The following is a 144,179-nucleotide window of genomic DNA, read 5'->3' as shown; positions in this document are numbered from 1 at the left end:
TAATGGTATGCGGACTGAAAGTCTGCGGGATAAAAAATGCGGGAAAATGGCTGCAAACCATGATTAGCAGCAGACTTCCCTGGTGAGCACTAGCTTTACTACAGTGATCTAATGAGCAACTAGAGTGCTAACATTCAGAATTTATGGCAAATGTGTGAAACATCTGAATGCCTTCTTGATAGAACCAAAGTAAACAAGCATTGAAAATGCAATAGATCTCGCCCTCGTTTAAGTTAAAGCCATTCTGTTTGTAATGAGGTGGCTTTTTAGCTTTGCTTTTATTAGTGTTTTTAAAACTTTCATGTAAATAACATGCATATGTATGCATATATGTATATGTATGCATGCATTTATATTTATATAGATATGCAGATTATATATGTTTATATATGTATATTACCTACTGGCGATAGCCAGTGGGTATATATAGTTAGGATTTTTTCTCTATGGGATTTCTGAAAATTCTATGTCTAATAACTTTGGCGTTTGTGGACGGAATTGGCTGAAATTTTCAGGAAAATGGCACATTTCGTTTCTGAGCAGCCCCTGAAAATTTGAGGGGGTTTCGTCAAGGGGGGGGCGAGAAACAAGGGGGGTCCCAAAACACGTTTTTCCCATTCATTTTTCCATAGGGCGGTTGGACTCACTTTTAGCTCGAACGGCTGAATAGATTTACATGAAACTTGGCAAAATTGTAGATATGGTTTGCCCGACGTGCCTTTGCTATGTCTCAATATATGTGCTCCAGTGGATTTTGAGAAATTAACGTTTAAAAAAAAATATATATCTGTGACAGCGCTCCGGTTAGCGCCCCGGTTTGCTTACCTGACGCGTAACGGAACTTCGCGAAGCTGATTGGCTCTCCGGTGTCTGTCAACATTCTAAACAGTCCGGAGCGGCCGCCATCTTGTCTCTCGGTACGATCGAGAGACAAGATGTGGTGAAAAACGAAGGGGGAAATGAAGGAAAGGGGGCAAGGTAGACCACTCCTGACCCCCTAGGATTGATGAGGGGGATATTAAAGTGCCCCGCGGGGCAAAAAAAAAAAAAATAATTTTTTTGCGATTTTACGCCGTAGAGGCGCGTCCCGGTACGCTCACCGGGCAGCTCACCGGGCAGCTAACCGGGCAGCTAACCGGCAGCGTAGCTGTCAACATTGTAAACAGTCCGGAGCGGCCGCCATCTTGTCTCTCGGTAGGTTCGAGAGACAAGATGTGGTGAAAAAAGAAGGGGGAAATGAAGGAAAGGGGGCAAGGTAAACCCCTCCTGACCCCTTAGGATTGATGAGGGGGATATTAAAGTCCCCGCGATATTTCACGGTAGAGGCGCTTCCCGGTACGCGAACCGGGCAGCTAACCGGCAGCGTAACGGGAGTCCGCCATCTTGTGTTTTTGGAGCGTCCGGTTTGCGTACCGGGTAGCGTCCCGGTAAGCGTAACAAGGGGAAAACCAAGAGAAACAGTAAAAAAAAAATTAAGGGAATAGATTTCCAGCAAACTTGACAAAATTGTAGGGACTGTTTGTTTGATGTGCCTTTGCAAGGCCTCAAGATATGTGCACGTGTGGATTTTGTCTAATTAAGGTTAAAAAAAAAATATATATCTGTAAGCGTGCTCCGGCACGCTTACGTTACGGGTTTTGTTTGTGCCGCAGAGCCGATACGTCACGGTTATGCGACGCGTCATGAGGCGTCTCACGTGGCTACGTGATACGTCACGTAATAAAGAATATATTTTACAGCTATAGATATTAGCTTTTAAAAAACCAATGAAATTCACTGAAAAAACCATAGGTTATAGACCATATATAGTTAGGAATTTGCATTTACAAAACCTTGAAAATTCACTGAAAAAACCATAGGTTAGAGACCATATATAGTTAGCTGGACATTTTATTGACATAAAACCAATGAAATTCCATATATAGTTAGTTGCACTAACTATATATCGCGCACCCGCAATCCACTGCTGATGATGTCACATATTACATCATTCATGACATGGTCAGTGACATCACTGATGACATCACTGATGACATCTCAAATGACATCACTGATGACATCACTGATGACATCTCAAATGACATCACTGATGACATCATGACACACCAATACCAGTTACTACATACGCACTCACTGATTCCTACGTCTACACACACATTCACTCATTCACCCATACAATCACTCATACATACAGTCACTCATTATTACAACACTATCATATGCACTCATACACCTATGCAGACACTCACACACTGCCACTCATCCATGGAGTTACTCACACATCTAGTCAGTCCTGTAAAGAATCAATCACACTTCCATTTCCTCATCTATACAGTTAAACACAGAACACCATACTTCAGTGACATCACTGATGACATCACTGATGACATCTCAAATGACATCACTGATGACATCTCAAATGACATCACTGATGACATCATGACACACCAATACCAGTTACTACATACGCACTCACTGATTCCTACGTCTACACACACATTCACTCATTCACCCATACAATCACTCATACATACAGTCACTCATTATTACAAGACTATCATATGCACTCATACACCTAGTCAGTCCTGTGAAGAATCAATCACACTTCGATTTCCTCATCTATACAGTTAAACACAGAACACCATACTTTTCACACATATACTAACACATACTTACTCTCTTATACAATCACTGATACAAGTACACATTGATATGCACAGAGTCACACACCTCCCAGCCAGCCACACACACACTCAGTCTTCCATACATCCACTCATTCTTCAATATGTAAAACATATTTAAACTTTACAAAAACACACAGACACTAGATGATGTCATCAGTGATGTCATTTGAGATGTCATCAGTGATGTCATCAGTGATGTCATTTGAGATGTCATCAGTGATGTCATCAGTGATGTCACTGACCATGTCATGAATGATGTAATATGTGACATCATCAGCAGTGGATTGCGGGTGCGCGATATATAGTTAGTGCAACTAACTATATATGGAATTTCATTGGTTTTATGTCAATAAAATGTCCAGCTAACTATATATGGTCTCTAACCTATGGTTTTTTCAGTGAATTTTCAAGGTTTTGTAAATGCAAATTCCTAACTATATATGGTCTATAACCTATGGTTTTTTCAGTGAATATATATATATATATATATATATACATATATATATATATATTAATCTCTCCTCATGCAGAAAAGAAGTTGGATCGCACAAAAAAACCTTCTTTAAGATAATTCAAGCATTTGTTTCCAAAGAAACTCCAAAGCACTCCAAACACCAACACGCTTCGATCTCCCACTGAGATCTTGTTCACGGTGCCGCACTTCTCTTTCCATTGGATTATAAAGGTCATGTTTACATTAACCACCTCCCCCTTCCTCCAGGTAAGGCATTCTGGTCATTGTGGTGCTATTTACAAAAACGGTGAGTATTCCAAAACAATAATAACATATTGAAACAAAATTGACAAACAATATTCTAAACTTGTATCAAAAATAAAAAGTAACACATGTATGCTAAAAGGTTGAATTCACATTGATTTAAACTTATACATGGCATGCTTTGCTCATGTTTTTTAGCAAGTTTTTGAGCTCATTAACTTAATGCCTCCAGTGGCAAAAGAACCTTATCAGCACTTAATCAAAACATTGTTCATTTTACTTATTGCCATGTTCCTCAATATCTTGCTCCAACCAATCAATTGTGTAGTTTTTTTTTAAACATATCCATGGCCTATTCCTCAAAATCTTGCTCCAACTAATCAAATGTGTAGTGTCATATGTATTCTCTCTCATCTTTTCATACCATTACATAAACGTGTTGTGCACCAAAAATGAAAAAGACTACATTTGTAAGAACATAGATGATGATGCAAGGATCTAGACATGATCGATAATGTTCTGCCAGATTTACATGAGTTCATTCCAGATGTATGTACATTTCCTCACTCTGGTTCAGACCATACGGACTCATGGTTCGTAATTTGAGGATATATCTTGATTCTTTTTTCCTCAACATCAGTTCTCGATTTCCTCCTCTCACTGGTTTCTTTACTGTATCAATACAATAGATCTTAAGAGGTTTCCACTCACTGTTATGATGGGACTCCATGTGCTTGGCAACTGCGTTGCTTCTGTCTTTGTGTATAGTTGCCCTTACGTGTTCCAAAATCCTCTTTTTTAGTTCATTCTTTGTGCTGCCCACGTATTTTAACTCACATGGGCATTCAATTACATAAATAACAAATGGTGTTGTACAAGTAATGAGCTCACCAATTTTCCAAATTTTTCCATTTTCCAACATAATTTCCTGGGTTGGTTTACATATTTGACAGATCTTACAGTTGAAGCATTTCTTGAAACCTTTTCCTTTCAACCATGCTTCTTTCTCTTCTTTGAAGAAGTGACTCTTTGTCAGGAGATCTTTGAGATTTGGTGCTCTGCGGAATGTCATTTGTGGTGTATCACCTACAATGGGGCCGATAGTATTATCCATTTTTAGAATTTTCCAGTTTTTCTTAAGAATATTTCTGATTTGTTTTATATATATGTAAGAGATACTGGCCACTTCTTACAAAAGTTAAAAAACATTGCTTGGTCAGAAGACTGTATATTGGCAACATTAGACATCGAAGCCCTCTACACTAGTATAGACCATGGTAGAGGGCTGGAGGCACTGGATTACTTTCTAAGCACAAGACCAGTGCACTGTTACAACCGTAACAAGATGCTTAGTGAATTTGTAAGCTGGTGTTTGCATCAGAATTATTTCTTGTTTGGTAAAGACATCTATATACAGAAAAGAGGTGTAGCCATGGGGGCCTGCTTTTCACCCAGCTACGCGTGTCTCCACGTTGGCTGGTGGGAGAAGCGGGTCCTCTTGGAACCACATCAAGCTGTGTTTGCAACAAATGTGGTTATGTGGGTTTGTTTTATAGATGATGTGTTTTTAATTTGGAGAGGTAATGAAGAAAGTGTGAAAGAATTTATCATTACATTAAACAACAATGAGGACAATCTTAGGTTCACACATAATATCAGCAAGACATCTGTAGACTTCTTAGATGTCAGGGTCTTTCACACAGCAGGGCAACTAGCTACCACTCTACATAGAAAAGACACATCGGGAAAGACAACCCTACATGCCACAAGTGCCCATCCCCCATGTCATTGATAATATTCCGTATGGCGAACTTCTTCGGGTTAAGAGAATCTGTAGCACCGATGAGGAGCTCAACACATGCACAGCCCAAGCACTAGACAGATTCAGGGAGCGAGGATGTAGAGAAAACATACTTAAGAAAGCGGTTAATAAAATGCAAACAAGAGCGAAGGAAACCCTATTTAAATCAGTAGAGGCAAATGAGGCCCCAAAAGGAGGTTCGGCTGAATCTCCTATTAGATTTATTACCGCATATAGTGGCCAGGATAGAAAAATCCGGTCTATTCTAAGTAAGACTTGGCCCATACTCAAAACTGATGCGGTATTATCCCATCATTTACCATTACAGCCAGATATTACGTTTCGGAGGGGAACCTCCCTACATACTCATATCTCTAAACCTTGCCCCGAACTCTCTATGAAAAAAGCTTGGTTCCCACCCCGTTTGGGGTTTTACAAATGCAGCAGCTGCAGAGCCGGCAAATTTGGAATCAACACACAACAGTATAATACTCCATTCAGCCCAGTACCATTGCCTATTAAAGGAAGTTACGGTTGTAAAACAGAGTATGCTGTTTACGTCTTGGCATGCACTTGCGGTCTGAGGTATGTGGGAAGCACCAGGCTTCTAGTGCATGCCAGGATATTGCGATTTAGAAAAGGGGGTGGTGATGAACAGAGTGTCTGAGTTAAACAGACCACTCTTACCCAGTCCAAAGATCAGGGCTTGATCCATCACCGTTATTTATCTCACTGCCCCAACCCAGCTCAGAACCTGGCTATATGCAAATCAGTCTGTCCCTGGCCCAGTGCATCATGGGAACAGGGCAGACTAAACTACCAAGCCAATTCTTCACCAGAAAGGAGACAAGCTACCGGGGACCGGTTTCTGGCATTTCAGCCTTCTTCGGCCCGGCTTGCTTGAATCCTGATGGAGCAGTGAGAAAGGGACTCATGTCTGAGTATACCCTGCCACACCTATAGTGGCCAAAAACGATTTAGAAAAGGGGGTGGTGATGAACAGAGTGTCTGAGTTAAACAGACCACTCTTACCCAGTCCAAAGATCAGGGCTTGATCCATCACCGTTATTTATCTCACTGCCCCAACCCAGCTCAGAACCTGGCTATATGCAAATCAGTCTGTCCCTGGCCCAGTGCATCATGGGAACAGGGCAGACTAAACTACCAAGCCAATTCTTCACCAGAAAGGAGACAAGCTACCGGGGACCGGTTTCTGGCATTTCAGCCTTCTTCGGCCCGGCTTGCTTGAATCCTGATGGAGCAGTGAGAAAGGGACTCATGTCTGAGTATACCCTGCCACACCTATAGTGGCCAAAAACGATTTAGAAAAGGGGGTGGTGATGAACAGAGTGTCTGAGTTAAACAGACCACTCTTACCCAGTCCAAAGATCAGGGCTTGATCCATCACCGTTATTTATCTCACTGCCCCAACCCAGCTCAGAACCTGGCTATATGCAAATCAGTCTGTCCCTGGCCCAGTGCATCATGGGAACAGGGCAGACTAAACTACCAAGCCAATTCTTCACCAGAAAGGAGACAAGCTACCGGGGACCGGTTTCTGGCATTTCAGCCTTCTTCGGCCCGGCTTGCTTGAATCCTGATGGAGCAGTGAGAAAAGGACTCATGTCTGAGTATACCCTGCCACACCTATAGTGGCCAAAAACGATTTAGAAAAGGGGGTGGTGATGAACAGAGTGTCTGAGTTAAACAGACCACTCTTACCCAGTCCAAAGATCAGGGCTTGATCCATCACCGTTATTTATCTCACTGCCCCAACCCAGCTCAGAACCTGGCTATATGCAAATCAGTCTGTCCCTGGCCCAGTGCATCATGGGAACAGGGCAGACTAAACTACCCTAAGCGTGGAAGGGTATTCTCAGATGTGAGACCCTTGCTCATTGCACCATCTGGATTCAAGCAAACCGGGCCGAAGACGGCTGTAATGCCAGAAACCGGTCCCCGGGAGCTTGTTTCCTTCCCAGTGTAAGAATTGGCTTTTGTAGTTTGGTTTGCCCTGTTCCCATCATGCACTGGGACAGGAACAGACTAATTTGCATACAGTCAGGTTCTGAAACTGGGATGGTGCAGTGAGCTAAAAAACGGTGTTGGATCTAGCCCTGATCTCTTGACTGGGTGAGAGCTTTCTGCTTAATTCAGAGACTCTGTCCCTCACCACCCCTTGTTGTAAATATTTTTGTCCACCCTAAGCGTGGAAGGGTATTCTCAGATGTGAGACCCTTGCTCATTGCACCATCAGGATTCAAGCAAACCGGGCCGAAGACGGCTGTAATGCCAGAAACCGGTCCCCGGGAGCTTGTTTCCTTCCCAGTGTAAGAATTGGCTTTTGTAGTTTGGTTTGCCCTGTTCCCATCATGCACTGGGACAGGAACAGACTAATTTGCATACAGTCAGGTTCTGAAACTGGGATGGTGCAGTGAGCTAAAAAACGGTGTTGGATCTAGCCCTGATCTCTTGACTGGGTGAGAGCTTTCTGCTTAATTCAGAGACTCTGTCCCTCACCACCCCTTGTTGTAAATATTTTTGTCCACCCTAAGCGTGGAAGGGTATTCTCAGATGTGAGACCCTTGCTCATTGCACCATCAGGATTCAAGCAAACCGGGCCGAAGACGGCTGTAATGCCAGAAACCGGTCCCCGGGAGCTTGTTTCCTTCCCAGTGTAAGAATTGGCTTTTGTAGTTTGGTTTGCCCTGTTCCCATCATGCACTGGGACAGGAACAGACTAATTTGCATACAGTCAGGTTCTGAAACTGGGATGGTGCAGTGAGCTAAAAAACGGTGTTGGATCTAGCCCTGATCTCTTGACTGGGTGAGAGCTTTCTGCTTAATTCAGAGACTCTGTCCCTCACCACCCCTTGTTGTAAATATGCCAGGATATTGCAGCATATTCGAGCAATCGTTAACAACGATAGCTCCTATCCGGTAGCTAGACACTTCAAGAGTGTGCACAACAACAACCTCCAGTGTCTTAGCTATTATGTTCTTACCTCAGTACCCAAACACAGAAGGGGAGGAGACCGTGATAGGATGCTAAGGCAATTAGAATCCAAGATGATCTTAGAATTGGATTCTAAGGTACCAAATGGACTGAACACTACGGAAGACCTGTATCATTTTCTATAAATAATAACAACTATATATCATAGCAGGCTCCGTAGTCAGATATGAGCACCAGAACTGTTTTAACAACAGAAAGATTGTGAGTTGTGCTCCAACCAAGTAATATCTAATGATTTATTTTTATGACTATGTCTCAGTCCGACACCCAGAACAGACTTTTTTACATTCTCTCTTTTTTTTCTTTTAACTGTTTAAAACAGGGATGATTCATGGTTCCCCCTGTGAAAATTCAGTCACTTTATTAAATATTATTTTGTGTAGGTCACGTTAATCACCAGAATAGGGGTTGCCATCTATTTCAGATGTCCCCGATTGTTCGGGTAGTTGGTTCAAGGAAAATAAAGGATTCGAAATTGCATCTTAATATTTTGCGTTATATTGCACATTTGAGTGTCAAGTTTACAACATCACTATTGCACTTTAAAAAATATATTAAAATGATGAAATTGTATAATACATTTTTATCCCACAAAAAAGATTTTAAGTATGTACAGTTTTACTTTTAAACTATGATTTAATGTGTTTGGAGATTGATATATGCATATTTTATTGAAATTTGTTTTATGTCTATTTATATTGTGAATAGGTAGAAAAATTTTGATAGTGCAACATATTTATTGGCACTCTTTTGCACATGCTAAATAGCGCAAGCACAACACACTTTATTGCAGTTTCTGTGAATCGATATGTACAACTCAAGCATTTATGCAGATATCAAATGAATGGATGACATCCATAAAACAACAATATATTATTCCAACTTCGAACAAAATATGCCACTAATTTATGCTAAACCTATGGTGTATTGTAAAGTGACCCACTGGTATTTTCTTTATGTTTAATATTTGTGCATCACATGGTGTATACAAATGTGGTTAAAAAGAGGGCATGATGGGAAATATTTTTTATGTGAGCAAGGGCAACCGCCCGAAACGCGTCATCTGCTAACGCTGCTGTGACCTTTATGAAATAAAGTACCTTTTGCCAGCATCTTTGGGATTCGTTGGTCTCTTCCTTGTGGATTCTCCTAAGTGATTGGTGATTTAGGAGTGACCTCTGTTGCTGATATATATATATATGCACTCGGGACACTCCGTGCCGACTGGAATTTCACCAAGATCGGCAGTGGGAACCAGCTGAATTTTGAAGGGCAGTGGAGCATTGTGGGCAAGTTAGTCCCTTTTAAAACTGATATGACATTGAACATTTTGCAGCAGAGAAACTTTTATACCGGCACCACTTGGGGGTTACTGTTGAAACTTGTAAAACCGAAGCACTCACCTCTGCTGTTGTGTATGAAGATAATGTTGAAGTAACACCTTAAACACTGTCCCTTTAAACTGGATATAATGACTGAAGTCTCTTTTCACTGCTCAATAAGTTACGTTATTTAAACCTTAACGACCCCACGAACACAGCAGCTTGGCATTTGAGAAAGAGTTATGGAAACTCGAAACGCATTATGCCTGTGTGTTTTTATCCATGATTAAAAATAACTTTTACAAGCACTGATGGTGTGGTCCGTGCAGCGTGAGGTATTGCGCACGTCTTTTGTGATATAAAGGAGCTGTCTGACACATCTCGAGACGGACCCCGACCCGTGAGGAAGTTGGCGCCTTTGCTTGTCAGGACTCTGTGACACGAAGCAAGGACCTTCTCTAATGGGTGCCCTCCGGCTGCTAACAAATGACAGGAATGGAGTTTGATTTGGAAGGGCCTCCAGGAGGGGCCCGCCCGAACTTTAGAACTGAATATTTTGAAGCAGCTACGGTTTGCCGAGGATTACTCTCAGCACGACAGACTTGTGGCTTTAGGGAAAACATGGAAAGCTGCTGTTTGCCTGCGTGGTTGTGAAATCCTTAATTTGCACGAGGTAACCGAGGTATGGAACACTTTCCCTTTTAAAGCAATATTTGCACTCAGTTCACTCTGTGCTGACTGGAATTTCACCAAGATCGGCAGTGGGAACCAGCTGAATTTTGAAGGGCAGTGGAGCATTGTGGGCAAGTTAGTCCCTTTTAAAACTGATATGACATTGAACATTTTACAGCAGAGAAACTTTTATACCGGCACCACTTGGGGGTTACTGTTGAAACTTGTAAAACCGAAGCACTCACCTCTGCTGTTGTGTAAGAAGATAATGTTGAATTAACACCTTAAACACTGTCCCTTTAAACTGGATATAATGACTGAAGTCCCTTTTCACTGCTCATTAAGTTACGTTATTTAAACCTTAACGTCCCCACGAACACAGCAGCTTGGCATTTGAGGAAGAGTTATGGAAACTCGAAACGCGTTATGCCTGTGTGTTTTTATCCATGAATAAAAAGAACTTTTACAAGCACTGATGGTGTGGTACGTGCAGCGTGAGGTATTGCGCACGTCTTTTGTGATATATATATATATATATGACCTACTGGCGGTCGCCAGTAGGTATATATAGTTAGGACCTAGTTACCATAGGAAATTCCAAACATTCTATTGGGAATAACTTTGGCGCTGATTAAGGGATCTGCCTGTAATTTTCCTTAAATTTGTCTCGCTGCCCTCCGCTCCTTCCCTGAAAGTTTCGGGGGGATTCGTCAAGTGGGGGCCCAAAAAAAAAAGAGGGGTCCCAAAACGTGTTTTCCCCATGTTAATTTCCATAGGGACATTCTGAGAAGGCTACAGCCCGAACGGCTGAATGGAATTACACCAGGTTTGGCAAAATGGTAGGGACTGGTATGCAGCAGTGCCTTTTGTATGTTTGGTGAAAATCCCTCCAGTAGTTGTTGAGAAAATTTAATTTGAGCAAATTATATATCTATATGCGCTCACCGTACGCGCACTGTACGCGTACGTGCGCGTACCCTTACGTGCGCGAGCGAGTTTCTGATTGGCTGGCAGTCGACTGTCAACATTACAAACTGTCCAAACCAGGAAGTGTTGGCCACCATCTTGTTTTTCAGGAGAACTGAGGCACAAGAGAGCTCAAAACAAGAGTGGAAAACACAAAAAGGGGGCAGGGTAGAGACCCCCGAACCCTCTAGCCCTTCTCAGGGGGTCCCAAAAGGACCCGGCAATTTAAATATTTTTTTTTTTTTGCACTTGGTGGTCCTTCTGGGACCCCCTGAGAAGGGGTAGGGGGTCATGGGGTCTCAACCCTGCCCCCTTTTTGCGTTTTCCACTCATGTTTTGTGCTCTCTTGTGCCTCACTTCTTCTGAGAAACAAGATGGCTGCTCAGGTGGTCCCAGAAGGATAGTAACATATATAAACGTTATCTGCTAATAGAATTAGCATTTACAAAACCTTTGAAATTTATTGAAAAAAATATAGGTTTCACGCCTGATATAGTGAGGAATTAGCATTTATAAAACCTTGCAAATTCACTGAAAAAACCATAGGTTTCAAGCCTTATATAGTTAGGAATTAGCATTTAAAAAACCTTGCAAATTCACTTAAAAAACATAGGTTTCAGGCCTTATATAGTTAGGAATTAGCATTTTAAAAACCTTTCAAATTCACTTAAAAAACCATAGGATTCAGGCCTTATATAGTTAGGAATTAGCAATTAAAAAACCATTGAAATTGCTCCTATATAGTTAGTTGTACTAACTATATTTTGCGCACCTGCAATCCACTGCTGATGAAGTCACATATTACATCATTCATGACATGGTCAGTGACATCACTGATGACATCTCAAATGACATCACTGATGACATCACTAATGGCATCTCATTTGACATATATATATTTATATATATAAATATAGATTTCTAAGTTGAACATTTATATATATTTACATATATACATGTATATATATGTATGCATATATAACCCACTGGCGTTCGCCAGTAGGTAGTTATAGTTAAGACATTGTTTCTATTCATGAAGTGTTTTTTCTTTTACCAATCTCTTTGGGCAATTTGATATATCTTCTTGAAATTTTTAAAACTAAAGGGGCGCTCTGATCAGCTTCTGTCTTGAAAGTTTCATGGTGATTCTTCAAGCAGGGGCCAAGAAAAAGGGGGGTCCCAAAATGCATTTTCACCATGTTAATTTCTGTAGGAAACTTTTGTCGCAGTCACAGCCTGAACTGTTGAATGGAACTACACCAAATGTGGCAGAAAGATAGCTCTTGGTCCATAGTGTAATCTTAAATCTTTAAATGGTGTAAATCCATTCAGTAGTACCTGATAAATTCATATATAAAAAGGTATCTGGTGACCATAGTAGATCCGTGAACCGTCCAGAGCACAAGCTTGACTCTGGCTGCCAACACTTCAAACCAGGAAGTTTTGGCAGCCATCTTGTGACTAAGTCACAAGAAAAAAGGTAAGAAAAAAAAAGAAAATGGGACAGGGTAGACACACCCTACCACCCTAGGCCTGCTCAGCGGGTTCCACTGGGATCCCCCAGGGCCAAAAAAAACTTTCAGAGGGATTTGCGTAGGGTCTGAAAATTTGGCCACATTTTTTCAAAATTAGGAAGCACAGGCTGCCATGTTTTGTTTGTTTTAAGACCCCGGGTGGGTCAGGTCATGGGGGCAATGTTTAATTATGCTGAGGGGCCACGGGGCCCTCGCTGCCCTGGGGACTACCAACTCCTTGGGGCTTTCTTTAAATAAAATGCATGGGGGCTACTGTCCCCCTACCCTGCCCCAGGGTCCGCTACCTCCCCAAGGATTACATATTTAAATGTAGGGGGACTCACAACACCCCGTAGCCCTAGGGACAGCAACCACCCCAGGCCAATTTAATAAATACTCCCCGGGGCATTGATTATGCAAACACAGTGGTCCGTTGCGGACCTTGGCCGTGGGGACCACTACCTCCCTGGGGTTTAAACACGCTGGGAGAGGGCTACACAACCCCACTCCAAGAGCCTTCCATGGCCCTGGGTACTGCCACCCCCGGGCCAACTAGGGTATGTCCCGGGGTGACCACCCCTGGACATTGCAGTTTGCTATGGCAGGGTGGGAGCACTACCACCTCCCTGTCCTAGCAAACATCTTCTTTGATTCAAAAAATTGCTATCGCTTCCATGAAGTGAAACAGAATTGCTTTTGGGCAAAGGTTGCAGCATGCTTGACCCTTTAGGCAGGTCGCTCCCCACGCAGCACAGCACCATCTGTGTGTCGCACCCTTGAGCCCCTGCTGCCACTGCTATCTCACGTTTGAGGCCCTCCTCCAACCCCAGTCTACCAGCTGTGCCTCATCCCTGGTGGCCAGTGGTAGGCCATAGGTTTGCTTTGCTTGCATTGTATTTTGGTAATTGTTTTTATTGTGTTTGTTTTTCTTCCTTTCATACCCCTTGTATTTTTGCTGTGCCCTTTTTCCTTCTGTACTCTTCGCCGTTCCTGTTTTCCCACCGCTGCATCCCCTGCAGCCCCGCCCGCTACCATTTGTCTGCTTCTACCTCCCAGCTGCTCCTCACGCCCACCTCCCCTTTTTATGGCAGCTGCTGCGCCCGTCTGCACCCATCCACACCTGGACTGCACCCAGCACCAGAACCACTGGCCCCCGCAAATGTCACAACGCCCGTCTCCGCTAAAATGCCATCTCCCTCCATGCACTCAACACCGGATGAGCACACACATGCTTCCTGGCCGCCTGAAGTGCACCCAAGGACCCTTCTCCTGCCGGAACTGCAGCTTTACCAGCATCCGATCCTCCAATTTACCCACCAGGACAGGATGCAATCAGCTCATATGCATACTCCTGAACACCCCCTCCGTGCAAACACCCAGTCGAACTCTGGGACCTGCTCGACACATCCTCCCCGTATGGCTACAAGATCACCCACAGAGACCGCACCAATGGAGTAGGAGATGGAATCACCATCATCCACAAGTCAACGCTGAAGGTCTCGACCAACTCCAATGACACCCTCAACACCGTCGAACACCTGCACTTCCAGATCCACACTGATCCCAACACCACCCTCAGAGGAACTCTGATCTACAGACACCCCAGACCCCGGCCATAGTTCAGCAACTCCATTGCCGACTTCGTCAGTACACACGCCCTCGCCTCCACGGACTACATCTTCCTCGGAGACCTGTACTTCTACCTCGAGAACAACAACGACACCAACTCCACCACCCTGATCGACAACCTCACCAAACTCGGACTGAGACAGCTCATCACAATGCATACCCACTCTGCCAGCCACACGCTTGACCCCATCTTTTCAGCAAGCTTCTACATCTCTACATCTCCTTCAACCACTCCACCGAACTCCACTGGACCGACCATTGCTACATCCACTTCACCTTCCGGAAACCTACCACGTACCAACGCGTCCAACAGATCCCCCACCTCAGCTGGAGCAAAATCACCAAAGACCAGCTAAACACCACCCTCACCCGAAGCCCACACACAGACCCCACCGACCCCGCCGCCGCCAAGAACCTCAGACGTTGGATCGACAACTGCGCCAACACCCTCATCCCCCAAGAATCCCTCCAACAGATGCACCAACAAGAATGCCATCTGGTTCACCACAGACCTCCAGACCTCCAAACAAAACTGCGGAAAACTAGAGAAGAAATGGCACCACGAACAGACACTGGAGAACCAAGCTGCCCACAAGAACCCCATGCGCCAACATCATCACCTCATCAGATCCGCCAAAAAGACCTCCTTCAAGGACTACCTCGACAACAACACACACAATAGCAATGAGCTCTTCAACATTCTAAAGGAACTCTTCAACCCCAGCATCAACACCAACGACATCCCACTATCGTAAGACCTGCGCAACTCCTTTGCCTCCTTCTTCCATCGCAAGATCGCAGACATCCTTGACAGCTTTGACATCTAGACCACCTCGACAGCCAACGACACCTCAGACCCCACAGCCAACACCCACAGCAACCCCCTGCTCACCTGGACTAACATCAACGACGACAACACCATCAAAATCATGAACGCCATCCACTCCCGCTCCCGGTCAGAACCATGCCCTCACCACATCTTCAACAAAGCCAGCGCCACCATCGCACCCCATCTCCGCAAGACCATCAACATCTCCTTTGAGACCGCAACCTTCCAGGAGAGCTGGAAGCACGCCGAGATCAACGCCTCGGCAGACCTGAGGGACCTCAATGATATGATATGATATGCCTTTTATAGAGCGCGACTTACACTCCACGGAGCATCTTGGCGCTAGTAGTAAAGTGTCACAGAGGAGAAAAGAAAGGAAGTGCACGAAGCGACCAGAAAGAGAGGGAGATATTAGTGGACCTGAAAGTGAATTGAGTTAAATTAAATTAGTGCTAGAACGAGGGTGTCAGAGGCGTTAAAAATCCAGGTTTTGAGGGCCTTACGAAACAGGTTTTCTGAGGGGATCAGACGCATCTGGCTGGGGAGCCTGTTCCAGGCTCTGGCTCCCAAAAATCCTAGGGATTTTCCTCCTTTAGTTGAGAGTCTGAATCTGGGGACCACCAGTAGGTTCAGGTTGGAGGACCTGAGTGAACGGGAGGGAGTGTATCTTCCAAACCTTTGGGACAGATAGGTGGGACCTGACTGGTGGTAGGCTCTGAAAGTGATAAGTAAGATTTTAAATAGCACTCTCTTGTGGATAGGTAGCCAGTGCAGGGTTCTGAGTGCTGCTGAGGCAGATGACTTCCTAGGCAGTCTCAGTACTAGGCGGGCTGCAGCGTTCTGTACCATCTGCAGTTTGTGCAGAACACTTTTATTGGAGCCTGCGTAGATGCTGTTGCAATAATCCAGACAGGATGTGATGAGGGCCACTGCTACTGTCTTCCTAGCTGTCAGGGGGAGGAGGTCGAAGAACCTTCTCAGGCCCTTGATGATGTTAAAGCAGGAACCTGCCACAGTGCCTGCTTGTTGCTTGAAGGATAGAGCTTCATCAAACCTGATCCCGAGGTTGCGGGCTGATTTGATGGTGTTTGGCGGGACCTCGGCATCTAGGGGCCACCAATGTTTAGGGCAGAAAAGGTTGTCCTGACCAAAGGGGAGGATTTCCGTTTTCCCTGAATTACACTTGAGGTGGTGAGTTCTCATCCATTCAAAGGTTGCGGTGAGACATTCTCTCAGATTTTCTTCAGCTGTAGTTGTGTTGTTATCTTGGACAAGGATGAGCTGAGTGTCATCAGCGTACGATATCGTGCTGATGTTGAAGGAGGTGATGAGCTCTATCAGAGGGGTCATATAAAGGTTAAAAAGAATTGGGCTCAGGCTGAACCTCAAGAACTTCCAGCCCATCTCCCTGCTCCCGTTCCCCGTGAAGGTCATCAAGAAAACCGTCAACAAACAGATGACCCGTTACCTCGAGTAGAACAACATCCTGGATCCGCCCCAGTCCGGGTTCTGCAGCAACTACAGCACCGAAAAGGCCCTCATCGCCGCCACCGATGACATCAGGGCCCTACTGGACAATGGCGAGAGCGGGGCCCTCATCCTCCTGGGTCCATCAGCTGCCTTTGACACGGTCTGCCACCGCACCCTACGCACTCACCTCCATGACACAGGAATCCGAGGCAAAGCACTGGACTGGACAACATCCTTCCTCTCCAGCAGTGTCCGCCTCCCCCCTTTCTGATCCGAAGCCTTCAAGATCATTTCACCAGACTGCATGAGCTCAACATCATCTCCTACGCTGACGACACACAGCTGATCCTCTCCCACACCAAGGACCCTCTCACCACCAAAACCAACCTCCATGAAGGAATGAACGCTGTCGCCAAATGTATGAAGAACAACTGTCTAAAGCTGAACTCGGACAAGATGAAGGTCCTCATCCTCGGCTCCACCGCCTCAGCCTGGGACAACTCCTGGTGGCCGACCGCCCTGGAAGCAGCACCAACACCCACCGACCACGCGCGCAACCTGGGATTCATCCTCGATACAACACTCTCCATGACCAGACAAGTCAACGCCATCTCATCCTCCTGTTTCAACACCCTCTGCATGCTCCGCAAAATCTACATGTGGATCCCCACCGACACAAGAAGAACGGTTACCCAGGCCCTGGTCAGCAGCTGGCTAGACTACGGAAACCCCCTCTATGCGGGAGCCCCGGCCAAACTGCTGAAATGACTGCAACGCATACAGAACGCCTCTGCGCGCCCGATCCTCGACATCCCTGGCCACGGCCACATCACACCCCACCTGAGAAACCTGCACTGGCTTCCCATCAACAAGAGGATTACCTTCAAGCTCCTCACCCATGCTCACAAGGCACTACACGACACCGGACCAGCATACCTCAACAGAGGACTCACCTTCTACACACCAAACCGCCAGCTCCCTCCACCGACCGCACCCTGGCTACCGTCCCTTGCATATGAAAAACAACCTCTGGTGGCAGATCGTTCTCCTACCTCGCTGCCAAGACCTGGAACACCCTCCTTTCCTCCTATGGCAGACCAAAGACCTACTAACCTTCAGGAGGCTACTCAAGACCTGGCGATTCGAGCAGTAGCAGCACCGACCCCCTAGCGACTTGAGACCTTTATGGGTAAGTAGCGCACTCTACAAATGTCTTGATTGATTGATTGATGCTTGCCCCTCCCTTTGCCCAAAAGCAATGCGGCTCCTGCAGGAGGTGGGTAGCAGGCATGGATAGCAGGTGTATTGTAGCTCCCAGCACAGTCCCCAACGTGAGGACAAGCACTGGGGTATTCAATCCCTGTGCCCAGAAATTACCAGGGAGTGGGCTAATTAGCCCCCTAAAAGAAGATAACACTGAGACCCGGGGGATGGGGCCCCCGGTGCCACAATAGGACTCAGGAGGGGGGCCACGCGAAGCTCCTCTCCAAATTTATTTTAAAAAGGCAGTGGGGGCCTTGTAGGGCCAAAAGTTCACATCCCTCTTCCCTATAAAAAAAGGAAACAAAGGCTTAGTCCCACGGGGCAACAGAGGTGAACCTGCCTGCAACTCTCTTGCCTCTTTCTACATTTCTGTTTCTTCTTTCTGTACTTTTCTTGCCTCTTTCAGCACCCCTCCAGCCTCTTTCTGCACCTCTTTTGCTTCTTTCTGTACCTGTATTGCTTCTTTCTGCATCCCTCTTGACTCTTTCTGCACCCATCTTCTCTCTTTTTGCACCTCTTTTACCTCTTTATGCACCTCTCTTGCCTGTTTTGGTGCCTCACTTGCTTCTTTCTGCACATTTCTTACTTCTTTCTGCACTTCACTTGCCTCTTTCTGCACTTATATTGATTCTTTCTACACCACTGTTGCCCCTATCTGCAACCCTGTTCCCTCTTTGTGCACCCCCTGCCTGTTTGTGTACCTTTTTTGTCACTTTCTGCACCTATGTTACATTTCTCTGCACTTCTCTTGCCTATTACTGCACCTCTCTTGCTTTTTTCTGCAACACTTTATCCTATTTCTACACCCTTCATCCCTCTTTTTGCACTTCTCTTGCATCGTTCTGCACCTCTCATGCCTTTTTCTGTAATTTTACATCCTCTTTTGCTTATTTCTGAACTTCTCTTGCCTCCTTATGCACCCCCTTGGCTCTTCCTGCACCTCTGTTGTTCTTTCAGCACTGCTCTTGCTTCTTTCGGCACCGCTCTTGCAATCTTCTGCATCCCTATTGCCTCTTTCTACACTCCTCATCTGTATTTCTACACCTCTCTTGCCTATGTCTGCACCACTGTTCCCTCTTTCTCCACCTCTTGTGCCTGTTTCTGCAACTCTCTTGCCTCTTTCTGGAGATTTCTTGCCTCCTCTGCTGCACCTCTGTTGCTTCTACTGCACTTTTCTTTCTGGTTTCTGTACCTCTATGGCTTCTTTCTGCACTTCAATTGCCTTTTTCTGCAGGTCTGTTGCTTCCTTCTACACTTCAATTTCAACTTACTGTACCTCTCTTGCTTCTTTCCCCACCCCTGTTGCCTCTTTCTGCAATCATCTTCCCTCATTCTGCACCTCTGTTGCTTCATTCTGTCACCTCTCTTGCATATTTTGACACCCTGCTTCCCTTTTTCTGCACATCTCTTGCCACTTTCTGCACCTCTCTTGCTTCTTTCAGTACTTCTATTGAATCTTTCTGTATCCGTCTTCCCTCTGTCTGCATCTCTCTTGTCTCTTTCTGTACCTCTCTTACCTCTTTTTGGACCTCACCTGTCTCTTTCTGCACTTTCCTAGCTTCTTTGTATACCTCTGTTGCTTCTTTCTGTACTTTTCTTCATTCCTTCTGCACCTCTCTTGCTTCTTTTTTGCACACCTATTTCTTCTTCCTGCACCATTCATCCCTCTTTGTGCACTTCTCTTGCCTTTTTCAGCAATTATCTTGCCATTTTCTGAACCTCTTTTGCTTCTGTCTGCACTTCTCTTGCCTCTTTCTTCACACCTCTTGCCTCTTTCTGCACCTCTAATGGTTCTTTCAGCAGTGATCTTGCTTCTTTTTTGAACCTCTCTTGCAAATTTCTGGATGACTCTTGCTCTTTTGACACCCCTCGTCCCTCTTTCTGCAGTTCTCTTGCCTCCTTTTGGACCACTGTTGCTTCATTCAGCACTCCTCCTCCTCCTTGTGTACATCTCTTGCTTCTTTCTGTACCCCTCTTGCCTCTTTCTGCGCCCATCTTCCCTCTTTCTTTACCTCTCTTGCCTCTGTCTGTACCTCTCTTGACTCTTTCTGCACTTCTTTTGCCTCTTTCTGCACCTCTGTTCTTCTTTATGCAATTTTATTCCCTCTTTCTGCACCTCCCATCTTCTTTCTGCACCCTGTTGCCTCTTTCTGCACACATCTACCCTCCTTCCACACCTCGCTTGCCTCTTTCTTCACACCTCTTGCCTCTTTCTGCACCTCTAATGGTTCTTTCAGCGGTGAGCTTGAGTCTTTCTGAACCTCTCTTGCAAATTTCTGGATAACTCTTGCTCTTTTGGCACCCCTCGTCCCTCTTTCTGCAGTTCTCTTGCCTCCTTTTGGACCACTGTAGCTTCATTCAGCAATTCTCCTCCTTCTTTGTGTACATCTCTTGCTTTTTTATGCACCCTTCTTGCCTCTTTCTGCAACCGACGTACCTCTTTCTGCAACTCTCTTGCCTCTTTCAGCAACTCTCTTGCCTCTCTCTGCACTTCTCTTGCCTCTTTCAGCACCTCTGTTGCTTCTTTCTGCACTTTTCTTCGCTCTTTCTGCACCTCCTCTGCTTTTTTCTGTACCCCTGTTGCCTCTTTCTGTACTTGTCTTCCCCCTATCTCCTCTCTCTTGCCACTCTGTCTGCCCTTCTCTTGCTTCTTTCAGCACCTCTTTTGCTTCTTTCTGTATCCATTTTCCCTTTTTTGCCTTTCTCTTCCCTCTTTCTGCACTTCTCTTGCCTCTTTCTGTACCTCTCATGCTTCTTTCTCTAATGATCTTGCCTCTTTCTGCACTCCTCTTGCCTCTTTTTGCACTTCTCTTGCCTCTTTCTTCAAACTCCTTACCTTTCTCTGTATCCCTCTTCTCCTTTCTGCACTTCTTTTGCCTATTTCTACTACTCTCTTGCTTCTTTCTGCACTCCTCTTGCATCTTTCTGCACCCCTCTTACCTCTTTCTGCACCTCTCTTGGCTCTTTCTATACATCTCTTGCCTCTTTCTGTACCTCTCTTGCCTCTTACTATACCTCACTTGCCTCGTTCTATACCTCTCTCACCTCTTTCTGTACCCCTCTTCACACTTTTGTTCCTCGCGTGCCTCTATCTAGACCCCGTTCCCTCTTTCTGCACCTCTGTTGTTTCATTCTACACTTGCCTTCCTTCATTTTACTCTTCTATTGCATCTTTCTGTAACCTTTTTCTTTCCTTCTGTACCTTAGTTGCCTCTTTCTACAATTCTCTTGCTTTTTTCCACACCTCTGTTGCTTTTTGTGCACTTCTCTTGCCTGTTTCTGCACATTTCTTGTCTCTTTTTGCACCACTGTTGCCTTTTCTGCACCTCACATGCTTATTTCTGCACCCATACTGCCAGCCCTCTGTAACCTTCTTCCATCTTTCTGTACCTCTCTTGCTTCTTTCTGTACCATTGTTCCCTCTTTCTGCACCTCTCCTGCCCGTTTTTACACCTATGTTGGCTCTTTATGCACTTCTCTTGTCTCTTTCTGCACCTCTGTTACTTCTTTCTTACCTTTTATTGAATCTTTCTGTACCTCTCTTGATTCTTCCTGTACCTCTCTTGTTTCTTTCTGCACCCTTCTTACCTTTTTCTGTATCTCTCCTCCCTCTTTCTGTACCTCTCTTGCATATTTCTACAGTTCTCTTGTCTCTTTCTACACTTCTCTTGCTTCTTTCTATTCCTCTGTCGCTTGTTTAGCAGTTCAGTTACCTCTTTTTGCCCTTCTCATGCCGCTTTCTGCACCAGTCATGCCTCTCTCTGCATCTCTCATGCTACTTTCTGTACTTCACTTGCTTCTTTCTGTATCCATCTTCTATCTGCATCCCTTTTCCCTCTTTCTGTACCTCTCTTTCTTCTTTCTGCACTTCTCCTGCTTCTTTCTACATCATTCTTGCTTCTTTCTATACCCCTGTTGCCTCATTCTGCACTCCTATTCGCTCTTTCTGCACCTCTTGCAGGAGAGTAGGATCTGCTCAATATGGTTACCCCCACTCTTTGCTGGTGTTTCACTGTTTTTTGACTTTAGTCTTGCTGGGGCCCTGCTATCCAGGACCCAGCCTATCTACTCCCTCTCTAAATTGATTGCATGTACTTTAGGTACACTCCAGTTTGGTTCCTGTGGTACCAGTGTGAGTCTGTAGTATATGGTACACTAGGTTCTAAGGACATAGGTACTCCAGAGGTCTACCAGGGGCTGAACTATGTAATATTCCATCCCTGGAAAGCCTTCCAAAATGGCACCACAGGACTGCTACTGCAGCCTGGGTAAGGTGGTGCATGCACTCCTTACTAAGATATAGATTCCCTATATCTACCTTTAATCCCCTCAAATGTACTATTGAACACCCATGTTCCCTTTTTTATGAGCTGAAATAAATATATACACATTTTTGTACACAAATGTACAGAGTAGGCTGTTTGAAACACAGGTATTCAAGTATTTGTATGTTTATTTTTATGTAACACGTCACTAGATAAAAGAAGAGACACACTCATACATACCTTTGCAAACATTTCAGACTTACAACAGTAATATAGTGAGTATTGCTGTTCACCATTTGGTAGGCTTAACATTCTGAGCAGTCAATGAATAGTGAACATTGAAGGGAAAAGTGAGGTTTAAGACATCTTGGGAGAATAAATACTGATTAGGCTCCTTTGTATGAGTCTGTGGAAAGGTACAGTTGAAGTAGGCCTATTTCTGAACCTCTGTTGCTTCTTTCTGCACTTCTCTTGTTTCTTTTTATACCTTTCTTCCTCTCTCTTCACCTCTCTTGCATCTTTCTGTAATTCTCTTCCTTCTTTCTGCTTCTCTCTTCCTCTTTCTGTACATGTCCTTCCATTGTAGGCATAGTTAGAAATGACAAGAAAACAATGTTCGGAGAGGCAACACAACAACAAAAGATTTTTGTACACTTGTCATGCCACAAAATGAAATCAGGAGTCTTCGGTGTCTCTGATGCTTCTTTTATTTTCAAAAATACTGGGGTGCGAGACAAACAAATGCAGTTAACATGTTTTACCATGAATAGGGCTTCATCAGGACTGCAAAATTAACATAAAACATCTTACAAAGAAGCAACAAAAGAAACAGAACACCATGTATGACAAAAGGACTTACAACACAAATAATATGTACACACACCATAGCCACATCCTAGTTGTAACTATATGAATCAACATAAAATATACAAAACTGTTATATTGCATTCCCATTTGTTACTGATTTGAGTTCACCAAACTATGTTTTATTTAAATTCCATTTAAAAGTTATTTAGATGGTGATGTATGTGTTTTAGTCGAAAAAAGAAGAGAAAGAAACACCGAAAACCCAGAATGTGTGTAAAGCAAAGAGCTAAACAGAATAGTATCAATAACTAATACCAAGAGAATAACCAAGAAAAGAAAAGAGTATGGTGCAAAAAGCAATTTACCAATAGTGAATATCAAAGATCATCAAAACATCTTGTGTCTCTAACCAAAACATATTCAGAAAAAATAGAAATTTACAAGTATGCAAGCAGAAAAAGAGAGCAACTTGTTCCTTACCAGTAATTCTTGCAAGAAGCGAATGAAAAAGCATCAGCTTCATAGCATCATTTAGAAATACTGCAGGGAAAGTATGAATAAAATCAAAACCACTAAGTCCATTATTTTGGGCAACAATGTTCCGAAGCACACTCAATCCAAGGACTAATACATAACAGACGTCCCGACGTACCTCAATGTGTGGGCATGTGATAGATCCTAAACAATAAGACAAAAGAAGAAGAATCTGTGCGGAACCAAATAAAATGTCACTCTGATAAGTGAAAATAGGCTGAAAAACAAAAACATGAATACACCAATATCAATCAATCAATCAATCAATTCATCAGACAGATTTGTATAGTGTGCTACTCACCCGTTAGGGTCTCAAGGCGCAGGGACAGGGGGGGGAGCCGCTACTGCTCGAAGAGCCAGGTCTTGAGCTGTTTCCTGAAAGAGAGGTGGTCCTCGGTCAGACGTAGGTGGGAGGGGAGGGAGCTCCATGTCTTGGCCGCCAGGTAGGAGAAGAATCTTACTCCAGCGGTGGTTCTGCGAATGTGTGGGACGGAGGCGAGGCTGGCTGACCGGAGTTGGCGGGTGGGTGTGTAGAATGTGAGGCGGTTGTTGAGGGTTTTGGGGCCAATGTCGTGGAGAGCCTTGTGTGCGTGGGTGAGGAGTCTGAACGTGATCCTCTTGCTGACAGTCTTCTCCATGACTTTGGCCGGAAAAGGGAGGAGCGAGATGGGGCGGAAGTACTTGAGGTCCATGGGGTCCGCGGTGGGTTTCTTCAGGAGGGCGCTGAGCTTGGCATGTTTCCAGCCCTCTGGGAAGGTGGCGGATGTGAAGGAGCTGTTAATGATGTCCCGGGGTTGGGGTGCGATGATGGAGTCGGCTTTGTTAAAGATGTGGTGTGGGCACGGGTCGGTTGGGGAGCCGGAGTGGATGGTGTTCATCGTGCTGGTGGTGTCTTCGGTGCTGACGGAGGTCCAGGTGCAGAGGGTGGTGGTGGGGGTCGCTGTTCTGTGGTTGGGTGCGTGGTCTGTGCACCGAAGCTGTTGTGTATGTTGGCAATCTTGCGGTGAAAGAACGAGGTGAGTGAGTCGCAGAGGTCTTGCGAGGGTATGATGTCATTGGTGCCGGCGCTCGGGTTGGAGAGCTCTTTAACGATGTTCAAGTTGAAGTTCAATTTCAAGAATTTGTATAACACACTACTCACCCAGAGGGTCTCAAGGCGCTTGGGGAGGGGGTTCATTATTTATCGAATAGCCAGGTTTTAAGTTCTTTTCTGAAGGAGATGTGGTTCTGTGTAAGGCGGAGGTGAGTGGGGAGTGAGTTCCAGGTCTTGCCCGCCAAGTAGGAGAAGGATCTACGTCCCATGGTGGATCTTTGGATACGCGGAACTGCGGCGAGGCCTTGATTGGAGGATCTCAGTTTGCGGGTGGGTGTGTAGAAGGATAGTCGAGTGTTGAGGCATTCGGGTCCTAGTTTGTAGAGGGCCTTGTGTGCGTGGTTGAGGAGACGGAATGTTATTCTCTTGTTGACGTGAAGCCACTGGAGGTCTTTCAGTTGGCCGGTAATGTGATCTTGGCGAGGGATGTCCAAAATGAGTTATTGCATTTTGGATGCGTTGGAGTTTTTTCTGTAATTTGGCTGTAATTCCGGCATAGAGGGTGTTTCCGTAGTCTAGTCGACTCGTAACCAGTGCGTGGGTGGCAGTCTTTCTTGTCTCGGTGGGGATCCAATGGAAGATTTTTTTGAGCATACGAAGTACGTTGAAGCAGGAGGATGAGACGGCGTTGACTTGTCTGGTCATCGAGAGGGAGGAGTCTAGGATGAAGCCTAGGTTACGTGCGTGGTCTGTGGGTATGGGTGCTGAGCCCAGATCCGAAGGCCACCATGAGTCGTCCCAGGCAGAGGGGGATGAACCTAGGATGAGCACTTCCGTTTTGTCTGAGTTAAGTTTTAGGCGGCTGTTTTTCATCCATATGGCTACTTCTTTCATGCCTTCGTGAAGATTGGTTTTGGCGGTGTTGGGGTCTTTGGTGAGGGAAAGGATCAGCTGGGTGTCGTCAGCGTAGGAGATGATGTTAAGGTTGTGTTGGCGCGCGATGGAAGTGAGTGGACTCATATAAACGTTGAAGAGGGTGGGACTGAGTGATGATCCTTGTGGTACACTGCAGATGACTTCGGTGGCCTCTGTTTTGAATGGGGGAAGTTGGACTTTCTGAGTTCTCCCATCTAGGAACGAGATGATCCAGTCCAAGGCTTTTCCTTTTATGCCGATGTTGCTGAGGCGTTGTATGAGGGTGCTGTGACAGACAGTGTCGAAGGCGGCGGAGAGGTCGAGTAGAATGAGGGCCACTGTTTCTTCGTTGTCCGTTAGTGTTCGGATATCGTCTGTTGCTGCGATGAGGGCGGTTTCGGTGCTGTGTTTGGCTCGAAAGCCGGACTGTGAGGGATCGAGGGAGTTGTTGGATTCGAGGAAGGCGGCGAGTTGGCTATTGACGGCTTTCTCAATGACTCTGGCCGGGAATGGGAGGAGGGATATGGGGCGGTAGTTTTTAACTTCAGAGGGGTCTGCTGTGGGTTTCTTCAGGAGGGCGCTGACTTCGGCATGTTTCCAACTTTCTGGGAAGGTAGCAGAGTTGAAGGAGCAGTTGATGACATCACGGAGATGGGGTGCGATGATGGAGTCTGCTTTGTTGTAGATGTGGTGGGGACATGGGTCGGTTGGCGAGCCAGAGTGGATGGAATTCATTAGGTGGATGGTGTCTTCAGTGGTGATTGGGTTCCAGGCGCTGAGGTTGTTAGAGGGCAGTTTAGGTTTTGAGGGGGGTGGAGAGGATTGTTCCTTGGAACTGTTTTCGAAGCTGTTATGTATGTCAGCAATTATGTTGTAGAAGAAGGAGGATAACGAGTCGCAGAGGTCTTGGGAGGGAGTGATGTCGTTTGAGGCTGCGGTGGGGTTGGTGAATTATTTGACGATGTTGAATAGTTCCTTGCTGTTATGGGCGTTGTTGTCCAGTCGATTCTTGAATGCTGATTTCTTGGTGGATCGAATCAGCTGGTGGTGTTTGCGTTTGGCTGACTTGAAGGTGGTCATGTTGTCGGTGGTTGGGTTTTTTCTCCATGTTTTCTCGAGAGTACGGCATAGCTTCTTGGATTTCTTAAGGTCATCGTTGAACCAGGGGGCCTTTTTGTTGTCTTGTTTGGTGTGATGGTTTTTCAAGGGTGCTAATTCGTCAGCGCTTTGAGTGATCCATTGTTTGAATTTGATGGCAGCTTGGTTTGGGTCCGATGAGAGGGCGGGTGGGTTTTGGTTGAGCGATGTGAGGAGTTGGTCGGTGGTGATTTTGTTCCATTTTCTTCGGGGGATAGGTTGTGGGGGGTTGTGGGTCGAGGTGGTTTTGTAGCTGAAGTGAACACAACAGTGGTCCGTCCAATGAAGAGCTGTGGTGTGATCGAAGGAGATGTGTTATCTGGAGGTGAAGATTGGGTCGAGCGTATGTCCGGTAAGGTGGGTGGGGGTGTCAACAAGTTGTTTGAGGCCGAGATTGGCCAGGTTGTCAAGAAGGGTGGTGGTGTTGCTGTTGTTTGATGGCGATGCCTCCTCCTGTTTGGACGGTGCGGTCTTTTCGGATGATCTTGTAATTGTCCGGGAAGGCAATGGCGATGTCGGGTGTTGATGATGCGTTCATCCATGTTTCAGTAAGGAAGGCGACTTCCGGTGATGTAGTGTCGAGTAGATCCCAGAGTTCAGTGGCGTGTCTGTGGACCGAGCGGGTGTTCTTGCTGTTGTGGAATTTGTAGTCCAGTCGTTCTTTGAATGTGGTCCTTTTGGTGGTGCGGATCAGCTGGTGGTGTTTGCGGGTGGCGTTCTTGAGGGCTGTCATGTTTTCTGCTGTCTGGTCGTGGCGCCAGGCTTTCTCGAGGGTGCGGCAGGTTTTCTTGGAGTTCTTGAGGTCGTTGGTGAACCAGGAGGCTTTCTTGCTGCTGGGTTTGCTGGGAGGGTTCTTCAGTAGTGCGAGGTCATTGGCGCAGTTGGTGAGCCACTCTGTGAGGTTGGGGGCAGCTTTGTTGGGGTCAGTCATGTTGATGGGAGGGTTCTTGCTGGGGAGGTGATGAGCTGGTCGGCGGTGATCTTGCTCCAGCTTCTGCAGGGAACCTGTTGTGGGATGTGGTGGGTCGCGGTTCTCCTGAAGTTGAAGTGGACGCAGCTGTGATCTGTCCAGTTTAGTCCAGTGGAGTGGCTGAAGGAGATGTGCTTGCTGGAGGAGAAGATGGGGTCAAGTGTGTGGCCGGTGTAGTGGGTGGGGGTGGTCAACAGTTGCTTGAGTCTGAGGTTGGCGAGGTTGTCCAGCAGGGCGGCGGTGTTGCTGTCATTATTGTTCTCCAGGTGGAAGTTGAGGTCTCCTAGGAGGATGTAGTCTGAGGAGGTTAGAGCGTGCGGGCTGACGAAGTCTGAGATGGCTTCGCTGAATTGTGTGCGGGGTCCCAGGGGTCTGTAGATGAGGGTGCCTCTGAAGGTGGTCTTGGGGTCGGTGTGGAAGTGAAGGTGCTTGGCGGCTGTGAGGGTGTCGTCGGAGTTGGTCGTGATGCGGATGGTGTTCCTGTGGACGATGGTGATGCCTCCTCCGGTTTGGTTGGCGCGGTCCTTTCGGATGATCTTGTAGCCATCCGGGATGGCTGTGGCGATGTCGGGGGCTGAGGAGGCGTTCATCCAAGTTTCTGTGAGGAAGACGAGGTCTGGTGATGATGTGTCGAGGAGGTTCCAGAGTTCGACGGCATGTCTGTGGACGGAGCGGGTGTTGAGCAGGATGCACTTGAGGTGGTTGTTGCTTTTGCCTGGCTTGGCAGGTGCTGTGCAGGTTCGGAGGCAGGTGATTTTGCAGGCTCGGCAGGTGAAGGGTTCGTTTTGGGGTGGCTCGGCTGCAGGCGGTGTTCCGGCCGGCGTTGAGTGCGTAGAGGGTTTCGGCGTCGTAATCACACAAGATTTCTAAAAACACTCAACGCTGTACAAAGTGGTACCCACCGTCTTATTGTCACTCATGCAGCTTAGTGAAAAAGAGTCCACTAATGCGAATATGTCCTACAATGGAAAACGATTTTATACAACAATATTGCCCAAAGGGCTTATTGTTGAATAATGTTCAATCAATCAATCAATAAAGGCATTTGTATAGCGCGCTACTCACCTGGAGGGTCTCAAGGCGCTGGTGGGGGGGTCCGCTACTGCTCGAACAGCCAGGTCTTGAGTTGCTTCCTGAAGGAGAGGTGGTCTTGGGTCGGCCGGAGGTGGATGGGGAGAGAGTTCCAAGTCTTGGCTGCCAGGTAGGAGAAGGATCTTCCTCCATTGGTGGCTCTTCGGATGCGTGGAACGGCGGCGAGGGCATGGCTGGTCGATCGTAGTTAGCGGGTGGGAGTGTAGAAAGTCAGGCGTTGTTGAGGTACCTGGGGCCCAGGTCGTGGAGGGCCTTGTGTGAGTGGGTGAGGAGTCTGAACGTGATTCTCTTGCTGACGGGTAGCCAGTGCAGGTCTCTCAGGTGTCCGGAGATGTGGCTATGTCGGGGGATGTCAAGGATGAGTCGTGCGGAGGCGAGCTGGATGCATTGGAGTCTTTTCTGTAGTTTGGTTGTGGTTCCGGCGTAGAGGGTGTTTCCGTAGTCCAGTCGGCTGGTGACGAGAGCCTGGGTGACCGTCTTTCTGGTTTTGGTGGGTATCCACCGGAAGATCTTTCGGAGCATGCGTAGGATGTTGAAACATGATGCTGAGACGGCGTTGACTTGTCTGGTCATCGAGAGGGAGGAGTCCAGGATGAAGCCCAGGTTGCGTGCGTGGTCCGTGGATTTGGGTGCGCTGCCCAGGGCGGGGGGCCACCAGGAGTCGTCCCAAGCAGAGGGTGATGATCCAAGGATGAGGACTTCCGTCTTGTCTGAGTACAGTTTCAGTCGGCTGTTCATCATCCACTCGGCTACGTCTTTCATCCCTTCGTGTAGGTTGGTTCTGGCGGTGGCTGGGTCGTTGGTGAGGGTAATGTTGAATTGAAGCTATGCTGGCAATACTATCAGCATAGACGCAGGGTGAATTCAATTAGATCACAATGATATAAAACAAACAACAGGTTTAAAACTCAGAGCATTTGACCTGTGACATTTGACTTGCTAGGTGCCATGTAGTTAATTAAATAAAGCATCAAGATTGAAAAAACCGGAAGGTGCAACGTCCGTGTCCCTAAACATTGGTTTCGGAAACAGTATGTACTCCGACGGTTTTGGAGTCGCGTCACCAGTCTATTTTTAACAAACTAAGTATGTATATCCAAAACGTAGTTCCTTTAAGTAAGCGGGTGGCTAAACATAAACAAAGACCTGTCATACAAATAGGCAAGTCCAAGCTACTGTACCGTGTAATTAATTCAATAAAGCCTCAGGTTTAAAAATCACGGAACAAACTCAGTCCGTGACGCTCATCATTAATTTCAGCAACATATGCACTTTTTGGATTCCCATCCCCAAACAGTTTTTGCCCCAATGAGTGGGTAAATCAAAAAATATGTATCCATTAAAAGAACGTGTGGCTAAATGCAAGCAAGACATGTCATGCAAACAAGCAAATCCAAACTGTGGATGAAGATTATACCCATTAACGTAGTGTAATCCAAGTCGGAAAGGAGGCGACATTGGGTTAAACAAAGGGGAGAAACAATGAAAGAGTATAAAGTCTTACCCGTGTTTGCCAGTGTCATATTTTCATTGTTCCAAAGAACCCCACCCGCGGTGTGAGCAGTTCACCATCCTACCATTGTCTACCGCCTACCATTTAAAACGAAAGCTGCTTTATGCAAATCGCTGCATGCAACATCACGGAGTGGCGTATGTGAAAATCAGGGGCGGTGGGTGGCATTTGAAAGTGGTGAGGCGCAAAGTGATTTGCATACAGCACCGTAGCGTGCGAGCGCAGCGAGCGAGCCCGAACCCTAAAAGGGGCGTTTAGGGGGATAACCCCCCTCAAGAAAATTTTGAGAAAAAAGAAGAAAAATTGTGCATTTTCAAGCAAATTTGAGAAACCAGGAAGGTTAATAAAGCAATTGTGAAAGTGCAGTTATTACATTAATAGATGGCATAACATAGGTAGCTGCTTATTCAGTATAACCACAGAGCTTCATACATTCCGTCCTATTATGCTCAGGTGCTGAATTCAGACTATAAGACTTTAAATAAATACCAGCTTGAAATATCATGTTTTAACAGTGTCGCTCACGCTCGCACCATGCACAGTTTGAGGCAATTAAATAAAGGCATGTCAGTCGCAATGATTTAGATTATCAGCTTTCACAAAGTGCTAAAACAAATGCCATCCTGAACAGTGCCGTCCTGCCGTCCTTAGCAGTGCCCACCACATATAGTGCCCAGTAACCACCTAATGTCCCAGGTCCAAAAGAAAAGGTCTCACTATCTAGTACCGCCATGTTCGAGTTGTATTGAAATATGTAGGCAGCTTCAAAAAGACTCAATATAGGCAGCATGCGCTATTAAAAAAATAAAACACTTTCACAAAATACCTAAGAATGTGTACAATTCACAGGGACTGGGCAGACACAATCACTATGCGTGGCAATTTGGGTATATTTTAGTCTTGCAACTAGTCCGAGATAGGGGCAGACAGCTAAACAAGTCTGGTTGCCTAAAACAAATGTAAATGTGCTCAACTGGTCAAATTGCGTTTACGCCTGTTTTGGCTGTAATTGATGGCATCACTTCAAACTTTCTGACAATGCAACCTATCTTAAACTGTCAGTGATGGAACTTTCAAATATTTACGTACATATTCACATTGTTTTTTGGCACAGACTTGGACCTCCTAGCACTAAACATACATAAATCATGGGGAATTAACAAACAGGATGAGATTTCCTTAAAAAGGCATATGTAAACATATTTTTGTAGTATAACACTAATATGTACTTATGAGTGTAGTGTTTAGTTATACATGGCTGCTTAATTTGCTAAATTGTAACAGGCATCCATGTATGCATGTTCAAGAGTTAAATAAACACAGAAATATACAATTTTACGGCTCCATTTATTCTCAAAGTACAAAATAAACATTGAAATATATACCAGTTATATAGGCAAAAAATAAATAAGGATAAATACAGACGGAAATTTTAATAAAATAAATACCATAAAACCAGGAGCCCTAATCATGATGGATGATCAGGGGGATACGTCCACACCACGCAAACATGTTTCTCTCAACATAGAAACAGGACACAGAATCTTGTCCTTAGGTGAATCAGCCACAAAAAAGACCTGCTTCAAGATATTATATTATGTATACCACTGTATACACTTTGTATACCATTGCCACTTTCCTCATAGCAAGAGTAGGTCATATACACTCATCCACAGTGCAATCTCCCTGTAGCACACACAGAAGGCGAGAAGCTGGCACTTCGAGCTTCTCACACACACTCACACACACACAGAGCAGGAACAGCTAAGGGACCAGTAGCGCAAGCTGCCCTAACACGAAAAGCAGGTGCATTTGCAAGCTTTCCTCACACACACGTACGCACACACGTATGGCATGATTCCAGTTATCAGACTGTTTATAATACTGAAAATAACAGTAAAAGGTGCCATAACGCTCATAGCAGATACAATTCAGCCGTCTGCTGAGAAAGCGTCACTCACACACAGGTGCAGGTATTCATAGAACCAGATTCCCTCAAAAGCAGGTGCAGTACAAAGAAGAGCCACAGTCCAAACTTCCCTAACATAAAGAGCAGGTACAATACAAGAATCTGCAGGGTAGGTTTCTAAAACACACAGAGGAGTTACCCTAACGAGCATTCATCACACACTGTCAAAATAGGACAAGGATGCTTGGCCTTATGTCAAGCATCACAGAGGCCGAGGGCACTCACTGTCTTTCTTCGGCGTCTTGGAAACTTTCCACAACTTCTGCCAGCGGCTCCTGCTGCTCCTCCCGCAGCCCCTCCAGGGACAACTGGCACGGGGAGGCTGTGGGGGGGGTCACAAACCGGACATGGTGAACACATGAATGCTGTAGCTATTTTTCCAGTACAGGGTGCCAGCACAGACTACAAAAGCCCTTTTCTGAAGATCTGAACAACCTTCATGACAAACCCCCCAGTTACGATACCAAACAGTGAGTTCAGTTGAATACCAATAACAGAGGGTCTGGCAAAGACTCAGGAGACAAAGAATTCATAACAAAGGCCAAGAAGCTAAATAAATGTCTTTTGTTGCCACAAAAGGAGGCAGATGTTCAACACTTGGCCCATGACCCAGAAGCAACATCCAACCATCGCTTATTTATTTAAAACGATCATCCAAATGCTGACTACTTGTGTATGACAGCAGTAAAAAAAAAAAAAGGACTAATATAACGAATGGCAAAAGGTACAATTCAACAACAACGGTGTTTATGGTGGTAGGTGAGGCAATAGTGAAGATCATTGCTTTCAGAGTGCAATAGTAGTGACATCCAGAGTCAGTAAGCATCACACACAACCAACCACACCACGCGTTCAAATCAGCACACAAAGCAGTTACATGTCCGAATCTGAAAATCCTGAACTGAGGACCATTTAGTGGGGATTGAAATGCACAAGATGGATACTTGACAGTCTTCTGGATAGAGAAGGGTACCTGGGTTGCTTCATCCCCAACTCTAACCCCCTCTCTCATAATACAAGTATAACCATAGGTCAGACATTCGCTACTACTGTTAGACTCAACAAACATGACTTAGTTTGACAACCTACTTGCAGGAGGCGGTGCAAAGTTTGCTCCTACGGGTAGCAGGAGTCCCTTTTGTTACCAGTTTTAACTACAGACCTTCACCCCCTTATAAATAAAGCAATATGCCATGAAGCTCTAGCCACCGTGAGATGAATTGAGCCAAAAGTATGCCATGCCACCATGAGAAACCCACTAAGGCTTAGAGAAGATGGGCATAGGTCAAATCTGGTCACAAATTAAGTCTATTCAAGTGTACCGGTGGTGGGGCTCGTGTGGTGTGCGGCTTGTAGGAAAATGGAATACTCCCAATGAGAGATTGTTGCAGTCTTTCCGCCCAAGCCACTGTCTCACCTCCCATGCACCCAAGGTCTGAAATTGCGCAAATGATAAGATGCCCTGGCACAGCTACCTAAAAATCTAAGCTCCTGAATTAGTCAACTTCAACAAACTGAAGTTCTGTGGTCTAGAAAGTAACAACCTGGAAAGATTAAATCACACCTGCGGTTTAAAGCACAGCTGTGCCAGATTACATAGAAAAAGAAAAGGCTAGTCAGCATAGTGACTCTAGGAGAGCTCGGGGACCTGTCAGATGAGTGAGGGAAGCTAATCATGGGAGGAAAAGAGCAGTAATTGTATACCTGGCTTTGAAGTGTGTAGGGTCGGGGCACCACGCATGTGCATCCTCCCACGTGACCCTCCCCTCACCCTCACCTCTCATGCATCCCTCTGCAACTTACATTCTCTTCTAATAACTTATATTTCAAGGAGGCCCTTTCACCCCCCCTCCAACACAGACCCCCTGTTCACGGTCTCTGATGTGGGCTTGGCAATCATTTAACACGAAACAAGCTGCTAATTACGAATCAGTAAAGAATCAGTGCTAAAAATACACAGTAGTAAAACTAGTACTGTGAAAGGGCAGTTGGAACAAAAAGGAAAGAGAGCTTGAAATCCTAGCAGCAAGGAGAGAGAACAAGGAGGTCGGAGGATGTGCACAGAGAGGGTGAGGTACAGGAAGAAGAAACTTAGATTTTGAACAAAGATTCCGAGTAGGCAGAGGGGCATGTATTAATAAAGAAAGGTAGTAGGTTGAGAATGACCAAGGATGCTTGTGTAGAAAATATGGAGGAAATGTAAGCAGGATAAGGTGAAATATGGGGGCGGGACAGATTGACCAGACGTGCAAGATTTCCCAGGACAGTTCCACTTTTTTAACTTCTGTCCCCGTGCCCTAATACATAGAAATGTACAAGGATTGGCAAACCTGACCCTACTGCTAAACAAATGGACCCTTACATTACATTGAAGAGCCACCAAAAGCTCAAGCTGTCTCACAAAAGCACAAGGTGCTCATCCATTGGGGGAAAGTCGAGAGTGGTGCCTTACATTATGAGGAAGCCCGTCATCTCCTTAAATGTCAAGTCAAGTCAAGTCAAATAATTTATATAGCGCGCTACATACCCAGAGGGTCTCAAGGCGCTTGAGGAAGGGTGGGGAGTTACTTGTCGAATATCCAAGTTTTAAGTTGCTTTCTGAATGCTAGGTGGTCTTGAGTGAGGCGAAGGTGAGTGGGAAATGAGTTCCAGGTTTTAGCTGCCAGGTAGGAGAAGGATCTTCCTACCATGGTGGTTTTGTTGATGCGAGGTACAGCAGCAAGCGCTTGGTCGGAGGAGCGTAGCTGGCGGGAGGGGGTGTACAAGGAAAGTCGTGTGTTGAGGCATTCGGGTCCGAGTTCGTAGAGAGCTTTGTGTGCGTGGGTTAGAAGGCGGAATGTTATTCTCTTATTGACGGGGACCGTGCCATAGTTACATTAAACACACAACCCAGCACTGCCAGCGCCTCTCCTCTCTCAGATAAGAAAACTGATTAGTAGAATTGTATTTTTCTGTCCATGGGTGATTATTCCGTAGGTTGAAATCGGCCTGCGCTGTCGGACAGAGACACTTTTGCAGAGAGGTAATTAAGTCTGAGATAAAACGAAACTAGACTCTAGTTTCGTTTTATCTCAGACTTAATTACCTCTCTGTAAAAGTGTCTCTGTCCGACAGCGCAGGCCGATTTCAACCTACAGAATAATCACCCATGGACAGAAAAATACAATTCTACTAATCAATATGAACGAGGACCGGGTGCGATTAAATAATTACCGGAGCTTAAATGGGCCACAACGAAACTAGACTCTAGTTTTGTTTTACCTCAGACATAATTACCTCTCTGCAAAACTGTCTCTGTCCGACAGCGCAGGCCGATTTCAACCTACGGAATAATCACCCATGGACAGAAAAATGCAATTATTCTACTATTACACACGGTCACTTACCAGCACTTACTGGAGGTGCACAACAGGGGTATCTGGCTCTCGCCGGGGTCTGTTGCTTCCAGCTCCTCCTGCCCGGGGTCGCGCCACTCTGCCCCTGCCCACCCACACGTGGCATCCAATAATGGATGTAGTGTGGTGGACCAGCCAATCCTGGCGCTGCATGCAGCACCAGCATTGGCTAGGGGGTCACGCTTCTGCTCGCCCTGGGCAGCCTTAGAAAACCCGGCCTGGCTGCACCCCTGCCCCCATCTCTATGCTTGGCTGGCTTGCTGGTATCAGCGCGTGCGCGGGCAAGTCTCAGCCCGGTAGAATAATGCGCACAGTGCTGGCCTGCTGCAGACTGTCACTCAAGCAGCTGCAGCAGACCAGCAGACCCACCCCTCCACCCCCTGCACACTCCGACCGCACCATTCCATTACGTAACATGATCCGTGTCACTCCCGCGCTGCTGAAGAATTACTGAAGTGCTGTGTAATTATGTTTATTATTAGCTGCCTTTAACTTAAGCTTCAACGGTGCGTCCAGGGCTTAGTGGGGCTACGCCCCTACGCCCCAATGGACGCACCGCGGCTGGTGAAAATGTATCCGCAAGCGACAAAACCCCATCTCCCTTCCGCAAGTCAGAGACTGAGGGGCATGAGCATGTTGTTTCAACTTCACCCGCAAAATAACTTTATTTGTTCACCTTGATACAAACAGACAAACTATTTAAAACCCCATATGCCTGAGGTCGCTTGAAACCTCAGATATAAAAAAGACTTCCTTACATATACCGTACTCATCAAGGCAGCTTTTACAAATCAATACCAACCGCATTAGAAGTTGACGACAGCAAGGGATACAACTTACACAAACTTGTTAGTGCTCTTGCAGATCTTGTTGTGTTATTAACACATGCGAATGCAGTGTAACAGTTTTGTATAGTTTATGTTGATTCATATAGTTACAACTAGGATGTGGCTATGGTTTGTGTACATATTGTTTGTGTTTTAAGTCCTTTTGTTATACATGGTATTCTGATTATTTTGCATTGGCTGCATTTGTTTGTCTCGCACCCCAGTATTTCTGAAAATAAAAGAAGCATCAAAGACACCGAAGACTTCTGATTTCATTCTGTGGCATGATAAGTGTAAAAAAAAAAATCTTTTGTTGTTTTGTTGCCTCTCCGAAAATTGTTTTCTTGTATGGTAATTGTTGGGTCTTTGGGCAGCGGACCCTGGAGGACGGCATTTAAAACAAGTATTACAATTGGTGCTAACTATCTAGGGCCAGATGTAGGTGGCCAAATATCGATCGTAAATGCAGAACATCAAGAATTTCAGCGTTTTCGATCGGTAATAAACCATGGGAAATGTAGAGGCAGAAGCACCGAATCGCTAAATAAGGAATCGCTAAAAACAACGGAAAACAACTAGCGATTCCTTATTTAGCGAAAATGCCACACCGACTCACTATTTAGCGATTAGCAAAATAAGGAATCGCTAAAAATATTCGCGCAGCAATGTACATAAACTCGCTATTACCGAATCCTTAAAAAATCGATAATTAAGAGTCGCAAATTACCACGAACTAAAAGCAGGTGGTAACCAGGTGCACAGCATATAAACAGCCCCAGAATGCATCAGACTGAACACAATGGCGTCCCACTACGTCATTGCAAGGCGGTTAAGGATTCAAGCTGCAGCACAAAGGATCTGGAGACGACAGGAACGCCTATACTGATTGCGCATCATCTTATTCCAACTCACAGAGGCTGAAATCCATGAGAGGTACAGGCTTCACCCAAACACCATCCTGAACCTGATACGGGACCTGCACCCAGTCAGTCAGTCAAAACTCTTTATTTCCGTTAATTAAAATCATAAAAGAATCAACAATACATACATTCATTTGTGCATAAAATCGATAAAATTGATGCAATTAAATAAATATATACATACAATTGTGGACATTCATATATATACACTATTTACAACTCATGAATTGTACAAAATGATACGTTGTCTATAGTGCCACAATGTGTACCATAATAAAAAGAGTATAAAAACATCAATTCACTGTGCAGAATTAAAAAGGCTCGGTACCTCCGCCCTCCGTTCAGATTGCTTTGCTTAGTGCATGTCAATATCGTTTTTATTGTTTACTCTGGCTGCGGCCACCAAGAAACTGACTACGCTAGAAATGATATGCACGCTACTCAGCAGTTGCAGAAATAGAAGTGCAGGTCTAACCTGCATAAACCCCGCTTCACGCAGTATTGGACATAAGAATCTTTTGCGTGCTTTTGAGAATTGTTCACAGAACATAATCAGGTGTAGAGTGTCCTGTGTAGAAAAATTATCGCAGGAACATAGTGGGGAGTCCTCTGGTTTTCCCCAATGTAGGAAACTTCCTAAGGTGAAATGAATTAAATTAAACCTGAATCTTGTCAGCAAAAAGCTATGGTAAGGCTTGGTGACAATCTTAAGTTAGGGTTCAATGTCTAGGGAGGACTGTAGAATGTGAATGCTTCTAACTCCTAGTTTTTTCAGCTCAGTTTCTTCCCTATCTGCCTCTAGCATGGTTCGGAAGTTGTGTTTAATCCACGGCAGGTCCTCTTTCCTTATAACCTCCGGCGGTGTGTAAAGCTGTGTAAAGCTCAGGGTGTCCCAATCTAGCACACACCGCTCTAATATATGCCAGCCATGGGATACTATCTGCTCTATCAAGTGCCAGGCAATCTTTGAGAATAAGATGGTTAAGGGTAAATTCCTCATTGAGCCACGTCTTGGCCCAATAGATGCTTTTAAGTAATCTGTTATCTGTTATATAACCCAGTCCCAGTTCTGAATGAACAGACAGAGTCGGAGATGACTGGGGTACCGCCAGTAATGATCTAAGGAACCTATTTTCAACTATTTGTATTTTGTCCACAGGTGCGTACCCCCAGATTGCTGCCCCATAGGCGGCTATTGCACAGCACTTAGATTTATATATCTTTAGCATAGCCTCCATGGGCCTCGATCCCAACCTTTTAGCGAAGCTAAGGAGGGCTGCTGCTGATCTTGCTACAGCATTACTTTTATGTTTTTGCTGAGGTCCCCAGTTACCCTTCTCGTCAAAGAGTAATCCCAAATAGGTGAACACCGGAACCCTAGAAACCTCCGCACCCAGGCATTTGAATGTTTTAACCTTGGGGATCTTTCTTCGGGCCCCGACGATCATAACATGGGATTTGTTGCTATTTACTTTTAAGTCTAGGGACTCCATAAATGTACCAAAGTTGTCCAGCAGCCTCTGTAGACCCAGACCCGTGCGTACGATCAGTACGGCATCGTCCACATACAGGAGGACAGGTATATTCGTTCCCCCTGCACGCGGAATATCCCTACTAGCCCCAACAAGAGATTTTTCCAAGCCATTGATGTAAATCGTAAACAATAGGGGGGCTAAAATGCAACCTTGTCTGACCCCCCGCTTGGAACTAAATTTGTCTGTGCATCTACCTTCCTGCGTGACCCTGACAGCCGCCACTAGATCTTGGTGAAGGTCGCTCAGGAAGTGCACCAAGGGTGCATCTACTCCCATATCCAACAGAATGGACCATAATTTGGAGCGATTCACCAGATCAAAGTCTGATGATAGGTCCATGAATCCAAGATATAAAAAGCCCTCTTTTGATACGGTGTACTTATTAATCAGAAGATGTAAATTCAGGCATTGGTCCATGGTGCTTCTATGCTGCCTAAAGCCGTACTGGAGGTTCGAGAGGGCCCCCTTGTCATTCATCCAATCTCCCAGTTTCTGCAAGATGACTCTGCCCATGATCTTGACGGCGGAGTTCGAAAGGGAGATTGCAAGCGGGGTCCCCTCTGCTCCCCTTTTTGAAAATGGGCACAATAATGGATGAGGCCCACGAAACAGGAAAACCCGCTGTCGCAGCTGCATTAAACACATTGGCCAAAATCTTTGCCCAGTAGTTAGGGTACATGATATAAAGGTCGGCAGGGACCCCATCTGGTCCAGGCGCCTTGTATTTTAAAGTGTCTCTAATGGCCCTTTCCACTTCCCCCGGGGCAAAGTTAATGGGAGTTACTGGGCATGCGGTAATGCCTATTCCCGAGGTTATCTTCTGGTGTTCATTATCTCCGTAAATGCTTTTGAAGTGCTTAAGCCAAATCTCATCTGGTATTACACAATCTGTGTCCAAGTTATAACTATCTGAAAAGAATGGCTTGTTTATTGTGGCCCAAAACTTTTGGCTGTCCCTAAGTACATCGATAGACCATAAGTTGTCTGAGGCCTCTTCTTTTATTATGTATTTCCGCCTATTAATTGCTAGTTTATATTCTTTGCGGAGGGAGGTCACTAAGGTCCTGTCTCCCTGGGACCTCTTCATTGTGTTTAATAGAGCCTCATGGGCCCTGGAGCATAGGGAATCAAACCATCTCCATGCCTTCTTGAGGTGGGGCCTGCCCCCCTTATGTAAGTTTACAGCAACTTGCTTGCATATTGCAGTAAAGGCGGTAATTGTTCCTAATCCCACAGCTTGCTCATGCAGACAGATACCGATATTTGTTTCTGCCTTAGCGACCAATTCCTCGAAAAAAGCCTCCGGGACAACCGCCTCCCACTTTAGCCGTCTGCCTTGATCTTTTGTAGTTAGGTCCCTTGCTGACTCTAATCTTTGCTCAGTGCCGAGTGTCTTGCATCCCAGATCTACTACCAATTCCAGTGGGTTGTGGTCACTGAATGTTGACATAAGCACTTTATAAGTCAGGGTTTTGGTCAGAACTAGGGGGGATAGGAAGATGTAATCAATGGTAGAATTGGCTCCTTGTCCTATGAAGGTTGGGATACTCTTGTTATCAGTTTCTTTACCTGGTTCAAGTAAATTTAAATTAGAGAGTAGTTCCTCCAAGTTCTCACCCTGTTTGCCATGTTCAAAATGGGGTGCCCTCCCAAACATATGCCCATCAAGACCCTCCCCAAAGCAATCATATAGACAGGGATGTATATTAAAATCTCCCATTAATAAAATCTCTGACACAAAAGAGTTATTGAGCTTGTAGACTGACAAAAATTGTTCTAGTACATTAAAATGCTCTTTCTGTAAGGAGCCTTCCATAGCGTTATATAGGTTGATCAACAAATAATGTTTATCAGAGATGGACCATTCAAGTATGAGGAAATTGTCTGATGCCCCCTCTAATTTTCTAAATGTTCCAGCCAGGTTTAAAGAGATAAGGAAGAGTAAGCCCCCCTTTGGTCTTCCCACCGGCCCACGAACTGCCGGAATGGTGAAGCTATGGTAACCATCCAGGACGAAGTTAGATTCCGGGTCCCAGGTTTCCTGGAAGGCCAGAATGTCAAATTGTTGAATGAATTGAAGCCAAATGGGGTCAGTGTTTATAGATTTAATTCATGCCACATTCCAGCTTAGGATATTACAAGCATCTGACCGATTATTTTCTATAGGAGTTGCCCCACCTGGCCCAGGCCTTTGTCTTGAAATATCGGGGCCCAGTCCGTCATTCCATTCCATTTGGGAAAGGGGTGAAAATCGGTTGCGGCAATCTACCTCCCCTCTTGGTTGATAATGTGCCGGGCATGCCTCTGTAATAGGTGTGGGTGCATAAACTCCTCCCAGGACACATCCCTGTGTCTTTCTATTCTGTGCACTCATCATGGCCTGATATGATAGTGTACTGTTGTTAATTAGGCGGGTATGAGACCTGGTGGGTGGCTGCGGGTTTCTATAGACCCTCGCTGGGGGGTAAAAGAACCCCAAAGGATGTGGTCTTATGCCTTTGTTGTGTAAATCCGATCCATCCCAAAATAGTCTATCAGCCACACGCCTGTTGTTGAAATTCCCCACCACGCAGTCACCCGGAATGTTCTTAGGGCATCGCCCCACCCAGCGAACCCTCCTTGCCATGGTAACAGTGCTTGCAATATCACCTCCTCCTGAGCTAAATTGTTCACACCACTGTCTACCCAAATTCATTAGATCAGTCGAAGTCTCACCGCGGCCCCCTCCAAGAGGGGAGACCCCAGTGAAAACCACCACCAGAGGAGCTGCTTCTGGGGGAAAATCCAGGGTGTAGCCAGGGTGGCGTGCACGTATATTAGAGTCATCCACTTGGTTCATTTTGGAATTTACTTCGGGCGTGTCACTCCCTGGACCACCCATTATAGTTGACAGACCTATTATAGTTGAGGACCCCTATAGACCATTAGGTCGGCAGGATCTAAAGTTAGTTTTCCCACTACCGTCTCTTGGACAATTGTCAATGGGGCCAGCCGACTGACTCAGGGTCTCCTTTGACACTCTATGTTGTTTCATTAGTTCGTCAATTTTCTCACATTTAGAAAGAAGCCCCGCCACACAGGTATTCAAAGTTTCTACAATGTCCTTAGCAACGGACACAAGGGCTGGTTCCAGGCGTGAAACAAATAAGTCCTCAATTATTCTTCCAATTTGGCCTTTAAGTCGGTGAACGAGTCGATTAGTCTGTATTGAGTTTTTTCTCAACCTGCTTGTTGTGCTTAACAACTTTCGCTTCTTATTTGGTTTCTCGATGGTGACAGCTGATGTTATGGGCAAAACGTGGGATGGGGGTCTTGGGGAGTGATTGAAGGAGTATGTGTTGGGGTTGCTTTCCGATTAATGATAACAATGTCAGGTTCCAGTGGTGTCACCCTACTGTGCTCTATAGTGTGACCGTATCATCATCCCCAGAGTTCAGGCCCAGCTCTTTCTCTGCATTCGCAATCTCTTTTGTCAAAGCCCCTACTGCGGAGGTTAAATATGAAATGATAGATTCAGACTTTCTGGCGTTTTTCGCTTTGGATCCTCCCTCATCCTTGGCGCATACCTGTTTCCTCTTTCCCATTATAGATGTTAGGGAGGTAGCCCGGCCCGGGCTCCTTCGGCCCCTGACGGCCACAGGCGGCCCGCCCTTTGCTCGAGGCTTCGCTAGGCGTCCCGCTCGAGTCCCGCTGAGTGTTAAATGGGCTGTTGAAATGGAAGAGCGTTGCAAGCGGGGGGCGTGGCTACCAGGGGGCGCGGCCGAGATGACCGAGGCTATGCAGGGACTCCTGGGCAAGAGAGTCCCTGCCGTGCACCACCCCTGAAGCTGCTGCTGGCTCCCCAACTCACACACGGTCCAGAGATGAAGTGTCAGGGTCAACCCCCAGCTGAAACCTGCGAAGCGGGTGCGGCGAGAAGTGGCGGCAACAACAAATACCCACAAGGCAAGACGTAGAGGGCAGCCCCAGGTCAGTTTCTTCCTCCGAAATGCAAACAATTGTGTGAGCGTCCCTCACCCAATCCTGGAGCATGGGACACCGAGGGCGCACGCAATACCTCCACATGTACAGGTACTCTGTTGCCTGCACCTAATGGCATCTGGCAGTTACCAGGGGGTAATAGCTGTGGCAGGTGGAGTCCCAGAGAGTTGCCTGTCACGTTTATTCAATACATTCCTGGGCGCCATGTTACAAAGGATGCCACACTATATCCAATTCCCCAGCACACAGACAGAACTGCATAAGACCAAGATGGACTTTTATCAGAATGCCCAGTTCCCACACGTCATAGGATCACATAGGGACACATATACCAATCTTCCCCCCGCTGCAACTGAGTACATCTACCGCAACCGTAAATCCACACATTCAATAAATACACAGGTTAAATGTGATGCGTCTCACATCATCACCGACATAGTTGCAAAATTCCCAGGGAGCACGCATGATCCCTACATATTCAGGAACAGTGGAATCTATACCTGTCTTGTTGTGGGCTCATTTGGAGAAGGCTACCTGCTAGGTGACACACCCTAAGGGATACATTAGATACAACGATTGCTGACTGTGAATAATTTTCTTTTCATTTACACTTAGGTTATAGCGCGTATGCAGTGCGTGCCTTCATCCTGACTCTGTACCTCAACCCATCTACCCCAAGTGAAAGGAGCTATAATGTGGCACATAAATCTAGGCGCAACGTGATGAAGTGCACATTTGGACTCCTCAAAAGCAGGTTCCGCTGCCTCCACAAAAGTGGAGGTGCACAACAGTACCAGCCCCAGATCTGCTGCAAAATAATAGCAACATGTGCCATGCTGAATTACTTTGCCACAAAGAGGGGGCCAACCGTGGAAATCAGTGAATAAGAGTATGAGGATGAGGAATATCCCCAGCCACAGCACAGCGCTGCAGGAGTCACAGCTGCTCCAGATGGGAGACAGAGACGGGCAGAGATCACACACAACTATATCTGAGTAAGTTATGAGACAATGCTAGTAACTGCAATAGTGTGACAGTTTTTAATTGACCTTCAGTCAGGCAATTGTACAGTACACCACAACACTATGATGACCTCACAGTGCCTGGTCAAGCCAAACATGGCATAGTCACTCCACCATGCAACATCCCTAGTGCCATCATTGTGTCTAATGGGTTACGTCACCCACCACACAATGGAATGTGATGGCAGTTCTTATCTCCTGTGCCCACATGCAGCACTGCTGTATTCAGCAGCCAGACTGTCCTCCCCAGTGCTGAGTCCTGTGGCTGAACCGTGCCTACCACTGCCCCTCCTGGTCTCCTGTAATGGGGGGGGGGGGGGTGATGCTGCTGCGGCTTGTTGCCTCCCCACTCTCAGCTCCATCCCCTGATCCTGTGGCAGCAATTTGGTTGGGCTGAAGCACCTCCAAGGCACTGGTGACTGTTACCAACCCCTGAGAGACTTCACAGCTGCACTTGGCCATCTGTATTTGCATGGCCACTGAGCACCTGCTGAAAACATGGGTGGCATTGCACAGCCTGTTAACTGCCTTAGTGTGACCTTCCAGTCTCTGTCTGTCCCTGCGCCTTGCACTGCGGTTGCTATCAAGCTTACTGCATAACAGCCTCACAGCATCAGACATCTCCTTCATGCCCTCTGCCACGATGTTGTTGAGGCAGTATATGGCATCCTTCATGTTTTTGAAGTTTTTATTGTTTGCCACAATCTGGCATTGCATTGCCCTCATTGTTTTTCCTTGCAGGCGCTGCACTGTGAGCATCTGCCCCTCCAGACCGGAGAAGACACTGGACTCCTCTGCCTCAGGACTGTGTTCACTTTGTTAGCGTCTAAGTGCACCTGTGTTGCCAACCTCCATGGGGGACTGTGCTACATATGCCTGTATTTCATCCTCCTGCTGGGTCTGTTGTGCTCCCTGGCTCTCATCCTCTGTGCCCTGGATCTCCTGGAGTATACCCACTGTATACCTCCTGGCTGGTAGTGGTGGTGGTGGTGATGGTGGTAATGGTGGTGTGGCGTAAATGCACTGCCGATCTTATAACAATTCTAGTCAGAAGTTTCCCGACAACGTCTGTGGAGAGAGTTTACTTCTATCGCAAATTTAACATGCCGGTTGGGCGTCAGCGTGAACTACAGATAGATATAGGACTGTCAGGGTGCAAAGTCTACAAAGTATGGGGGCCATATTGAAATAGGATTATGCAACTAAAAAGCCTGACTTCATAAACATAAAATACAATACCTAACACTCAAAAAACCTAGTATAACACCCAAAATAAACGTGACTGGCATGAACATTCATTCTAGTGTACGTGCATACATAAATGTGTGTTTGCTTTCAATTAGGTTTTGGCTCATCCTTACGAATCATTAATCTGTAAATTGTGTTTGTAGCTTCATGTGTATTAATGAGTGCACACTAATCTCGAAGCTTAACTTGGTGCTGAGATTTCTAAATAATGTGAAATTATACAAAACAACTCAAATCTAATTTGTTGCTTAACTCTAGAGGTTCCATTGTTTGAAATGTTTTGATTAGTAATACTTCCCGTTGTGATAAGTGTCCGGTATTTAAGGAAACGGTCTATCTCCGCGCTAGCGGTCGCGTTTGCGGAAGCGCTTCCTCAGCGCCGGAGTCACGCCAGAGTCATCCCGTCTGCACCCGTCCGCGCCTCGGACGTGCCTCAGGGCTATGGCACCACCATATGGTTCAGTCCCCAACCTACCACAGGTACCTATAGCCGATGTAGCATTACATTCAATAGAATCCCCCTACATCAAATATACGTCTGTCGATTTGAAGGCTCTACAACCGGCAACAAAACCCTCCTGCAGGCTGTTAAAATTGGGGTGGGAGAAGGATTCCTGTCAAACCTGTCAATTACACATTGACCCTGTAGGGATCAAATCCACGCTGTCTGATTCCCTCAATAACTCCTCAAAATAAAAGACAAAATCCTTTTCCTTTATTAGCCTCAACTGTCGCTCTTTACCAATGCATAAACTAGAATTTTTTAACCTACTCTTAGATGAAGCACCCGACGCATTGTTTATTACTGAAACCTGGCTCAAAGAAAGTTCGGGTCCAGACATAGCTATGGCACTTCCGGACTCCTACGCTATCACCAGACTTGACAGGGAAAAGATACCTGGCGGAGGAATTGCCATCATCTTCAAAAAGATTTTTAATTGCGAATTTAAACCTCTTTTATGTGATGGCTGCCAAGCGGCGACATTTAAACTTACGCTAGCCCCTTATTTCACTTTAGCCGGAGTCCTTGTGTATCGGCCTCCGGGGGCAGCATCCAAATGGGTGACAAATATGTCTGCACTTATCGGACCGTTAGCCATGAGAACTGCCAATTTCACAATCTTAGGCGACATAAACTTGCATCTAGAGGATGAGGAATGCTCTTTAGCTAAAGACTTCATAAATGACTTAGCAGCTCTCAATCTAACCTTAAAGAACTCAGGGCCTACACATCATGCTGGACACCTGCTAGATCCCATCTTTTCCAATCTTAACAATATTGTGACGCATTCTGCCCAGCCTCTGCCCTGGTCCGACCACTATTTGGTTAAATTTGCCCTTCAGGTCGACCCAATAAATAAAGATAATACTCCCCTACCCACCCAGTTTATAAGAAAGTGGAAACAACTTGACATTGACAGTCTCAATACCCTCCTGGAAGAACATAGGCCTTGCACTAAGACCACTGTTCAACAGCTTTCCTCCACAGTACAAAACTGGCTTCTTGCAGCCATTGACTCCACCCTGCCCAAAACAAAGCTTAAACCTAACACCCACCGCTCTCCTGCGCCCTGGTTCAACGATATCTTCCAAAATGAAAAAACTAGATGTAAAAATCTTGAACGTCAATGGAGGAGGAGTTACTCACCTGTAATCAAGGAAAAATACAAAATTTAGTTAATAGCGTATCAAAAGCAGTGTAGCAAGGCTAAAGCAGAATTCATCTGCACAAAAATCACAAATGCCTTAGACCACTCCAAAACACTTTTTAAGCTAGTAAAAGAGCTGGCTGGCTCTAATACGTCTCAACTCCCACCTGAACTTAATAAAACTCAATGTGACCTACTAGCTGCCTTCTTCATCAATAAAGTCGACCAAATTCACCAAGACATTAATCAAGCTTCTAATAAATATAAGTTAACCACTGAAGCTACCCCAAACTGTGCATCACCTACCTCGGGTAATGCCCCAGGCATTCCGGATTGCTCTACTCCGGTTAATGCATCTTCTGTCACACTTGATAGTTGGCCCTTGCTGAACCCTGATATGGTTCAAAGGCTGCTAAAAACTATTAAATCTGGCTCACCTAAAGACCCATTGCCATGCTCAGTCTTAAAGCAACTTAACAGCAACGTCTTGGTTACCATCACTGATCTTCTCAATGCTTCGTTACTGGAACAATTTGTACCCAGTGAATGGAAGCATGCAATGATTCATCCGCTCCTGAAGAAAGCTGGCGCAGACCCCAATTTGCCAGCTAACTTCCGCCCAATATCCTTGCTGCCCACCTTTGCAAAAATATTGGCGAAACATGTACATCGTTGCCTCACTGATTTCATTACCACTCATGACCTATTACCATCCCACCAGTCGGGATTTCGTGCAGGCTTTTCCACAGAAACTACCTTGCTGGGGGTAACCGAAAATATCCGCCGCATGGTGGACAAGGGCGAAACAGTGGCACTTGTGCTGCTCGACCTCAGCGCGGCATTCGACACCGTGTCGCATGCGGTCCTCGCCCAAACACTCCACTCCCTGGGCATCCGTGGGGCAGCTCTCAACTGGATTAGATCATTATTGGAAAACCGCACGTTCCAGGTCTTCTCACAAACTGCCTGCTCCGATACCATGACATTCAAACACGGAGTTCCACAGGGCTCTATTCTTAGCCCGTTGCTTTTCAACGTGTATATGAGCCCCCTGGCCAAAATAGTGGAGGAAACAGGGCTTTTAATGTTTTCCTACGCTGATGATTCCCAGCTGCTTTTTTCTTTATCAGCTGCAGATTCTGATAATTCCTCCACCCTACAACTCGGACTCTGTAAAATCGCCGACTGGATGCAAAAAAACTTCCTAAAACTTAACAGCGAAAAAACCGAGTTAATCGTGTTGGGCAAAAATAAAGAACTTTGGGGACCCCAACATTGGCCAACTGAAATGGGCACCCCCCCTACCCCGGTTACTCATGCTCGCAACCTGGGCGTCATTATTGACGACTCACTCAGTTTACATCAGCAAGCGGTAAAGACTTCAGCCACCTGCTTTGCCATATTAAAATGGCTAAAAAAGATCTGTTGGATGCTGCCTGAAAACACCAAGAAAACAGTTGTCAATGCCCTAATAACATCTAGGCTAGATTATGGCAACGTTTTGTACCTGGGGGCGAACAAAACTACTGTCCGCAGGTTGCAATCAGTGCAAAATGCAGCAGCCAGACTACTCTGTAAAATTCCCATCTCTACTCCAACCACTAATTACATCAGGAAGTTACACTGGCTAAAAATTGAAAACCGAGTTAAATTCAAATCTCTATGTTTTATGCACAGGATTTCCACCAACACCGCTCCTAAATATCTGCAAAACCTGGTGCGCCCCTACCGTCCTTCCAGATCTCTTCGGTCTTCCACGGCAAATCATTTTGAAATTCCAAGGACCAGGCTGTCACGCATGGGTGGCAAGTCCTTCTCATTCCTAGGACCTTCTCTCTGGAATTCAATGCCACATACATTGCGGTCTGAGTCGAATTACATCAAATTCAGAAAAGCCTTAAAAACATGGCTCTTTAACATCTAGTTTTCTGTAACCGCATTGCTATTGGGATCTGCCGCGCCGGGAAACCCTTTGTTGGGTAGCTGTGCGCATTACAAATGTTAACAAATAAATAAATAAGTGCTGGCTGGCATTCCTCCCTTCTCTGTTTTCAATGTTTTCAATGTTTTCAATAACTTGAGCAATGTTGTATTGATGTTTAAGCCAATGAACTACGAGGTTTGACTTGGTGTTTTTGTTGCGGATCATACTTTTATGTTCTCCTATTCTTAATTTGATTTTTCTGTCAGTTTTACCGATGTAAAGCAGTTCACGTGGACATTTTATGCTGTAAATAACCCAATTCGAGTTGCAATCAGCTGGAAACCGTAGTATAATTTTTTCGCCTGTTCGTGGGTGTGTTATAAAGTTTTGTTTAATGACGTTATTGCAATGTGTACAATTATTGCATTTTCTCATTCCTTTATTTACTGTGTTGTCAGTTTTTTGGGTTAAAGATAACATTTCTTTAAGATTACGGCTTTTCTTGTATACAAATATAGGCCGCTCATTAGAATTTTGATTGAAATTATTGTCTTTTTGTAGCAACTCATATCTTTTCAAAATTATTTCCTTGATGCTTGCCGATTTAGTAGAAAATGTTGAAACAAAAACGTTGCAATTTTTGGTTGTTTGTTTCAGTTTAGGTTTGAGAAGATCTGTCCGGTTGATGTTAGTGACTCGTGTTACTGCTCTATTAATGCACTTTTCGGGATAACCTCTGTCAAGAAATTTATGGCGTAAGCGATGAGATCTTGTTGGTATGCTTCTGTAGTGGAAGAAATTCTTCTGCTGCGGAGCATTTGTGAGAGAGGAAGATTTCTAATAAGTTGTGGAGAATGAAAGCTCTGGTCTAAAAGAGTGTTGTTTTGTTCTGTCGGTTTAATAAATATCTCTGTGTGTATCATATTGTTCTTATTTTTAATCATTAAATCCTGGAAAGATATCTCGTTTGCATTGATCTGGTGTGTGAATTTGATTCTAGTGTTTTGTTGATTCAAGATCTTAATGTTGTCTTCAAGGGAAGCTGCAGTTCCTGACCATATCAGAAAAATATCGTCTTCAAAACGTCGGTACATGACTAGGTTTTGATTCCACTCTCGGATGTTTAAGATATGTTGTTCTTCAAAAGCAGCCATAAAAATATTAGCGTATGTTGGTGCTCCCCCGAATCCCATGCTTGTGCCACTTATCTGTAAATAAAACTCTTCTTCAAAGTGAAAATAACAGTGCTGTAGACAAAACATGAGTAATTCGAGTAGAAATACTTTGTTGGCTCCAATCTGATCCATTTGTAGCAGGGCCCATTCGGTTGCTTCCATACCTTCTTTGAGAGGGATGGAGGTGTAAAGAGATGTTACGTCGATTGTACATAAAATCCATTGTCGGCTCTCTGTCATGTTTAGGTTGTTGAGGTAGTTCAAGAAATCGGTAGTGTCTTTGATATTCTTCTTCCATGATGTAACACACTGTTGTAAAAATTGGTCTATGTATTAGCCTATTGGTTCAAACATTGACCCTACTCGATTCGCAGCTTTGCCATGTTTTGAAATACCGGATTTGCTAATTACTGAATCGGTATTATGGAATCGGTAATACCGATTCTGTAATGAGGAATTGGTATTTCTATTAGCGAATTTTACCGAATCGCTAACTTTTAGCGAGTTTTTTATCGACTTCGGAAATACTGAGTTCTTAATAGCAAATCGGTAAAATTAGCTATTACAAAATCGGTATTTCAGTTTTACCTGCATCAGGCCCCTAGTGAGTGCGGCTTTAATCATCCCTTGATGCCTTCTTGTGTATATTATTTTAGTTAGAAAATAGCATTTAAAAAACCTTAGAAATTCAATGAAAAAACATAGGTTTCAGGGAAGTTATAGGTAGGAATTAGCATTTCTGCACATAAACAATCTCAGCGCTGCCTTATAAATAAGGCGAGGCCCCTATCACCATCATAATGTCACAGAAGATGATGTTGTAGTGGCAATAGGGGCTTGTAAATATGCCCCCTCAGTGAGCACGAGCAGCTGCTTGGGATCGCTAATTATGTTCTGCTGCATTTAATGTTGTTTCTCAGCACAAAATGCATCCTCCCATCTGTTTTGGATGCGAAGGGGCATTTTGAGCTAGGAAGTAGCACAAAATGTAGAATTACTTTTCTCACCTAATTCAAACAGAACCTCATGGAATATTAATTCTGCGTTATTATGGCACACTGAATTACGCAAGATATGCCCACCTCTACTTTGTACTTGTCTTTTGATTCCTAAGTGTACACTTGAGAGGGCATCTGAGTGTTGACTTCTATATGATGCAGCACTACAGTGCACCCCTGAGTAGGCATCTGGGTAAGTGGTGTGTGCACACTCCCTGACCTGTTCTGGGCTCCTCATTATGACAGTGCACTTTTACTTCCGTAGGCCTATTATAATACTATTAGTGTATTCCATAGTGACACATACGTGGGTGAATATGTAGGGTAACCTGGATCTGCATTGGGTGCTATAAGAAATTTGGTTACTGGTTGTGGGGGTTGAAAACATTTTCCAAGCAACAACCACAATACTTGTCAGAATGACAAACATCCAAACAATGAGAACCTGAGATATGCAATTTCACATTTTATGTAGCTATAGCACCTAAAAGCACACAGTGCCACTCACAGTCTTCTGTTTGTGCTATTGTGGGACAAAGTCACAAGATCAGGCCAATCATGAGGGAGTGTAGGATGGATACAGGGACCAGGTCAGGCCGCTGAAAAAGTTATCTTCCTATGTCTTGAATTTAACATTTCAGGATTTCTGCTTTTCTTGAAGAGGAGTGCACTGTTATGGCAGCCAAGGAGCCGTGGAGTCATGGAAAAAAGTGAACAGGTCCAGTCTTCCATATAAGAGAGCCGAGGAGGCCTCAAGCAGCAGGGCATTCCTGTAGGGAACAATGTAGGCCTCAAACACCAGGACAGTCCCCTGGAAAGGAAGGAAAGCTTCAACCAGCAGGGCAGTCTACTGATAGCTGCAGGGCAGTCCTCTGGGGAACAAGAAAGTGCTCTTCTGTAAGATCTGCAGGTCCAGGAGTGTACTGAGGAGTGGTTCAGGAGGTCCAATATTTATGCCTGGTGCCATCCTTTGAGGTTGGGAAATTTTCTAGGCTACCCCCTTATCTGGTTCTGGAAAGTTCTTTCCTTTCTCTGCCAAGGTAGGGTAAAAAGTAGTCTAGGATGGCAAAAGACTAGTGTCAAGGTCTTTTGAAATGTAAGTAGAGAACGTAACAGCTCTGCCCCAATCATCCTTGGGGCATGGCCTATCCTGCCTATACCATATCCCCTATTGTTCACAGTAGTTTTGAACAACCAAAACATGTAAAACCTAACAACACATCTTTTTGTTTTTAAATGCAGTGTACCCTGCTGTATGACCGCCACAGCTGCTATGCATCAGTTCTGCTCTGGTTGGCGTCACACAAGGAGGAGGTACATCAGTTTTGCTAGATTCACAGAGACTAATATGCACCTTAAGCCCACTTCCAAGGACAGACTCTAGGTATAAATGCAAGGTTGTTGGAAGCCTGTTATGTCCTGAGGCTCCAGATCATGAGGCCACCCAACTGGCCCTTGGAGTCACTGTGCGTTCTGGGTTAAAGAGATACAGGTCCAGTCCTTCTCACCCGCCAAAGCGGGCAGAAGGTCAGCACAGCAGGGCAGCAGTTCCTTTAGAGCAGCAGTCCAACAGAATGGCAGTCCCTTCAGCAGCACAGCAGTCCTTCTTCGTTGCCAGGCTTCAAATTAACTATAGGGGGTACTCAGCCCCTTGTGTGGAGGCAGGCAACAACCTTTTCACATGTAAGTAGGTCTGTGTGCCGTCCTCCTGATCATTCTACCAGTGATGGCCCATCTAGGCATACCTAAGCTCCATATTGTGTGTGGATGTCTAGGAGAAATACACAAAGCCCAACTGTCAGCTATACACAGTCATGTGACCTAGGACAGTATACAGGTACTAAATGGCTATGGTAGGAAAATGCCAACTTTCCAAGAGTGGGATCTTTATAATTACAATTTCAAATCAGGCTTCATCATAAGTTAGGCTTTTAAATTGTGAACCCAGAGACACCAAACATGTCTGGTTATCTCTATCCATTTGGAAATTAGATTAATAACAGCTGATACATCAACTCCTACGTTATCCTACGGGAGAGATAAGCATTGCAATAATGAAAAATAATTTGAGGGTTTTTTCACTACAAGGACATCTAAAGCTACAAGGACATGTAAAACCTAAAACTACATGCCCTACTTTCACATACATTCTACCCTGCCCTCTGGGCTGTCCAGGGCCTAACCTTGGGGTGACTTATCTGTGTTAACTTAAAAAGGAAGGTTTGGGACTGGGAAAAGGTTTATTTTGTAAGGTAGAAATTACAGTTTAAACCGGTACACATACAGGCTGTACTGGCAGGTCTGAAACATCTTACAGGCTCTGGGCACATGTAGTAGGGTCTCACAAGTAAATTAAATTTGCCAATTGGGGTAAAGGCAATGTTAGCAGGTAAGGGGTGAGCACATTCACCTTAGTACTATTTAGCAGTAAAAGAGTGAGCAGAGTCCTGAGACCAGCAAAAACTAGATCAGAAAGTAGAGGAAGATCGCAAAAAGCTGGGGGATGACCACCCCAAGGTGGACAGGTCTAGCAGTGGTGGTGATGAACAGAGTGTCTGAATTAAGCAGACCACTCTTACCCATATAGCCAGGTTCTGAGCTGGGATGGTGCAGTGAGATAAATAACGGTGATGGATCAAGCCCTGATCTTTGGATTGGGTAAGAGTGGTCTGCTTAATTCAGACAATCTGTTCATCACCACCCCCTTTTCTGAATCGTTTTTGGCCACTATGGTGTGGCAGGGTATACTCAGACATGAGTCCCTTTCTCACTGCACCATCAGGATTCAAGCAAGCCGGGCCGAAGACGGCTGCAATGCCAGAAACCAGTCCCCAGTAGCTTGTCTCCTTTCTGGTGAAGAATTGGCTTGGTAGTTTAGTCTGCCCTGTTCCCATGATGCACTGGGCCAGGGACAGACTGATTTGCATATAGCCAGGTTCTGAGCTGGGATGGTGCAGTGAGATAAATAACGGTGATGGATCAAGCCCTGATCTTTGGACTGGGTACGAGTGGTCTGCTTAATTCAGACACTTTGTTCATCACCACCCCCTTTTCTGAATCGCGCCTTATGAGTGAAGCACGAAAACATTGCATTAACCCTTAATAGCCTTTGAAGTGGTTGTATGCTGTAGCTGCCTGTGTATGAAGATCGTGGCTGACGAGGACCTAGCGCTGCTGTACTGGTGTGGGTGTCCAGGCATACCATTTTCTTCTCAGCGCTGTCTTTGGTCCTGTCCTGGAACTTGTGGGGACCGCAAGCGTCTAGAGCCACCAGAAAGAGAGGCTAGATGCGTTCACGGGAAGGCGAGCAGTGTCCTTGTCATGATGTAAGGAGTTCTTTGTGCATTGACAAAAAAGGGCCAATCAAGGCGTGTGGGGGTTCCAGGAGTTCCTCTGAGGAGCACGCCACGGCGGAGAAGCAGTAACCTCAGAATTGACAACAGTGTGGAGATTCTTGTGAGGCGAAGAAGTGGGTGGCCTTCGTGCAGATCTGCGGTGCCACAGATTCGGTTATTGTCTTTTCTCCCGGAAGGTCCTGCGTGGGCTACAGCGTTTGTGAGAAGAGCGGGGGTCACCTCTTCCTTATGTTCTATCTCAGCCCAGCTGCTTCCGCGTATGCACGCTACTATGGTGAGGCGGGTGATCTTCTTGTGGAGAATTCCTTGACAACTTTTTCATCAGCAAAGAGGCCTGCAGTGAACCCCTTTCTCCCTCCTGTACTCCCTCCAGCATGCGCTGCTCTCCCTCATTTACAGGCACAGTTCAATACATTTTGGAGGCTTAAGACAGATTTGTGTGTCTGCTATCGTACTGCAAGTTAACCCTTCCTGCTCCTGCATAACTACTATCCTGTCTTGTCCCCAACACTGACAGGCACAGAATCCAACTAAAGTTCGATAAGTAGCATTTTACTTTCTTCTGAAGGGGACACAGTTCTACATGGTTGTCACTTTTCTTCACGCTGACATGCACAGATGGGGTTCTGACTCTCCTGTTTAGTCCTTACCTGTATAAAGCATCTGTCAATTGAGAGCTCTTCTACAGGGGGTGCCTTCAAAAGGTAGCATTGTCCAGTAAACCTACCCTTAACAACATGGCCCTTACAAATATGTTGCAACCACCCCCATTCCTCAACAAAGTGGGGGAGCCACAGTTACCATGGAAGCAATGGTGTGGGCACCTGGAGTCTTATCTCATAGCAATTGGGGGGAAAATATTCTCAGCCCTTCGGAAGCTACATACCCTGCTCCACAACCTAGGGATCAAAGGGCGTAAGACATACGTCAACATTGTAGCAGAAGTCGAGGAGGACAGTGATAAAGATGAGAATGTGAACCTAGCGGCAGTTAATAGACTTGAAAAGCATTTTAGTAAGACTATCAATGTGGTGCTAGAGATGCACAGGCTTTTTCAAGGGTACAGGGGAAGAATGAGAAGGTCAAAATGTACATTGAGGCTCTTAAAGGCTCAGCTAACACATGGGAGTTCAAAGCATTGCAATATTCCATTGTTAGGGATCAGTTGGTAACACCAAGAGGTTGTTAGTTGCCAACGCTGATCTAAAGCAAACTATAGACATAGCAGTAGGAATTGAGCACACTGCAGATTGTATGGTAGCGATGAAAGGGGATGGAGATAAAAACACAGAGGTGAATGCTATAAGCAAACGGGAAGTCACCAAGGACAACAAGGGGAAAGGTCCAGGTATTCTCCCTGCAGGCACCAAACTTGAATGTTATAGGTAAGGAAGCCCCACACATCTGGCTAATTTTACAGGGTGTCAAGCCAGATCAGTCACCTGTCATAAGCGTGGAAGGAGGGGTCACTTGGCCAGGATGGTAAGGGTCACCAAACCAAATATGTTTGACCATAGAACAAAAACCTCCTCAAGAAAATAAACTAGTTTTCCAATTAAAGAATAGCAAAAAGATGAATGACATTCCATTGTGCACTATCACCTTGGACAAAAGAGAGGTGATGGTTGTCACCGATTCTTGCTCACCCTACACATTAGTCAAAGCGGAAGCATTTACTAAGTTATTCCCCTCATGACAACAGAGCATACAGCCTCCAGACGGTATGCACCTGTTACAACGCATTTTTTACTCCGCACTACCACTACAACGCAGGCATTACAACGCATACCGTTACAACGCATGGCGCTGGGGGGCGCTCTAGGATAAGAGGTAAGTTTAATTTACTATCCAACACCTTCCCTAGGGTCCACGGGGACTGGAGTTAGAATAGTAAATTATACTTACCACTATCCAGCACCCCAAAGCGCTATGCGTTGTAGCGGTATGCGTTGTAAATACCGCGTTGTAATGGTATGCGGAGTAAAAGTATGCATTGTAACGACATACATCCCCTCCAGACATACGTCCAGGGGGTTACAATGGGGACCCTATACCCTTGATAGGCATGACATCCATGAACATATGGTTTAAAGGGAGGAGTACTGTGGGCAAAATCTACATCACACAGAAAAGATCCAACTTGTTGGGGTGGAAACACCAGAGGGAACTGGGCAACAAATTGGATCCGAATAGCCTGACCAAGTCCTCCTAGCCGACCCATCTGTGAGAGGAACAGAGGTTTGCAACAAGTTTACTGAGGTCTTTAAGGATAAATGAGGTCTACTCAGAAACTACCAATACCTTATTAAGCTAAAATCTAATGCAAGACCAGTGGCCCACAAAGTTAGGCCCATACCGCATATGATGCAGACACCCCTCCGAGAAGAATTAGACAAACTCCTGTCTCAAGGGGTCATTGAGCCCATTGAAAGCTCGCAGTGGTTGGACTCCATTGTCCTTACTACTAAGGCGTCCAACAAAGAGATCAGGTTATGTGTGGACCTGAGGGACCTTAACAGTAACATATGGGTGGATAGACATCCCTTGCCACGCATTCACAAGGTCCTCACCTTAATCAAAGACGCAAGCTTTTTCAGTTATATCCTGACTCTCGCCACTCTACCTCCTTCATAACTCCGTTGGGAGCACTCCAGTACAAGCGCATGCCCTTTGGGTTGGCCACAGCAGCCACTGCCTTACAATTGCTAAAGGACATTTAGTGTACCATGTGCTTCCGGAACAAGATCCTCATCTACGGAAAAGACCTCGAAGAACCTAATGCCATCTTGAGGGAGGTACTGACCAAACTGTAGGCGGTTGGCTTGACCTTTAAGAGGGACAAGTTTCGCATTGCGGGAGGATCTGTTGAGTGCCTAGACCATACCATTTCCCAAAATGGAATTAAACCCAAGATTAACCTAGTAGAAGCTATTCAGGGAACTTCTGCTGCAGGTTCTGTTAAAGAATTTAAGTAATTCTTGGGATTAACCGAATACTACACTAAATTTGTCAAAAATTACGCAAGCATTGTGGAACCATTGAGGGCTTTACGTAAAGCAAGGACCCCTTTTGTATGGAGCGAAGATTGCCAAGCGGCGTTCTTCACAGTGAAGGAGAGCATTGCCTCAGCCCAATTGTTTGGCAGATTTGACCCCAGCAAGCTTACGGTACTGTACACGAATGCGAGTAATAAAGGGTTGGGTGCCAGTCTCACCAAGCTTGTCAACGGCCATGAACAAGTGGTGACGTTCGCTTCTAGCACCCTTAAAGGAGCAGAAGTGAATTACTCTGTTGTAGAAAAAGAAGCTCTTGCATGTGCATGGGCCATCAAACACTCTGCTTCTTTCTGTGGGATATTGCCTTCACTGTGAAAACTGACCACAAAGCCCTCATGTATGCTTTCCCTACTATAGGGTCTGAGAAAACCACACCCGGATAGCAAGATGGATCTTGGGGTTGGAAGGCTACAATTTCAATGTAAAGTATATGCCAGGTTAGAAAAATGTGGTGGCGGATTTCCTCTCTCGCTCACCCATGGATTTTGATGACAATATATCACATGTGCATACTGATGCTGTAATTCTTAAAGTAACTTGCGTAAAAAAAGAAGAATAGGAAGAATGTGTACGCAATGATGAGGAAATGAAGATCCTCAAAGGTTTTATTGGCAAAAGGTGGCCCAAGGAAAAATGTAAAGTTGCCACTACATTGAGCGAGTTCTGGTATGTAAAGCTTGAACTAAACTTTCAAGAAGGGATGGTTTGCAGGGGAGTGAAAATTGTTCTACCCGTAATTCTTAGACAGAAGATTGTGGATCTAGCCCACATTGGTCACTTGGGGCGTAGCCTTACAAAGAACAAGATAAGACTGGACTACTGGTGGCCGGGGATGGATACCATGGCAGGACACATGATGAGGGATTGTCTTGAATGCAGCAAATCAGACAAAATACAGCAGGCAAGAAAACACCCCCTATCTCTTGTTTTGGTGCCAGATAGTTTACCTCAGAAAACATGAGGGAATTCCCATCTGACATGGGCATCGGTCACCACAAAACCACCCAGTATTGTCCCCGTGCCAATGGGTTGGTGGAACGCATGAACCGCCTGGTAAAAGAGTGCATACAGAGCACAGAGATATTAGGTATCTTGGCAGCAGACACCTTGCAAGAGACACTTTGGGCCTATTGCACAACTCCCAACCTAGTCACAGGGGTATATCCTTTTAGTTCATTGAAGGGGTAGGTTCCCAAAACCAGACTCTCACCTCCCCTAAAAAGGCAGAACACTTGTCCTGTGAATCGTGAAGAGATTAGTAAACAAGTGGCCGATCACCAAGCCAAGTATGAAGCCAGGTGTGATGTAAATAAACATGTAAAATCTCGCATGATCAGAGAAGGCAATTGGGTCTGGGTGGACATTCCCAAACCATGCAGAAGGGAGGCCACAAGGTTCTCCGAACCGATGTAGGAAACCAACGTGGGAACAAACGTTGTCTAGCTGGTTAATGGACAAACATGGAGCATGGGCAAGATTGTCCCTCACAGGGAAGTGTCAGTCCCTCAAGTAGAGGTGTAAATGGGTGGAATGGCAAGTGTGACCCCTAGGAGATGATTAAGGCCTGCATTTGCACCCAGGTGGACAACAGATTATTGTGTCACAGGAGAATTTTGTTGTTATTGGTTGCCAGATACTCATTTAGTAGCCTTGTTACATATGTGGTCCTTCCGACCCTGGTTCTGTGTAAGCTCTATTATGATCCGAAGGTAGTACTGTCACTGCCTTGTATCCCGGTTTCCCCCCTATTTCCTTCCTTCCTTCCTTTCTCCCTTCGTTCCTTCGTTCGTTCCTTCCTTCCTTCCTTCCTTCCTTCCTTCGTTCCTTCCTTCCTTCGTTCGTTCGTTCCTTCCTTCCTTCCTTCCTTCCTTCCTTCCTTCCTTCCTTCCTTCCGTCCTTCCTTCCTTCCTTCCTTTCTTCCTTCCTTCCTTCCTCCCTCGGCAAGGGAATGTGTTGTTATCCCACTTGGTATGCCCCGCCAACCCTCTGCCCTCCTACCCCTTGGTACAGCCAAGTGATGAATCTGGGAAAATTCCACAGCAGACGCCAGCTGACTGGAACCTATGATGGTGTTGAGATACAATAAAGTGGACACAGCAGAACTACCATATATGTCTCATCTTTGCAACAGTAATCTTGCCCTGTGAATGGTGCTGCTCGCAATGATTGCACATTGCAGACAAGCATCTGGCACTGAGCAATCACAGCAAACAGCATTTTTCCACCGTACTCCGCCGCTTGCGAAGCCCTGAGTAGTGCGACAGAGATTTTTTTGAACTTTGCGTAGTACAACTCTGCTGACTGCTTCCAGGGTTAGTAGCAATCACCCACTGTAGACCGGAGTCACATATGATTGATTGATTGACAGTAACTTTGAGTGAGCATCTGAGTTAGTAGCGGTGTGTGCAGACCTAAAAAAAAGTCAGACCACCCTCTACATCACTGTACCTTTGCTTCCATAAGCATCTTGTCACTGGATGTGAGCCTCACTGTATAACTGGACATATTGCTTATGCAGGCGTCTTCCGATTCATGAGTGTTACACTAAACAAGCATTTGATTGAGTGGCAATGAGTAGAGAAATTCACCTGCATAGGTGTTGCCTTTGTAGGTGTGTTCCCATCCTGCATTGAAGCCTGAAAGAGTATGTGGATGGGTGGCAGTATACACACAGGGTAAAGAGTTGGGTGAATTCCTGCTTGAATGTGAGTCAAATATGCTACATACAGCTGAACTGTGCAATGTTGCAAGCTAAGAGCGTGCGTGGAGAGCCCAGTATGAGCCAGAGGCCAAACAACGATATAAAACAACGATGAGGTCATACCATGAACTTGTCCTTCAGAGCAAGAAACGGTATCTTGCCAAAAGGATTGACGATGCTGCGAACTCCTGTAAGGAGATCTTCTCAATCGTGCGTGAATTTACTAGCCCCCGGTCCATCTCTACTCAGGGTGCTCCGGCAGAGACCTGGGCTAACACCATTGCCAATTTTTTTACCACCAAAATTAGGCAAATCCAGGTCTCTTTCCCGCAGAAAGACCCAGATGATGTGTCTGTGATGCCGATTGAGGCAGCGTCTCTCTCTCCCCCGGGCCCAGTTCTGCTTGATTTTCCTCCTCTCTCGGCTGCAACATCTTTAACCCTGATGAGGAACCTCAAGTCGGGCTCACCATTAGATCCCTGCCCGGCAAAATTTCTGGCAAAAGTGGCAGATGCCATAAACCCTATTGCCAATCCCATCCTGAATCTATCCTTGAGCGAGGGCTTTCTGCCTCAGACCTGGAAGCAAGCCATGGTCATCCCTCTGATCAAGAAATCCAATCTTGATCCAGAGGCACCCTCCAACTACAGACCAATCTCGCTCCTTCCAGCACTGACCAAGATCTTGGAAAAGCACGTGCACAGCGTGCTGTCCAACTTTTTGGAGTCTAATGATCTGCTCCATGAATCCCAATCGGGATTCCGTTCCAACTTAAGCACCGAGACGGCGCTCTTGGAAGTCTCGGAGATCGTTAGAGAGGTGCTGGACATGGGAGGCAGGGTGTTGTTAGTCATGCTAGACCTGTCGGCGGCGTTTGACACCGTCCCCCATGAGGATCTCCTCACTAGGCTCCATGACATCGGGCTAGGGGGGACGGTGCACAACTGGTTTTCTTCCTTTTTGGCCACCCGCCGCCAGACGGTCTGGGTCCCACCCGGATCCGCCGAGATGCCACCATTGGGAGTCGGAGTGCCTCAGGGCTCTATCCTGAGCCCCACTCTTTTTAACATCTTGATGACCCCTCTGGCGACATTGGCGGAGTCCTATGGGGCCCGGATCGTCTCTTATGCTGACGACACTCAGCTCCTCTTCACCTGTCGTAAGGGTGAAGAGTTTGATGGCGAAGGGATCCGCGAGTGCCTTGGGGCTGTTTTTAGCTGGTTTTCACAAAACAGCCTCAAGTGTAACTCGGACAAGTCCGAAATACTATTCTTCGGATGCCCCTCGGAACCAGACTGGCGAGGATGGTGGCCTGCCGACATGTTCCCTCCCACACAGTCCTCTAAGTGGGCCAAGAACCTGGGAGTCAAAATTGATAACGAGCTTTCGCTCAAATCCCAGGTTTCTACCCTTACGGGAACTTGTTTTGGGATCCTCAGAATGTTGCGCAAGTTTTTCCCCCTTCTTTCGGAGCAACATCGGAGGATCACTGTTCAGGCCCTCATAGGGTCCAGATTGGACTATGCCAATGTTCTGTATTTGGGCCTGCCTGAATATCTCCTCCAACGTCTGCAGATCACTCAGAACGCTGCTGCGCGTGCCATCTTTGGCCTTCATCGCCGCACTAGTGCCTCTAATCTTCTTGTATCCCTCCACTGGCTTCCGGTGCGGAAGAGGATACTGTTTAAGACCATGACTCTTGCCCATAAGGCCTTACATGGCACTGGCGCCAAGTATCTTCAGAGGAGGTTGGACTTCTATCGACCTGCACGAGCCCTCAGGTCAGAAACCTTAGCCTTGGCCCGGGTACCACGCATTAAAAAGGCTCGGCTAGGCGGCCGGTCTTTCAGCTTCCTTGCTCCGAAGCTATGGAACTCGCTTCCGCTGTCCCTGCGAAACATCTCTAATCTGCTTGTCTTCAGGAAAGATTTGAAAACCTGGTTGTTTGCTGGATAATTTTCCCTCCGGGTGCCCATTTTTATGTTACTGTTGTGTTTTTGCTCTTTTTCATGGTTTGGAGCTCAAAGCGCCGGGACACTCCTTTGGAGTAGCCGTTGCGCTATAAAAGTCCTATTTTAACATAACATAACATAACATAAGGACAAATATTTAATCTTTATTTAGTGTAACACAGATGTGTGACAGCAATTACAGGCAGCAATTTGACCAACTCATTGTAATCCATATAACATCAGGAGACAGGAAAGGAATTTTTGGGACTGAACCTGTGACTTGCCAGTCACATACACCCAACTTAACTTGTGGTAACCCACTAAGCCTAATATTTTGAGACATACATATGGTCAGCCTCAAACATGAATATTTTACAACGGCCTGCTGTTAGAAATTGCGTTAGTGGTTGAGTGGCGTTTGAGCCCTGGTCAAGCAGCAACCACCTATTCAGGGTAAGCCACAAGCATACCCTAAATTAACCTGCGCTCACCCATGGTAGCTTGGCACAAAGCAGGCAGGCATATCACTGGCGGCAATGTGTAATGTATTTGTGCAACACTTCAAATAGTAAAACAGTGAAAAAAACATGACAAAGATACCATAAACGGTTAGGAAAATAGAGCTCAATTTCATTCACAAAACAAGACCAGAATAGCACAGCTCCAATTAATAAAACAGAAGTTATGAATTTTTAAAAAATAAACTGCAAAATAGTGCCTAAATGCCTAAAGCGCCAACTGGGTATATGAAGCGTGCTAGACCAGGTCAAATCCAAACTTCCATAACAAATGCAAAGGAGTGTGGGTCAGGTACAGTCCCAGATAAGTCCAGCTGCAGTTTTACCATTTCAAGAATTGTGGCAAGAGTCCCATTCCCAGGGAAGAAGTTTGCCGGGAGACAGGAGAACATCACTGCTTGTGGTCCGTCGGGTGCGAAGAGCCACAAGTCATCGCAGACAGATGGGCTGGAGCCTTGCGGTAATTAGCAGCAATGCTTGCTGTGTAAGAACCAAACTAATGGTGGCTCTCATTGATCCTTTGTGGTTCTGAGGCCATAGGCAACTACGAAGAGAGTCCAACAGCTTTCTTTCTGGAGGCTAGGACCTGAGAGGCATCTTTTGGGGGGCAGGAGGTCGTTGAAGACTTTTCCAGGAGCTGCTGGCTGCCTGTTAAGTTCTTCAGGCTTGGATCAGGAGGCCAGCAGAGTAGCCCTTGGAGTCACTTTGGGTTCAAAATGGGTTTCAGGTCCAGTTCTTCCTCTCCAGGCAAGAGGGCAGCAGGCAGCAGGTCAGCACAACAAATAATCAGTTCTTCCAGAGCTGTCCAGCAGTGTGAAAATCCTTCGGTAGCTCAGCAGTCCTTCTTGGCTAAGTATACACAGGTCAAGAAGTACACTGAATTGGTAGGGTCTGAGGTTCATTTCTTACATCCAGTGGTGCCTTTGAAGGGGGATACCTCAAAGATGAGCTTTGAAGTACACAATTGTCCTCCCTTACTACCCAGGCTTGAGACTCACTACAGGGATTATGTAGCACATTGTGTGAGTACTGGGTATAGCCCATTCAGGTATAAGTGTGACACTGTATCCAGCTCCTCCCTTCCATGCTGCCCAGGATTGCCCATTAGGATGTGAATGTCCCATCAAGTCACACCTAATCTCCTCTTGTGTGCGGCTGTCTAGAGGGAATAACCAAAGCTGAGCTGTCACCACACCCAGATATGAAATTAGAGACAGGCATCATGCACTCAGTGCTAAGAGGAGAACAATGCCATCTTTCTAAAAGTGGAATTTTTAAATGTGTGATGATAACTTTGACTATGTCACTAAAGAGGAATTATCACGCATCCAAAACGCCTCCGCCCAACAGATCGTCAACGTCCCCCGCTGCAGCCACATCACCCCCCCACCTGAGAGACCTACACTGGCTCACCATCGACAAGAGGATCACCTTAAAGCTCCTTACCCACGCACACAACACACTCCACAACGCCGGACCAGACTACTCGAACAACAGACTCAGCTTCTACACCCCCACCCGCCAGCTACGCTCCACCATCCTCGCCCTCGCCGCTGTCCCCCGCATCCAACGAACGACCTCCGGTGGCAGAGCCTTCTCCTACCTCACCACCAAGACCTGGAACACCCTCCCTACCCACCTATGGCATGCCCAAGACCTACTCACCTTCAGAAGACTCCTCAAGACCTGGCTCTTCGAGCAGTAGCGGCACCCCCTCCCGTCAGTGCCTTGAGACCCTCACGGGTAAGTAGTGCGCTTTACAAGTACTCTGATTGATTGATTGATTACAATTCCAAAGGTACTAAACATGACAGAGATTCCTCCTTCTATCTTATTTAATATAACAATGATCCCCCAAAGTTAAACCAAGGCAAGGATATTCTTCACAACATTTAACAACAAATGTGGGAGTATTTCACTACCACAACATGCAAAACCTAAAACTACATGTCCAACCTTTTAACTACACAACACCAATCAGTGCTGCAGGCCCACAAGTAACATTTAATGTACAGACCCTGGGCACATGTGGTGCACTTTACTAGGGACTTATAAGTAAATTAAATATGCCCATTGTGGATAAGCCAATGTTACCATGTTTATGGGTGTGAGCACATGTACTGATTTGCAGTGGGAATGTACACAGAGTCCTAAGGCCAACAAAAATGAATCCAGCTAAATTGGAGGCAAGCAGGCAAAAGGTTTGAGGGAAGACCACCCTAAGGCTGACAGGTCTAACACCTGGCACATAAGCAATCAGTAAATTCAGAAAAACATATTATTGTCTTCAAATAAACACATCTAACCATCTTTGCATTTCAAGCACCTGAGGCCTTCAGAAATGGAGAACGATATCAGTATGGAGTGACACTTTACTTGAACGGAATTCTACCTCGGATGGATGAGAAAATGCCACATAAAATAGAAGCGATGGGACTATATGTCATTGCTCCTTGAATTGGTCCTACTGTCAATTGCAAAGCTGTTCTGAGTAGGGTTAAATGAGTAAAACAAACTCCTGCCAAAAATGCACTAAGGAATCAAGCATTTTTGTGACAATGGCATGGATCACAATTATACATTGATTTATGTTGTTGAGATAGTAGTGTTGCTTAAGCAGTGCATCTGGTGTGTGTATTGCATCAGACCATTTGCTAGCTTTTTGCATAATGCATTTACCATGGGTCTTTCTTCATTTTCCTACAGTTGTGACAAAAGTGGACACAATGGGGATGAATAATGGAAGTTTGATGGCAGACTTCATGCTGCTGGGCTTGACCCAAGATCCAGATATGAAGATCATTCTATTTAATCTATTCTTAGTGATATACATGCTCACACTCATTGGAAATACAATCCTGATCTCTGCCTGGGTCTGTGATCCCCGTCTTCATACTCCTATGTACTTCTTCCTGGGAAACCTCTCCTTGTTGGACATCTGCTACTCAACAGCGATTGTTCCTTACATGTTGGCCCAACTCCTTAGTCTGAGGACTATCAGTTTCAATGCTTGTGCAGCTCAGATGTACATATGCTTGTTCCTAGGGGGTACAGAGTGTGTCCTCCTAGGTGTCATGGCTTATGATCGTTATGTAGCCATAGTTTTTCCCTTGCGTTACAGAGTCATCATGAGCACATCAGTTTGTATTACACTGGCATCCTGCTGCTTGTTAAGTGGCAGTGTGATGTCACTCCTGGACACATTTTTTACACTACGGTTGCCATTATGTGGGGCTAAAATTATCAACCATTTTGTTTGTGAAGTTCCAACTCTTTTGAAGATGGCGTGTGTGGACATCTTTGTCACGGAGATGGTAATTTTCTCTGCTGCTATATTTATACTATTGATACCAAGCCTCTTCACTGCCATCTCCTACACTCGAATTGTCATCACAATTGTGAGAATACGCTCCTCTGCAGCGAGATTAAAAGCATTCTCTACATGTGCCTCTCACCTGGTTGTTGTCACCATATTCTACAGCACTGCCATCTCAATGTACATGAGACCAGTGTCTAAAAATTCTGCAAATCAGGATAAAATATTTGCTGTATTTTACACAGTGATTCCCCCAATGCTGAACCCCATGATCTACAGTCTGAGAAACAAAGATGTTAAGATGACTGTGCAGAAAATTTTTCAGAGGCAAATGTTTCATTAAATATGTGAAGTGTTAAAAAGTTTATGTTATGATGAAAATGTTCACCCTGTAAAAAAGGAAACAAAGTTATATCTAAAATTGCCATTAGTGTATGAATTAAGCATGGTAGCCTCGTGGTAATGTATTCTAGTAAAGATGTAATCACAGCCAAAGGTGCAAAATGTTTGTCAATATTTGCCCAGATATTAATCGCTGATAACTATATATTGTCCAGCGACATAAAAATAATAAGGGACATAAGTGTTTATGGAGGTGATCTTGGACTAAAATAATTTTGATTGAGTTATGACTGAGAATGCACTTGTAATATACATTATGGTATTAGGCAAACATTTCCTCAATTTGGCATGAACGCAGAGCACACAAAATATTTTAGTGCAGTACTATCCTAGACCACACATATTTTTGTCCAACCTTTTCATGCCAAATGTTACATAAAATTTGGGAACCTCAGCGTTGTGGTCAAGGCTGTATTTCTTGCACCCAGCAACACTAAGGGATTTTCAAATGCAATTAAAGTACACACAGTAACATTAACCAGCTAAAAGACCTAAAAGCGCATCTGTGTGAAAGAGAAACTCTTCTTGCAAGACATTAAATTCCATTCTGTTGTTTCAGAATCTCAATAGTTCAAGGAAAGATGCAATAAATAATTGGCAACAATGAAATGTAATAGTGTGACAAAAAATACATGAAGTTTAGCTATCTAGTGCAAAATATTATCCCTCTCCACCATCAGTTCCACAAAATGGGTAAAAAGGAATAGCATTAATGACAAAAACATAAATACCCCCCTCCTATAACTGCAATGAGGTAAAATACAAGTGATAATACTGAGACACATGCGGTATTGGATTCTCCAGGCCTACATACTCCGCTAAACCCGCTACACCATTAAAAGATGTTGGCACGGAAACTGGAAAATGCAAAAGACAAGTTTATTAAGACCCCATGGGGTGGTGGTACATTCCTACAGCACCCTTCGGCAATGCAAGAAGTATCACACCGAACATCGGTGCGAACCTTCTTTTATACAGTTTTACAGTAATAAAAATGTAGGCGGAACACGTTTACAGAGTTTTAGGTACATATATGGTCATTTTTGGAACACAGCCAACTCATGGGAGGAGTTACAACACCACTGGTCAGTTTGGAGGGACATTCCTAAGTGATGACTATCCACTAGTACAAAAGGCTTAACTGCGCATGTGTGAGCTTGACCAGTACTAAAAATAGCCTGTTGCTGGGCAAATTCGAGTGGTCAGTGGTACAGAGAAAGGACAAAAGGGTATGCTGGCCATGAGGCAACGCATTCATATAAAATGGCCGCCGGCACATTCAAAATGGCTTCCGACAATCATAGTCAAGATAAGGGAAATTCGTGTAGCGAAAGCTTAACGCTAACCCGATCACCGTCAAATTATGACAGACGACCCTTTTAGCGTTTAGCTGAAGCTACCTCATAGTGGACATAATCAGGGTATTCGTCTTCAATATCAACGGACATAATTTGCGCTACTTCTTTATGCATTATTTGTTCATTTTTTGCAATAGCTCGTTTGGACGGGATACAGGCAGAAAGACACATTGTACATAACATAGGGCCACATTGAATACAAAGGCATAGGAAGAATAATATCCCAATTATTACACATAGAATTGTCAGTAACTTCCAACCCCACGTACTAAGCAATGTCCAAAACTACCCCAAAAATGTCCATGTACCATTATCAGGATGTATCTCAGCAGCAATCTTATGTAATTTAGATATTGCATCATAAACCGAAGGTGAATTATCTGGCACGTATACACAGCAACTACTTCCGATAATGCGACATGCTCCTCCACTGTCTGCTAATATTACATCTAAGACCATGCGATTCTGGAGCGTTACAATTCTGGTAATCTGAAGTTCTTCTGTTAAGTTTCCTAAAGCAAAAACTGTTTTATTAGCAACAGCTTCTACAACACGTGTCAGTCGTCTTATTTTTCGACTGTTTAAAGCAGCTCCAACGAATGAAAAGAGACCTAAATTAAAGTCAACATACTGTTGCAAAGCAGTGTCAGTCTGGTCAATCTCATCGAGAACCAATGTTCTCTTTACTCTATTTAATATAAAATCGTGATATAACACGTAGTCATTATAATACATAGGTGGGGCAATAAACACCGGGGGTAATACAAAAGATATATAACATGTTCCTAACCATCCTATAGGGAGACGGTGATAACCTTTATTTCCACAAATAAAGTACGTGTTTCGTGAAGCCACAAACGTAATACCATTTGGAGTGTCAAAAGTGAGAGTAGTGTTACATTCACTTCTTCCTACTGGGATTGTACCTTTATTACGAACACACAAGTCAGCTTTTTTATCGATAACAGTAATCACGTGCAGATTAGACATATTTACACTTCTTTGATTGCTATAAATTTGTGGCGAGGATACGTTGTCAGGACGGTATTCTTCCCATTCAAACTTAGTTCCTTCAGCTTGTGGATAACCATCTCGATCATTGAAACAGACTTTGTTGAGTCAAAAAAGTAGTCCACCTTTCGTAGGCCATCTCAAAGTAAACAAAAGTGTATACCAGGCATTGCAAGACCCATTATGGGAAAACGGGAGTGGGATAAGTGGAGTGCCTCCTTTCTTTTGATGTCCAGGCAACATCCCACATACCCAACAGTTTGAAGTATTTGTCGTATTGTGGTTGTGAGGCAGAATCTGGATGAAGCTATTATTCAAATAAGTCTGTCTGTGTCGTTCTTCATGGTAAGGCAGGGTAAAATGAAAATGTTCAGACGGAATTGGGGTAGTTGGCAATAAATGTTCTCTTGCCGGCACCAGGAGTTCTACTACCCAAGCTATCACAGCTATCACCACAATTGTCATAACAAATAGTACTGCACCAAGAATTCTTTTATTTCGCATCGTAGAGGATGCCATAGTTCAAAGTTCAAAATGTCTCAAAAAACACCTAAACAATAAAAATATGAGTGCTGAGCTCCGAGATAGCCGTTGGTTTCTTCTCCGAGATTCAAGACGGGTGTCGCTACACTTGGCAGAACAGATCCCCCCCCTTGATATTTCCGGCTTCCGTTTCACAAACCTGGAGCGGTAACTCAACCAGTCTCGCACAAAACAACTGCTTCTCTTGGCCGTAGGTTGTATCTCTCTCTTCCAGAGACGGTGTGGTCCGGGAAGGCTCCCTCCGGCTCAGTAGAGGCAAAACCACTGGGCTCTTCTCCGCGTCCAAGATGTCTCGATAATCAGACAGCACAGTTGGGTTCACCAGATCCGGAGAGACACGGCGGCAGTGAGTGGAGTGCACCCACCGCTTCCTGTTGGTGACTCGCACAGCCGTTCAAGTTGCGAGCAACACCTGCTCGGGCAACGTCACCTCAGCTCCAAGCTGCTTGTTCTCTCGAAGGATCGGACCATCACATGGTCCCCAGGACGAAGATTGTGAGCCTCTCCAATGGAATTGTCAGGGAGCACTTCTCGAACCTGTTGATGAATGGAAAGTAAATCATTTGTTAATCGTGCCAAATAATCGTTCATCATTATACAAGGCACATCATGTAATAACCGAAGCTTAGGAACTCCCCATATATTCATAGGCCTTCCAAACACCACTTCATAAGGTGTAAGGCCAGTTCGGGAATGGGGCACTGATCTGATAGATAGCAATGCCAAAGGCAGAGCATCCGGCCATTTCAAAGACGTGGATGCCACAATCTTTGCTAGCTTTAATTTCAGAGTAGCATTGTATCTTTCCACGAGACCTGCTGACTGCGGATGAAATACAGCATGAAACTTTTGCTGAATTCCCAATCCCTTCATTACATATTCCACAAGTTTCCCAACCAAATGAGGACCGTTATCGCTCCACAAAAATGTACATATACCATAGCGAGGGAAGTACTCCTTGAGCAAAACCTTAGCTGTTGTCAACGCTGTATTATCCTTCGTGGGGAAGGCCTCAATCCATTTACTGAAAGCACACACCACCACTAAGACATACTTAAGGTTATTGCAACGCTCAAGCTGAATGTAATCCATTTGCAGTACTTCAAATGGTGCCGTAGGTGGAACAAACCCTCCTTTCGGAGTGTGTGTCCCTTTTGCAGGATTGTGCTGTAAACAGATCAGACAGGTCTGCACTACTCTTTTGGCCGTATTGGTCATCTCAGGATGCTCCCAAACTCGCATTTGCAATCGAGTAATTGCAAGAGCTCCAACATGTGCCAATCCATGTGTCATTTGGACCATCGCTTGCAAGTAAGCTGCAGGCAATTTCCATCTTTCCATATCTTTGCTTCGCCAACAACCCTCATCATCCAGCGCTCCCTCTGCTGCCCAGGTTGCGAGTTCTGCTTCAGACGCTGATTTCTGAATGTCTAGTATCTCCTCTCTAGCATCATGCCATCGCTCAGCCTGTGATTTCACTACATACATTGGCGAGGCATTTCGTAACATAGCAGTTTCTCTCGCTATACTATCTGCAAAAGCGTTTCCTTGTCCCACTTTGTCAGTCACTTTCCTATGTGCACTGCATTTGATTATCGCCACTTTCTTTGGACAAAGTAACGCATTCAAGAGATCACGCACTAGTTCTCCGTGCATGATGTGCACTCCATGTGAAGTCAAAAACCCTCGCTCTCTCCAGAGTAGGCCAAAATCATGCGCTACTCCAAAGGCGTACCGGCTATCAGTGTAGATGTTCACACCCAAGCCAGCACTCAATTCGCATGCTCTTGTTAAGGCTATCAGTTCCGCTGCTTGGGCCGATTTCTGTGGTATTCGTGCTGCTTCTACCACGTCTTAAGTCTCGTGATCGCATATGCTGCAGAAGTTGTACCATCTGGCAGCCTCAAACACGATCCATCAACCCAAAGTTCCCCATCCACATCTGGAAGTGGCGTATCCTGTAAGTCGGCACAACCCTTTGTTTGTTCTTCAGTCAGGAAAACACAATCATGGTGTTCTTCCTCCTGGCCCTCAGCAACTGGATACAGCAATAAAGTAGCAGGGTTCAGGGTAGCACATCTCTTTAGTGTGATGTGTGGCGCCAACAGTGTGAGCTCATATCCTGTTAGACGTGCACTCGTAAGATACTGGGTTTTTGTTTGGTTTAACAGAGCATCTACCGCATGGGGAACTAACACCAGCAATTTGTGTGACAAAACTATTCCCTCACTCTGCCGTATGGCCACTGCTGTTGCTGCAACTGCTCGAAAGCACCCAGGTAATCCTCGTGCTACGGGGTCAAGCACTGCCGAAAAATACGCGCAGGGCCTCTGCTTATCCCCGTGTGTCTGCACTAAAACTGACAATGCACACCCATGTTTCTCGTGTACATACAACGTGAAAATCTTCGTGTAGTCTGGTGTACCTAACACTGGTGCAGAGCAAAGAACTTGTCTCAATTGTTCAAAAGCATTCTGGCATTCATCTGTCCATTCAAGGGGCATTGGTGTAGTTGTGGACAGTAGCGCTAACAAAGGTTTTATAATGTGTGAAAACCCCATTATCCACTGCCTACAAAAAGACGTTAAGCCTATGAAAGCGCGCACATCTCTCTGAGTACGGGGGACTGGTGTATCTAAAATTGCTTGAATTCGATCAGATGTTAATGCACGCCCCTCCTTAGACAAAAGATGACTGAGGTAGGTCACCTTTGGTCTACAGTATTGCAATTTCTTCCTAGGTACTTTATAATTGTTCTGAGCAAGAAAGGAGAGCAAAGCAAGAGTACTCTCTTCACACTGTATATGCGTGTCTGCAGCTAGTAAAATATCATCGACATACTGAATGAGAGCCACTCCCGCCTGCAAATCAAAAGAATCAAGTTGTCGTTTTAAGGCCTGGCTATAGATGCTAGGACTTTCTGTATAGCCTTGAGGAACTCGACAAAATCTATACGATTTAATATTTAATGTGAAGCCAAATAGATATCTGCTATCGGGATGTATGGGAATGGAAAAGAAGGCATTTTTGAGGTCTATCACGGTAAACGTGGTAGCAGTGGGCGGAATCAGAGTAAGTAAGGTGGTGATGTCAGACACCACCAGATACTGGGGCACTACAATTTTGTTAATTTCCCTCAAATCAATAATAAATCAATAGACTTTGTCATCAGTGTCTTTCTTTAATATCAGAAGAATCGGGCTGTTACAGACATTGTAGGGAACTTCCTCCACTACTCCTGCAATAATCAAATCATGTACAACGTGAGTTAGGGCAATCTCACCTTCCCTAGAGATTTTGTATTGTGGTACACGTGGCAGAGACACACCCTCCTTAACAGTTATTCGAATAGGGGGAATAAGCATCTGTCCCACATCTGTGTCCGAAGTAGCCCATACCGTTTGTGGGAGAGAGGCTAACGCTTCAATTTCTTGCATAGTACACAGTCTCTCTACATCTGGGTAATTGTCATTCAAGATGACCCGCACTCCTTCAGGAGCACAGCGTATTGTCGCTCGGAAGTATTTAAGCACATCTATACCCATAATATTGTCTGGAGTGTTTAGTGACAATAAGAACGGGCACGAACCAAAGAATCTGTCAATGTAAAATGTAAGGGGTTGTGACAATGGTCTAAGAGAGGGTGTTCCGTCGAACCCTATAGATGTAATGGTTTCGCCAGACAGGGGAGCCCTTGGAACCAAGTTTTTAGATAGAGCACTATGAGTAGCTCCTGTATCAACCAGGAACTGATCAATAGAACCCAAAACGCCCGCTGATACATAGGGACCTCTTTGATCTACTGGTACTTCAACCGATTCCACACCCCATCCTACGCAATCCTATTCATGCACATAGTCCTGAGACTCCACATTCTCACCCTCCGATATCTGATACTGATTCCGTTGATCAAAACTATTACGATCATCCTGACCACGACCCCCCGCCTCAAACCTACCACGATCACTCACTCCACCCCTCGCTCCTGAATAACTATTCTGTGTCCTTCCACCTCCTCGACCACGCTGATTACGTTGTTCACGAAGCACCGGACAATCTAAAGCCCAATGTCCAAACTCTTTACAATATGCACATTGATCTTCAGCAATGTCGTTACGACCAGAAGACGCACCGTACCCTCCACACCTGCCTCTATCGTTCCCTCTCAGCTGTGTAGCACGAACCTGAGCCAACATCACTTTCGTCTTTAATTCCTTCGCTTTCTTATCAGTACTTTCCTCTCCTCTAGTTCCTGTCGCTCATAATACTGAGCCATAGTCAATAAGGACGCAGGGGTCGCCGTGGTCCAGGAACTCTCACTAGTCTTTAAACGCTTCGCAATCTCCGGCAAGAGATTAGCCACATACTTTATCGAGAAACAAATGACTACCCGTGTCATCTGTTAATAATTGCCCACTATAATCATGGAATGCTTCTTCAAAACGGGAGAAGAAGTCAGACACCGACTCATCCGCCTTCTGTTTGCAAGACGCTAACATAGTTCAATCAATCTTAGGGGGGACAAGCATTTTTAATTTATTCAAAATAGCTGTTGGAAGATCTAAAATTAATTGACACGGCTTACATGCAGCTTTCCAATCCGCCCCCAAAATCGCTTGATCATCGAACTTACGAATCGCTCTCCACATATCAGGGGGCAATATTAACCCAAAGAAAAGATCAATATCAACTAACGTCATAACACATGAGGAAATAGCCCCTTCCACTCCTTCATAGAAAGCTGCCGGATTTTTACGGGGATCAGGTAAAGCATTTTTCAGTGCCATAACATCTGCTCTATTCCAAGGTGTATAAACCCAATTATATATGAAATAACCCTTAGCATCCCCAGACAATTTATCGTCACTTGTACCTTGCCCTTTAGGAGGGACATACAAAGGTGCAGCTTCACGCATAGGCATAACATGAACCGTAGAACTCTTATCTGTTCCAAAGATAGAACACTCTTTGGATTGCTCCGTCGATCCCGGCGCAGACACATTTGATTCTTTTCTTGCTTCCCGTAATCTTGAAGCCGCATCCCGTAGCTGGACCAACCGATGGAAAAAAAAAACATCCGCATCTGCAATAACAAATAAACCTTTACGCATATTCCCACAACTAACTGATATATCCTTAGGCTCTAGATCAGTCGAATATTTCCTGAACCGCTCTACAACTTCATCTCCAAACTGACTCAAGAAATACAACCGTTCTAGTTCGGACCACTTACTCATTTCATCATTAATCTCTGACATAGTTATTTTGTTCAAATTTAGTTTACGGGCAAAACTGGGCAATTCCGCAGCCTCACTAGCACTTAGCCTCATACTCTTACTCCCTTGACTATCTCCGTCCGAGTCCTCGTCTGGGGCCGTAGGCAGAACATACAGAGGCGGGCACCGATCTAACAATGAAAAATCATCAACTTTATTAGTAAGGACAGGATAAAGAGGATGTCGAATAGGAAATTGACCATTCGTTTGCAAATTACGTTCCCGTGCCTCCCTCTCTTTCTTCTCCTGCAACTCCTTCTCTTCCAGCTGTAAAGCCTTATCACGGGCAGCCTTCCGCTGTTCTTTGTCCGCCAAGGCTATTTCACGCTTCATTCGTTCGCGCACTGCTTTCTCCCACATTCGTACTCAATCAAACATATCTTGTCTAGACCTACGCTGAAACAAACATTGCTCCACATACTGAACCTTTCGTAAATCAAACGACCCATGTAGTAGCCATTGCAACTCGGGATCAGATTTAGTATACTTGTTCCATAATTTACTGTATAATATAGGGGGAAGGCCATATTTAATATACATGTCCCGATTGGGAGTCCCCTCTGGGGGAGCCGGCTGAGATTCATTTAATCGATAATTGGTACCATTTCCAAGACAGCACATTCCTCGAATTGTGCTTAAAACAGGCATGTCAAAAATATCACCGAAACGTGATACCACAAAAAATGGCACTTAATATACTCCACACAAATGTGCCGTTCAAACAAAAACAAGTTTAGAGAAATATCTCTACATGCTCGCCTATGTGAAGTGCACTGCACATATAACTCAATTCATAGAACCAATGTTAGCTAACTCAAAACATATTCAAAGAGCCACAGTAAGCGTCCGTAGACTATCTTACCAATGACAAGCTTACCAAATTCTCAGATATCCAGGTTCCAACTGCCAAGGTCTTTAATCGAATCAGCCAAACCGGCACTGTACAACAACTCGAACGAGCAGGATCTCAGTCGAGGACCGGCGCCACCTGGAAGGTCAGATCAGAAGGAAAGGAAGAAAACACTGTGGGTGCCAAGACTCGGTCACTCAGTGGCAGCGTACGCGTCCATGGCTAATTTCCAATCCTTCGTCACGACCTCTCCTTCGGGCATCCGAATCGCCGATGAGTCCCTTCGTGGTCGCCAATTTGTGGTATTGGGTTCTCCAGGCCTACATACTCCGCAAAACCCGCTACACCATTAAAAGATGTTGGCACGGAAACTGGAAAATGCAAAAGACAAGTTTATTAAGACCCCATGGGGTGGTGGTACATTCCTACAGCACCCTTCGGCAATGCAAGAAGTATCACACCGAACATCGGTGCGAACCTTCTTTTATACAGTTTTACAGTAATAGAAATGTAGGCGGAACACGTTTACAGAGTTTTAGGTACATATATGGTCATTTTTGGAACACAGCCAACTCATGGGAGGAGTTACAACACCACTGGTCAGTTTGGAGGGACATTCCTAAGTGATGACTATCCACTAGTACAAAAGGCTTAACTGCGCATGTGTGAGCTTGACCAGTACTAAAAATAGCCTGTTGCTGGGCAAATTCGAGTGGTCAGTGGTACAGAGAAAGGACAAAAGGGTATGCTGGCCACGAGGCGACGCATTCATATAAAATGACCGCCGGCACATTCAAAATGGCTTCCGACAACCATAGTCAAGATAAGGGAAATTCGTGTAGCGAAAGCTTAACGCTAACCCGATCACCGTCAAATTACAACACACAGGCACTAATTGCTGGTATTTGCAACTAATGTAGACAGGAGAATACAGACCTGATACTTCAATGTGGCATCATATGATACACTCTATCAACACCCATTACTCTGTCACCAGGTTAACTAAGCTTCACATAGTGAAACACAAAAGAGAGGTGGAAACCATTGTACAGAGTATGTTTACTATGCAGGGCTCTGCACTGCATGTATCCAGATAGGTTTATCAGATGACCCAAGGACCTTGTTTTTGTTTCTGGGAGAAGATATAGGTTGAATGAAGGAGACAGTAAATCTAATTATTCTGGTAGTGCAAGGGGTTGACAGCCCCACACCCCTCTTAATGTCCATCCCTTCTTCACAGCACCCTCCACTCATTTGCTGTACCCCAATCACCCAGTGAAATTATTCCAAAGTTGGCAGGTCTAAGAAGGGTGCATAAGGAAAACATATAGTCAGGGCCTGTAAATTAAATGCTACCAGTGGGCCTGCAGCATTTATTGTGCCACCCACCTAAGTATCACTCTAAAACCTGTTCCAGGCCTGTCATTGCATCCTGAATGCAGTGTCACACTGCCATGTGGACTTGGCAAAAAGCAGGTCCAATGTCCAATTGGACTATGTAAAAACCCAGGTCTTGTGCATCTTGCAGAATTTAAGAAGTAAGGAGAACAGTAGACTTGGCATTTAAACCCCTCGTCAAGCTTTAAATTTCCCTTCCAAAAGGGTATCCGACCTCATGCAACTGTCTTCGGCTTTTTCCCTCTGCTTCATCCCGCAGGAGATTTTCTACTACCATTTCGGCGACTAAGTCTGAAGGTAAACGTTTTCACAGCGGCTTTGCTCCACAGCCATCCAACAATGATGCTCCCTTCTCAGACACTCCTGCAACATTGCCCCACTGAATGTCTACTTTCTCAAATATTGTTCTTCAGAATTTGTCTAATTCCGAAGGTAAGTGCTGATTGGGCTCAATCCACAATTGGAAAAACGTATTAAGGTTGGCACTGTCAGCAGTTCCGCAGCAACAACCGGATTGAGGATTGAACTGAGTTTGTTTTGCAGTGGACAAGGTTGAGGGTACTTCCTTAATTTCTTCCAGTTATTCTGGGCAAAGCTCACTCCTTTACCTTTTTCGAGCCCCTGACCTTGGTGCTGTTGGACTGAGGACCCTGAGATGCATTATAAACCATGCATGCTCTTGGGGAATAAAGCTATCCCTATATGTGTCAGTCTGCCCCCACCACTCCCTCCATACTCCTGTTTGTAAACTTGGGATGCAAGGTATGGGTTGGTTATTCGTTGCTAACATAGGGTAGGGAATATGCACTAAAATATTCCTTGCAAAATGTCAACCTGTGGTAACTGCTTGGGATCGTGTGTATTAAGTTTGTTAGGTATACTGTGCTTGTGAAATCTATTGTATTTAATATGTTATTTTATGTATTTTATGCTTTACTGTAACTCGTGTGTTCTGGAAATGTATTTGCAGTTCTCAATGTGTGCTTTTGTTGGGTATCAGAACCCTTTTATGTGGGTTGTTGGGACAGAAAGCCCGCTGCATAGTACTGGAGTCACACCCATGCCCTGAGTGCCCTACTGCACTGTATGTTAATGCAGTCTATGAAACTCTGTACCACTGTACTCTACAACACTATACTCTGTGTTACTGCATTTGGTGCAAATGCACTCTACACCACCCCACTCTACACTTCAGCATTCTATGCCACTGCACTGTGTTGCACACCAATGGAGTACACAGCCGGACGCTGAAAGAAAATCCACGTTATCATGTATTTTACGATGATTCAATGCACCTCAAAAGCGCAAGTGATGCTTTTAGGTTTTTAAAATATAACATCATTAATGGGAAATAAGCTGCCATGCCCATCTACTCCACTTTAGTCACCTCCTCCCTGGACTCACAGCTCCAAGATATTTCTGTCTATTGGTGGGAGCTTTATATAAGTAGAAGCAGACAATAAAAGTGCTTTCAATGTGGCAGAAGGCAGTGTTTCCTATTTTGTTATTGTTTGCATTTTTATACAGCAAAACTAGAACCAAATGTATTGGAGCACTTTGCATAAACACCAATTATTTTACACATGGACATTACACCCAATGCCAGGGTGGAGAGGCTTATATTTTATTCACTGTTTTATACAGCACAAAGCTGACCCAAAACTCATCAAAACAGCCCGCTGATGATGTCCTCTGAAACAAAAGCCACACTGTTGATAGTGGATCTGAGATCAAAATATCAGATGTTGCAGCATAACTGAAATGTATACAGCAGCACTTTATATTACCACCTGATACTGCACAATATTTTGCCTTTCTCAAGAAACAAGTCATAACACATCTATGGTGTTCTTTAAATTAAATTGCACAACTGCTCACCAAGCTAAAACTTAAAATAAATATATATATATTAATCACATAGGTGAAAACCATTGCATTTACCAATGCTTGTGTATTCTGGAGTTTGCCTGCATTGCATGTATAGATATTTCGCTTAAATATAGCTTGTTCACATTCTCCTATTGTCTTCCAATCAGCCAGTTTGAGGTAATATAAATTTTTATAGTCAATTGTGTCCCCTAACGTGAACCCCACCGTCTCCATGTACGAGCTTAAAGTGCATGTAACTTCCCTCCTCGACCTGATATGAAGACGCAAATACATTTGCGTCCAACGTTAACATGTCCTCTTTCAGATCCACCATGAATGGATCGATAATTCAGTTCCTAAGTATGCCTTGCCAACGTCTTTCCATGGTGCACTTTCACGTTTTCCTAGTCCTGCAGAGCTAGGCCCTGATTTCTGCCATCGAGCCCTTTCTGTTCTCTGCCTCCTGAAAAGCTGCAACGTGGGATGCCTCCCTGACCTCTGTCCTACTCCCTGCGCGGCGAGCGGTGCCCGGCTCGGCCTGCTTGCCTGCCAAAGACAGTATTTTGCCTTCAAGTTATCAGTATAGCCGAGTTCAGCTCCTCGAAAACACATTCCAGTCTAGCAGAATAGATAAACATTTCCCCGGCTGCAGAGCAACGGGCCCGGCCTCTCTGTCTCCATGCAAGTAATTCATTGCTCCTGTTACCATGGTAGGCCCATGGCCCCTTGCATTACACGCAGACACGTAGTCACATATGCACGCATTAATAGTCAGTATAGAGTAGCCTCTGCCCGAGAGACCTTTCCTTCTAGATAATATATTTCCCCAAACACGAGATATCAGATATGATTTTGGAACGAGTTGATCTGACATGCCAGACTTCTGTCTCTTTCCTCTGGTGCTAAATGTCAAGTCCCCTGCACCCTCCAGCCTCACGTCAGTCACACGTCATGCTGCTGCGCGCGCATCCTTGCTACAGATTTCTGTTGACACTGCAAGATTTCACTATGTATCCACCCACTAGTGACACTTTCATGTGACGTTTCTAGCACACACCTCTGTGTACGCCCTTGTGCATGCCTTCCGATTACGTATTGCTACGCACATGTGTTCTTATCTCGTTTTCTCTCAGCTGTTACGCCTTCTGTATTCCTCACCATTATGTGCATTAACTATAAAAGTTGTACCCTGTCAATAAAGTATGCTCTATCCCTTCCTGATCCGTTATGGTGAAAGGAACATGATATCCTGGTTCGAACCATTCCATTTTATGGAATAAAACCCCTTATAACTCAGCTGCCACGGACTTTGTCTCTTTATTTTCGATTGAGTTATTTTTATTGAACTTTACTGCATAGAAATTCAGACGGTAAATATTTATTTACCACATTAATTTGGCGCCCGAATAGGGACCCCTCCCCCACCCCACGCGCCGGTAGGTGCGTTGTAGGCTTTGCCCCCTGCCCCAGCCAAGACGGACAATTACGCGTACCCGCAGGATTTCCTGTATCTCCCTCAGGCCTACGGAGGTGACGGAGACTGCGATCAGCACCCAGACGAGGCGGTGAGGAGTGCGGAGGATCCCGGCCAGAGCCCAGCCAAAGAGAACAAGGTCCGAGGTGTCTAGAGGCCCACCAGTTCCGAAGTATCTACGTCACGAGTCGAGTCGAGTCCAGTCCGGTCCAGTCCAGTCGAGTTTCCGAGGCCTTCCGTTCCGTGCTTCCCGGTGAGTACCGTTGCTGGGGACGCATCTAGACGAGTGCATTACTATGTATCCGGTAAAGACGGGTTTGGGTACACAGACCCGGTGTGCACTGTTTTAGCAGTGTATCTGTACTGTTTAGCAGTATATCAAGACATTCAAGGGTTCGATTTTGTTCTCGTTTTAGAGTTCAAGGGTAGTCAAAATGTGTTCAAAATGTTTTTTATGTGATTAATGTCGTGGTATGAGTGACTGTTTTACTGTGTTTTTGTATATCAGCTGTGTTCGAGTTCAAGAATGTCTCAAGTGTCAAGTACCAAGATGCCATTATTCAGCAAATTAAAACAGATAGGAACTAGGAAAGGGATACTAGAGGAAGCAATTCCTGTCCCACCCAGGGATACTCCCGGAAATTTTATGTACCATAGCATGGCTTCGAGGCCATACTGTACCTAGATTTATGGGCCGATTATACTAAGAACCTAGAAGAGAAATACAGATGGCCCGTTACAGGGACATGGGATGCAGATTGCATCATGAGAGTAGAAGAAGCACTATGGAAAAAGAAAGCCAGACAATCTCAGAAAGATGCCATAGAATTGTGGCATAAAGAATCGCATAAAAGAACAGAAAAAGAATTCAGAAAAGCAGAAAAACATAGGGAAGATTCAGAAAAAGCCCGAGAAAATGAATTAGTTGAGGAAGGTATACGAGTCAAAGCAGAACAAGTAGACCGACAACGAAATACTCTTGCGAATGGTATGTATCCTCTTTTGGCCGAGGGTTTACCTAAGGCCACCCCGGAAGTACCAAAAGATCTGCCCCCTCCATTAGTTCCGACTAAATTACGCCACAAGACCGCAAAGGACATATTCCTTTCTTCCTATTTAGACGACGTAGCTCCCGCATATACAAATGCACGTGTCCATGCACCACCCGCTGATGGCAACCTACCCCAAGATAATCTACACCCACTTCCGCAACAACAAACTCCACCTCCTCCCGTTCCTGCGCCTGTTCCCCCAACACTTCCCGCACCTATTGTTACTCCCCCTCTCGTTCTTCCTGGCATTCATCCACTAAATCCTTTTGGACCTGGCACCTCAGGAGGTGCGACAGGAGGTTTTCGAACACCGCCACAAGTACATCGACTGACTTATAGGGATTTAGCAAAACAACGTACACCTCAAACAGCGAGTTACGACATACTTAAAGAGCCTCTCACAGACTGTAGATATGATCCAGTACCCGGTAAAGACGACAGAATGATGCTAGCATCAGTACGTCTATGACGAGTTGCAAACTATTTAATGTTACTACCAGGAATGATTGATCATCTAGACAGAATATATCATTTCGTCCAAACGGGGGAAGGTCCTGAAAGTATTGGCGAGGCCATGGCATACCAGAAAGTTGACACTCAAGGTATGATATTACGCTTCTTCATAAACTGCTTGATAAGAGATCAAGATAGGCCTGGTGTAAACAAGGAAGAGATGAACGCACTTAACAAATGGGGTCAGAATATAGCAGACGGAAAGCATGATAAACAGAGTTGTATAGACAACATGTACAGAAGGATCCGAAAAGTAGTAGTACAAATACACGAAAGAAGAAAGCCTGAGAGAGAAATAGATACAGACAAGAATGAATCCTCGGAGGAGGACGAACAACCAGAGACCACAGCAGAAGCATTGCAATTACCAGCTAGAGAAATGATAGCATATGTAGGTAAGGGAAGACCCTTTAATAATACAATACGTCCGATACGTCCAGAAAGCAAGAGACTTTTTCAAGCAGCCATGTCAAATCCGAGGACTCCTGAACATTTGTTTCAGGCTACCGATAAAATACTTCAAGATCGAATGGGGTACCGTGTACTCAATTCCATGGATGAACAAGAACTGGCCCGGTCCGCCGTACAATGGGCTGACAATTCTAGTACGTATAATGATGATGCAGTAGCTCAGACGTTTTTGAACCTTTCCCCTGATGAACAAAAATTAGCTAGTGTATACATGATTCAGCATCTCATTACGTTGTTTAAAAGCCAACATTCTGATCCAGGTCCCTTACCGGATATATTAATAGAACTGCTCTCTAATAGATGGAGAGGCCTAGGTACTGATTTAATTAAAGAAATTCTAGTACTTTTCTGAAACCACAGTTTATGTCAGCTCCACCACCCCCAGAAAGAAAAATGTTTTACTTTGATAGACAGAATCCCTTACGAGAAGTACATCCAGTAAGAAAAGATGATGACACACTAGAACGTGTATATGTATATACACCCCTCACTAAAATAGAATTGCTAGAAATGAAGAACCTAGTACCCTGTCACGATAAAGACCCTGCAGGTTTTCACCGAGAAATTAAAGATATGCTACTCATGGGTGACTACACGTACTCAGATATTATGAAAATGTTAAAGGTACTGTTGCCTGCTGGCATTTACGAGAAACTCAAAGAGAAAGAATGGGAGGTGGGAGATAAAAAGATTAATTGGACCGAAATAGAAGACGAGGAAAATGGTCGTACTCCAGGGTTAGGCCTTGGGGAAAAAGCTAAAGCATTACCAGGATTAATTGTACAGGTTTTGCCAAGATTAATGACAACGAACAAGGAAGACTGGGACACAATCTCAGCCTGTAAACAGAAACACGATGAAGACACTAGTGATTTTTATTCTAGATTTGAGAAATGTTTTATTATTAATAGTGGCCTGAAACCAAGTAGCGAGTCATACCCGCACCTTTTTGTAACCAAATTAGTCGAGAATTCCCTGCCACAGGTTAAGAACCGTGTATATAAAGTCGAAAGCACATGGCAAGCAAATACGCCATCCCACATGTTACAAATGTTACAGTACCATCAGAATAGAATTAGAGAAGAACAAGATCACGAACAAAGGCGTATGAAAGATACGAAAATGAAAATGTTAGTCGCTCAGTCAGTCCCAGCTGACGGTCAGAAAAGGGGTATGACACAGTCTAATAATTCGGCGGCTCCCGTTAAAGGGACTTGCAACTACTGTAAACAGCCAGGTCACTATGTAAATGAATGTACAGTCCTGAAACACAACATAGCCACAGGTAAAACTAAAGAGAGACCCCGTCAGCCTAGACAGGACCAGATCCAACATCAGGTCCAGCAACATGTTCCACAGAACACCCAGCCAATGCATGCTCCACAACAGACAGTACAGACAGTAGCGGTACCACAGCCACAGCCTATTGCCGCGACACAGCAAGTTTCACAACAGATGTACCAGTATGCACAATCTGATTACCCCGATTATCAGCGATACACATGAAACTGCCTAGAGAGGGAGGTTGGCTTGCCTCTTATTGAAATCCCTGTAGATCAAGAGGGTCCTTATGTACATAGTCAAGTATTAGGAAAGGATAGAAAGTTTCTGATTGACACAGGGGCAAGTCGAACAACAATAAGTCACGATGAGGTTCCAGGGGCACCCCTCTCAGGCTCACAGAATGTTTCCCTTGGTTTTTCAGGACAGCCTATTGTTAATGAAGTATCGAAACCTGTTCCCCTAGCAGTTGGTCCATTGTCACGCACTACAGACTTACTACTCACAAAGTCATGTCCAGAAAACTTGTTAGGTATCAAGACACTGAAAGCTCTAGGAGCTGTAATATGTTGTTCTCCGGAAGGAGTTAGACTGTTTTTACGTGACTTCAAGGGTCACTATGTGTTACGAGATTTTGATGACAGATTGAAAAATGTACCAGACCATTTGTGGGCAAAAGGCCCAACTGATGTAGGTTGTATGCACATTACACCATACCGAGTGACACTCAAGCCAGGAGTTGTACTGCCCCGAATCCGACAATACAAGTTACCACCCGATGCTGTAGTGGCTTTACTGGAAATCATTGAAGAGCTCATTGCACAGGGAGTGGTTGTCGAAACCGATTCCAATCTATGTAATTCCCCTATCATTCCGATTCTTAAACGTACTGACCCAAATGCACCACCAGTTTATCGGTTGGTGATTGATCTGCGAGAATTAAATAAATGCATTGTGCCACAGTACCCTGTGGTCCCCGACATTTCATCCTTATTGACTGCTATTGATTCAGAGGCGACGTTCTTTACTGTAATTGACCTCAAGAACGCCTTCTTCAGTGTCCCCATTGATCCGGAAAGCCAATATCTTTTCGGTTTCTGTTTAAATGGTCGAGGCTTCAAATTTGCACGCGCACCTCATGGATTCACAGAAAGCCCCAGCATCTACAGCCAAGCATTGAAAAGACAACTTGACAGTATTCAAATGCCAGTTAACACCGCCCTGCTACAGTACGTCGATGATCTGTTGATCACCGCTCGTAGCGAACCTGAATGTGAACACGCATCACTGACAGTCTTACATTTTCTGGCTGACAAGGGACACAAGGTTTCCCCTTCAAAGTTACAATTCTGTGTTCAGCAAGTGGTGTACCTAGGGCACTTGCTGTCCAAGAGGGGGAGACAGCTAACACCTGACCGCATCGAGTTAATTGCACACTTACCGCGACCCACGACACAAAAGGAAGTGCGGGCCTTCATTGGCCTCACCTCTTACTGCAGGCAATGGATTCCCCAGTACGCATTTCTAGCCAAGCCACTTATGCAGTTGACAACACAGGTGGCAGCGACTTCGACTGTCCTCCCTTGGACTCAGGAACATACACAGGCTTTTGATGAATTAAAGAAAGCATTATGTCAAGCACCAGTTTTAGCAACACCATGTTACAGCAAACCTTTTACACTCTTTGTTACAGAACGTGATGGCACAGCATTATCTGTCCTCACACAAGATCAAGCAGGTTCACATAAGCCTTGTGCTTATTTTTCGAGTACATTAGATCCAGTAGCCCAGGCTCTGTCTGCGTGCTTAAAATCAGTTGCAGCAACAGCCCTAGCAATCCGACAAAGTGATTCCATAGTGTTAGGACACCCCCTGACAGTACAAGTTCCACACTCTGTGGAAGTTCTTTTAAATAGAACACAGACCCAACACTTGACTATAGCACGACTGACAGGTTATGAATTGACATTGTTCCAGCCACACATAGAAATCAGACGCTGTAACATACTCAATCCTGCCACATTGTTACCTTCGAACATTACAGATCCAGCTCCACATGACTGTATAGAGATCATTAATGCAGTAACAAAACCCCGACGAGACTTGACAGATGTTGCACTGACTAACCCAGACCTGACACTTTACGTGGATGGTTCATGTATGAGAACAAGCACAGGCGAATTAGTGGCCGCATATGCAGTGACCACTGAAACTGAAGTCAAAGAAACACACCGTATTGATACATTGTCTGCTCAAGCTGCAGAGCTTATTGCTCTGACCCGAGCCTGTATAATAGCCAAAAACAGGACTGTTAACATATACACAGATTCACGTTATGCATTTGGAGTCGTACACGACTTCGGTGTACTCTGGCAGGAAAGAGGTTTCTTGACCTCTCACGGAGCCAAAATCCAACATGGTCCCCTCATTCAAGAATTATTGGAAGCAATACATTTGCCATCAGCTATAGCTATCATGAAGTGCAAGGCACATACTAAAGTTACAGATACCATGTCCCAGGGTAACGACCTGGCAGATCGAACCGCAAAACACACAGCTCTGACTCATACGCATGCAGCTGACATGACAAAGACAATAGTTCCGACACCGACACATTGCATGACAGTTAAGGATCCCGCACTAGATGTAATTGACATACAGACACATGCTACTCCAGACGAAATAAAGAAATGGACTGAACTAGGAGGGATCCAGACAGATCAGGGATGGATGACGAAGGGAAAAGCCACATGGTTTCTCCCCGACTCCATGGTTCAAGTTATAATCAACACTGCACACAGTCCAGCACATCTGGGAGAAAAAGCCATGTTAGACAGTTTACAGAATCTCTGGTACAACAAACATTTACGAGCAGCAGCAAAACAGAAAGTGCGTACTTGCATGATCTGTTGTCAGTTCAATCCAGGTAAAAGCATTCCCGTAGAGCAAGGTGGATTCAATCCTCCCGATTACCCTTTTGAAGTCCTCCAGATGGATTATATCCAGATGGAACGATGTCGAGGATTCAAATATGTCCTCTTAGTTGTTTGTGCACTTTCCCATTGGACAGAAGCATATCCAGTCCCAGATTACACTGCTCCGACCACTGCCAAACAGTTGGTTCGTGAATTCTTCCCACGGTACGGTTTGCCTCGTGTCGTGTATTCAGATAACGGCCAACCATTCTCGTCCGAATTAATGAAGCAGGTTTCACTTTTGCTAGGATATCAGTGGAAATTCCACTGCGTCCGACATCCCGAGGCAGCAGGTCTCGTGGAACGCCACAATCAGACACTGAAAACACACCTTGCTAAAATTTGTGCAGAGAAAGGGGTAGACTGGATAGTCGCCTTGCCAGTTGCATTGTTTTACATGAGAATGGTTGCACACTCTAGAACAGGGCTATCCCCGTACGAGGTGGTCTTTGGTAGGCCACCGAATATGTGGGGGATGCCTCTGCCTCGAAAAATTACTGATGTTGATAGTAACATGTTGACAGATTACCTTGCCTCCTTGATGTCTGCACTACAATCTTGTCGTTCACAGGTAGCTGCAGCCTTTCCCGACAATACCGAGGTGAAGCCGCACGAGATTACACCGGGGGACTTCGTTTTTGTACGACATTTCGACAGGAAAAGCCCGCTGGAGCCCCGTTGGCAGGAGCCGAAGCTCGTCTTATTGACCACGAGGATGGCAGTGAAGTTGGAGGGCCGCAAGGGATGGGTCCACATGAGTCATGTTAAAAAACTTTACGGATCGCCGCCAGAGACTGACTCTTCCTCCCCCTCTAAGGACTGCCCAGATTCCAGTGACTCTAAACTTCCCCTGGAAGAGAAAACTCCTCAACAGGAATATCGTTTAAAGCTGAGGTCTAGCAAGTCAGACAGTTTAATTGTTTAAGTCCTCCCCTAGGTGAATCGGTTAGACAGTTTCTGACATGTACCCGTTAGACCCCAATAGAGAGAGAGACAGACAGAAACAGCTCAAGAAACGAGAATATTGTAAATCTCTTCGTAGTCACTGTATTGTGACATTATTGATTATGTTTTTTCTGAGTCTTACGATTATTGCTGCAAGTTTTCTGCTACACATGTATTTCCCTATTTCCATACATGCACATTTCTTTCCAAATAGCACTGTTGAGCATACCTTCAGTGAATTGCCCCCGCATGAGTTAGCTTACCGGCTTGCGCTGCGCAACAATACTTTTATCAGTATGTTACATCATTCTCATCAGACCAGCAATGCTACCAATTGTTAGATATGTGGCCGACTTCCTCCCTATCAGAAATACAAGGGAGTTTTGCCCCTCTTCCCGTATCCGTTCACACATAATGGTTCCTGTGGTGCCTGGTTTAGTTTAATAAATTCTTTAGACTCTGAGTCCATAGTCTACAAAGGTAGTTGGGTATGGGGAAATCTGAACACAGTTCTGCAAGTATGTTACCCTAACAAGGAGGGTCTTCCACAAAGGACAGGGACCGATCTAGAAAATGAAGTATATGGATTAGGTAATTATACACTTAACCTCATGATTCTAAATGTTCAGTCTGATACAGGACCAGACTTACCCTCTATGTCAGTATTACCCGTCAAAGGCGAATTATGTGTCAGAAAGAATGGTTCAGTACCTCTAGGTCATAGTAAATGTACTACTGTGATCAAATTTAGTGATAAAGGCAAGTCTACATTCAAAGCTACCCGCCATTCCTATTTCATTTGTGGTCATACAGCCTATATACGTTTGCCACTAGATTGGGATGGGACATGTTACATTGCATTCCTTCTGCCACCTGTTTTCCTAGCTCCACCTGATTATCATAGAAACTCCCATCTAGTTCATAGACCCAAAAGAGATCTTCCGCTTGTCGACTATACTGAAACGGCATGGGAACGATACACAGATTTCAATAAAGGTTTCTTTCCCTATCTAGGTGCTGTCTTTAATAGTAAATCTATACGCCACTTAACCAGAACCCTCGAAGCAGTAGTGAATGAAACTACTTCCGCCCTAGGTAACTTGACCGAGGAACAGTCTGCTATGAGACTTGTCGTTCTTCAAAATCGTCTCGTCCTTGACGTCATCCTGGCCGATAGGGGAGGGGCCTGTAAAGTCCTCGGATCGAGCTGCTGTGTTTTCATTCCAAATAATGCACCGTCAGTATATAAAGCCATTACACGTCTCCATAAGATTGCAAGTCAGATACATCAGAATCCAGGTACCTGGACTTGGTCCGGTTGGTTCTGGAGCGTGTTGTCAGCCTGGGGTTGGAAAGTCCTATCCTTCCTTGGAATAGCCCTTCTCATAGTATTCAGTTGTTGCCTATGTATACAATGTGGGCCGGCGATTTGCGGCTTGTGCGCCACATCCTGTTTTCCTCATCCAAGTCCACGTTCTAAATCCCGTCTGAAAAAGGAAGAGCAAATGATGTTATATGAACAAATAGATGGACTAATGAGGATTGATATATCATGAAGGGTCCGTAGGGGACAAGGAGGGAATGAGGTAATATAAATTTTTATAGTCAATTGTGTCCCCTAACGTGAACCCCACCGTCTCCATGTACGAGCTTAAAGTGCATGTAACTTCTCTCCTCGACCTGATATGAAGACGCAAATACATTTGCGTCCAACGTTAACATGTCCTCTTTCAGATCCACCATGAATGGATCGATAATTCAGTTCCTAAGTATGCCTTGCCAATGTCTTTCCATGGTGCACTTTCACGTTTTCCTAGTCCTGCAGAGCTAGGCCCTGATTTCTGCCATTGAGCCCTTTCTGTTCTCTGCCTCCTGAAAAGCTGCAACGTGGGATGCCTCCCTGACCTCTGTCCTACTCCCTGCGCGGCGAGCGGTGCCCGGCTCGGCCTGCTTGCCTGCCAAAGACAGTATTTTGCCTTTAAGTTATCAGTATAGCCGAGTTCAGCTCCTCGAAAACACATTCCAGTCTAGCAGAATAGATAAACATTTCCCCGGCTGCAGAGCAAAGGGCCCGGCCTCTCTGTCTCCATGCAAGTAATTCATTGCTCCTGTTACCATGGTAGGCCCATGGCCCCTCGCATTACACGCAGACACGTAGTCACATATGCACGCATTAATAGTCAGTATAGAGTAGCCTCTGCCCGAGAGACCTTTCCTTCTAGATAATATAGTTCCCCAAACACGAGATATCAGATATGATTTTGGAACGAGTTGATCTGACATGCCAGACTTCTGTCTCTTTCCTCTGGTGCTAAATGTCAAGTCCCCTGCACCCTCCAGCCTCACGTCAGTCACACGTCATGCTGCTGCGCGCGCATCCTTGCTACAGATTTCTGTTGACACTGCAAGATTTCACTTTGTATCCACCCACTTGTGACACTTTCATGTGACGTTTCTAGCATACACCTCTGTGTACGCCCTTGTGCACGCCTTCCGATTACGTATTGCTACGCACATGTGTTCTTATCTCGTTTTCTCTCAGCTGTTACGCCTTCTGTATTCCTCACCATTATGTGCATTAACTATAAAAGTTGTACTCTGTCAATAAAGTATGCTCTATCCCTTCCTGATCCTTTATGGTGAAAGGAACATGATATCCTGGTTCGAACCATTCCCTTTTATGGAATAAAACCCCTTATAACTCAGCTGCCACGGACTTTGTCTCTTTATTTTCGATTGAGTTATTTTTATTGAACTTTACTGCATAGAAATTCAGACGGTAAATATTTATTTACCACAAGTTGCTCATCTTGTCTGTTGATGTATTGTGACAGAGCCCAGTATCCACAGTTAAAACTATTTCCTTTTTATTTATTTTTTAAATAATTTTACTTATCAATGAGAGGGCATTGAATACAAGACAAAAATGATACTCATAATTAGATGTAGACAAACATCTAACATAGCCACCATAAAATAGAGAGAATAATTATCAAATAATCAGTTATCTGTACATCAGCTGAAAAGAATAATCAAGTCATTCAAAACCACCCCCATAGCTTTCTGCTTATACCACTCAAAACAAAAGTCCCCAGATTACAGTAAATTTAGTTATAGAGCAAACACTTGTCGTCTTAACCAACGAAAGTTCCATATCATATATATGCCTTACTAGAAGCCACCAATACATCACAGTTGGGGATTTTAAGGATATCCACACCCTAGCTATAGTTAATCTTGCTGCAACTAATAGAATAGCAAGGAAACTATTACATTAAAAATTTGCAGAACTATATCCCATCATGATTTCAATGGTCGACAAAGGTGTTTCCATCCCTAGATTTTGATGCAGAACATCCCCAACCTTCTGCCAGAATATTGTCAATTCTGGACATGTTAAGAACATGTGTTTATTGTCGGCAGCATATACATTACATCTTGGGCATTTTGTCCGCTCGCTACTTATAGTATTATCCGATGACCATTTGGATAATCATTCGGAGTATAGTATGAGAGGCATATCGTACGATGTTGCTGCAGTCTCAAGTTAGTAGCATGTACCGCTTTGTCTATAATACTGAGAGCTTGTGGTAAGTGCCAACCGCTACCGTGGTCCCCAACACCCTACTCCAGCGATCAGCTAGTCTCTCGCAATCATGTGATCTACAGCTGTTTAACCATTTATAGACCCTACTTATCAAGAATTTTAATTCGACTGCATAAAGAAAACCCCATATCTCAGAATTGATTATGTTTTCGAATTTTAAGTTTTTCAAAAAATAATCCTGAATCTGATTATACTTAAACAGCATGAGCTCTGGTAACTTATGCTTCCTCTGCAGCCTCTCAAATGATACAAAGCCATTATAATCGTATACATCGTCCAGACATGTGATTCCACTTCTAGCCCATTTTATTCCCGCACCCTCATGAAATATCTCCGGAAATCGTGGGTTCTGCCAAAGCGGTAGCTTATCATGATAAAGAGACAGTTTACCACTAAGCAAAATGGCACACCAGATATATATATATATATATATCATCCCGTATGGTCTTAAATGTTACCCTTTTAAAATAGTTAGGGTCATTAACTCTATTCAAAAACATATGACTCTTCTTCCCAATAAAAAACTGATGACTGAAAATGGTATTGGCAGGACTAGTAAGACTACGTAGATGAGTGAAGCAGGCTGACAAGAAGTATGTTTTGAAATCTGGACACTCTAAACCACCTTGACTGAAAGAGAGTTTCAGCCGGTCTATTGCTCGTCTTGCCTTCTTATATCGCCATATAAAGCTAACTAGTATTCCATCCAATCTTTTAAAAAATGAATTTGGAACGCATAACAGAATAGAATGAAAAAAATAAAGACATTTAGGCAAAATCTTAATTTTTATGATGTTATTTCTGCCGATAATACCAATAGGCAGCCTATGCCATTTTTAAAAGACTTATTTGTCTCTTTTACCAGAGCATCGTAGTTTAGTGATAATATTCTGTCTATCCATGCTGCTATCCTAACCCCCAAGTAAGTAGCAATTGAACAGACTCCCTGTACTAGTATCGACGGTTTGTGGTTAAGAAGAACTTGGGTCTCATTGACGGTTAATTTATAGCCTGAAATTAAACCAAAGTGACCGGTTACTTCTGGTATCGTTTTTAATGCTTCTCTTGGTTATGTTGAAAAAAACGCTATATCATCTTCATATGCGATGACCTTAAGAGAACTTGTCCCCGACTTTAACGCACTTATTTGCGGATTATCTTGCAAAACCGAAAAAAATGGCTCTATATAAAGATCAAATAATAAAGGTGAAAGAGGACATCCCTCCTGGGTGCCACAAAGTACCGGGAAAGTTGACAATTGCAGGCCTAAATATTCTAATTTAGCGCATGACGTATTATATAATGCTTAAATCTGCTTCATAAATTGACCCTTAATCCCAAAAGCTAGAAGTGTGGCCCACAGAAATTCCCACCCCACTCGGTCAAACTCTTTTTCTGCCTCTAATAAAATTATACAGAGTGAGGTGTATCTTAGGTTTGCCATATCAAAAGCAGTTGCTGCTGTGTTTACGTGAGCAGTAGTATCTCTTCCTTGAATAAACCCATGCTGATGGGGAGAGACCAGACTAGGCATTATTGGAGCTAAACGATTTGCAAGAATTTTGGCACAAATGTTTGCCTCTGCGTTTATAAGAGAAATTGGCCGATATGACCCGCATTCCTCCGTAGGTTTTCTTTTTTTTTTTAAAAACAATCTTCGTCATATGCCAAGAATCAGGCCATTAGTACCATTAGTTCCAACAAACTCTATTATCAACAGAACATCTTTAAAAATGTTATAAAATTCTAGGGGGATAGAATCTTCCGCCGCTGCCTTGCCGGATGGCAAAGCACCAATTGCTAGTTCTATCTCATTGGTGGAGATACCCTCATCGAGGGAATCAGATACCTCATTCCCCATCTTTCTTAAAAAAACTATTCTGAATATAACTGCAGATGTCCTCATGCTTTGGCTGAATCGTTGGAGTTTACAGTGTTTGATATTAAAGAACAAACTGGGGGGAAAAGATGGCGGATTGACACTGTCTCTGAGCGATGGCACACAGAGGAGCTCCAGAGGCTACTGAGTTAGAGCCTGATGAGCGATATGAAATGCGAGGAATAGGAGGAGGAATCGGGAAAAAAGCAGACACGAACATTTTGTCTCATATAAACGCTCAAATTGGTTTGTTATTACGGATTGGTGCTGACTGAGACACTTACCCAGATTCACCCCACCGGGGCTGGAAGCCGACAAAAACTTCCGTACTGAATGCAGGCGATTGGACCAGTGCCTACCATCCACGAGGGTTGCCATGTGTTTGGTGGCTCAGCGTTCTCTATTGAGATTGAGACCGCATCCTTGGTTCATACTGTGCTGGCAGGTACACGCGGCATTCAGCGTATTTCGGAGTATGGCCCCGCCGAAGAGCACGGTGAGGAAAAGCCATCCAACTTGTCGTTTGTCGGTAAGTGCGAAGGCTCTGAGGGGGGTGATAAAGGTCCAGAGGCGCAGAAAGGTAATTTATCTGGCCGCATTGCTGGGAAGCTCGGGAAACCAGTGCTGCAATTTTTACAATCGAAGCGCTCAGTGGAGCTACATTCGTCAGAGGTTGGAATGGAAGCATGTGTTGGATACGGACTTGCAGAAATAGTTACACATGCTATAGATGCTCAACAAAGTAACATAGTGCCAGACATGGAGATTCAAGCTTTTAGTCAAGACGCTAGTAGTCCTAAAAAGCCTGTTAATTTTGAAGCAAATGTTTCTTTTAAGGCTGATGATCAACTTGCTGAGAGTATGGAAATAGAGCTTGAATCGGACACTGATTCTGAATCTGGTGTCAAAGAGAAACAACAGGTGGAGCCCTCAGATACTAATATTATGGGACTGGAGTCGACAGGAAAGTTATCGTGAGGCATTAGTATTGCATCTACAGGGTCGGCAGCCAATGGCAGAGGCGTGGTAGGAGGCACTTTAATGTGGAATGATGGGACACTTGAAAGTATCTCATGCACTTCAGAAGAGGACATCATGGCTCTTCACCATTCAATCAATCAATCAGGACTTTGTTAAAGCGCAACTACTCACCCGTAAGGGTCTCAAGGCGCTAGGGGTGGGGGGTGCAGGTTCCATTCCATCAAGGAGGGGGTCTGTCGAAGAGCCGGGTTTTGAGGTTTCTTGCGAAGATGGGGAGCTATGTTGTCTGTCTGAGGTGGAGCGGAAGGGCGTTCCATGCCTTGGGCGCGAGGAAGGAGAAGGAGCGGCCTCCCGATCTGGTCTTTCTGGTGCGTCGTAGGAGAGCTGGACTGGGCTGATCGCAGGGGCCTTTGGGGTGCGTGGAATTTGAGCAGGCTGTTCAGGTATGCTGGTCCGGTGCCGTGGAGGGCCTTGTGTGCGTGGGTGAGCATCTTAAAGGTGATTCTCGCCTCAACGGGGAGCAAGTGGAGTGTTCACAGGTGCTGGGAGATGTGGCAGTGTTTTGGCAGGTTGAGGACCAGTCTTGCGGCGGAGTTCTGGATGTTCTGTAGCTTGCGGATGAGGTTTTTGTTAATTCCGGCGTAGAGTGCGTTGTCGTAGTCGAGTCTGCTGGTGACCAGGGCGTGAGTGACTGTCTTTCGTTGTTCGAAGGGGGATCCATTTGAAGGTCTTACGAAGGAGGCAGAGGGTGTGGAAGCAGGAAGATGAGACAGAGTTGATCTGGAGGTCCATTTTGAGCTCGGAGTCCAGGATGATTCCCAGGTTGCGTGCTTGGTCTGTGGGGGTTGGCGGGTTTCCGAGGGCGGTGGGCCACCAGGTGTCGCTCCAGGCGTCGGGATTTGGGCACATGATGAGTACTTTTGTTTTGTTGGTGTTTAGTTGTAGGCAGCTGTTTTCCATCCATTTGGCGACAGCTTCCATGCCTTCTCGAAAGTTGCGTCTGGCGGTGTTGGGCTCGTTGGATAGGGAAAGGATGAGCTGGGTGCCGTCTGCGTATGACACGATGTTGAGTCCGTAGGTTCTGACGATGGGGGCAAGTGGAGCCATGTAGACGTTGGGCTGAGGGAGGAGCCCTGGGGGACTCTGCCGGTGGTAGGTGGTAGGTGTGGGGTCTGAGAGGAAAGGGGGGAGTCTGACCCGTTGGGTCCTGCCGGAGAGGAAGGAGCAGATCCAGTCGAGGGCCTTGTCCTGGATTCCTGGGTCGTAGAGTCTGCGTATTAGGGTGCAGTGGGAGACTGTGTTGAATGCCGCTGATAGGTCTAGGAGGATGAGGGCTACTGTTCCTCCTTTGTCCAGTAGGGTGCGGATGTCGTCTGTTGCGGCGAGGAGGGCGGTTTCCGTACTGTGTTTTTTTTCTGAAGCCGGATTGGGAGGAGTCGAGGATGTTGTGTTCTTCAATGAATGTAGCGAGTTGGCTGTTAATGGCTTTCTCGATGACTTTCGCTGGGAAAGGGAGCAGGGAGATGGGTCTGTAGTTTTTGAGGTCGGTGGGGTCCGCTGAGGGTTTCTTTAGGAGAGGGTTGACCTCGGCGTGTTTCCAGTCGGGGAACGAGGCGGTCACCAGGGAGCGGTTGATGGTGTGGCAGAGCATGGGTGCGATGGTGTCAGCGGCTCTGTTGAAGATGTGGTGGGGGCAGGGGTCCGTGGGGGCCCCTGAGTGGATTGACTTCATTGTCTTCAGTGTGTCTTTGGTGGTGAGGGCTGTCCAGTCATCAATCGCTGGTTTTCGGGTGTCGGGGTGGCTGATGAGGGTTCAGTGTGTTGGTTGTCTTCGTCGAAGTTGTGGTAGATGCTCTTGATTTTGTGGTGGAAAAAGGTGCTGAGTTTGTCGCAGTGGTCTTGTGAGGGAGGGATGTCAGTAGACTCGCTGGTGGGTTGGGCAAACTCCTTGATGATGCTGAAGAGTTCCTTGCTGTTGTGTGCGAGGGTGGAGATTCTGTCTTCAATCGCTTTTTTCCTCGTTTCTCTGATGATTTTATGGTGAGTGTTGGTGGCGGCTCTGAAGTTGTTGTGGGCTTCTGTGGATTTGGTGTTTCTCCAGGCCTTTTCGAGGTGGCGGCATGTGCTCCTGGACTCTCAAAGTTCGGTGGTAAACCATCTGGATTTCTTGGCACGGGTATTGTTGCTTTTCTTGAGGGGGGCTATGGTGTTGGTGCTGTCCGAGATCCATCTATGCAGGGTTCCGGCTGCGGTGTTGGGGTCGTTGTTTTCCGCGATGGTTGGGGTGGAGTTGTTGAGTGAGGAGATGAGCTGGTCGTCGGTGATTTCAGTCCAGTTTCTTTGTGGAAGCAGGTGCTGGTGTCTGTGGATGGTGGATGTTCTGAGGGTGAAGTGGACGCAACGATGGTCGGTCCATGGGAGTTCGGTGGTGTGGCTGAAGGTGATGGAGTTTCCTGTAGTGAAGAGGGGGTCGAGGGTGTGTCCTGCTGAGTGCGTGGGCTTGGTCACGATCTGGCACAGTCCAATGTTGTGGAGGTTGTCCAGGAGGCATGTGGTGTTGGGGTCCAGTTGAATGTCGAGGTGGAAGTTGAGGTCTCCCAGCAGGGTGTAGTTGGTGAATGCGATGGCCTGCGGGGAGATAATGTCCGTGATGGAGTTGGCGAAGGGTCCGCAGGGTCCAGGGGGTCGGTAGATGAGGGTTCCTCGAAGGGCGACAGTGGGGCTGGCCAGTATCTTGAAGTGAAGGTGTTCCATCAGTTCTGTGGACTCGTCAGGGATTGTGCTCAGGCGGAGGCTGGATTTGTGGACGAAGGCGATTCCTCCTTCTGGGTGGGTGGGGCGGTCCTTCCTGTAGATCTTGTATCCTTGGGGAATGGCGATGGCGATGTCCGGTCCTGAGGTGGCGTTGGTCCAGGTTTCGGTGAAGAATGCTACGTCCGGGGTGGTGCTGTCGAGGAGGTCCCAGATTTCTGTGGAGTGTTTGTGGAGGGATCGGACGTTGAGGAGGATGCATTGCAGGGTCTTCGGATCGGTTGTGTTCTTGTGGGCGGGTTGTGCTGGATCCGTGTTCTTGGCGGTGCTGCAGGTGTGCCGGCAGTGGTGACAGCTGAAGGGTCCATGGGTGTCCGCTGGTGATGCTAGCTTGCAGTTGTTGTTGCAGCCTGGGTTGAGTGCGTGGAGTGTTGCTGGGTCGTAGCGGGGCGGAGGTCCAGGGTTCCTGGTCCTGGTCGCGGACGGGTCGCGGACGGGCTCAGACGTGCTTGCCTTTGACGCACCTTCGGTGCACCAGTGGCGCTCAATTTTATTGACAATGAGTCAGTGGTCTTGCTCGCCTTTCCCTGCAGTGGCCGCCATTAAGTAGGGGTCGTGGAGGGCTGGACAGCTGGGAGGCGGGAGCGGGGAGAGGAGCCGGATTGGGCCGGTCACGCTGGGGGGGGAGGGGCCGCGGGGGCAGCAGCGGCGGGGAAAGGTAAAGGGAGGAAAGAAGGGATAAAGAAAAAAGGGAAAATAAGCAGAAATAAGGCCCAAAAGAGCAGAGATGCAGAAAAGGGCAGAAAGGTGAAAGATGGAAAGGGTAGAAAAACAAGTGAAAACAAGTGAAGGAGCAGAGGGAGAGAAAGGGAAAATGGGCAGAAACAAGGCAAGAAAGAGCAGAGGTGCAGAAAGGTGAAGGATAGAAAGGGTAGAAAAAAGAGTGAAAACAAGTGAAGGAGCAGAGGGAGAGAAAGGGAAAATGGGCAGAAATAAGGCACAAAAGATCAGAGATGCAGAAAGGTGCAGAAGGGTGAAAGATAGAAAGGGTTGAAAAACGAGTGAAGGAGCAGAGTGAGAGAAAGGAGAAAGAGGTCCACTGGACCACCAGGGATGAGGCGCAGGGAAACCTGCGGGTGGAGGAGGGCCTCGATCACTAAAACTCAAGAGTGCAGGGGCAGGGGCACCTCACTTAATGGTGGAGCTACGAGGTTGGGAGAGCAATTTCACTGACAATGAGTCAGTGGTCTTGCTAGCCTGTCCCCGCAGTGGCCGCCATTAAGTAGGGGTCGGGGAGGGCTGGACAGCAGGGAGGCGGGAGCGGGGAGAGGAGCTGGATTGGGCCGGTCGCGCTGGGGGGGAGGGGCAGCAGGGGCAGCAGGGGCAGGGAAAGGTAAAGGGAGGAAATTGGTAGGGGGAACGCCTGAGGGGACACCTGAGGAAACATGCTCTCGAGTTGTCTGTGTCCCCTGTGAAGAGGAAGAAGATCCCCAAGGCAAAGATACTCAAAATGGAAAAGCATTGCTACTTTCACTAATCCTGCAATCTTGTAAAGATCAAAGGGAGGAAACACAGGAACTCTTCTCCCAAGTTAGAGCAGACAACCATGACATTCAGCAATCACTAAAGGAAGTAACTTCAAATTACATAACAGAACTCCAATCAAGAGTAGTCAGCATGGAAGAAACAACTCCTAAGATAACAAACACGGTCCAACAACATGATGATCTGCTTGCGACAATGCAGTTGAAAATTGAGGATATGGAAAATCGCCAGAGGAGGCACTATTTGAAAATGTTTGGCATTCCGGAAGAGCAATGAGGATCAGACCCTAGGGCCTTTGTGGTACATTTATTGCAGAAGGCTTTTCCGGACCTGGGAGACTGGGACTGGGACTGCCAGATTCAAAAGGACCACAGACTGACATTGGTACAATGTAGGCAGGATGTTCTCTACCCACGCCTTTTCTTATCTACTTTGGTAACTTTTTGCTCAGACAAGCAGTTTCATTGCAAGCTAGACCTAGAGCACTTGGTTCAGTAGAATCATTTTCTATTTTTTTTTGGTCGGATTTTTGTAAAGAAACAATGGACAGACGTTGGCAACTTAGACAATTGATTGATCCATTAAAATCCACTGGGGTACACATATATTTGCACGAGCCGGCACGTCTGAAAGTAGTACGAGAGGGGCAATCATATTTCTTTGTATCTGAATCACAAGCAAAGGAAGCACTATGCAGATGGCAGAAAGGGGGGGCTGTATAAGGAAAAGGCTTTGATTTGATTAATGCTCAGGTTGGAGGATGGTTCTGGCAAAATTGCTTTTTTTATTGGTTATATCTTGCTTTTCTTTCTCTTATATATTTTACCTATTTCTTTCTTATGTCAGTTTATATGCGGAATAGACAATGAGAAGTTTAGTCTCGGGGGTCGGTGTGGAGACTGGAGTCTCAGTTTGCTTACAAAACCAACGATAGCATAAGGAAGAGGATGATACCCCTTCTAGGTGTAGGGGTAGAGGTGGAAGGGGGGTGTAGGAAGGTGCAAAAAAGGGGGGAAATCAAGGGGAGGGCAACAAGGAATAAAAGGTTAGCAAAGCAACTGAAAATAGTATTAAAGCAATATAAAAGGAGGGTGTGGTTGACAGAGCTGTAATTTGATGTGGATCAGCATAAGTGTTTAGCATGGAATGTGACTGGATTGAATATTAAGATTAAGAGGCAATTAGTAGCAGAGGCAATAAAAATGTATAAACCCCAAATAGTTATGCTGACAGAAACACATCTTTCTTATGTCGATCGTGGGTAATTTCAGCAGTTAGGCTTTGAAGTTATAGTGTGCACAGCACAAAGCGCGCCTATACTGAGGGTTGCCATATTAAAGCATAAACGGTTTGAGGGGTAACTGGCAAGACAATGGCAGATAAAAGCGGGAGATGGACTATGGCACAGATATCGATAAAAGGAAGGAAATATGTATTTTGTGTAGTGTATGGTCCGAACATAGACAAGACTACTATTTTTGATGTGATAAATATAGAAATGTTGAACTGGGAGGGGGAACAGGTAGTGATTGGTGATTTCAATTGTATCATGGACTATGGCAGTGACACAACATGAGGGGGTGCATTTCATAGAATGAGGAGGACAAGGGCCGCAATAAGAGAACTAGGGCGGCTACAGGGGTTAGGGATGTCTGGAGAACTTTGACCCTATTATACCATGTTATACTTATTACTCTGCTCCACACAAATTATATTCTCAGATAGATATGGCTTGGTTTACAGATTCTATAGTATGGTTAATGGATATGAAAATCTGTCCCAAAGTTACCTCCGATCACAACCCTATTCTTCTTACATATAAGATTCCAGATGAGAATAAGGTACCCAGACATTTCTCAATTCCTAGGTATGCATTGACCGATCAGGAGTATGTGGTTCAGATGAGTGGTCAATTGGATATTTGTTTTTAAGGAAATTGCAGGATCAGCTTCCCCTATGTGTGGGACACATGGAAGGCTGTTATTAGAGGGTATACCCAACAATATTTCTGGTGGCAAAATAAGGAGCGAATAAGTGCAACCAAAGCGACTACATTAGCGATTCTGGTGGAAGATCGACACACAGAGGCAGTTATGAAGGGCACGGAGGATATGGAACAACTAGGTTTTACTCTATATGATCTACACTCAACCCTGAAGAATACATTTAGGGAGAAAAGTGTGGCAAGATATAGTAAATACAGCTTGTCACATTACGAATTTGGGGAGAAAAGAAGATCCTTGCTTTTAAAGCGGCAGACGATCGGGCCAAGGCTCATATAAAATCAATAAAGGGGCTAAATGATACAGTTAAAACAATTTCCAACACCACATCCCCAGAACTGAGCACCAACCACTATTGATCCATTTGCTGTAAATCCCAGTGTTTTCAAAATAGTGCCTTCTCTCAAATTCTTTAACATAATAATCAGGGATAGCATAGGTGCGCTCGGTCACAGTCTGAATGGCTCCTGAGCTGACTTGCCTACCCCCTCGGGCTTTTTCTCAAAATTGTGTAAAATGAAGAATGGAGCCTGTCTTGACCCTTCTGGCAGTATCAACACTTTTTGAAAGGTTACCCAATGTGTCATTTGAAAGCCTTATGCGTATTTAGTTTCTTAACTCTGAGTACATCAGCCGCTCTTGGCATAATACTAGGTTTTCTTATGCCAAATTCCCGAACTGCTCTGATTCGAAGCTGTCATCTGAAGCCTCAGGGGTAGATCTTCTATCCTCCCTGGTTCCATTCTTAGTCTGGAGCATCTTGACTGCATCCACCACTGTTGCTCTTTTTGCTTCAACCTATCATTTTCTTGGTATCTTGACATTGCTACAGCTAGGCGTTAGTCTGCACATCCTTTTGGAGAGTACTAACGTTTTCCATATTTCATTGTCACTGCTTGTTTTGTGTTCTTCCTGACAGTCCTGCACATAAAAAGGCTCAATGATGAAAATCAACTTTCCTTCCTATCATACTTTTTTGGTTTATCCAGAAACAGTTGCTTGAAATACATATTTATTTCAGACCACCAGTGAGTAGTTCAGGAAAGTTGACACACTTTGGTTGTCAATTTTGAATGGTTTATGGCCTTGAATTTTAAAGCATTGTATGCTACTTTTGTAGTGAAGTAATCTGGCTATAACTGGCCTAGGTGGCCTCCCCTGCAGCAGCCACCTAGTAGCGATTCCATGTGACCCTAATAGTGGGGAAAGCTTCTCTCTGCCACTTCTCCAGGAAAGCCTGTATGTCTGATCCCTGAATGCCTTTTTCTAGGCAACCACTAAGATGCTGTTTCTTCTGTTATAACTACACAGTCTATTTCTCAGTATGACAAATACCTCATGCTTTAAGGTAGGTAAAAAACCTGTTTCTGCAGATTTTCTTACTCAAGCAAACCTTTCCTATATCAACTTCAGATAACTGGATTCTGTCCAGCAGCTTCCTCTGGCCATCCCAGAGTAAGCCTAAATCTACCACTTCTTAGGCTAACTCTTCCTTGGTGGCCACAATTGCTTTTGATTATCATCTGGTTGATCCACAAGTGTCATCTTCTGGTACGAATGTGGGTTCACTATTGCCTCTAGCTGTGTCAGGGTTGTGTGCCTTGTAGGTCTTTGTTGACTTTTATTAATCCCATCCCTGTATTGAGGAGAGTCCTCTTTCCCAGGCCCCCACCCTCTGTAAGCAGAGTGCAAATGCAATGGGCACTGGGACATAAGGAAAGAAATCTGCCCTCATCTCCTAAGTTCTAATATGTGTCCTCGGTAATCAGCAAAGTAATCCAAACCTACGTGAGGAGTCAGTGTAGCTTGCAACTTATTGATCAGGGCTCATGATACTTTCATGGGGTTCTTCTGCCCTACCTTGGTTTCACTGATTATGTCAACTTTTAAATGCCCCCAAGACCTTTAACTAACATGTCAGTGGCAGGTTGTGACCATTGAAGTATTTACAGAGCAGGGTTTGCAATCTTCCACAACCTTGCTCTTGCCTTGTATGAAATGTACTTTATTAGTTCACAAAAATCATAAACATAAAGCCTACAGTCAACTAAATTACCAAGACCACTTCTGTAAGAAGCATAAAACATGATACGACTACAGACTTAAAAACAAAAAACACCTAACCATAGCAGCAAATGATAAACACAGTACTTAAGCCTCACTATAGTCAGGGTTTTGCATAACTTTGTAAACACAGCACTTAAGCCTAGACATATTCAGGGCATCATATGAATTCATTCCCCCATCATAGCAGCAAATGTAAAAAACCTGGAAATTAGCCACATAGCTATTATACTATAAAGTCCCTAATGCACAGCAAAGTGCAAGATAAAACAATTTCCCCTCCTGGCCCTAGTCTTCTTATGTCTGTCATTGAGACCGGCAGGGAGCCATAACAGTGTTTGACCAAATTGGGTAATTAATCATTTGCAAGCACAAAAACATTTTAAAAACTAGGGTTATGACACCTCCGTCCAACCATAGCATCATATCAGAGAATCAAAGGAATCCTTTTTGCCTGTCATAACTTGCAGCGTGTTCATTAAACTATAAAGTGACGAGATGCAAAGTGTGACCAGTTCCCCTTTAGGGCTCAGGAGTGAACAGCATGTAGGGTATAAAGATGCCCCATGAATACTTCGGCCACCTCAGACAAGACAGCGGGTACAAAATTCTGCTTCCTCGTCCCCTAGCAACCTCTCTTTCAAGGGTCCACTAAGCCAACTATGCAAGGCTATTGGCAGACTGGGGTCCTGTTTGTAGAGCCCATTTACACTAATCTGGCCTTAATAAATGTCAAGAAACTTTACCAAATGAATGTTCAACTTGATGTTTCAGGGGTTTAAAGACTTCACTCCTGAGGCTAAGAAGTAATACGTAGCAGGACCCTCTGGTGCCCCAGTAGGCTTGGAGTTGCAAGAATGTCTCCTTTTCAGGTGGCATAAGCAACACCTCTTAACCTCAAAATGCCAGTTAGGCTTAAAGTTCAGGGTAAAAAACAGCCCAAATCTCGTTATCTGAAATAACTCTGGATGGTCACACAATATATCACTTTGAAATAGGGCTGTTCCTGTTGGGCATAGTAGGACTTCAAAACCAGCCACCCATGTGCTTGCCTGGCTAGCTTAATTTTATCCTCCTACCAAAGTTTCAGCCAAACATATTTGTTTACTGCTTTCTTAAAAACGTGTTCACTATCCAAGTACCATAATTTAAAAAGGTTGAAGTTCTCAATACTGTCCTGCAAATTCTTATGGAAACATCCTTTCCCTCTTTGTAAATTAAGTTCAGTCCCAACATAATGTACCTGGATTCCTTAGGAGCGTTCCTCATTTTGTGACATTATTTTAAGAAGGGCCCTTGTCTGGCTAAGGATTGTTTCCCAGAGAACATTTGGGTCTGACTTGTGCAGGGGAGGCTGACTTTAGCTACATAAATACTTATTTATGAGCTTATCCATGAGATTTACATCTTCACCAAGCATTATCTCACCTCCATTTGATAAACTCAGGGTCAATTTTTATCTTATCACTGTGATAAGAGATTTAAAGTTAAGACCCCAGAGGCTGTTCAAAACGGTTAAAAAGGCAAAGTGTAGCACAATTGCTTTACCTCTGATAGCTTCCTTTTGTACCACATACGAGGGTACATTTCAACACCCAGATATATATATGTGGCTATTTCGTCTATCAGGGACCCTTTGAGCAGCCATTTTTCCTGCCTAGCTATTCACTGATTTCAAGAGATTACTTTTGTATTTTTGAAGTTAATCTCCAGCTGGTTGCTGTCTGAATATATCATGAGCCAGTTGATCATTCTTTGTAACTCTATTTGCATGTAACTTCGTAGGAGCAAGTCATCCACAAAAAGAATGTTAGACAAGGCCAGGCCACTGAGGCTTGGGACATGAGACACCACTAAATTACTGCCAATGCACTTTAGGTGCATTACGAATTGGAACTGGTTCACCTTATTGGCCCCTGTAACAGTGTACCCTAGGTACCCAGGGCATAGGTGGTTCCAAGGCCTACCAGGGGCTGCAGCATGTATTCTGCCACCCCTGGCCTGGCCTCCATATTTGACACAACTGGCTGATCACTCAGCTGGGGTAAGTTGGTGTAATCACCTCTTACTTAGATATGGTATCCCTATATCTACCCTTGAACTGGACACATATGTTCCTATCAGCCACTCCTATGGAAGGCCTCTTCAATCCTGGAGGCAGAGTGCTTGGAAATATGTGATATGGTGCTCTAACATGAGCTGAGCCTGTCTGCAGCTGTCGGGAACCGCTCCCTAAGCTGTTCCGGGAAATTGCCATACCATATACTCTTAAGTGCATTATAATCCTCGCGGTTAAATGCTATCTTTGGTTTGGCTTTATCAAAACATGTCGAGTAAGGTGTCATACGAATTGGAATATTTGAAATTTGATATTTATTAGCATTTGTAAAGCGCTACTTTCGCTCCGGAGGGAGCATCTTGGCGCTGAGCATACAGAAAATCAACTGTGGGGAGCAGGAATCAGATAGCTGCGAGGACCGATGAGTCGGACTGAGAATAAATCCAGGTCTTCAGGAGTTTCCTGAAAAGGCTTTCTGAGGGGGCATGCCTGAGGTTGGGGGGAAGACGATTCCATGCCCTAGCAGCCAGGAATGAAAAGGTCTTTCCGCCTTTGGTTTTTAGTTTTATTCGGGGTTCAGTGATTAAATTAGCACCTGATGACCTCAAGCAGCGAGTTGGAATATAACGCTGGAAGCGCTTAATCAGGTAAGATGGACCCGTGCTCCTGGTAGTTTTAAAGACAGTGACTAGAAGCTTGAATAGAAGGGACACGACATGTGTGTAGCCTTAACCCCGGTTAAAGTTAACCAGAGCCTCAGCATCACAAAATGGATGCTGCCACCACGGACACGAGTCTGACCTCCTGCTGCTGGGAGTCCTTCCAGCGAGGGAGGCTTGGACAAAGGGTTTCCTGCCTTGGGAGGTGCGAGCACCACCCCAGACAGGGTTTTGTGTATTGGGTAGGACAGGGCTGAATAGAATCAGACATGCCCGGGGCACACAAGGTGTCCCCGTGCATAAGCCAGTCCAAACCGGTCCTGGGACTTTCCAGACCCAGGCCTGGTGAGGAGCTGGACAAAGGAAAGGGGGTGTAACCGCCCCACTTACTGGTTCCTCCCAGAGGAGGGACCTAGTAGGTGATCCAACCCTCAGATTGGGAATAAGAGTGGGAGCAGTGCCATTGCACAGCAGATCATCCTGAATCAACTTTACACGAAGAAGAAGACTGGACTTCGACATTCTGCTGCACAGAAGACTGAAGAGAATCTCCCTTGTGGCCTAGGAGTGGCCACCCTGTGAACACAGGCACCAACCAGCAACTCGATGTCTGCTTTGCCGCCGCCTCCTGCTGGAGCCCGAGCCCAGAGCTTGACAAGACTCAGACTCCCAGACCTCTCACAGCCCGATCCACAGTCCCTGCAAAGAAGGGACCCGTGGAGGCACCGAGTGACGTGGGACCGGACCTCTTGGAAGACACTCGAAAAGCTGACTGCACAGCAACCGAGGCATCCTCGACATTGTGCTTTGGGGACTGAGAACCCCCACCACCGTGCAGCCCTTGCACCGAAGAAGAGCCCTCCAGCATCTCCACGATCTGCGTGGGGCACTTTTGCATTGTGCTACTCGATATGCCATCCCGACCACTAGCCACGTGGTAAGCGGCCATCTTGGCAACGAAACCGACAAACTACACTGCGGGTCTGGTTGCTCCAGACTTGCCCAAGCTCCTGTAAAAAGGAGCACTCGCTCTGACCTGGCTGGTCCGAGTGTTAAGCATTTTTCGATTCCTGCGTGGCTTGCATTAACCAAGGCCTGTTTGCTCCGATCAAGTTGCCGACACCGCCAACAGCGAGAAGCCTGCGTGGGACAGTTAGTGACCGACTCCTGGATGTCCTCGATCCCCGGTGTCCACGTGGCTGCAGAGAGAAGCTACACCTCAATGCCTGTTTGCACCCGACATCGCCTGGTTCCAATCTGGTTCCACGGTAGTCACTGGCTAGTGACTTTGAACATTGTCCCCTCTGCTTTCAGGTCTTCACATCTACAGATCCACCCTTGGATCCACCGGAACTCTTCACATCAAGCCGCCTGCAGCATCTTCAGCTCCAAGCACCATCGACCAGCGTGACGAAACCCGACACTACTTCGACCCTGTGCACCCGCTTCCTGTGGGTGAGGTAACTCAGCTTCCCCGGTGTTTCTACACTGGTACACATCTCAAGGGCCTGTGTCTTAAGTTTCAGCGTTCTAGGTCACTTGGAAGGTTCCAAACTAACTGACTTTGTACTTTTTACGCAGCATAGACTTTACATTGGAAAGTGCGTGCACTTTAGACACTGCACCCGAATCCCGCGGGCCTTTCCCGACTTAATCATTGCTAGTCTCGAATAGCTACAGCAATTACCAAGGCCCTAGGCCTGTTCCCGTTCTGATTGGTATCTCTTATACCACTTTCTTAGTATATGGTTTAGGTGGCCCCTAGGGCTCATCCATATTGTGCAACTTTTGTGTATTGTAAACTGTCTTGTGATTTAACGCTTGTGCTTCTGTGCTCATAAAGAGTCCAGGGGATTTTATAGTTAATAAATCAATATATATTTTCAATATATATCTGTGTGGTGTCCTTTCATTTGGTATTCAAGGGGGTTGTGTATGGTAATACAGCTGGCTTCACATGCCTTTCAGAGTTTAGCCTACGACTGCTTTGTCCACGTTACCACTAGGATAACTGGTCTATAAGGTTGACTTACAACCAATCATCATAAGGGTTGCTTGGCATGGTACAAAGTGATCACTAGAATTTGTGAGCATTATATACCAGGCCAACTTCTCACATTGGTGAGCAGCGGATTGGGATCTGAGCTTGCTGTTGTTTTACCATTACAATCTTTGAGATTATCATTTGAAAGATCATACAGGTACCTGCTAGGTACATATAAATCAAGACTAGTATACTTAAGTTCTACTGAACTTAGTTGTTGTAGAGCAAAGGGAGTAGCACACCCTGACTACAACTACTAGATAGGTTTAGTAGGTAAACACCAGTGTAGGTAGATTGCAACACATCCACCCACACTAGAGCAATGTCTGGAGCAGAGGGTTCCACTGGGAACATCCCTGTTGAGAGTGACCCTCAAAGGGCACCATCCAAATTTGCTATTTTTTCCTTTAAGGAATTAAGACAGCTTTGTGTCTTAAGGGGTCTGAGGACAGGGCCTTCCCCTACCACAGACCACCTTAGAGAGATCTTGGACCAGTCTGAGACTCTAAAGACCTCTAAGGCAGACCCCACAGGGGATGCTGAAGGAGGCCATCCTTCAGGGGATGACACTGTAGACACCCCTGTCCCTATCATCCTGGTAGATGAGGAAGCCCCCATCACTGGAGCTCCTCAGATAGATGAGGAGGAAGAAGAGGAAGAAGAGACAGAAGGGGGGAGCAGTGAGTCAGATGATGACAGAAATAGTCAGGTGCTGGTCAGTAGGCTGAACCAGGCTAACTTAAGCCTATTTGGGACTGAATCAGGTAACAACCCATTCAGACCCCCAGGTGGACTTAACCAGAAGCCTAGGAGGAGAAGGACTCACTCAGGTGACTCTAACAACTCCCATGCTTTTAGAGGTTCTTATGGTCACTCCAGAAGGGAGATGACTAGCCCTCAGAGAAGGGAACATGAGGCCAAAATGAGAGAGGCTGAATTGAGGATCCAGAGACAAGAGTTAGAGGTTGCCCTGGCCCAAGAGAAACTTGCTAGAGCAAGACAGCCTAGAGAGAGTGCGGTAATAGAACACACTGGTGGCAGCAAAATCCACAAGGATAAAGACAGGTCTTTTGATAACAGAAACCTGAGTAAGATTGTGCCCCCCCTACAAAGCTGGGGATGATATCCATAAATGGATAACTGCAAAGGAGAGAGCCTGCAGAGTACAGCAGATCCCTCAGGAGCAGTGGGCAGCAATCTTGTGGCTCTCCTTTGAAGGTAGAGGCCGAGACAGACTCCTCACAGTTAGTGATGGGGATTCTAGAAACTACCTGGTCCTGAAGAGTGCTCTGATTGATGTGTTAGGCTTAACCACTGAACAGTACAGGTTAATGTTCAGAGATACCCAGAAGACACAGACTCAGGACTGGTCTGAATTTGTTGAGTGTGCCACTAAGGCTCTGGAGGGATGGTTGCTGGGAAGCAAGGTTACAGACTATGAAGGATTGTATAATTTGCTGATGAGAGAACAAATTTTAAATAATTGTCAGAACCAGCAGTTGCATCAACATTTGGTTGACTCAGATTTGACCTCTCCCCAAGAATTGGGAAAGAGGGCAGATAAATGGGTAAGAACCAGAGTTAAGCAAAAGAACCAGAACCAGAACCAGGGTGGTGACCAGAAGAAAACAGACCAGAAGGGTGGGGAGCAGAAAGCTAAAGACCAGAAGTCTTCAACAGGGCCCCAAACTGATACAGAGGGTGGGTCCCAAACTTCCAAGAAAAAGAAGAAAGAAGGTCAGAAGAAACCCTGGTGTAAAACGTGTAAAAACACCTCTCACTGGACAAGTGAGTATAAAAAGGGTGGAGCCCCCAGCACTGCAGCCTAAGGCACCTGCACCCACTAGTACAGCTAGCAGTGCTGGTCCACAAGCCAATGGGGTAGAGGGTATCACTTTGGGAACTGAAGGAGATTCTGACCTAGTCAGAACCCTTACACAGGCTGTTCTGATTTGTGAAGGGGACATAGATTTGACCCCTGACATCAGTCCCAGTAACCTGGGCAAATACAGACAGACACCTTTGATTAATAACAAAGTGGCTCAAGCTTACAGGGACACATGTGCCCGTGTCACAATGGTGACACCTAACTTTGTGGACCCTGGACAATACATGCCAGGTGATAATTACCTGGTGACCAATGCCAGCAATGTCACTACTACACATAGTGTGGCACTTGTTAACTTTTCCTGGGGAGGGGTAACTGGCCTAAAAAGAGTTGTGGTTAGTGCTGATCTCCCAGTTGAATGTTTGTTGGGCAATGACCTGGAGAACTCTCTATGGTCAGAGGTTGAGTACAGGACTCATGCAGGGATGTTAGGGATATCATCACATGTCCTTGCTGTGACCAGGTCACAGGCCAAAAAGTGCCTCTCTGAACCTCAGGTCTTGGATCCTGGAACAATGGACCAAGCACCTTCCAAGAAGAAGAACAGGAGGGTTAAGGCTGTGCCTTCCCAACTGCCTGCAAGTGAGGATCAAGCTTCACAGGAAGCTGGTCTTGAGACCCCTGAAGGAACTGTCTCTGAAGAACTTGAACCTGATCAGGTTGAGTTTCTGGGGAAAGGGGGACCTTCTAGGGCAGACTTGGGTCAGGCTCAGTTAACCTGTCCTTCTCTTGAACCCCTCAGACAGCAGGCTGCTTCTGAGGCTGCTGGGAATGCTCAAGGTGCCCATAAAGTTTATTGGGATGAAGGACTCCTTTACACAGAGGGTAGAGACCCCAAGCCTGGTGCAACCAGGAGGTTGGTTATACCTCTGCAATTTAGGGGTTTCCTTCTCACCTTGGCCCATGATATTCCTTTAGCAGGACACTTAGGCCAGAATAAGACCTGGGACAGGCTTGTCCCTCACTTTCACTGGCCTCACATGTCTGAAGACACCAAGGAGTTTTGTCGCTCCTGTGAAACCTGCCAAGGCAGTGGTAAAGCAGGTGGAACAACAAAGGCCCCCCTAATACCACTACCTGTGGTGGGGGTTCCCTTTGAAAGAGTGGGGATTGATATTGTAGGTCCAATGGATCCCCCTACAGCATCTGGGCACAGATTCATACTGGTGGTGGTGGACCATGGCACCAGGTACCCAGAGGCAATTCCACTTAGGACCACAACAGCTCCTGTTGTGGCCAGGGCCTTACTTGGAGTTTTCTCCAGAGTGGGGTTTCCTAAGGAGGTAATATCTGACAGAGGTGCCACTTCATGTCAGGATATTTGACAGCTATGTGGAAGGAATGTGGTGTCAACTACAAGTTCACCACTCCTTATCATCCACAATGTAATTGGCTTGTTGAGAGATTTAACAAGACCCTAAAGGGCATGATTAAAGGATTACCTGAAAAGCTCAGGCGAAGATGGGACATCCTACTGCCCTGCCTTTTGTTTGCTTACAGAGAGGTCCCTCAAAAGGGGGTTGGCTTCAGCCCCTTTGAATTGTTGTTTGGGCACCCTGTAAGAGGACCCCTGTGTCTGGTGAAGGAAGGATGGGAGTTACCTCTCAAAAAGCCTAAACAAGACATAGTGGACTATGTACTTGGCCTCCCCTCCAGGATGGCAGAGTACATGGAAAAGGCATCCAAAAACCTTGAGGCTAGCCAAGAATTACAGAAAGCTTGGCATGACCAAAAGGCTGTCCTTGTTGAGTTTCAGCCTGGACAGAAGGTATGGGTGCTGGAGCCAGTGGCCCCAGCAGCACTCCAAGACAAATGGTCTGGACCCCATACAATTCTGGAAAAGAAGGGAGAGGTTACCTACTTGGTGGACCTAGGAACTCCCAGGAGCCCCCACAGGGTGCTCCATGTTAACAGACTAAAGGCATATGTCAACAGGGAAGACATGGGCTTGCTCATGGCTACAGATGAGGGACAGGAGGAAGAGAGTGACCCTCTCCCAGACCTGCTCACTCAGAACCCTGAGGATGGCTCAGTTGATGGTGTGGCCTTAGATGGCAGCCTCACTGAACATCAGCAAAATAACTGTAGACAGGTCCTACAGGCATACAGGCATATGTTCTCATTGACACCCAGTCAGACTAACTGGTGTACCCATGTGGTGGACACTGGTGACAGTCTTCCTGTAAAGAGCACGATTTACAGGCAACCTGACCACGTCAGGGACTGTATAAAGACTGAGGTGCAAAAGATGCTGGAATTAGGTGTCATTGAGCCTTCAGAGAGCCCCTGGGCTAGCCCAGTGGTTCTGGTCCCCAAACCTCACACCAAAGATGGCAAGAGAGAGATGAGGTTCTGTGTGGATTACAGAGGACTCAATGCTTTCACCAGGACAGATGCACACCCTATTCCAAGGGCAGATGAGCTCATAGACAAGTTGGCTTCTGCCAAATATTTGAGCACATTTGACTTGACAGCTGGCTACTGGCAAATCAGGTTAGCTGAGGAGTCTAAAGCCAAGACAGCATTTTCTACCCCTAGTGGGCATTATCAATTTGTGGTAATGCCCTTTGGTTTGAAAAATGCACCTGCCACCTTCCAAAGGTTGGTGAATCAAGTCCTCACTGGGTTGGATGACTTTTGTGCAGCTTATCTGGATGATATTGCTGTCTTTAGCTCCACCTGGGAGGATCACCTGGTCCATCTGAAGGAAGTGCTTGAGGCTCTGCAGAAGGCAGGCCTCACTATCAAGGCAACAAAGTGCCAGATAGGGCAGAGCAAGGTTGTATACCTGGGCCACCTTTTAGGTGGAGGCCAAGTTCAACCACTGGAGAGTAAGATCCAGACCATCAAGGACTGGTCCCCTCCAACTACCCAGACTCAGGTCAGAGCTTTCTTGGGCCTGACTGGGTACTACAGGAAGTCTGTTAATAACTATGGGTCCATTGTGACTCCTCTTAATGATCTGACATCCAAGAAGATGCCCAAAAAGGTTCAGTGGACAGAAATCTGTCAAAAGGCATTTGATGACCTGAAAAAGGCCATGTGCTCTGCACCTATCCTGAAGAGTCCTGACTACTCAAGAGAGTTCATTGTCCAAACAGATGCTTCTGAGTTGGGAGTGGGAGCAGTGCTTTCACAGCTTAATGTAGATGGCCAGGACCAGCCCATTGCTTTTATTAGCAGAAGGCTGACCGCCAGAGCGAAACGTTGGTCAGCTATTGAGAGGGAGGCCTTTGTTGTGGTGTGGGCCCTGAAGAAGTTGAGACCATACTTATTTGGCACTCACTTCAAGATTCAGACCGACCATTAGCCCCTCTTATGGCGTAATCAGATGAAGGGTGAAAACCCCAAACTACTCAGGTGGTCCATTTCCCTACAGGGGATGGACTTTACAGTGGAGCAACGCCCAGGGACTGACCATGGCAACGCAGATGGTCTCTCCAGGTACTTCCACTTAGAACATGAAGGCACAACTGGTCAAGGCTAGTCTAATGTCCCTGCGTTTGGGGGGGGTTGTGTAGGAGAGTAGGGTCTGCTATCCTATGGTCACCCCAAATTTTTGCTTTTTGCTTCACTGGTTTATGACTTATTGTGGCTGTGGGCCTGCTAATCAGACCCACAGCCTGCTGTTCTCTCTCTAAATTACTGCCAATGCACTTTAGGTGCATTACGAATTGGAACTGGTTCACCTTATTGGCCCCTGTAACAGTGTACCCTAGGTATCCAGGGCATAGGTGGTTCCAAGGCCTACCAGGGGCTGCAGCATGTATTGTGCCACCCCTGGCCTGGCCTCCATATTTGACACAACTGGCTGATCACTCAGCTGGGGTAAGTTGGTGTAATCACCTCTTACTTAGATATAGTATCCCTATATCTACCCTTAAACTGGACACATATGTTCCTATCAGCCACTCCTATGGAAGGCCTCTTCAATCCTGGAGGCAGAGTGCTTGGAAATATGTGAGATGGTGCTCTAATATGAGCTGAGCCTGTCTGCAGCTGTCGGGAACCGCTCCCTAAGCTGTTCCGGGATATTGCCATACCATATACTCTTAAGTGCATTATAATCCTTGCGGTTAAATGCTATCTTTGGTTTGGCTTTATCAAAACATGTCGAGTAAGGTGTCATACGAATTGGAATACTATCCCCTCGACAGTTCTGTCGACGGGGATAGCCTTCCACCCTTCTAGAGGGACACGACATGTGTGTAGCCTTAACCCCGGTTAAAGTTAACCAGAGCCTCAGCATCACAAAATGGATGCTGCCACCACAGACACGAGTCTGACCTCCTGCTGCTGGGAGTCCTTCAAGCGAGGGAGGCTTGGACAAAGGGTTTCCTGCCTTGGGAGGTGCGAGCACCACCACAGACAGGGTTTGGTGTATTGGGTAGGACAGGGCTGAATAGAATCAGACATGCCCGGGGCACACAAGGTGTCCCCGTGCATAAGCCAGTCCAAACCGGTCCTGGGACTTTCCAGACCCAGGCCTGGCGAGGAGCTGGACAAAGGAAAGGGGGTGTAACCGCCTCCCTTCCTGGTTCCTCCCAGAGGAGGGACCTAGTAGGTGATCCACCCCTCAGATTGGGAATAAGAGTGGGAGCAGTGCCATTGCACAGCAGATCATCCTGAATCAACTTTACACGAAGAAGAAGACTGGACTTCAACATTACGCTGCACAGAAGACTGAAGAGAATCTCCCTTGTGGCCTAGGAGTGGCCACCCTGTGAACACAGGCACCAACCAGCAACTCGACGTCTGCTTTGCCGCCGCCTCCCGCCGGAGCCCGAGCCCAGAGCTTGACAAGACCCAGACTCCCAGACCTCTCACAGCCCGATCCACAGTCCCTGCAAAGAAGGGACCCGTGGAGGCACTGAGTGATGTGGGACCAGACCTCTTGGAAGACACTCGAAAAGCTGACTGCGCAGCAACCGAGGCATCCTCGACGTTGTGCTTTGGGGACTGAGAACCACCACTACCGAGCAGCCCTTGCACTGAAGAAGAGCCCTCCAGCATTTCCACGATCTGCGTGGGGCCCTTTTGCATTGTGCCACTCGACGCGCCATCCCGGCCACTAGCCATGTGGTCAGCGGCCATCTTGGCGACGAAACCGACAAACTACACTGCGGGTCTGATTGCTCCAGACTTCCCCAAGCTCCTGTAAAAAGGAGCACTCCCTCTGACCTGGCTGGTCCGAGTGTTAAGCATTTTTTTATTCCTGTGTGGCTTGCATTAGCCAAGGCCTGTTTGCTCCGATCAAGTTGCCGACACCGCCAACAGCGAGAAGCCTGCGTGGGACAGTTTGTGACCGACTCCTGGACATCCTCGATCCCCGGTGTCCACGTGGCTGCAGAGAGAAGCTACACCTCAATGCCTGTTTGCACCCGACATCGCCTGGTTCCAATCTGGTTCCACGGTAGTCACTGGCTAGTGACTTTGAACATTGTCCCCTCTGCTTTCAGGTCTTCACATCTACAGATCCACCTTTGGATCCACCGGAATTCTTCACATCGAGCCGCCTGCGGCATCTTCAGCTCCAAGCACCATCGACCAGCGTGACAAAACCCGACACTACTTCGACCCTGTGCACCCGCTTCCTGTGGGTGAGGTAACTCAGCTCCGCCGGTGTTCCTACACTGGTACACATCTCAAGGGCCTGTGTCTTAAGTTTCAGCGTTCTAGGTAACTCGGAAGTTTCCAAACTAACTAACTTTGTACTTTTTACGCACCATGGACTTTACATTGGAAAGTGCGTGCACTTTAGACACTGCACCCGAGTCCCGCGGGCCTTTCCCGACTTAATCATTGCTAGTCTCGAATAGCTCCAGCGATTCCCAAGGCCCTAGTCCTGTTCCCGTTCTGATTGGTATCTCTTATACCACTTTCTTAGTATATGGTTTAGGTGGCCCCTAGGGCTCATCCATATTGTGCAACTTTTGTGTATTTTAAACTGTCTTTTGATTTAACGCTTGTGCTTCTGTGCTCATAAAGAGTCCAGGGGATTTTATAGTTAATAAATCAATATATATTTTCAATATATATCTGTGTGGTGTCCTTTCATTTGGTATTCAAGGGGGTTCTCTATGGTAATACAGCTGGCTTCACATGCCTTTCAGAGTTTAGCCTAAGACTGCTTTGTCCACGTTACCACTAGGATAACTGGTCTATAAGGTTGACTTACAACCAATCATCATAAGGGTTGCTTGGCATGGTACAAAGTGATCACTAGAATTAGTGAGCATTATATACCAGGCCAACTTCTCACACTTACCATATGGGATTCATTTAGGGTGGCACTGAGGGGATTGCGCTGTCGATACAGCATGAAGATTTTGACAAGATACTTCACCAAGTCTTCCTCGGTTATGCTTGATTTATTTGCTGCCCTTGGGCTGTTTTTGATTTCATTGATTAGCTTCCAAAATTGTTTGGGTTAATTTACATTGAGAAGTGTAGGAATTTGGCCCATAAAGCTTCATGCCTGTTTTTCTTGAAAGATCATACCTCTAGTTTAATTAATCTCCAGTCATTGCATAGTATTTTTAGCAGAGCATCGTTCTTCAGGAAACACTACAGTTGCCAGAGAGATCTGCTTATCTGGGATCATATCAAGTGAATCGATGGCCATTTCAGAGATTGATTTCAAGGACTTTATTGGGTTTGACTCACTGGTTGTTTTTTTGTCTGAGAACCTCGTCAATGTTGAGGTATTTGCCCCGAGAGACGGCCATTCAGGACTATTAGTCCTGCCAATTCACAAGCTCTCAGGATTCATTTCAAGGCTTATCTTGTCACCTGTAGAGTAGATCAGCTTTGGGCTGGCATGGTACCAAACACAGCACATCACTGTTATCCTCATCTGAGGGCTGGAAATGTGTTATGTTAAAGTCACCATTCATGATAAATATTGGAGTGTGTTTGATGTTTAGATATGTCTTGTTATTACTTAACCTGATTTATGCTTTATTGAAAATATTTATTAGTCTATTATGATGGTTCTATCTCCACACGCTGCACTTTAGAACTCAGCTTTGGAATATTAAATGTGAAGACGTTTATTATATTTGTATGCTATGTACTCTTTCAATTCTAACAAAATCCTTTTGGTTATCCGAACCAGTTTACTAATTGTCTGTTCTTACACAACCTTGCACTGTATAACTTAAATGTTAAAATGACAATTTGTATGAATGTTTTTCAGTATTTTTCTTTCTCGTACTCTATCAATTGGATTTCAATTGTATTGTATTGCTATATTTGAACTCTCAATAAAAAAAATTAAAAAAAAAGTCACCAGTGATTAACAGGCTAGGTGCCATGCAGTCCCTTGTCAGCTAAAGAAGGAGGTTAATCAGTTTATCCACTGCCACAGAATTTTCTTTTGTGTTAATGTAGATGTGGACTAAAATTAAGGGACTGGACAATTGAAGGGGAACAGCCATCCACACGTACCCAAAGCTCCTGTAAGTACATCACTGGGACCTTTGTAGTTAGCTAAACCACCTTTTACTCTCCCAAAAGTGCTGTTTTTGTGTGTGAACCTGCTATGTTCTACCAACATAATTAGTGGTATGCTAGATTGTGCCCACATCTCTTAGACCACTATTATATCAATAGTTTACGATATTATAAAAAGTTTTTGATTAAAGTCCTCTCAGATTCTGGGAGCATACGCTTAAATTACTCTATTTTGTGTAACATGGAATGCTTCTATTTTCAAGTGTTGGGATGTTCCGCGGTCAAGTCAGAGCAGAGCCAACTCCAACGTTGTATTTCACTTTGCTTGATCACAGATCCTCTGCAACCGCTGTGGAGTTCTGGACTTTTTGGTTCCGTCCAGAGGTGTCAGGGAACAACACCCAAAGACCCCGGAGTTCCACCTGCCTTGGTGCGCAAATGAACAGAAACACGGGCTTCTCGATGGTGGCGTCAAAGACCAAAGGTTTATTACTGCAGGGACACAGAAGTCACAGAAACTACGCATGGGCAGTAACTAGGAGCCTGTTCAAATTGTACAAAGAGGGTTGCTCCTTATATACTAAATTTTGGCCTTCAGGCGAATTCTTCACATGTTGGTACATTCCCAAAACCTTTGTGTCATAAACAATAAATATTTGGCGTACACAGGAACCGTTGATAAAATCTGATACAAAACATCTACGAAGAGGGGTTCCCACTAGTTCATCACAATCCCTTGTCAATATTGTATTCAAGAGCCGGACCGCCTCATAGTAAATTTCGTTACCTCCCCCTAATAAAGTTTCAGAAAGAAAGGAACGGAGCCAGGTGTGGAAGATAGGAAAGCGGGATAAGAGATGTTTGTGGGTTGTAAATGGGCAAGGCTACCGGCTTCGGCCGCCTAATCATGATCGGGACAATGGACACGAGAACCAGTTCAGTAGGGCTGGCCTCAGGCAGAGGAGGCAGCCTTTGTCGAGTCATGCAGCTACAGCGTGTTCTGGTTTAAGGTGCACGTGTCATGAAAGAGGTGAATCTCCGGCTAAGGCTACGTGTCCTTAATCGAAATGAAGTGATCAGAGGTTATTGCATATGTGAGGGCAAGAAACACAAAATGGCTGCCATGATCTAAGATGGATGCCGTGGGTAGATCAGAAATGTGTTCATAACAGGAGTACTCTTGCTCGTATCGTAGCGAAAACACCAGGATATGCTAAATGGATCATTTGCGGTTCGCTGATACCAATATTATGTATTTCCGACAACATTGAAAACACGGGTTCAAATCGTCACGGAACCTCAGACCCTCCTTTTGCCCTTACATAGGCAATTACTCAGTCTATGTCAGAATCTAGTTCTATACTCATCAGGTCAGTGACATGTTGTTGTATCATCATTCTTTCTCGTGCCTTTTCTCCAAACGCAGGTGTTTCCTAAAACAGGTTGCGGCACAAAGACTACACAGGGCTGGACCACACTGGATAATCAGGCAGCATGAGAATAGGAATACTAAGATGACACCAATGACCATTAGAACCTTCCATCCCCACGCTGAGATCAGAGTCCAAAACCACTCCATGAAGGACCAGTTTCCCTTGTCTACGTGTATAGAGTCGGAAATCTTGTGTAGCTTTGAGATCGCCTCATAGACTGTTGGAGCATTATTGGGAATAAAGACACAGCAGCTCGATTGGATCATTCTACATACCCCACCTCGATCTGCAAGTATAACGTCTAGAACCATACGGTTCTGCAACGTCATGAGTCTATCCGCCTGAAGCTCAGCTGTCAAATTGCTAAGGGCACCAGCAGTTTCGGTAATAGTAGATTCAACTACCCGTGTTAGCTGACGTATGTTTCTACTATTGGCCATAGGCCCCCAGAACGGGAGGAAGCCTTTGAAGAAGTCTCCAGCTTCCTGACCAGTGGTATCTTCCTTGCTGAAGACACCTCTCGCTACTCTAGTCTTGTGGTAGTCAGATGAAGCAGTGTATGTTGGAGGCAACAATCGAGCAATATAACATGAACCTGAAAAGTCGGCAGGCAACCATGTATACGCTCTGTCTCGACAGATGAAGTAGGTACCCCTAGCAGTGAGGAAGGCAGGGGAAGAGTTAGCCGGAAACACATAAGTCTCACCGCACTCACTCCTCCCTAGCTGAGCTCTCGGATTTCTCCCATTACCTTGCAAACAGACCTGACCTCGGTGAGGTACGACCCAGACTGGAGTTGAGCTTTTACGCTTGCTTTCTCCCAAACTAAGGCGATACTCTGAAGAATTCCAACTTAAATATACTCGTAATTCGTCTCTAGGGTATGATGGAGTATTATTGACGTCCTTGATCATGTCAATAATTCCCTGAACTAAGGCTTTGTTGGCAGAGTTATATTTAGTGGAACGTGGTGGACGCGGAGGATAGGTTTCAAGGGCATAAGCAAAGATGGTTTGAAGGGCCTGAAATGATCCATTGTAGCTGAAAGGCAAAACCAGATAGGGAATGCCTTTATCCATAGTGTGGGGTATCAAGCCACACACCCAGCAATCTGTAGTATTAACTACCAGTTGGTGTTGGTGCAAGAGCTGTACAAAAGTGTTGTTAATGAATTCTGAGCGTCGGGCTTGCTCATGTTCAGGAAACGAATGAAAAGAGTGTATAGAGGAAACAGTAGAAGTAACAGGATTAAGAGGAGGTACTGTAGTTACTGGCACATAAATCAAATTTATACCAAAAACGATTCCACCCACCAACGTTATCAAAACAATTAGAAATGTAATGGCACATTGCATCAAAAAGCATTTGCTGTGAAGAATTCTGTAAAGTCTGTTTCTGCGAACATAAATCATATTTTCTCGTTGCAGCGCAGGAAGCTCCATCTTCTACAATCCGCTCGCGACCACTGATGATGTGTACGTAGATGAAAATGCCTCTATCAGCCCTGGGAGTTCCCAGAACTAACAGAAAGATCGACCTTGTGTCTGACCCCCGCAGATTTAACTAGGCACACAGCCACGACCCTACGGCTACCCAGACGGCAAGGCAATTCTAAAACAATAAAATAATAGCAAACTTCCTGGCTGGAGGCAAAATTTCAATATTTCAAAATATTACAATATGCAGTTGCCTGCTTTATTTGTCCATTTTACGGTTTCGTAAATTATATCTCTGCTTCGCAGGTACTGTTTGATCGGCAAATAGCGTATTACTGGTAGCTGTTGCAGTGTTCAAGTTCGCAGATGGCAGAGTTTTTTCTGATGCAGGAGACAAATGTTCAGAGTTCAAAGGAGTCTTTTCAGGAGGAGAGTCAGATGTCGGAGTGTCAGTAATCAATTCGGCATCGCTGAAAGGGATGAACTTTGGTGTGCGTTCAGATTCGGAGGCACCAATTCCCTTCTTCACCCAGTCGTCGTAAGGAAGTGGCAAAGGGACACGCTTAACATGGGACGCGTGCACCCAGTGCTTGCGTCCAGCTACACGAACTGCTGTCCTCGTTGTAAGCAGGACCTGGAAGGGACCGATGTATCTGGGCTGGAGAGTCTTCGTCCTCGCAAAATTCCTGATAACCACTAGATCTCCTGGTTTCAGCTGATGCCCTGGACTCTCCGGAGGCTTTGGTAAAGCATCGAAAACCTGTTGGTGAATAAGACTCAATTTAGCAGTCAAGTCGTAAAGGTAGTCTATCAACATAGGATATTCTAAAGAACTGAACTCCTTAGGCCTCGGCACACCCCAAATATTTGCCGGGCGGCCAAACACTATCTCATAAGGGCTAAGCCCCACTCTAGAATGTACAGTTGCTCTCGTTGATAACAAAGCCAAAGGAAGTGCGTCTGGCCAGGCTAAACCTGTGGATGCTTGTATCTTAGCTAATTTCAGTTTGAGGGTACCATTGTAACCCTCCACTAAACCAGCAGACTGGGGATGGTTCGCACTGTGGAACTTTTGTTTCAGACCTAGGCCTGCACACACACTCTGCATAACTTTCCCTATAAACTCACTTCCGTTATCTGACCATACAATCCGTGGCATTCCAAATCTAGGGAAATATTCTTTGAGAAGAATTTTGGCAGTTGATAGGGCAGTGTTGTCCTTTAGTGGGTATGCTTCGATCCACCTGGAAAAAGCACAGACTACCACCAGGACATATTTCAAATTATTACAGCGATCCATGTGAATGAAGTCTAACTGAATCACTTCAATGGGGCAGGAAGGAGGAGCGAAGTGACCAGCAGGAGTTGGAGTTCCCTTGCCAGGATTATGCATCAGGCATACCATACAATTTTTCACCACTCTCTCTGCACACTTGCTGATCCCATCATTCTTCCAGACGGGAGCCATCATCTTACAGATTCCTTTAGAACTGATATGTGCTACTCCATGCGCCATCGTCACCACTGCAAGCACATACGCATTAGGTAACATCCAACGCTGCTGTTCTGTCAAATCAATCCAACACCCATTCGAATCCAACTTGCCCGTACTCTCTCTCCATACACGTTTCTCTTCCTCAGTTGCTTCTTTCTGAATCTCTTTCACACTTTCCATTGTGTCCTCACACATTCCAGATTCAGCAATCCACCTAGCAGACGTAGCAACATACATTCTGCTCATCATGTCTCTAGCTGTCTGTTTAGCGGTCTCATCAGCAAAAGCATTTCCACGACCAACATCATCCGTGATTGCTTTATGAGCACTGCACTTCACAATCGCAACTTCAGTCGGCAAGGTTAAAGATTCCAACAAGTCGTTAACTAGCTGACCATGTTGAATCTTAGTCCCATGGGACGTAATGAAACCTCTTTCTCTCCACAAACGGCCAAAACTATGGGCCACGCCAAATGCGTACTGACTATCTGTAAAGACATTCACTCTCTTTCCCTTAGCTAAAACACACGCTCTGGTTAAAGCTATTAATTCTGCAGCTTGGGCAGAATTCTGATTCACTCTTGCAGTCTCCACAATCGTCTTCAAAGTCGTTACTGCGTAAGCAGCAGTCACATCACCATTCTCCAGTTTAAAACATGACCCATCCACATACAATGTGCCATCTGGATCTGATAATGGAGTATCCTTTAAGTCGATACGTCCTTTTGTCTCTTCCTCCGTTCTAAAGCAACAATCATGTGGCTCGGAATCACTCGACTCTTGATTAGCCGGCAACAACGTTGCTGGATTCAATACATTACATCTTTTAATCTGTATATGACTCGCTAGTAATGTCAGCTCGTAACCAGATAGTCTCGCACTAGTAAGGTGTTGCGTCTTCGTTCGGTTCATGAGTGTATCCACCGCATGAGGAACCATGACCACTAGCATATTGTTCATCACCAAACCAGCAGATTGTCGAATGGAAGCCGCAGCTGCCGCTGTAGCTCTCAAACAACTAGGTAACGCTCTAGCTACCGGATCCAATGTTGATGAGAAATACGCACAAGGGCGTTGTTTATCACCAAACTTCTGTGTCAGAACACTCAACGCGCAACCTTCTCTTTCGTGAACGTAGAGCGTGAATGGCTTACTGTAATCGGGTGTACCCAATACAGGAGCTGAACACAATGCTTTTCGTAACTCAGAAAAACTCTCTTGACATTCATCAGACCATGGCACCGGACTCGGAACATTTTTCCCAGTCAAAGCTACCAATGGTTTCGCTAAAAGAGAAAAATTTGGGATCCACTGCCTACAGTAAGAGGTAATACCTAAAAAGGCACGTACTTCTCTCTGTGTGCGCGGAACACTCATCTGCGTAATTGCTTTTATTCTCTCTGGGGTCAACTTCCTTCCCTCCTTTGACAAGAGATGACCTAGGTAGGTCACTTCTTGGCAGCAGTATTGCATTTTTGAAGGTGTTACCTTGTGATTCAAATTAGACAAGTGATGCAATAACGAAACCGTAGCTGCTTTGCAAGTTTCCTTGTCATCGGCAGCCACTAGAAGATCATCTACATACTGCACTAGAGCAGAGCCTGGAGGAAGGACAAAGGAATCTAACTGACTCTTTAATGCTTGACTGTAAATAGATGGGCTCTCACAGTAGCCCTGTGGAGCGCGTTTAAATCTGAAACTGCGACCTCCTAGACAGAAGCCGAAAATATCTCTGCTTTCCTCGGCTATCGGAATGCTGAAAAAGGCATTTTTCAAGTCGATGACTGAGAACCAAGTGGCTGTAGCAGGAATCAACGTTAACAAGGCAGTAATGTCTGGAACCACAGGAAACTGCGGGACCACAATCTTATTGACTTCTCTGAGGTCGATGACAAACCTATATACTGGAGGCTTTGTAGGATCAGTTCGTTTCAAAATCGGTAATACAGGACTATTACAAACATTTCCTCTAGTTTCTTCAACCACACCTTTCTTAATTAAATCTTGCACAATCAGTAAAAGTGCACGCTCACCTTCACTAGATATTTTGTATTGAGGAATTCTTGGAAATTTCACATTTGCTTTCAAAGTTACTACATATGGTGGTATTTCTAAAAGGCCTACATCATTAGGACCAGTCGCCCAAAGAGAATCAGGGAGTGAACGCAGCTCTGGTGGGAGTGCATCCATTGACAAGTACATCGGAGAGGTGATTCTTTTACCCAATGTAAGCTGTACCCCTTCCGGAGAACAGTACAATGTCGCATATAGTCGTTTTAACAAGTCTAAACCAAGCAGATTTTCATTACAACCCGTCGTCAAAATCAAGGGTGCTTTCAATTGACACGGTCCAACAGAACTAGACAAAGGACCAGATATGGGGTTGTAAACAGGGGCGCCTGAAAAACCTACAGAAACATTTGTTGAGCCAGACAAAGGTGCGCCAGGGAGTTTCGCATGAATGATAGAACTTTTTGCGGCACCAGTATCCAACAGAAACGGTTCGACTACACCTGATGTTGCTACTGCGACATAAGGCCCACTCTGACCCACTGGAACTGATACTACTCCCTCTCTCTGTCCATGGCTGTCCTAGTACCCATTTTGCTGAAATCCCTCATCCGCTTCACAATAGTCCTCAACAAGATATTGTTGAGATCTATTTTGCTGAGTAGACTGTCCATTTCTCTGATCAAAGTGATTGGAAGGACGATCATTCGTCTGTGGAGGCATAGCACCTCGCCCTCGACCTCTAGAATTCTGCACAAAACCACCACGACCTCTCTGAGATGCTGCTGCATTATTTTGCGCTAAGATCGGACACTCATTCTTGTAGTGACCCTCTTTCTTACAATACGCACACTGGTTCCACTGATATTGAGGCCTCGTTGAACTATAATCTGTCCTTTGATACGAATTCTGTTGCGTGTTAGTCTGATTCGTGCGAGGCGGATACGCCTGTTGCAAAAGAACTTTAGTCTTTAAATCTTTTGTTTTCTTTTCTGATTTTTCTTTTTCCTCTTTATCCCTATTTTCGTAATACTGTGCAGTTGCAAGTATTTGCGCAGTTGTAGAAACAGCCCACGCACTCTCTGAATCCTTTAATTTATTGCATAACTCAGGTAACAAATTATGCACAAATTTATCGACAAACAGTCTCTGTCCTCCTTCTGTGCTCATATCTTGACCACTATGATCTACAAAAGTCTCTTCGAACCTCGTGAAAAAGTCGGAGACACTTTCGTCTTTCTTCTGCCTGCATGCGGATAACTTGTCCCAATTAACACGTAGTGCGGGCATCAGAGTCTTCATTAAGTCTATTATCCTACCTGGAAGATTAGCAATTAGGGGTTCAGGTTTTGCACCACCCGTTTGCTGACCATCCGCTGCAGTGATAGCTGCCCAATCACCACCTAAGGCAACTTGATGATCCTCTCTACAAATTTTAGCCCACACTGGTTGAGGAACTACATTACCAAATAACATATCAATGTCCGCTAAGTTCATTATGCAAGCTTCAACTGTCTGTGTTAATTCCTTATAGTATCCAGCAGGATTCTTACGCGGATCTGGTAAGGCCTGTTTCACTGCTAGCACTTCGGCTCGCTTCCACGGAATGTGTATCCACACTCTCTTGAACTGTGCTGGAGCGGCCACAATACCAGCAACATTGTCAGCTTGCACAGCTTCGCGCCAAATTGGAGGAACTTCCCTCATTGGATATTGGCGACTCAGCTTCGACCTACCTTTCTCTAAATCTCTCGGTGAACGGAGAGATGGATCATTTCTAAAACTTAAGATCAGTTCCATCGCTTCTTCTATATTTTCACCTACTATCATACCAGCAGCAAACTCTTTCTGAACCTTAATTAAGTCTTTTAAATCCGATTCAACATCATCTTCTTCTATCTCCTCACGTAACAACGAGCACATCTCATCAAAGACATACCGTTGCGTTGGTTCTTTCCACTGCATAAATGTATCTAATACATCTTTCGTACTATATCTCCTACTCTTCGAAATCCATCTGAGAGCCGTGGAATCTAGAATTCCCCGTTCCTCAGTGCTTGGATGCTGACTACGTCTCTGAACAGAGTCAGAAGTAGGAGTCTTGATTAAAGTTTTATAGAAAGGAGACAACATATTAGACACAGAATCAGTGATCCTTCGACGAACAGAAAGTGGAGTCAACACACTCGCAGACGTAGAAAACACAGTGGAAGTAGGAACAGATAGGGGAACAGTAGGAGTATCGAGAAAAATAGTTTGTGGAACAGTAGGTGTAAGCGAGACAGATACAGGTATAGAAGTCGGCAATCCAGGAAGAGGAGGAGCCGTAGGAACATTCACATTAACCACAGGAACAGGAGCTTGATTCTGAGGGGCAGGAGCAGGAATACCGGGTTGTCCAGCAACCGGCAATTGAACATTCGGTACAGGTGGAGCCGCAGCACCTTGTGCATACGGTGGAGGTGACCGTAACAAATAAGACAACAGAGGATCGTTTTCGGGGTCCTCTAGTATCTTAGCTGTTTTTGATGGCAAGGCAGGATAGCACTTGTCGATCGCCAAATTATGCTCTCTAATGGCCACCTCTATGGCCTTCTCACACTCGTTATCTTGCAACTGCTTAGTTGCTTGCTCTAGAGTCAACTCTTCTTTCTCTTTCTGTTCTTTCTTTAATCTCTTCATTTCTCTCTGTTTGGATTCTTTTCGCCAGTAACGGAAAGAATCAAACATTGCCGGCCGGGCTTTCTTCTTAAACAATTTCGCTTCTAAATTGTCAAGAATTTCGGGTTCAAAACTACCATGCAGTGGCCAACTAAGGACACCGTCTTTCACAGTGTAGCGGACCCACACCTCATTATAAGATATAGGACCCACACCATGTTTACAATATAAGTCATATAGGGGAGTCCCAATCGGAGGAACCAGACATGAGTCCTCCAATCGTGAATCACTGTTGCAACCAAAACAAGACAACATACAATTTCTCCGACTTACCATTTTTCAGTCCGGAACACAAAACAAACAAAACACAAAACAGATATGTGCACCTGAACCAAGAACTTTTAGGCCTACCAAAACCAAACTGATGTATCGATACCCAAACTGAACCAAATAGATTATCGTAACTAGAACAGCCAATGATAATCTTACGAAACTAAACCAAACTAAGAACCAAAAAAGATTTTAACAACCCTCACGAAGTAACCAGCTAGCAACCACTAAATACTTAACTGAGGCACTGTAGACGTCACCAAGGAGAAACCCGTCACGTTTCGCTGTACTAAGGGCTGCACCTCGGGTCCAAGACAGGGCGACGGTCAAGGCAACGGCCCACTGCAGCCGTCCTGAACGGGAACCCTCGTGGAAGAGAACTTCGGGCCACTTTTGCGATATGCCGGGATCGATGAAGTGGGGCGCCTCCCTCAGGAATCTTCACACGAAGCTTCTCGAACTCTTCAGGCTTTTGGACCGGTACCGAATGACGTCGCCCTACGTTGGGCGCCAATTGGAGTTCTGGACTTTTTGGTTCCGTCCAGAGGTGTCAGGGAACAACACCCAAAGACCCCGGAGTTCCACCTGCCTTGGTGCGCAAATGAACAGAAACACGGGCTTCTCGATGGTGGCGTCAAAGACCAAAGGTTTATTACTGCAGGGACACAGAAGTCACAGAAACTACGCATGGGCAGTAACTAGGAGCCTGTTCAAATTGTACAAAGAGGGTTGCTCCTTATATACTAAATTTTGGCCTTCAGGCGAATTCTTCACATGTTGGTACATTCCCAAAACCTTTGTGTCATAAACAATAAATATTTGGCGTACACAGGAACCGTTGATAAAATCTGATACAAAACATCTACGAAGAGGGGTTCCCACTAGTTCATCACAATCCCTTGTCAATATTGTATTCAAGAGCCGGACCGCCTCATCGTAAATTTCGTTACCTCCCCCTAATAAAGTTTCAGAAAGAAAGGAACGGAGCCAGGTGTGGAAGATAGGAAAGCGGGATAAGAGATGTTTGTGGGTTGTAAATGGGCAAGGCTACCGGCTTCGGCCGCCTAATCATGATCGGGACAATGGACACGAGAACCAGTTCAGTAGGGCTGGCCTCAGGCAGAGGAGGCAGCCTTTGTCGAGTCATGCAGCTACAGCGTGTTCTGGTTTAAGGTGCACGTGTCATGAAAGAGGTGAATCTCCGGCTAAGGCTACGTGTCCTTAATCGAAATGAAGTGATCAGAGGTTATTGCATATGTGAGGGCAAGAAACACAAAATGGCTGCCATGATCTAAGATGGATGCCGTGGGTAGATCAGAAATGTGTTCATAACAGGAGTACTCTTGCTCGTATCGTAGCGAAAACACCAGGATATGCTAAATGGATCATTTGCGGTTCGCTGATACCAATATTATGTATTTCCGACAACATTGAAAACACGGGCTCAAATCGTCACGGAACCTCAGCTGGCTGTTTTGTCAATTAATGCTTGGATCGTCAGCCCGACAAACAGGGTGGAGGGGTAAACTGCTGGCTGTAATTTTCAGTATGGAGTTGTTGAAGTTGTTGTTCCTTTACCCTGTGCTGTTTTATCTTGCAGTAAAAGTAGGGATGGGTAGTGATCCTCCTGGAATATTATTATCTTTATATCCCAGCTCTTCAACAAGTCCTTATCTGCTAGTATTTTTGCTTGAAGGCACAGGTAGTTAAATGCAACCAGGGTGGGTTCCAACACCTGCTTCCCTCGGGGGGCAAGAATTGGATTGCAAAATGTTCTTTGACTTCACATACACAAATCCAAAGTGGTCCTTGATTGGTTTATGGATGTTTGCCTCATCAGTATCATGTATTTACCAGAATTTTAATTCTGGTATCCACAATAGACTTGTCTTCTGGTTATTTGTTCCAAGAAAACACAGTGCTTACCTTTATTTATTTCATTTGTATCAGCCCTATCTTTTCATTGCGGGACTGATAGCAGGGATGTTTGAGCCGTCTTTTCCTCAGTGTGGGTTCTGTACTGAAGCAGGGTGACTTAACTCTATTAAACTCAGGACTTTTCAAACTAAGCAGAGGCCGCCTTCCCTCTTGAGTGACTTTGGGTTCAAGGCTCACAGATGCTGCAACCGGTTGACTGTGGATGCCTCTTTCTAGCTGGCTGGGGACAATCAGGCACCCTGTGGCAGGCATCCCATGGTTCCTGCCACACTGTTCATGGCTGGTAAGGGGAGCACCATGGTTACCCCCACTGGCCTGAATTGGAAGGCTCCGGGTGCAGGCGTGCCTGCTATGGGCCCCCAAAGTCTGATTTTCCCTGCTGATTCAATTCAGATGGCACTATTTGGAAAAGCTGTCTGAATACATCATCGTGCTCAGTCATTCAGAAATGTGGCGCATAAAGACGTACAATTCTGCTTTGTATGGCTCTGTCATTCCAAATGCTGTTGGGTTCAATTTGGGATATTCCTAATGCCTAAGTCGCATCATACTGGGTTGGTCAGAAACCTTTCAGAGTCGGTCGGAAAGACACATTCCCAATCCGATTAGATCACGGTTCGATCCCCGGGGACAGATTAGCCCAGCACCATGTGACTCTGGGCAATAGCCTGCTTAATCTTTGCGACGGCCCCCAGAGCCTAGAGACCCTAACGGGTGATGGTTCGCACTTTACACATGTGAATTATTATTATTATTATTAAGAGACCTTTCCTAACAGCATCGGAATCAGGCCCTTAATTGCATTTATATCTGGAAGTGAATGAGATCAGAAATAGTATCAAAAGGATTGTTTTCATGCAGTATGAGGTATCATTTAACTGAATGAGTCACCTCTTCATCTATACAGTGACCATGGTTAGAGCAAATCCCTGACATTGGTTGGGCCCCGAGTAATACCATTTATCTCTTCTGTGGTGTTTTGTATCATAACATAGTCGACATGGGATTCATTTCATTGTGTTTTTTTGTAAAGTATAAATCAGTGTGCCTAGGAGGATGTTATGTCATGATGTTTGCATATGTTGCAATAAGCAAGTCTGTTGCTGCCACAAAAATATTTGTATTCATTTTGTTAGGGCTTTGATTGTACACCCCTATGAAATCACTTCCAATTATGCCAATAGTTTCTTGGTCAACATTTCTCCTAAACTATAAACTACCTTTTTTAGGGCTTAATTACTAGTTTGATAGTCTTGCTGCAGGACCCCCACAATGGCAGTACCAGGAAGACTGCCAAACCCATGGTAAACCCATCTGCCAGATTATGAGTTAATTCCAGGTTTGTCGGGCGGTTCATCGGTGTTTCTGCAGTGGGTATGTCAGGCTCATAGGAGAGCCTAAACAGCATACCACCACCTTGAGAGAGCCACCAGCATGTACATGCATGGTGTGGCCTGCAAGTGATGGTTCGTGCCACACTGTGCATGCCACACTGTGCATGCAAAAAGGTGGAATTGTAGGGGCACAACATGTGCCAATCTGGAAGCATGCACCTCCATAGGCAGATTCTGCCACCCTTTTCATGGTGGGGTCCCCGCCATGAAATAGCCAGTGAAAAAACAGGTTGTAATATACTCAGTGGTGCCTCCATCAAAACCACCAGCATATTCAGCCTCTTTCCACACTGCCACAGATGTGGGTTCCTAGATACCAGCGGAGGCAGAGGTCTTGTGGTAGTCTTACCACCACTATCATAATACAGCCGTCAGATGCACCGAAGTGGTGGTGGTTGTACCGCCACTGTGAGTACGGCTGTCTCAGGACCGCCATACTCGTAATAAGGCCCTTAGACTTTTTTATAGGCTTGCTAGCAGATATGAATTTGTTTCTATGAAGGCCGACTCTGTGATAGGCTCTTATTTAATATATATTTAAAGAGTTTTATTTGCTTCCCCACTGAGAAGTCCCCTTGTAAGACTGTTATCTGACATTATATTTTGACTTTTCCTTTAAACTGAGTTTCAACTCCAGTCTTTATAAAACATGAGTGTGCCGTTGCCGCCACCACCATCAACGTGAATTCCCTCAGGATTCAAGCTATACAGATAAAAGGCTTGAGCAACACCAGCCATCCATTCAACCTGCTGGTACTAAATTGCTATATCAATCCCACACAGACCTTAATGAAAGACCACCTGGAGGCACTGCCACAAAAACTAGAAGATCTGCTAAATAAATATAAAGCACATCAGGTCAATCTAAAAGACTTAGATAAATCGGAAACTCTTCCTCGGGGATCGGGAAGAGGGACAATCCTGCAAGACCTCTTCTTCAGCTATAAACTGACTTCAACCCACGCACTGAAAAGCGCCCGCACACCCGCTTGGCGCCCCTGCCCACTTTCAGGAACGTGTCAAGAATCGATTATATTATGAAAACTGGAGAGTTGGCGACAGAATGACTGACTTTGAAATAAAAAAAAACGGCAAGAAAGTGATCATAGGCCACTAAGAGCAACATTCCAGCTGGACAAACCGACTGCCGCCTTCTATAACTCCATTGGGGAGACAAGCGGCGAGGAGACACATAGCGTTATGTGGAGGATCAAGTGGTCAAGCAAGACAGAAGGGAAACTTCAAACTTGGCTTGGCCAAGCACAGGAAGGAAGTCTGCACAGAGAGGAACCACCCATAACAGCATGGGAGCAAATCATTGAGGATCTTCAAAGTAAACACGGGAACCCCAAATCACAAAATACAATGACAAATGCACAACCTAGCACTGGAAACACCTGCCCTAGGGATATACGAGAACAAAAAAAACTCCTACGTAAGGCTCTCGTAGCAAAGAAAAGAGGGGGTAGTCAAACAGAGGGGGCATTGATACCTGCACTGAGGGCCTCCGTGAGGAAGAAGCTATGGGAATACAAAAAATCCACCATGGAAAGCAAATGACTTAAAGTTTTCTCCCTCCTCAAACAAAAGAACAACTTTGGCGATTCATCAACCAGCTGAGCAAACGAGGACCAAAGAGAGAAAACGGGGTACCCGAAAAAGATTGGATCCAACACGTGAAACAGCTATATGCAATAGATCCCACTAATGAAGATCCATCAACAGACAAGGCAGAGACAGCTGAGGAAGTCCTCCAGATCAGCACAAGGGGTAACAACTCCCAGGCCAATGCTGAGGACATCACACCAACCTGGACAAACACCCAACAGGTTATTAAAACTATTAAGCACATGAGGAACGACGGACTTCAGGGCCCAACGGCATCCCAGCACCGGTCTTCAAAAAGGCACCTGACTTCTGGGCGACTCTTTTAACTCCGTTCTTTAATCATACTTTCTTGTCTGCTACAACCCCTGACTCCTGGAGGGGCTCTATATTGGTTCCAATTTTTAAAAAAGGAGACTGTCTAGAAACATCAAACTACAGGCTCATCGCCCTGCTTGATTAGGAGGCCAAGGCATACGCGCGCCTACTACTTAATGATTTAGAAAAATGGGCCGAAAAAGAAAACATAATTCCTATGTATTAGACTGGTTTTAGGTCCCAGGCGTCCGCAATGGACAATGTCCTGGTGCTAGCACATCTCTCAGCCCAGGCAACCTCGAAGAAGCACCCACCACTATTCTGCTGCTTTGTGGACTATAGTGCCGCCTTCGACAAAGTGGACAGAAAACGCCTATGGTGGAAATTGGATAAGTGGGGGATACCACCGAATATTCTGAAGGCAATTAAGTCACTATTTGAGGCAACCTGGGTGCGGGTCAACACAAGCGCTCGGACTGTTTCTCTCAAAATAGGCACAGAAAATAGTCTAAAACAAGGGTGTGTGCTGGCCCCCATTTTTTTTTATTTATATACAGCAGACCTGGGGGAGGCCCTAAAAGGAGCCAGCCTAGTAGCCCCCAGACTAGGAGGCGTGAGGATACCAGTCCTACAGTATGCCAATGACACGGCTATAATGGACCATACGAAGATCGGCCTACAAAGAACATTCATTGCTTTAAATAGATTCAACATTGCCAACAGTCTGGCTGTCAATCAAGGGAAAACAAAGGTCATTATCTTTGGGTCCTACCATCGGAAAAGGCAAGCCCAGTGGCAGCTGAGAAATACTCAAATAAACTCGGTGGCCTCTTACAACTACCTGGGGGTTTGGTTCTCGGAACGGGCCAAGGCCAATATACATCTGAATCATCAGGCCTCCAAAGCCAATAAGGTAACACACTTGGTAAAACAACTAAGTCAGAACCTGATCAGTCCATCTTCCAGCCCAATTCTGATAGCCCTACGATTTAAGCTTCTCCCTGCGATCTCCTATGGTCACCTGGCCTTTCCCGGGAAGTTGGATGTCCTTCTCAACTTGGCCCAAGTGAAGGCATACAAGTTGGTGTTACATATACCAAGGAAAGCAAGAAGATTCAGGCTGAGACTGGAACTTGGCCTAGCAAGACCAGACTTGATTTGTCAGGGGGATCTCATAAAGCTGTATCTAAGGTTACTAAGGGCCCGGCTAAGTCCCTAAAACACAATTTGAGATCGATCTTCGAAGGGCCAGCCTCGATATGGCACACCAGGCTGGAAGACACAATCAATGCTTTGAGGATCGAGGAAGAAAACATTCCGTGGCAGGACACCCCACTGAATGCATGGAAGAGAGCCGTCAACAAACAAGTTTATGAAATCTCTTTTGACCTAGACCACAAAACCATTTGTCTACGTCCTCATTTGGACCCTTTAAATAACTTGTATATGGTAGGAAAAGCTCAATCATACCTAAGTGAGGCTCTAACAACCCATGCCCGAAGGAAAATTCTACACATGAGGCTGACCATGCTTGGTATAAAAGACTTCAACCCCACATGGGCTTAAAGAGGGGAACCCACAGCTTGTAGGTTATGCAACTACACAAGGGAATATTGGTTGCACCTCCTCTGCTGCTGTCCTTTTTTTTGACAATGATCGACGGTGACTGTTGAGCCGATTTGCCTCACTCAGAGCATAAAACGTTGCTCCGAAGCATCAGCCTTGTGTTTCTCAACTACCAACACGATGACTCTAGCAAGATTGGCGTAATTTGTACACCAAATTAGGCTAGCCCTAAAAACCAATAACGAAAACATTTTAACACCTGGGAAATCAATGCCCGAAAGAAGCGAACGATAGCTGAAGTAACATTGCCAAGTCGTAGCATTGACATTGCCCACCCATGAAAGAAATGTCCGCCGTCAAGACTAACACCACGGCACACATGGTTGGACAAAGGCCATCTACAGGGGACTCAGATAGGGGCGTCGCACCCCCTCACTTTTTTAATTTGCCTCTTCCTTTTTAAGTAGCACACCAGTGCATCTTTTATCAAGCAAAGCAGCTTACAAACACAGTTTTCTGTATTCTTTTCTTTTACTGTAAAGTTGTACAGTTATTAAAAATTCAAATTCAAACTTCAGACTGATCTTATTCCCTTATGTTATGACCTTTTACAATTTTTTTATCAATTCTGATTTCAATTTGTAATGATTCTAAATCTTGTGTAAACCTTTATGGTTTGGACTTTTTATATTGTCCAACATATGTGTCCTTTTCATGTATTAGTGCCACCATCCTTTGGGATTCACCGGGCCCAGATGCTGTGCATCAGCCCTTTTATTTATTGGTGCAAATCATCAACACATTACAAACATGTATACTAGGTTCTGTTTCAATGAAAACACTCCAGTGCACATTTCCTCTATCCTGCATGATGATGATCTTGTTAGATCCCATCTGAGGTGCACAGGAGGAGAAAATAGACAGAACATAGACTCATGTTGTTGTTGGTCCTTGCTTTAGTTGTGAAACCCCAGAGAAATTAAGAGGCCTGTCTCCCTCTGCAGCCTTTGATCCCTTCAGAAAACTTTGATCCCTCTGAAGTACTTCAAACTGACATTGGAGAGCATGCATTGTAATAAAAAGCCTCTTTCACAGCCCGCACCAGAGCTCCCATGCTCAGAGAGAAGCTTGGAATTTACACGAGTGGGCACTCAACTGCTGCCTTCTGTTGAAAGACTTTCTGGATGTCAGAATCGGGTTGTCTTCTTTCTGTGAGTTTATGGATTGGGTGATCAGTTATTGACAGCTCTTCAAAAGCAGCAGGCAGATGATATGGAATCATCTAGGGTTTATGATTTGCCTCTCTTCAGACTTCTGTTTCCATGAATGCATTTCCTAATGTTCCCTTGCACACATATTTCCCATTGACAGAAGTGCTCTTCATATTATAAACAAGAGTCTTGTGAGTTCCAGTAGTGATGCAGCCTTTATCAGCAACTCTCCTGTACCGCTTATCTCCACACATTACCATGTACTCTATTAAACAAACAAATACAAGGTAAGTTCAGAGTTGTTTCGTTATTGGCAAGTACAGTGTGGTAATTATGATTTTTAGCTAGGTTAGTGCTGCCCCAGGCCTCACAATCTTTCCCTTCATGAACAGTCTATCACCAGTAACCTATATCTATCTGAACATTTGAAACATTTGAAACCAATGAGTTTTCAGTCATTTACTAAATGAATATGGCAGTTAATGTGTTCCACCAGAGTATTCCACTGGAAGGCACTTTTAAAAGCTTCATCAAACCATACCCCATTAAATTACTATTTAACTGAGTTTTTTCCAGTGAATTTAAATGTTTTTGTTTGAGACACATGACATAAAAATACAAAGCTATCTTTGATCAAAGGTACTTGAAGACAAATTGTAGCACAGTTTTGAAAAACCAACACCGTCAAACATGTAGTTTGGAGACAAAGACTTCAATTAATAATTTGGTGTTAAAAACCAACAGATTTTCACATATGAATACCAATTCTAGATGGTTTGGCAAATTACACTGAATATGCCTTTTAACAGAGTAATCGTTATTTAGCATGTGTTAAATACCAAATGTGTGTTATTTAGCGCACGCAAAATATTGCACCCAATAAATATAACATGCAGAAAATATCATGAATGTTCATTGTCAGGCATTAGAAGTTCTTGGAGTGATGGAATTAATACATAGAGAAAGGACACAGCCTGAAATACATATAAAAATATGTTAGTTCACCCCAAAAGTACACAAACAACTCCTTCCTGTGTTTGAATGCATAGAAAGGAAATACACATTTATGGATCCTGAGCTGGAAGTCATGGGGAAGGAGATGAAAAAAGACCTTGGCCATCTAAGGTGTCAACTCGTGGGAAATGACACTGAACATAAACAATACCTGTGGAATGAGATTTGCACAAGATCAATAATGAGTAAGCATAGCGACGTGATATCGAGGAAAATAAAAACAATTTCAGACACTGAGGTTCTAAGCAAGTTGTCAAGCACAAGTACTATTGCATGGCACCAGATGGTAGTTCTCCCCTCACTTCTACCTTAAGCTGTTAAAAGAAAGAAATATGACCGTCTTAAACATGTTTGGAGTGGAAAGGCCGAAAGACATAAGAGTTTTATTGGAAGTACAGGTGGTTATTAAAACGTTGACTCTCCTGAGAATTATCAATGAGCAATGTAATGTGTTACAGATATTCACATTGACATATGTATGTGATGTCATAAGGGTTAAGGCCTCTCTAATCCTACTGCTGACATAATGTTACTACAAAAATGTATTGGTCTACAACAAATATGTTGCATAGTAATCTTGATGATGAAGATTCTGCCCAGTGCCGTAAGAGTAATGTGTTAACACATTAAGTCTACTATTGCTACTCGTCAGGATTATGATACTAGGGTATCCTCCAGAGCACCTAGCACAGCAGTTCAGATCCACATCATACAGCATTTGAATATAGTGTGCTTCATGTTATGCTTTGAGCACACTGGTTCCAGCCTGGATGAGGCCATTAGGTTTTACATGACTGCAGTCATCTGATACTACAATGTCAGGAAATCCAGCTGTAGCATATATGTTTACTTTGCTGATATTTACAAGGTAAACTGTATTTGCTGCCCAAACACCCTTTTCAAACTATTTTGCTAGAGGTTGACTGAGAATTGCCATGCACCAATTATACAGCCTGATGCCTGGTGAAGGATTCTAGCACTTCTGGCATTTGCATGGAGTGGGAAGGCAGTGAGTGGGAAGGCAGTTAATCAGTATGTTGGGCTCTAGGCTATCCACAAGGATGAAAATATGTTAAGCATTGTACCCATATTAAGTATGTGTGCTCTAGATCTCAAGCAAAACAAAACCAAAAAGCAATGTATTTCCATATTATCTCCTTCATTCCTCATATTGCAAATGGTGGTTGCTCAATTCATTGACTGTGCAATCCTCATGGAGGTAGTTATCAAAATCACAATCTTTAGTCAGGATAGGAAAGAAGAGGGAGGGAAGGAAAGGGTGGTGCCATGGAAGAGAATAGAAGAAAGAGAGGCAGTATGGATATAATTGTGGTGGCAGAAGCAGACTAGGATGTGAAAAAGTGAAAGGTTATAAAAAATAAAAAATAGGAAGAGAATGCGATTTGGCAAGCAAGAATCAAGAGCACAGGTGTAGATGCAGTGAAGGAAGATGAATTCAAAAGTGAACAAAGAGAAGAAAGGGTAATATTTCTAAGAAATTAGGGTGAGTATGTGAAGAACACATGGCTCAGGAGGGGAGGAAGAAAGTTGGAACACACTGCTATATCCAAACTTGATTATATAAGGATTATTTTGAGTTCTGAGCTCTCTGTGTTTGGTAGTGTTCATAAACCTAGGATTGTGTTGAATGACCCACTACAGTAATGTACTGTTGTCTACCTTGGTGTGTTTCAATAACGCAGCGTTGACCTAAGTGGGCATCTCAATGAGTAACAGCGTGAGTAGACTTGGACCTCTGTTGGGTGCCCTACACATCATTGTATTTAGTGTGCCTAATCTCTGAGTTTACCCATGAGTGAGTTGCAGAGTGAGAATATCGGGAGCAGTGTAACCTTCCCGAGTGCATCACAATACTTTTGTCTCCATAGGAGTCTTCCAATCCATGAGTGTAGCCCTAAATGGACATGTGAGAGTGTGATGGTGTACATAGACCTGGACCTGTGTTGAATGCCTCATTGCTTATTGGTATTTTTACCTCCAAAGGACATTTCTGTTCCCTATGTGCAACCCTGAATGGACATTTGATTTGGTCAAAGACCTGGACATATGTTAGTCACTCCTCTAGATTACAGTATATTGTACGGAACTGAGTGAACATCTTAGTGGGTGTGGATGTGCATGTGGGTGTAGGTGTGTGCAGATCTGGGCTTGTTTTCGATGCCCCACTACATTAATGAACATTTGCCTGGATCTGTATTAAATGTCCCACTGTGCCACTGTACACTTGCTACTAAGGTGTGTGCAGATCTGTGTTGGATGCCTATTGTGCCACTGTTCTTTTTCCTCCCTAGGCATCTTCTGTTCCTAGTGTGTAGCCATTGGTGGCCATCGGAGTCTATATCCCTAGACCTGTGGTGGATTCATCACTGTCTCCTTTACCTTTACCTTCATTGTTGTTTTCTCATCTCTTAATATGTGGATATCGTAGTGAGTAGGTTTGTGTATAAACCAGGGCCTACTCTAAACACTGCACTCATCACTATACCTTGTCTTAATTTGCCTGTTCCAATTTCTGGTGTAGCATGAGTAGGCATCTAAGTGAGTGGTAGTGTATACAGACCAGGACTGGTGTTGGACACCCCACTGAATCTTGGTTCCTTTGCCTCTACTGATAACGTCCTACTCCCGTGTCTGCATATGATTAAATGGAAGGTATACAGACATGTAGGAGTGTTTGATCACCCTCAGTGTCACTGTTCTTTTGCATCAGTGGGTGTGTGCCAATATAGAAATTGAACCATGAGTAGCCATCTATATGAGTACCAGTTTACAAAGACTTGGACCCTTTTGAGATGTCCTACTGTAGCACTGCACCACTGACAGTATTCAATACTCTAGTTCAACTGATAGGAATATTATCATTTTAGTTTCATTGTATTCTAAATTGTTTTGGAATGTTTCTTGTATCAGTTGTATCACTGTATTACTGTTTGTGTATTGCATAAGTACTTTCGTATTGCCTCTAAGTTAAGTCTGACTGCTTTGTGTCAAGCTGCCAGAGAGATAAGCACAGGTTAATGTACTGACTTTTAGTGGTTCAGGCTAAGAAGAATTGAGGATGTTGCCTGACTGGGGCTTCCACCTCCTCAACCAATAAGCACAATTATCTCTGATGCCCCAGTGGATTACTGTGCATTCGCAACTGTAAGCATGTTCAAATCTGTACGTATATACCATTTGTTAATGAGGTAATCAAACAACAGCAGGTAGGCCTAAAAGGAAAAAAACTGATTAAGATAAAATGGGATGAGAGAGACTGCAACACACATTTGCTAAGAGATTTGATGATATTATTGATATTCCTTCTGTTAAAGATTAATTAGAAAGGAGTGTGGCAGACATTGAATAAATATCTTACATAAGTTTAGAATTGTAAGGTACCTCCCCAATCAGTTCCCCACTGTTCTTTATTCCAGAGGAATTTCACAGTGTAAGGAATAGTATGCAAAAAGGCAATATAAATCGAGGAGCGGGGGAATGGAAAATGGAAAAAAAGGGCTCTGACTTGCCATCAATCACAAATCTAGACTTGAGTAGGTACAACATAGATATTGAGGCAGGATCTTAGAAGAAAGGTTCCAGTGCTCTTTAGATAATTAATCACTCCAATAGGACAGTAAGCAGTGTGTTAGAAAAGGGTTTGAGTTTTTGTCATACTGATTCTTATGCTCCCACTGGACTAACAATTGATTTGTTTTTCTTTGAACAGAGGTTGAAGTTCTAAGGGTTTTTGCCCACTATGAATACAATACATCTGAAACAAGCTACTGGTATGACGGGATCAGAATTGTCAATTACGGATTGATATGATATTCATACTATAATGTCCAAAAATAATGTGTATGATCTTGGTGTAATGAATGTATGTGAGATGCTTAATGTAAAATTGGTCTAAAATGTTAAACGTGGCCTCAGCCCCCTTCTCTGAGAAGATACCACATGGTACTCCATGTTCTATTATTGATGGGCTTATAAAAAAGTTGCAGAACAATTGCCAAATTCAAAGATAAATGCCTGATGGTCCTGTGCAGATATCAACAAAAGGGGTAAAGGAAATCTGAAACTGAAGAGACAAAGACACTGGATGATCTATGCTTGGAAAGCTTATATTGTCAAATGTAAAACAGATAAGGCATCTGCAAAGAACAAACTAGACAAATAAGATCATGTGACATTTGAGTAAAATCCAGTTTTGAAAGAAAGTGAAAAGAAATCTGATGAGCCATGTTATGTTGTGTATTTTTGAGAAACTATATGTATGGTTGGAAATATACATGCTCAGTAACTCTTTTGATAGTAGATAATCATTGATTGCCCTTTATATACATATTACTCATGGTACAAAAGCCGGGTGAATTTACTCCTGAGAGACATAATATTTCAAGGATGGTGGATTACTGAACATTTCTCTGAATATCTTGACCAGTTTTAGAAGCCTTATGAAATTGTATGTGAGAGACACAATGGTAATGCTAAATAAATTAGAGTATGTTGTTTGGGATCAAACTCTGCTCTTTCTGTGCTTGGATGTTGTAGGTTTAAATAACCACATTCTAAAGGAATTTGGACTAAAGACTATGAAACACTTTTTGTCTTCTCGAAGTATAAGTTTCTATGATCACTCAAATATGTTAGTTGAAATAAAAAAAACCTGATTTAGAAGAATAATTTAGTTGTGTGGTTATTTAAAACCATAAAAATTAACAAAAACATTAATTATTATTATTACTGAGTTTTATATCGTGCCTGGTTACCCTTGGGCATCCCCGCGCTCATCCAGAGAGAAACGCCAAATCAAGAGACAAAAGAGTTAGGCAGGGAACAAATGAGTTTTTAAAAGTTTGCGAAAATGTAGGGTGTTCGTTTCCGAGCGCAGGTGCAGCGGAAGGGAATTCCACAAAGTTGCCACATTTATGGAGAATCTTCTGCCACCGGTTCTGGCCTTCCTTACCCTCGCAACTTGCAGCAGATGTTGGTGGTCTGAGCGAAGGGCACGGGAGGCCTTGTAAGATTGAACCATATCCCGTAGGATAGGTGGGCCTTTCCCCTGCAGAATTTTGTGGGCCATACAGAGTGATTTGAATTTCACCCTTTCTCTGACAGGGAGCCAATGCAGCACCTTCGCGCAGGGCGAGCCGAGTGACGCCTGGGAAGGTCCGTCAGGAGCCTGGCGGCCACATTTTGCACTTGCTGCAATTTGTTTAAGGTAGATTCAGGAGCAGTATTAAAAACTCCTAGTCATTTGGGGGAAGACAAAACATTTTTATAATTAGTAGTGTACCATTACATAGGATAGATGCATAAGTTAACTAGGAAAGCAGGCCTATGTGACTCTCAAACTTCAGGCCTATGTGACTCTCAAGCTTCTGGCAATTGAAAAATCCAAAGTACAGCCTATATCTAAAAAATACACAGTGTAATATATGGAGAAGTGTGGCTCACTGGTTAGAAGCAGCAGACCCTGATGCAGAGGTCTGACCCGGGACCAGGGTTCAATTCCCGACACAGCAGGGTCTTGGGCTCAATTTCCACGGACTCGATAATTCTCGTGTTGGTGCCTACTCTAATCATGGGTCCCACTCTGCAACTCTCCGCAATATCTTGCTTAATCTCCACAATGGCCCCGAAAGCTATGGGATGCCTGGCTTCACCTTGGGGGTGCCCAATAGGGGGCAGCTCACAGGGAAGGCCAGGAAGGGTTCCACAGCTGTATACAGCGCCAGAATGCCTGAAAGGTGATAGTGCGCTTTACAAGTATACATACATTTAAATTTAATATGTAAGATTCTAAGCAGTGCATTGTGGGGCTTCAAGTTAACTCAGCTAACTATACCTGCTGAATTTCACTGGTTTTGTATGAGTGAAATCTGTGCCTAACAATACTGTCCCTGTAACCAGGCACTCATACATCCACTGATTCACCTGTACACCTTGGCATATATATTTAACATTCATATACGTTTTAAAACATTCACAGTCGCTGAATGATACTTCAGTGATGTAATTTCAGATATCATCAGTGATGTCACTGACCATGTCATGAGTGATGTAATATGCGAGGTCAAAAGCAGTATATTGTGAGGGCGCAATTTTTATTTAACACAGCTACTGATACATTTCACTGTTTTCTTACTACTGAAACCTTATCCTAACTATAAAGTCCCTTTAAATGTGTTTTTTTCGGTGAATTTCTATGGAATATTTGTTTAATTCCATTTCCTAACTATAATGTCCCTGTAATTTTGTTTTTTCCATTGAATTTCAAATTTTATTTAGGCATGCCATAGAAAACTGCAATGTCCTGGGGGTGGGCACCCGGGGACATTGCTATAGCCGGCCTTGCAAGGTAGTGGTCCCCAGGGCCATGGAGGGATCTGGTAGGGTTCTGACTGTAAAACCCCTCCCATCTTGTGTGTAGCCCAGGAGAGGTTGCTATCCATGGCCATGGAGGAATCAAAGGCACCTCACATTTTCCTATTTGGTACCCTGGGGAGATGGTGGTCAATGGGGCTGTGTGGGGGTATCAAGTTCCCCCAAATTAGCACAGAGGAAGTGTTGGTCCCTGGGCCTTTGGGGGGTAAGAAGCATCCCTATGCCTTTTTAAAACGATAAAGCCCCGGGGAGGTGGTGGGTCCTAGAGCTGTGGGGGGGATGTGTGGCCTGCCCACATTTCATTAACATAGCCCTAGGGATGTGGCTGTTATGGGGGCCCCCCTGAACCCTACATCATTATCTGTATTGCCCCGGGACCTGGCCCACCTGGGGCGTGAAAAAAACTAAGCATGAGAGACCATGTGTAGTGGAGAGAAACGCAGATGGGTATTGTAAAAGAAGATTTATTGTCATATAACTCATAACAGACTGCCGTCAGCTTGTCAGCCTGGAGGCCCGGGTCACTGTGTCAACATTCCACAGTGAGCGCCTGGCTGTCACAGGGAATGTACCAACATGGGACAATGAGGAGGGGGGGAAACAGGGGAAAGGAGAAAGGGTAAAGCATGACTTAGGTTACAACACATCATCCCCCTTAGGGAAAAGAACAAAGGGGAATCCTGATATCAATCCCAGGGTGAATGGAATAATATGACTGTAAATGTATGTGTCTATCTCATTATGTACTGTTTGTGCCACTGAGGAGAGGTTCTAAATCTGTCACTCCTTCTGTCTTGTCTGATGGTTTCTCTGCTGTCATTACCTCCTGCTCTTCTCACTACTGTCCTATGTTCTCTCCCTTCTGCTGGAACCACTCGATCATGGCTCCATAGTCTCCCATCTTCCATGACCACAGAGTTTCTATTAGGCCGCCGGATGGTCTTGGAGGCATAGAACTTGTTACCACCTCTCCATAGTCTCTCGGGCTTCTTTACATAGACTCCTTGTCCTTCCTGAAATTCTCTTTTCCTCACTCCCCACTTCTTGTCGTACCATTCCTTGTATTTCTGTTGACTGTCTTCAATCCTCCTCTTGACCTCTTCGTGCTCGATCTCCGTTATTTGTTTTCTCCCCATCCAACCTGGTGTGATTTTGGTGCCCGCTTTTCTTCCCCTCAGTAACTCAAAGGGCGTGCATCCAGTGGTAGACTTAGGCGTGGTGTGGTATGCCCACAACATGTCCCTTATGGCTTCCTCTATGTTCTCCCCTGCCCGGTTGGCCAACTGTATGCACTCCTTCAGCATTCGGTTGACTCTCTCCACCTTTCCGTTTGCTTTAGGACAATACAGTGGTGTGCGAATGTGGGTCACTGAACAGTCTTTAAGGAAATCCTTCATCTCTTCCGAGACCAGTTGCACGCCGTTGTCGGTCACCAGTGTTGAGGGTATACCTTCAAGTGTGAACACCTCTTTCAGAAAATCCACTATCACCTTGGTGCTCACACTGTGGACAGTCTTGCAGGTTACCTAGCTTGAGAAGTAGTCTACTAGGACCAATAAGTAGCAGTCTTGGGGTCCTTTACCATGGATGGGACCTGCTATATCAAAACCTAACTTGCTCCACGGTACTTCCGGAACTTCAACTGGTGACAGCGGTGCTCTTCTTGTGATCTTAGTTTTATCACTCAGAGCGCACGCGTAACAATCTCGTACCTTGTCCTCCATTTCTCTGTCCATTGTAGGGAACCAGTAGTCTGCACGAAGTCTGGCTTTGCAGAAGCTTCTTCCCAGATGTCCTTCGTGGGCCAGTTCCACTACTTTGTTTCTTAAGGCTTCTGGAGGGACTAATTTCCCTGACTTCAATATGAAATCCCCTTCTACCGATAGCTCCTCTCTCACATTCCAATATGGCTGGATCTCTGACTCCATGTCCTTGCATTTCTTGGGCCATCCGGATAATATATATCTCCTGACTTTCTTCAATACTTCGTCTAGTTCCATCTGTGTTTCCCATGACGCCTTTTCCACTGCTGCTAAACGCACCTCCAGGATTGAGCTACCCTTCACCTCTTCTTCCTCTTCTCCTTCTGCGGGCGCTCTCGATAAGAAGTCTGCAACTCTGTTTTGTTGCCCAGGTATGTAGGATACTCTGAAGTTGTAGGCTTGTAGACCCACTGCCCACTTCGCTATCCTTGGCGTCATGCTCTCCATGTCCTTCTTGGTGAACAGGGAAACCAGGGGTTTGTGGTCAGTCTGTACTTCAAACGGAAATCCCCAAATGAAAAATTTGTAGTGACAAATGGCCCAATACACAGCTAGAGCCTCCTTCTCTATGGTCGAGTAATTTTTCTCTGACAATGTGAGTGTTCTTGATGCGAAGGCTATCACTTTTATCTTGCTGCCTTCTCTCTGCGCCAGAGTTGCCCCGATGCCTCTATTGCTTGCATCCGTGGAGATGATGGTTGCACCATTAGGATCAAACTTCCCTATAAAAGGAGCTTCAATGATTGCCTTCTTTATGCACTTCATGGACGTTTCTTGTTCCTTTCCCCACTCAAAAACACTGTCCTTCTTTATCAGGTCTCTTAGTGGCTGCGACACCATCGCAAAGTCCTTATTAAATTTGGCCATATATTCTGCCAGACCTAGGAAAGACAGTATGTCCTCTTTACTCTTGGGAGCGGGAGCATTCTCCACAGCCTTCACTAAGTCATATTTTGGCTTGATGCCGTCTTCAGATAGGGTGTGTCCCAGGTAGTCCACCGAACTTACTCCTAGTTTGCATTTTGAGGGTTTCGTGGTGAAGCCTACCTCTTTCAACTTCTCCAAGACCCTTCTAGCCATTTCATTGTGTTCTTCTTCACAACCTCCAAAGATAAGTATATCGTCTTGGAAACAGATGGTGTTCCTACAGTCTTTTAATACGTGTTGCATGACTCTTTGGAAGGCAGCTGCGGCTGATGCCAAACCAAATGGCATTCTCTGAAACTTGAAATTTCCAAATGGGGTCGTGAACGCTGTCAGTAGCTGGGAGTCCGGATGAAGTTTGATTTGATAATAGGCCGACGATAGGTCCAGCACACTGAAATACTTGGCCCCCCTTATGGTGCTTAGCATCTCCCCTATTCTGGGAAGAGGGAACCTGTCCACAAGGATATTAGCATTCAGGTCTCTCAGGTCCACACAGAGTCTTATGCTGTTCCCTTTATCCTTGGCCATGATGACAATCGGGGCCAGCCATGCTGAACTCTCGATTTCTGTAATGACTCCCTCCTTGACTAGTCTCTGAAGTTCCTGCTGGAGGGGCTCCCTCATGCGCAAAGGTATAGAC

The 144,179-nt window shown here is 45.2% G+C and overlaps 1 protein-coding gene across 1 annotated transcript; it reads left to right on the top strand.

Moving 5' to 3' along the window:
* Positions 1-65,102: 65,102 nt before the first annotated feature.
* On the top strand, positions 65,103-66,035 carry LOC147709730 (olfactory receptor 2D3-like). Its single transcript, XM_086925545.1, has one exon. The coding sequence runs from the start codon at positions 65,103-65,105 to the stop codon at positions 66,033-66,035; it is 933 nt and encodes a 310-aa protein (XP_086781671.1).
* Positions 66,036-144,179: the final 78,144 nt, after the last annotated feature.

Source organism: Lissotriton vulgaris, chromosome 6 (genome assembly GCF_964263255.1).
Source record: "Lissotriton vulgaris chromosome 6, aLisVul1.2, whole genome shotgun sequence".
Lineage (NCBI taxonomy): Eukaryota > Metazoa > Chordata > Amphibia > Caudata > Salamandridae > Lissotriton > Lissotriton vulgaris.
The sequence above is the reverse complement of the archived record's forward strand: the minus strand, read 5'-3'. Positions and strand labels throughout refer to the sequence as shown.

What these genes read in the sequence shown, in the direction of transcription:
- LOC147709730 (XM_086925545.1), top strand. Translation starts at nt 65,103, where the DNA reads ATGGGGATGAATAATGGAAGTTTGATGGCAGACTTCATGCTGCTGGGC.